The sequence below is a fragment of the Gymnoscopelus braueri genome, assembly GCF_963280865.1.
Source record: "Gymnoscopelus braueri genome assembly, chromosome: 10".
Taxonomy (NCBI): Eukaryota; Metazoa; Chordata; class Actinopteri; order Myctophiformes; family Myctophidae; genus Gymnoscopelus; species Gymnoscopelus braueri.
The window spans coordinates 35,504,677-35,648,855 of record NC_137611.1 but is presented as its reverse complement, the minus strand read 5'-3'; the positions used below and the strand labels follow the sequence as shown (position 1 = coordinate 35,648,855).

Sequence of the window (144,179 nt, the reverse complement as noted above, 5' to 3'; positions counted from 1 at the left end):
AGTATCAATTTATGCAAATCTTTGATACGTTTTTTTAAAGTGAACATTTTGAACTCAAGTCTTTGCCTCTGGGGGTCCCTGGCACAACACATTTTTGAGATGGGGGTCCGCAGCCCAATACATTTTTGAGTCCTTGGCACGTAGAAGTTTGAGAACCACCGACTTATAGAATAAGAATCCATTTCTATTTAACACGTACATGGGCCTTTAAAAGTAAGATGACAGACCAGATGACTTGAACGCCCCTACAACAAGCCGTTGACTCAGTCACCCAAATGCAAACGAACCGTTGACTCGGACAAAACCACAGCAGAATCCATGTTTACTAACTCATAACTCCATATATGGAGCTGGCTGATACATTTGTATATGAATGAGTGAACTTCATATCGTCTCTGTCGGGTGGAAATGTCCAAAACTGTTACTTTTCTAGACACGTCGCGAGTTTTTTATTATCTCAGGTACTTTGTAAATATGTAGATAACTTGTCTGGCCTTCTGTTGCTCTCTTGTTTTGATCTCCTTCCCACTTGCCCCCCACCCCCTCTTCTTCTCCCCCCCCCCCTCTTCTTTCTATGGAAATTAACGTTGCGATGGGAACGATGTACAAAAACGAATTTCACCCACTTCTTTACCTTGTAAACCTGTGATGTGACAATAAAACTGATTCTGATTCTGAGCTTGTAGATCTGCTATATTTGATGCTTTTGTGTGATATGATCAGTAGGGCAATATAATAATTTGCAAAAAAAACACAAAAAGTTAAAATATGGAGATAAGAGGTTTCCGCCAGCTAGTGATACATTAGGATATAGCCCTAATGCTAGTGATATATCACTAGCATTAGGGCTGGCAAATACTTGACTGGGTTTGCATCCAGAGGCCGTCAGTCAGACCTCGCTGGGGAAAAAAATAAGATTAAAGAAATTGAGTTAAAGTCGTTAAGCTAAAACTTTGCACAGCTGTTGCCCTGAGCTCATTATTTTTTGCAACACCGTGACAACATCTGGAGGGGGGGAGAACGTTCCCAAAGTGTCAGGGTTTGACAGAATTGTTCCTGTAGCCGTCACTTTGACAAGCGATAGCATATTTAAGTCTGAACCTCATCAGCAGCAGGGTTCCTTGACTGACAGAACAATAGAAAGCTTATGAGTCAGATGGTTAATTAGATCGTATGTTGGCTTATTAATTTGGTTTGGGAGGGGGGTTCCTACATAGTGTTGGGTGATCTATGACTCCAATCTAGTTCATCTTATCAGCTTTCACCCTGGTGACATTTAGGCAGGTCATAATAGGCCAACATTTTCGGAGATGAACATTTAAAAACAAAAAAGTGGTTAATGAACAATGTGAAAAACAATCTCTTCTTGCCTGTTTAATTGAAAGATACATGGGGAAATTCCACCAAAAGACAGGGTTAAAAGTTCCTCAGTCTTAACACATTGATTGCCAAGATATTAAACATAGTTTTCTATCCCCGTGCCGGCGTATAATTACCTCAATCCGATGATATTTGAAACGCCGTGGAACCGACATTGTGTAAAAAAAACACACGGAAAAAGTTTCCTGTGAGTAGACGGAAGGATCTGTGTATCCATGGGAACGAAAAGTTTCCAACCGCAATCCGCCATTTTGGAGCTTTGGTCCGCTGAAAACGGGTGGTTTTCAATGGAAAAAAAAGAAACTGAGTTACAGCCGTTTTTCTGAAAATCCCATCATTGGGGCGGATGGAAGTGACGTTTTTTGGAATGATGTCACATCCACATTTTTCTTCTCTGAGAGACGATCGATCATTCCAAAGCTGTGTTAGGTCGCCCCTTGTGGAATTTTCCCCAAAAAATGTAAAAACTCGATCTAGGCAATCAAGCGATGGATTCTAAAAACGAGTTAACTCGATCTAGGCAATCAATGTGTTAAGTGATCACCAGATTGTGTCTTACCTACTTTTTCCTCAACAGTATAGTCTAAATTATAGCTTCATATGCTGATATTGTCCGTTGACGCACTTGACGACATAAAAGCTTTGAAGGTGGAATGTTCCTTGCATTGAATCCTTAAATAGTGCTAAAGGCCCATTTAGATGTAGAAAGTAGTTTGGCTAATGGCTAGTTTAGTTTTGTGTAATGCCATCTGGAATGGTTATGTAGTGTACTCATTGTTGCACACACAGAACTTGTGAGTGTGTGTGTGTGTGTGTTTTATGGTAAAGTACCGTAGCACCCTGCAGCATGTAAGGTTTTCACTGCCAAGTGCACTGAGGTTGATAGAGCACTGCTGAGGGTTGGGGACTTGTATGCACTGTAGCCTAAAGTACAATACAACATTCTCTAATGTTGAACTTCAGAATGTGCCACGCGCACACACACACGCACGCACGCACGCACGCACGCACGCACACACAGTTTAAAGGCTGGAAAGGCTGAAACATCTTGTAGCTCACTGGAACACTTGCGAAGGCAGTGAAGCCAAAAGCTTTGGACAGGAAAATCCGCTGTACACTCTAGTGAGGTGCATTATCTATAAACTCAACGAATCTCTGTGGGTGTGTATCTTGAGTTTGTACCTGTATCTGTTATTTGCACGTCTTGAGAGCCGTCCAACCAATTGCATTCACGTTTGACGTGTGTATCATTGATGCCCCAAGAGAGTGCAGTGTCGAGGGTGAAGTCAGTCGGATCAGCAGTTCTCCAGAACCAGCGTGCGGCATGACTACTCTATACCGGAATGGCCTCCAAGTATTCTGATAACGGGTACTAGAAGTACTCTGACAATGGGTAGCCTACTAAAGTCATAGTACATAGTACCTACTGACAATGGGCACTGCACAAATAGGGACACATTTGTGATCAACATCACATACTACAGTATTCACGTGATAACAACATTCATACCAGGTACATTTTAATCATATGTACTGTAAGTAACACTATGCTCTATTTCCTAATTCCATCCATTGCTGTCTGTTAGGAAAACCAGTGTAACCATTTAAACAACTTTAAACCTTAGGGTGCAGTCACACCAAACTTTCATTCTGCCTACATGTATGCGGGCGGATTCTGCCAATGCTTTTCAATGGGAATGGGAGTGTTTTTTGGGGGAAATCGTCGAATGGCAACAAACCGCTCCGTTCCCATGGAAAAGCATTGGCAGAATCCGCCCGCATAGGCAGAATCAAAGTTCGGTGTGACTGCACCCTTACCGTAGTCTTATCTTTCCCCATCCCTAATCTATGCAAGATAATTTGCTGGTGCCATAAAATGTCATATATCATATTTTCCACTAGGGGGAATGCTCGCAGATAGCTTTTCCTTATTTAGATGATTTTAGCATGCATTCTATTTCACTAATATAATTCATAAATCATTGCTCACGCTTACACTGCATGCCAAAGCAAATGGAGATGCTTATCAGTGTTTCAGTAGCTTGCCAGAATCCAGCAGCTAAGCACTGATTAAAGCAAGTCATCCTCAGCATTTTATGAGAAAACAATGCAAACACTATATATGCAGATACCTTGTTGTATATCATGTTTATTCAATCGACAATAATACAGTACCTAGTGCATGGCTCTGTTGACTCTGTCAATATCCGTCAACAGCATTGCACATGTTGACACTTGCGTCACAGTGCTCCCATAGAGGGTTTCATGTGACAGTATAAGCAATGCCCTACCTAAATTAAGTGTTTGTGTACACCAATCCAGTACGCATTCTTTGTACTTCTAAGGTCCACTGGCTAGCTTTGTTCCAGACGGCTGGGATATGTGTGTGTGCGTGCGTGCATGCAGCGAGAGTACTTGCCGACTTATGGCCCCCATGCCAACCACTTAAACCCTATACTTCATTGACTGGAACCCCCCAGATACTAGGCCATCTCCTTTTTTTCCTCTACACCAAATCTCTTCACAGAAAATAGCCGACCTACAAGCTTGTAGATCGGCTATTTTGCCAAATGTTTGTTCCCATAATAGGGACACTCGACACTATAGAGTTCATGTGGTAAATACAGATTGCCTTTCATACTGTACAGTATATTGCAGTCAAAAATCAGAGTGAATCTGTGCTACGTATTAAACTGAAGACACTAATAGTAGGTAGAACAAGGGTCAGAAACATAGCTTTCAGGCACCTGCATTCCAAAATCTTAATCTAGTGGGTGAATAAAGAGAAAAAAAAATTCATAAATTATTATAAAACTATTCACAAGGCCGCAAACAACAGGCAATTATAATGACTTGCCTTTATAAGACACCACACATATGATTGATGGATCCCTTGAAAATCACATTTCATTAAGTTAACTTCATTGTAGCCTAATAAAATGGAGCAGCTACAGTTTCATCTAACTCATCATTTGAAGGGGTCCCTTCCGAAGGCATCGATTTTCAGTTTACAATGGATGATATCTCCCCTCTCAATTCACTGCTCTAACTGGGGTGGGAAGGTCGTTCCACCATTAGGGAGCCATCAACATCAGAACATGCTCCTATAGTGATAATACAAGTGCTAAGGTGTCCTTGTGCTCTCCTTCATCTCCTGCCCCCCGCCAGGTCCTGCAGAGTAAATGCTAGAATGATAGTGTCCTCAGCAGAAGTGGAAAGTAACTAAGTACATTTATTCAAGTACTGTACTTAAGGAAATGTTGGGGTACTTTTTATTTACTTGAGTATTTCCAATTTTTATTCATTTATACTTCTACATCTCAAAGGCAAAACTGCTTTGTACTGCAATTATTTGACAGCTTTAGATACTACTAGTTACTTTGCAGATTTAGATTATTATTACAAAGCATATTGTATTACAACTACATTAACCACTTACTATGGCTATTTGCAAATAGCAGATCTACAAGCTCACAAAGCGCCACATCACGACGTGTTGTGATCTTGTGGATCTGCTATTTTTGAAAGCGTGTGTGTGTCTTGGGTTGGCTCCCCAGTGTCAGTTTGCTCGCCATAGATAGATAGATAGGATACTTTATTGCCAGTTTAAAAAAAGTCACAACAGCGCCATTTATTAGGAAAACGCCAACGTGGACTATACACAAAAAAGCCGTAGCCTGTTTCCATTGTGGTCCATCAGTTCCGGGTGTCTGACACAGTGCCCAGTCAGCCTCATCCTTTTCTCCCTGATCTTGTCCGTGACCCGCGGGAGGCTGCAAATTGATACGGATTTGGCTGTGGACCCTTATCTAAAAATATTTTTAACCACAGACCCCATAAGACATTTATCTTTCAGATCTTTCAGATTTTTGTGAGCTTGTAGTTCGGCTTTTTTCGAATAGCTGAAGTATAAAATAGGGTTTAAGTAGTTACACTGATTTTGATGCTATATGAACTCATTTAGCTGGGGACCCCCTGGAACCTCCTCAAAGACCCTTGGAGGTCCCTGGACCCCACTTTGAGAACCACTGGTGTAAAGACAGGAGACAAAGGGCAGAGAGAGGACCAGAGACATGCGAGACAAGGATTTGAACCCGGGTCCTCGCGCTCACAACAAGCATGATTTCATGTGAACTAACCAAGAGCCAAGTGGCTTTTTTTTTTCATCACTACATTAATGCGGTGCAATGGTAATAGCCTGCAAAGCAACATCTTTCACACATGCCCACACGTGCACACACATGCACGCAGGCAGGCAGGCATGCACTTACACACACACACACGCACGCGTGCGGTCACAGCCCAAGCACTCTAGCGGCACTTCTACCAAACACTCACAGTTTTGTTGTTTCTGCCACTATCCGTGCTTGAAATGGGTTTTTATTTGAATATTTCCAAGCAGAAGTGTAATAAATATGCAGAAAAGTGTCAGCGCTGCCATCAGCCATCACTTTGCATCAATTAGGGGAAATGATCCACAGAGCTCTAGAGTGAAGGTGGGAATCATCTCAACCCGAACAGCACAGAGCCAACGTGCAACCCAGCCTTCCTGTTTGTTTGTTTATTTGCTTTTCAGGAAGAGTAACTCTCTAAAGGATAGATGATGTTTTATTCTTATTCAAACGTATGCACACACGGAAATACACACACACACACACACACACACACACACACACAGTGCAACTTCTCCTCAAAACCATCAAAAAGACACATGGAGGAGGTTGTTCACACCGCGGGAGACAAACCAAAAATACCCCAGGCTCTCCAGAAAACAGCACAGATATGGTATGTACTGTATGTGTGAAAGCAGTGTGTAAAGAAGAAAATATGTGGGGGGAGTGTGGTAGCCAACTGTCCTAGATAGAGATCCATTGGGTATCATTAGGCAGGTATAGCTAGAAGAGCATGATGCTGGCTGGCTTAGCAAATGAAAAGGCCTTGAGAGAGCTCACTAGCTGGTTTATCCAGAGGTCAGTGAGGCATGCTTATGCTTATAGAAAATTAATTCACATTAAAACAACAACAACAGAAATGCACACCTCTGCTTGCCTGCGGTTCACAAGGAACAGTCAGAGAGCATTTGCATTTGTTTTTATTCCCAAATGCTGAGGTGCTGTTCTTACTTATTAGTACAGCCTATTTGGTTTAGTAAATTGTTTGGGCTAAAATGAGCCCAAGGCCCTTGGAAGCTCCCCAGCTACTCACCCCATGCCCTCTCCTAAATGGTCTGCATTTGGTCAGCATTTCGATAGACTGTCTCCTAAAATACCCTTGGTTATTTGATTTTAAGTTAAGGCAGGGGTGCAACAGTTAATCAGGATCAACAGAGGTCACGCACATCCTAAAACCTCTTGAAGGCAGTTGCTGGGCCCAAAACGAACTGAGATCAAAAGCAAACAGCTGGGGGCGTATTCTCTCCTCCGCGTCATCAGTGCCCATAACCTAGGAAGGGTTAGCGAAAGGGCCTTTCTGTGTGGAGTTTCATAATAATAATAATAATAATGAATTGCATTTTTATGGCGCTTTTCTAAGTAAAACTTACTCAAAGCGCTTTACAATTCATTCATTCATTCATACAGGGGGGGGGACATTGGGAGGTGGAGCGGCGAACAGTCGACGCCAGCGTCCCCACTTTTCCCACATTCACACACCAATGGTGGCAAGCTAGTGCCGACCGAATCATTGGAGGCAATGTAGGGTTCAGTGTAGGGGTGTGCCGATACACTAATTTCACCAAACTATACGATACGATATTTGGCTCACAACTTCGATACGATTTCGATACGATACGATACGCACTTTTTTATTATGAAAATATATGGGGGAGAAAAAATGCAAACAAATAATTCTGTTTTTGCATTATTCAGACGCAAACTTGTAGCTTTTCAGCTACAATAGCCGTTTTGAATCCAAATAGGGCAATAGTGTGAAAAAAAAAAACATGTTGTCACCCTTTTCACCTCGGGGCTGTTTGCATGCCTGATTATTATTATTGTAAAAAAAAATTATAATAATCAAAACGATATTTTTTTCCCCCAAAACGATACATATCGTCACAAAACGTATCGCGATATATCGCGGGACGATATATCGGCACACCCCTAGTTCAGTGTCTTGCCCAAGGACACTTCGACATGTGGATAGGAGGAGCCGGGATTCGAACCGCCGACCCACGGATCATTGGACGACCTGCTCTACCTTCTGAGCCACAGCCGCCCTTTTTGCATGTTCTCCACGTGTCCCCTGGGGTAGGTACCCTCACGAAAAACATGCAGTAATCCTGGTCTCTATATTGCCTCCCCCTGGTCAGCCGGGGAGTCTGATCGAGGGGAAAGGAACTTGGAATAACGTGTTCCTTCCACACCCTACGTCCTACCGGGGAAACTCCCCCTGTCAGGTGATAAGAAGCAGCACTCCTCATGCATTGAAGGAAGCATGAGCTCAGTTCGGGGCTCTCCCCAGGCTGGCAGAGGGAGAGTAGCGCCCAGGATTACAGCTTGGCACTGGGTGAAAAAATGGGTTACAAAAATCGTGGGATGTCGTTTTTAAAAAAAGGAAACAAGCAAGTCGGCACACTATGGCTCCCTTTAAGTGACTTTATTGTCTCCGCCAGGCCGAAAGGCATGGCGAGAGAGTATGTTTTACCCCCTGTCTGTCCGTCCGTCCGTGTGTCTGTCCGTCCGTGTGTCCGTCCGTCCTGTCCGTCCGTTAGCAGCTAATCTCCGGCACCGTTGGCCCGGTCGCTCCAAAACTGTGCACACACACTCCCTGGATGCCAATTCAGAACCTCTGCCCCAAATCTTTCACATGGTCCTGTTATAGCGCCACCAGGAGGCCGATTTGTGCAAAACCATTTTTTTTTATATTACTCCTACAGATTTTATCCAAACAAATGCAAATCGGTACACAGTATCTCTACAGTCATGTGATCAACCCGGATCTGTCCGATTTCCCATATTCCATCCTCATTGGCTAAGGTTGGCTTCCAAAGTTTGCAGGATTGGTCCGTTTTGAACAAAAAGCCTCAAACTATGCACGCAGCTTGCGATTTCCGTGAAATTTCACACGCACATTCCCACTAGGCCGAGGAAGAAATGCCACCCTTTTCACATTGGCCTGTTATAGCGCCACCAGCAGGTCTAATTTAGCAAAACACATTTTTGGAACAAAATGCCTCAAATCATGAATGCAGTGTCTGATTGCCATGAAAGGCCTAAGAATAAATGGCACCCTTTTCACATTGGCCTATTATAGCGCCAGCAGGAGGCCACAATAACGTACCTGACCTGGCGGAGACCTGTGCTTAGAGTGACGTTTCCAGCCAATGCCCTTCTTCAGACTGAATGCATGACATAGACACTACACCGTTGTTTGACAAAGTACAGTCTAAATGGTTAATCAGACTCATCGATCGAGTTTATTATGAAAAAATAAACAACATAAAATAAATATATATAATTTTTTTTGTAATTGAATTAATTAAACAACAAGTAATTGATAGAATAATCGCTAAATAATCGATAGTTGAAGCTCTATTTCATTGCTACAGTACTTTTTCTCAAGTTCCCAGGGGATCCAGGGCACAGTACTATCTGTTGTTTTAAACGGTCATTTCTATGCAAAACAAAACGGAACAAGCTTTGCATAGATTCACTCTCCTGAAAGTAAGCTCTGACTTTATTTATCCCCCTCCATCACATGCCTTCCATGGGATTTAATGGAACACCTGCTGAACTACATTACCATATAGTACAGCCATTCTCTGGACCATTATTATTCATATGCCAGTGAAAATTGAGCACTCTGTAAATACAGGACGACAGAAAGTGGATTTCAATTATATGTTGATAATATCACCCTGTCTTTCTATGACCTTTGTTGCTCCCAATATTCTAGTTTGCGCTGCCGGGTCAAACAGGGCTAAGCATCTAACTCATTATCTAAGCCACTGAATTTACATTTCCAGAATGCCCTTTATTTGTTGTTGATGACACGTTTATGTTTGCTGGGTTACTGTTAAAAAAAAGCAATCCTTGTAATCCTGTGTTCCAAACAGAATCAGTTATTTCTGGCCCCAGTAAGCCCTACTTTGCCTTTGCTTTGAGAAAGTAGCCAGCCACCATACGACCAATGCAGTCAATGAATGACGGCATGAGGCTACTGTAAGCTAATTCCATTATGGAACTACAATAGGATTCCAGACAGAACCAATCTTTCTAGAAAATACATCACGGGCCGTAAGACCACAATGGATGCAGACCAGCATTTCACATCAATGGAAGGACCATGGGGGGTTGCATGCATGTGTGTCCTCTACAGTGTGGTTGGTGAGAACTGGTAATAAAGCTTCTGAAATCAATAAGACTTTCCCATTGTTTCCCGTTGCTACTTGAATGTGCCAATAATCCAATTATGGCTGGCTCACATCCGCATAGCGGCTGGGAGAACCACAAGCTAATTACTATGCTAACCCAGTCAGTCCAAGTGCAGATGGCTATGTCAGTCTACTTAATAATAATCATAATAATAATTACTATAATTATCATTATATTATTTTACCCGTTTCATTTGTTGTGCATTTGTTGTGCCTATGAGAATGTGTGTATCCTTGACCTCAGCCACCCTCTTCGCTCTTTAAAAGTGACGCATTTTGCATAACTGTTTGCAATTCATTGAAAGTTTGTTGCTGTACTGTATACTTTCAGTTTCATTAAAATTTGAGAGCATATTTGTTGCACTCTTGAATATTTAGTTGCATGTGTTTATTATTTGTGCATGATTAAAGTTTTATGCCTTTAATGTGGCTATAAATAGGCTGTTGGGGGTGCATCAACCCGATTGGGATGTGGAAGGGGGTGTGAGCCTAAAACATTTAGGATCCGCTTATCTACAGCAGTTGTTCTCTAAGTGGGGTCCGGAGACCCCCAGGGGTCCTTGAAGGGGTTCCAGGGGGTCCCCAGCAAAATGTGTTAAAGGAGTAGTTCAACCAAAAACGGACTTATTTTCTATCAATTATACACCCCATGAAGCATTGAATTCATGGAGATTATTTCGTTTTTGTCGCATTCCTAAGCCAATAATTTGATTACCGGCGGAAAAATGTGTCCGGTAGGACACTCAAAGGAGTCTCTTTGTGTCTCCTACCAGAAATACACCCGGTCATCAAATTATTTGCTCAGGAATGCGTCAAAAAGTAAAATATCTCCATGAATCTAAGGCTGTAACTGATAGAAAACTAGAAAAAGTGCTCCTCGGAGCACAAGTCTCCGCCAGGTCAGGTAGGTTATTATGGCCTCCTGGTGGCGCTATAATAGGCCAATGTGAAAAGGGTGCTGTGCACGGCAATCGGACACTGCATGCATGATTTGAGGCATTTTGTTCTAAAAATGTGTTGCTAAATTTGACCTGCTGGTGGCGCTATAACAGGCCAATGTTAAAAGGGTGGCATTTGATCCTCAACGTAGTGCAAATGTGCATTCAAAGTTTCACCACAATCGGACGCTGCGTTCATGATTTGCGGCATTTTGTTCAAAACGGGCCACTCCTGCAAACATTACATGTCAATGTTAGCCAATCAGGATGGAATATGAAAAATCAAACAGATCCGTCTTGATCACATGACTATAGAGATCATGTGTACCTATTTGCGTGACATTTGGATCAAATCTGAAGGCTTAATATCAAAAAATGTGTTTTACATAAGTCTGCCTCCTGGTGGCGCTATAAAAGGCAAATGTGAAAAATGCAGGGCAACGGTTTTTCCTTGGCCTCTAGAGTGTGTGCATACAAAGTTTTATACTGATCGGTGCAGTTATAGGTAAAAACACGAATCGGCCTGTTACAGCGCCACCATGAGGCTGATTTGAACATTTTCAAATGGCATTTCTTCCTCGGCCTAATGGGAATGTGTGAGCAAAATTTCACGGAAATTGCATGCTGTGTTCATGATTTGAGGCATTTTGTTCGAAACGGAGTACTCCTGCAAACTTTGAAAGCCAATTTTTGCCAATCAAGATGGAATATGAAAAATCTGAAATGAGCCGTTTCTTTGAATGACTATAGAGATACTGTGTACCGATTTGGGGGATTTTTGGCCAAAATCTGTAGGAGTAATGTCCAAAAATGTGTTTTGCACAAATCGGCCTCCTGGTGGCGCTATAAAAGGCCCATGTGAAAAATTTGGAGCAGAGGTTCTGCTCTGGCATCCAGGGAGTGTGTGGGCACAGTTTTGCTGCGATCAAGCCAACGGTGCCAGAGATTAGCTGTCCACAAAATGACAGAATGGCACACAGACACACGGACACACGGACACGCGGACACACGGACACGCGGACACACGGACACACGGACGGACAGGGGGTAAAACATACTCTCTCGCCATGCCTTTCGGCCTGGCGGAGACAATAAGTCATTTTTGGGGTGAAGTATTCCTTGAATATAGCATCAAAATCTGTTTAACCTCTTTAACCCCATATATTGTACATGGGCTATTTGGTAAAATAGACGATCTACAAGCTCACGTGCGTTCTGATGTGGCACGTTGTGATGTGGCGCGTTGTGAGCTTGCGGAGCTGCTATTTATTTAAAATCTTGAAAGAAATTGAAACATTTGGAATATTTCTTAAAATAAATTGACAACACCAATCTTGTATGGGGGTCCCTGGCCCAAAATATTTTCAGATGGGGTTCCGCAGCCAAATATATACTAGTTTGGGGGTCCTTGACATGAAAAGGTTTGAGAACCGCTGATCTACAGTATCTATGGCTGTCCTAACTAAACATCTCAGACGGGATTTGGCTGATGTTAAGGCTATCTGTGTGGGTAGATGGATGAATGGATGGATGGTTGGATGAATAACGGAATACCTAAATGTAAAATGAGGAAATGACTAATTTACTGGCTGAACAGTTTGCAAAAAAAGGGTTGCCAGCTATTACCTCAAACCACTTTAGGATTTTCAGTTTTTAACATGTTCTAGTAAAAACTGGAGTCAGGGTTATTACCATCAACCACAACAGATGAGAGTAAGTAACATTGCATCATACTGCAGCACTCAGTATTATTTAGGGGTGCAACAGTTAATCGAATAAATCAATTTAACAGATTATAAAAATATATATATATATTTATAAAATAATGACAAAATGATATTAAAAAATTGCCTTAATTTGAAGATAGATAGTTAAAAACATGATTTGCAATATCCTATTATCGAAAAAGCATTGATAGAATAATTGCTTCGAGAATAATGGATATTTGTAGCTCTAATGCAGTGCCAGTCTCAACAGTGTTTACTGTCATGTCCCCCAGGGAGAGATTGCACCAGAATCATGACAGCATGGAATTTCAGACAAGCTATCAAGGTCTGAGTGTCAGTCACAAACATTTCTCTAATGGTTCTAAAAGCTTTTTATAATGAAGTAGTACATCATTTCTCTTTTTTTAATTAAAAAAGGAAAAGCATTCCTCCTTTCCCTAATTAAAGATCCAGTGAGATGGTCCAGAGTCCAGGACTTGTCACCACACTTCATTTCACTCCCACTTAGCCCTGGACAAGGAACGCATCCTTGTGTATTGAGTACTTGTCAGGACAAAAGCAAATGAGGAAAAAACTATTTGGAAAGTTGTTTCATTCAAGGCAGTTGTTGTTATCAAGCATTGGCCACACAGACAGTATAGTAGGTGTTCATGATGTGGCACTGCAAACTAGCACGCCTGCTGTTGCACAAGGCCAGGGTGAAGGACAGAGTATTATGTCCATGTAAGCTGCAGGAAAGGACAAGGGACGAAGGTGAAACTTTTAAAGCAACTTTTCAGACCATTTTATGTGACCAGCAACAGAGAGAGGAATGACTTCACATGATGGTGTCTGACATGATGTCCTTTTCAGATAGGCTGGTCAATAACACTTTGCTAAACCGTGATGAAAATTCTCTCTCACCAATATAAATTGAGTCATATCATTCATAATTCATTAGCTACATTTTCCAGTCAGCGCCACCCAATTAGAATATTGCATTCTAATCCAGCAATATACTTTGATATAGGAGTAATTATGTTGTAAGGCTGTGGAGGGACCAGATTAACATCTTGGAAGCTAATAGTGTGATCATGGTATTAATCATGCAGGTTTCATTCACATATGGCCATGACCTACATACAGTATATATATATAGTCAAACAGAATTTACATAGGAAATAAGATAAATTAATTAAATGTCAGAACCTATAAAGCTATACATTATTCTGACATTATTCTCTCTCTCGCTCTCTCTCTCTCTCTCTCTCTCTGACTCACCCACCTCTCTCTCTCTGACTCACCCACCTATCTTTTCTCACAGTTCATTCTCACCCCAGGGGACAGTCATTAAAATATTGCCTTCAACACTGAACTGCTGTTTCTCCTCATAAAACATGCAGGGGCCTTCTTGGGCAATTAATACAAGGAGTTCATTGCAATGCAAATCACCCTATTGGGCAGCCTCTGTCAATTAATTCAGCCCAGTAGATCAACTCATATGTCTTATAGCTTGAAGGTCAGGAAGAGAGGGCAACCATTCAAGACAGCAGGAGCTTAGAAAACCATACTTCCTACCAGTGGTATATTTACTCAAGTACTGTACTCAAGTGAGTATTTCCATTTCATGATACTCTATACTTATACTCCACCACTATGTCTCAGAGGCAAATATTGCACTTTTTACTCATAGTTACTAGTCTAGTCTAGTCTAGTTACTTTGCAGATTTATAGTAACTAGACCATACCCGTGGGGGGATATGCGCACATGATCTGGCAACCCGGGAGCCAGCGAACACAAAAACGCTAATAAACAGCTGAGATTCGTGTAATCGAAAAAACGGGCTTCGCTGTTAGGTGCACATGGTAAGGGTCAATGGCTGTGTGCAAATTCAGATCAATTGCTCCAGCCACTGAGGAGAACCGGGCAGAACAATTTTGGCCTCACCACGACACCATACATGCACCCACCCATGCACTACAGAGGTTTGTCAAATTATAGGAGGATACAAAACATAGAGTACAGTAACCAATTAAGCCATATTTTTACTTTGGCTATTCGAAAATAGCCGATCTGCAACCTCACAAGCTTGTACAGTAGATCGTTTTTTCTTTTTTTCCCAAGGTTTTCTTATGGTTTTTTGAAAGATTTCAGTACTTTCACTTAATTTTTACTGTAATACTTTTGTACCGTTAGTCAAGTAAAATTTTGACTTACAGCAAGCAAAAGAAAACTGCTACCTACTTGCCCTTTTGTCTTTAATAAAACACATACCGCATGTTCATGTTCACATACTGTAACTAACATGTAACTAATTGTATGACTGCATTCTTTAGCCTGCATTCTACATACAGTATAGTTTGTACATGGTACAAACTATACTGTGTTAAAACACTAGGGGAAAATGTTTGAATTTAGAAAATAAAAAGGTTGATCTCAGACTCAAACTGGCATACATACAGAAGTTGTACAATGCTTGTATTACATATAGAACATATGTGAACAAATATATGTGAGTTAAACCTACAGGAACACATAGGGAGAATACTGTATTCTATGTGAGGCATAAGTACAAAGTAAAAGTTAAAATTTTTACACTGTCTGGTTTAAATTCACACTCTGGATTTTGCATAATATATACTGTGTAGCCTATGTGTGCAAATATACAGGCTATATTCTCATGCACAATATAATGTGAGTTATCTCAGTATATTCAGATCTGTCACCTCTGCAGTTTGTGCCACATGAACCATAAAGGACCACCAACGCTGAACGTAGATGCATTTTTTGTTAGTGGGAAATGAATATCAAACACCAAATTAATATTCATGTTGCAGGAGATCCACAGAAAACAGCAGCTGAGCAGGAGATAAACAAACACTGTCGATTATAAGCCAGTTGAAAGTGTGTGTGTGTGTGTGTGTGTGTGTGTGTGTGTGTGTGTGTGTGTGTGTGTGTGTGTGTGTGTGTGTGTGTGTGTGTGTGTGTGTGTGTGTGTGTGTGTGTGTGTGTGTGTGTGTGTGTGCACTTGTGTATGTTTGTGCAAGCAAATGTGTAGGTAATCGCATACATGTAACAGTGAATTAGGGCGTTTTTCAAATATAGAAAAGACATGTTCGAACCGTCCAAACCAATCGAATTACAAACCAATCTAATTTGATCATAAAATATTGTATGGCGTGCAGATGTCTCTCTCTGTCTTTCTCTCGCTCTCTCTATGTCTCTCTGTGCCGTGTTTGGTGCTGCAGATCAAATTAAATATTCATACTTTCATTCGTATTCTATAGCTTCATTTTAAACAAGGTTAGGTACTGTAATATAATGGTTTAAATAAAAGCCCTGGCAATTAATTAAAGTTTTTACAGAGAAAGACCATGTATCGTGCCGAGCAATGCGCTGTGACCGAACACCCTTTACCCACATGAAACGGGAAATCATAATCAAACCAATCTATTCAGTCATATTCAGTAGTCAACACTTTTGTCATGTTTTTGAGTAATTAAATTAAGGCATGCGAAAAATGACGCGACAAGGACGTTTTACCCTAGCAGACAATTCCAAGCAGATTCAATTTCGAGTCTGGTTATTAACTTGTCTGCCATCATTACCTAATGGATCGCCCATTTCAGGTTATAAACATGATCATTTTGAATCAATTAAAGTGATGTAAAATTCTGAGGAGTTTTAGTAGACGAGAAACTAAGCTGGAGAGAACACGAGAACACGCTTGCAACAAAGTATCTAGATCGCTTGGTGTCATCAGAAAAATGTGTGGCCTGGTCAATCAGAACTGTCTGCTAACATTATATTATAGCTTGATTATTCACATTTAACATAATGCAATATTGTGCACATATGATGATTCCTACTTCCACAGAGTTTATCTACTTCAGAAAAGATTTGTCAGAACTGTTACTTTTTCAAAACGACTTGACCAATCTGCTCCACTTTTCAAAAAGTATTCCAGATCAACACTTATCAAATATGCATTTTATTTAACTCCATTCCTTTCTTCACTTAATTTATATAAAAAAGAATTAAGGATGTCACATTCATTATCACACATTTCCATGTTGGTCTATTCCCTGTTTGCTTGTGTGACACCCTGTAAAATCAGATATGTCAACTGTGTTGGCTAATTATTGTCAGTAATCTTGTCGTGGCTAATGAGGTATATCAGGTATTTCAATTTTGTAGATTGTTTTAATACTGCAATCATGTTATTTGTAAATTCTATATATTAATAATTTGTTGATTACAAATCATGTTCTATTAATGTTTTCAACGTTGTTATACATAGGTAGAGGCCTCGTATAACCCATTTGGGCTTCTTGCCTCCTCCTGGCACTTTTCTTTTAATATTTCGTGTGCTGTTTCTTTTGTATTATTTTTACATTATGTGCTAAATAAATCAAATCAAATAAATCAAAAGATGTTTTATGATTCCCATGTGCATTCAATACAGCGGTTCTACCCAGTCAGGTTGTCGGTCTGTGGACTGTGGATTGTCGACAGCAAGGGAGAAGGGGTCACTTTTAGTGTAGCTTGCAGTCTCACGGCCTTATTATGCGTTGAAGTTGCTATACCCACTATTTGGAAATTTAGCATGGCGCAAAGGTGCAAAAGTTGCTATCTTCCGACACCAGCCTTATCCCTAAAACACTTGCGCTACCCGTTACATTATGCATAGGTGTGGTTTGGGTGTTACATTAATAAAACCAATCACTCGCTCCCTCTCTGCCCATGGAAGAGCGGCGTTGCCTTGTAATAAAATTATTTTTGATACACAGAATTATCACTCACACATTGCTGGTTACAGCTATCTGCTTGTGTTCTTTTTAACAGTTCTGGATTAATTAAATTAAATGGTCTGGTGTGGTTATAGCAAACGCAGATCAAACGACAATTTATAAGCTTAACTGGCAACTGCTGATAAAAACAATAAAAAATGTGTTTTTAAAAATATTTATTTTTGGGCTTTTCATGCCTTTAACTCATTCACTGCCTGAATTATTGCTGGCCACGTTTGCCCACTGCCAGAGATTTTTCATTGAAAAAAAAAAGTACTCAGGAGCCGAGATTTTTAAGTTTTAAGTTAACAAGGAAGTGGATGGGAGTCTAGATCTTCAAAAAATCATATCTCCTTGGTCTTTGGGTCAAATTAAAATTAAAATTAAAAAATTAAAATTAAAAAAATTATAATTAAAAAAATTATAATTAAAAAAAAAAAAAATTACGTTTTTTATGTCCTAGGCAGAATTGGTAAACGGGAATAATTACGTTTTTTACGTCCTAGGCAGGGAATGAGTTAATTGACAGGACAGTAGGCTGACAGGAAATGGGAAGAGAGATGGGCAGTGACATGCAGCAAAGGCCGTCGGAACCCACGACGAGCTGTCAAGCTACAATCAGCCTACAGTAGGTGCCTGGACCGCTACGCCAGCAATCCAGGCCAAAAACACAATTTATTGACACAAGGAACAGTCACACTTTTGTGGATTACAGTAAAATTGTAATGACAATCACATTCACAATCACTTAATTCAGACGTGCCTCTGCCTTGACACTCTCACTTCTGCTGATTATAGGAACATTTGAATCACAGAGATTCGTTGAGAATAAGGAGTGAGGGAGAACTCTGAATGTTGTGCCATTGTGCGCCCGGGCCGACTCCCGACCTTTCCATAGCAGGTGTGCACTACCAAATGCATTTGGCATAGCGGGTGGTTTTAGAATCCGCTATGCACTTTCCCATATGTGTGGGCAAGATAGCAATTTTAGGGATACTGCATGTGTGTTTTGTAATTGTTATTCCATATCATTGCTGTCGGTCAAAACCTTGTATCTTTATATTTAATATTCTTGTGTGACTATTGATGGGCAATGGTGTTTGTGTTTGAACAGATGGATGTCTGATACTGACAAAGACTCACAAGGCAGCAGCAAACACACACATTTTCATTTGTTTGGTTTAGAACTTAACGAGGGTCTGTCTGACTTAATAATCACACCCTACTCTGACAACACATTATGCTGCATAATAATAACATAAAACACTATAGTGATTGGATAACTGGCTGAGAGATCAATAGCCCGAAGCCACGCCAAGCCAAGCACGAGTGTACACAAAGTGTGCATGTCACAATCTGTGTGTGTGTACTTCTTACAAAGTACCAATGAAAAAGCAGAGTTACAAGGTGACTCATCAACATCTAGTGTGCGTGCATCTCTATATGTGTGCGTGCGCGCATGCTTGTGTGCTTGCGTGCGTGTAGGAGGAGCCTGTGGTATTGTTCACATCTGGAGTGACATTTGCATAGCTCCCCCGTTGTCCTGAATCATTCATGGCGTAATTAGATAGATGTCCTCTTTCTGCAATAAATAGCAATCAATCTAGTCTGGAGCAAGGTCAGCCCAGTGTTTTCATTATTATTACTTTCCTGTCACAATGATTTACATTTGCAAATAACTATTTTCAGAAGTATGAGTATGCACTAATCTTTGAGTGCAAAAACATTTGAGCACTGAAAATTGATTCATGTTTAAGAACTATTTACAAAAGTAATAAATGATTTGCCAATGTGTTAAAAGACTTGAGCAAGACTAGTCTCACAGTAGCCAGATGATTAGACAGATATCTATGTCTGGGAACAACTGTTGAAAAGTACCGTAGTTAACCACTTTTTGCCAAAATAGCCAATATATTGTACAAGAATATGGATGCTGGGGTTGGAACAAAGAAATAAATAAAAAGATATGTGATCTTTTTATTTTCTCGACTGATATGAATTGACCAACCAAGGACTATCGTTAAAGCCAAACCAATCAGAGACTTACCTGAGCTTTTCTCTGGCAAACCCCGGACATGTGACTTGTGATTCAGACCCTCTGTCGTTGGAATTGATGACATCGCGGTGGGTCTGACCATGTGAGACAAGAGCAAGATGAACTCACCTGTTGGAAGCAAAGTAAACATACCAAGTCACTCTTTTTTCCCTTTTTACTGGCTTGTTCGTTTATAAATCTGATGCTCCAGGGAAAGTAACTAATTGACAATCAACTGCCCAAAGTTCTGTGGCTATGAAGCCACTTGCCACCTGGTAGCATCTGAAACAGTGAAAGGATGGCTAGAACCTTTGATAAGCCTGCAAGCTTTCAAAGGAACTAGTGTAGTTTCTGATGAGCTCGAGGGAAGGAAACTGGCTCAGATTCTGAGATTCTGCTCCAAAACTCAAACAAGAGGGCAGTAACACGGGTATACATTCAGATTCCCCAACCCCCTCCCCCACCCCCACCCCACACACACACCAATTTATTTTACCTCTGAGATCTTTTCTCTGTCTCTCCATCATCTCTGTTCTTAAAGTGCATGTTATTCCCTCAGTCACTTCCAATCGTTTTCCCATCCCAACACACATTATGCCTTGCAGGCAAAGCCGCATCTATATTTTAAAGTAAAAGCCTGTGTCAGCATGAGTCTCACACGGTGCATCCCTGTTAGATTCTTTATCTTTATTATTTTGTTTTAGGTGGAAGGAAGATTTTGGCAGTTTTATGAGTTGGTGCAACTGGAACAATCATTTTTGACACTTCCAGACATCGTAATTGTGAGCTGCGTGTGCCAGCAGTTTCTGACAAAAAGAAAGAAATTATACCACAACCTTTTAACCCAGGCGACTTGAAAGATTTGAGGAAGTCTGTCATACTAAAATAGCAGCTACTGTAGAAAATGCTGAGAGAAGAGCGTGGGCCCTATCTTGCACGCCGCCTTACCCCTTATCCTTAAACGTATTATATATAATAATATATATATAGCCATATTGTACTATTTTGGAAAATATTTCAAAGTAGTTCAACTAGCCAATCTACATCAACACGTTGTGAGCTTGTAGATCGGCTATTTGAACTATTTTAAAATGTTTTTCAAAATAGTAAAAAATGGCCAAAGAAATCAGGGATAAGGGGTAAAGCGGTGCGCAATATAGGGCCCGTATCTTTTTGGCAGATTAGTAAAATCCATACAAGGTGCTCTTTGATATAGGGTGGATGCACAAAAGAGATAGGGACCAAGGCAGGCACATGCCTTCATCAAAGTGACTAAACATAAGTGAGGAACAAACAAGACATAAGAAACGACATCATAAGCTCATTACCATAATAGATTGGGCAGGTGGCTAGAAATGGAGGGTGGGGGGATTGATATAGACATCGCATATCGTCGCTGTTGGGTAGAAAGATCATGAGTCCAAAACTGTTACTTTTCAGGATTCAAGTTTTGAGCTTGTAGATCGGCTATTTTTGCTACTTTTGTGTGACACTGTAGTATGAGTTAGTACGGGTATTAATTTATGAAAAAACATTAATATTTTAAATACGGAGATACAAGGTTTCTGCCCGACAGCGGCAATATGCTACAAAAAAAACCACCATGAATAGAGTAGCTGACCATATGAATGACATGAAAAATGTTATAAAACATGTTTGTAAAAGACCATGAATAGGAAGTGATATCATAGGCTCATTGCCATAATAGTTTGAGCAGGTGACTAGAAATAGAGGAACAACCCACATATAAAGCATGAGTAGAGTAGCAGACCGTATACCACATGAAAAATATAAAAATAATGTTTGTAAAAACACAATGAGTAGGAAATGGCATCAAATGACACATGACACATTACCATAATAGACTGAGTAGGTGACAAAAGTGGAGAGAAACCCCATGAGGGCTTAACATCTGGAGCCAGGTGTGCCGCAACCAGGGATGAGCTGTAGGGGGTGCTACGGGGGGTCGGCGACCCCTTAGTTCTGGCGCTATGGGGCTGGGGGGCTGGGAGCTCCACATGCACGCGCGAGCACGCACCGTCAGCTGCGGTCTTTAACACATTAAAGTTTAAACAATAGCCTCTCAAGGTTCGCGCCGTCAGCGGCGAGCCGTTCTCAATAGCGTCTACCTGGCTGCTTTGCATAACATTAGGCTACTGGAGAAAAGCCATGGACTTGAATTGAATGTGTTACATTCCTCTCACAATCACAATGAGAGACAACAGTCTCTGCACTGCAGAGTGTGAAGGGGATCGCTTAGAAGAGGACTCAGTTCTCTGAGACAAGACAAAGACAAGTTGTCTGATTATTTTAAGTACTTATGTGTGGGTGAGTCTATGTAAAGGGCTTTTATATAAAACTAAAAGGAAAATAAAATAATTAATTAATTGAAACAAAAATAAAAACAAAAAATTAACAATGCAACTAAATAATAAGATATAATTACATTAAAAATGTGCACATGCGTGCACGTGCAGCAGTGACGTCAGAAAATATAGCCCCCCTAGTTAAAAAATCCACAGCTCATCACTGGCCGCAACCATTACAATAGGTGCGTTTTTAATTCTTGCTATGAATTAGCCATAACAATGAAGGCTTTTTATTTTGAGTGACTTGGACGCTATCTCTTTTGTGCAACACTAATGTATTTGCACAATAAAATCTACAGTATCAACTTTAACAAATGCACAAATGTAACCATTTGGGGGTCTATTTGGTCCATTGGGTCCATTAGGTTACCTTTGCATGTGCTCTCACAGTTTACAGTTTAGGAGTGAAGTGCATTGAACGGGGTACATTCCTATAATGGTCATCTGGAAGAGTACATTCATTTTGAGTGTTGGAACCTTTTTGTGTGTGTGCCAGGGTTATTATAGTTAATTAAAACTAACAAAAGACTAAAACAAGAATAAAAAAAATAAAAAAACATTTTTGTTAATTGAAATAAAAATAGAAAGTATCTGTATTGTGTGTTTCCAAAACCAACTAAAACCAACTCTAACTATTAAAAGTGCTCCTCGGAGCATAGGTCTCCGCCAAGGTTATTGTGGGCCAGCAATGTTAGAAATTCGCCAATCAGGATGGAATATGAAAAATCTGACAGATCCGTCTTGATCACATGACTATGATGTGTACCGATTTGCGTGATGTTTGGACAAAATCTGTAGGAGTAATATCCAAAAATGTGTTTTGCAAAAATCGGCGCTATAACAGGCCGATCTGAAAAAGTTCTGCTTTGGCATCCAGGGAGTGTGTGTGCACAGTTTCGGCCAAGGGTGTCGGAGATTAGTTGTTCACAGACGGACACACACACGGACACATTGCCCCGGACGGACGGACGGACGGACAGGGTGCAAAACATAGTCTCTGCCATGCGTTTGGCTTGGCAGAGACAATTATAGAGAAAATGACATTAGTTTTTAGTCTTTCAGTATAAAATAGCGAAAATAGACGATCTAAAAGCGTACCACATGTGTTGTGAGCTTGTAGATCTGCAGTTTACCCTATTTTTCTGAGCTTTTTAAAACTGATTAACAACCGCATAATTGCAATAAAGAACTAAAACTTACACTAATCAGAACTAAACTAACCTTTACCTTTTCACAAGATAAAAACTAAACCAAAATAGAAAACACACTTTAAAAACGAATTAAAACTGACTGAAATTGAAAAGATGAAGTCAAAACAAATGAAAAATTCAAAACTATAATAACCTTGGTGTGTACGATTGCATGTGGATGTACGTGCACATGCAACATGGTCAGATGTTATGCAAATAGGAGATTTCAGACAGCTCCCAATTAAAACTGCTCTTGTGTCTTATCACTGCACGGTCTTTTGAAGTTCACAGTGTTGTTCACAACGGAGGAGTTTTCTCACACAACAATGGCTCTCACTGTTGTTGACTTTGCGGGACACGTTTGAAGTTGTCGAGTCAACAACTTTCTCAACAGAGCAGCATGTATTCCAACAACGATACATGCACGCACACACAAAAGCTAACACGTATTGAAGAATACACTTCATGTGCAGAATACGCATGCACTTGAAAACACAAACATGCTGTTCCCATGCATGGGTGCACATGCGCTCAAATACAGCCCAAGGGACACATCTGTCACTGCGTCACCTGCAGCCAGGCGGTCAGGGACAACTGATGAGCAGTGTGTGTGTGTGTGTGTGTGTGTGTGTGTGTGTGTGTGTGTGTGTGTGTGTGTGTGTGTGTGTGTGTGTGTGTGTGTGTGTGTGTGCATGCATACTGTATGTGCTCCTGAGTAAATATGATTACATACATGACTGCGTGCTTGATAAGCTGGTACTGTATGTGTGCTGTGCATACGTGAGTATGTGTGGCATGCGTTCGTGCGCTTGCATATATGTGTGTGTGTATTGTGTTGAGTTTGTGTTCAATCCAAGCTAATTCAGTTATTTGAGGGTAACGGCTGGAGGAAAACAGCTCATTAAAGCTCCCAATAGCTCACAAGGCATCGCATCGGCTATTTCTGGCGAATGTTCCTTCCAGAATAGGGGGTGCTGGGGTTCAAGTGGTTAAAACAATAAAGCAAATCACCAGGACTGAGCTGCCATGGTAATGTATACTGTATATATACTATATAGCTGCATACAATACATGTACTATTTTACAGAGAAATCTGCAATCTATTTTAAAATGTTATTGCTCTTTTTATTCCTATTTCTGACATTGTATTCGCATTTTTCTAATGCATTTTTACCCTTTCTAGAATATGGATAAAAATAGAAATTTCTATTTGTATCCACACTATTGAGGGAGCCCAGAGGACTCTGCCTGCAATATTGCCACCAGCTGTATTGTATGTGCACGTGATAATAAAACCCCTTTGAACCATGCCCCTCATTTTTTCATCAAAGCCATCCTGTGAATGCTGAATTTCTTTCTGGAGCAAAGATTATTGCCAGTTATTATTGCCATGTCTCCCACAGTGGCCATAAGGAAATGTGAATCTACGATAAGGTGGCACATACAAGTCAGGGGCATCATTTGGGGTCCTGGGGGATGGCAACTGCCACTCCCGAGCGTTCGCAGTTAACCTCAAATTCAGTTATTTCATGCATATTTTCTTCACCTCAGAACATTTTGTTGCAGATTGGCGCTGAGTGCATCTCAATCCACACCCATCCATCTATAAGTGTCTACAAGTGACACACTTTATAGGCACGTGTTTTCTTGTCTGCAGCTATTACATTCATTAGCCACTTTCAACCACGCATCCTGGTTTTGGACACGTTATAGTGGGTAGACTAGAGATAGACACTGTAAGAGAGATATTGTTTTTTTCTTACCTGTCAGGTAAGAGGAGAAGAGGAAGGCCAAAGAAGAGGTTCATGGATGTGGTAAGAGAGGAAATGCAGGTGGTAGGACAGGTCGACGCAGAGAACAGATCCAGGTGGAAACGGATGATCCGCTGTGGTGACCCTGATGGGAATTAGGCAAAAGAAGAAGTATGTCAAGAAGTACTCTTATGCTTGGTACACTTGCAGCAAAGAGAATTATTTTAACAGAGTGGAAGACTTCCATCGCTCCCTGTTTTACTACAGTAGATGGCTTAATGAGTTTGTATCACTGATACACCTGGAGAGGCTGCGTGGCAACAAACAGGACAGTCTAGCAACATTCGAATACATCTGGGGTCCTATCACGGTTCATCTCGACTCTGCTGTGTGACTGCTCTGTTTTGTACAAGCCCAATTGTTAATGTGTCCAACTGTACCTCATTATGATAGGTTAATTACTCATATTTAAAGTAATACTAGGTAACGTTTTCAACAAAACTAAAGTTAAATTGTATATATTTTGCGAGTGGCAAAAGTTTCACAACACCCACTCCGTGAATTTCACCCCCGGAAGCCTTTTATTTATATATTTTCTATTGAACGTGTACGGGGGGGACTTTCCCGGGAAAATGACGTTCCTGGCCAACGTCATGACGTCGTGGCCGACGTCCTCAGGAACTACCGCAACGGTTTCCTGTTTGGCCAGGAACTACCGCGCTATTAACAAAAAGGAACCTCACGCTGATTTTAAGATAATGTAGGATTGGGAGATCGAAAAAGAACAGAAAAAGAAAGCACAGCTCATGGTAACTAATGCTCCACTGGCTAAGAGAAACGATCCGTAGATAGTATAAAACAATTAAAAGATTGCTTTTTGAAACGCTTCCGGCTTCCGGTGAAAACGAATGGAATTCTGGGTAATCGAGGACTAGGGAAATTGTATGCAGTGACGGTAGTGACCAGCAGAGGTTGCTAAAAATCGTTATTTGTGATTTTGCATTGTACAACTTTAACATGCATTATAGTCTGGTGTTTGTTTTCATTGTTACGTTTTGTTGATGTCATGTCTTATAAAAAATGAATACAAATCTATACATATGTAAAAGAAAAAAGAAGTATGTCTACAGTATATTACATTATATACCACAGTTGGCAATGTACCATACGGTATTTGAGCAGGATAAGCACTAGCAAACTCAAAGGTATAGATTAGCTGACAGGTGCTAAATTTAACTAACATTTTAATTAGTTAGTTTAAGTTAGTTTAATGCAGTAGTTCTCAAAGTGGGGTCTGGGAACCCCCAGGGTTCCTTGAGGGGGGTCCAGGGCATCCCCAGCAAAATGTGTTAATAGCATCAAAATCAGTTTAACCACTTTAACCCTATATACGAAATAGGCAATCTACAAGCGCACATGGACCTTTACATGTCTGTAAGAGTTATGGGGTTCTTGAAATCAAAAAGTTTTAGTCACCGATTTCTATTCCAGGAATGACACCAGCAATTAATGACAATTATACTGAACTCAGCATGATAGTTGAAACAGATGGAGGTCAAAATAGCACAGAGAATTACAACTACTACAGTATAATATAGATCCTAAACTGGAGTCACATTTTACACAGTTAAGTAGTTAAGAACAAGTGGTACACGTCTCTCACACACAGTGACACACACACACACACACACACACACACACACACACACACACACAGTGACACACACACACACACACACACACACACACACACACACACACACACACACACACACACACACTGTAACACAACAGCCCATTAACAAGCTCAAATGCAAATAAATATAAAAAGTGTCATAATAAAAATGTAAATAGCCAAGTTCAATGGCTTCTCACTTCGTCGTCGCCTTCGTGGTGCACTAGCCCCTACGGAACCTCTCCCTCCGCTAAGTAGCTCCGAGATGAGGTCCCTCGTTAATTCCTGCCGGCTGCGGTTGACATTTTCGCACATTTTCCAGTTTTACATGTTTCTTACCCCTTTCTGCACATCGTATCCAAAAAGCAAAGCAATTGCGCCACTCTCTCAGATGTTTTAAGTTCTAGCGGAACATAACAGCTTCCAACGAGTTGAAGAAAGTATTTAATTTGCCTCGGTTTTCATCCGGTTCCATAATATTTTGCATTAGAAGATGCAATTCAACATTTGACCAGTAGGGTAATCAGTAATGTTATCTCTACGGGCGCAACTCTTGCGCAATGTCTTAAAAACATGTAACCGGATGAAAACCGAGGCAAATTAAATACTTTCTTCAACACGTTGGAAGCTGTTATGTTCCGCTAGAACTTAAAACATCTGAGAGAGTGGCGCAATTGCTTTGCTTTTTGGATACGATGTGCAGAAAGGGGTAAGAAACATGTAAAACTGGAAAATGTGCGAAAATGTCGACCGCAGCCGGCAGGAATTAAAGAGGGACCTCATCTCGGAGCTACTTAGCGGAGGGAGAGGTTCCGTAGGGGCTAGTGGTGCACATTATGTACACTCACTCTCTCTCTCTCTCTCACACACACACACACACACACACACAGCCACGAGCCACCTACCACACGCAGCCTACGCGCTGCTAACTTCATGATGAGTCATCATGAAAGAATAATTTATGTAGCAGGCCTATCACTAGCACGCATTAGAAAACAGGCAATATTAGGCTATTCATAACAGCCCAGTAAATTGTTCACACACACGTCCTGTCGCCTCGTTAGTCGTCACTGAAGCGCGCGCACTGACAGACGTGCGCACATGCGCGCACAAACACACGCACACACGCACACACACCCACACACACACATATGACACGTCGTTCGGAAATGCTCCGAACAGAGCTCTGAGCGGCATTGGCCCGCATTTAGCCTAGGAGGCATACATAAATCATTATTCTGTCATAAAATCCTTAAAAAAGTATTTTCATGATTTCACCACTTGGTCGACCTGGTCAGTGGGAGGACAGGTGGCGTCGAGTGAAAAATGTAGCTTTAAAGTTAAACTTGAAGAAAACAAAAATCTTAAACTCACCTCTTGGCGCTGGCTGAAAACCACTGGCCCTGACCAGTGTTGGCAGATTCTGCGAGAGAAGTAAGCAACCAGGTCTATGAAAACATAATCTCTCAAGAACAGCTTCTGCACTGCGTTGGAATCTGTCGGGGAGGTTCGTCATAACGAGTGCGCATTCAGATCAGGAAGTAGGCCGCGCTTTACCCAATCACATGTAGTGGGCGGGATTCACATGTCCGTCGATCTTTCCCCCTCGAAACAAACCGAAACTAATTTAACAATAGCGTCCGCGGAGCAGACAAAACCACGGAAATATATTCACATTTTAACTTACTCTTTCATCATAGAAACAAGTGGGCTTATAACCAAAACGATCCATGTTCTCTGGGAGAAGTGGTGTTAGTGTTCCGTGTAGAAATATTGTTAGTGGGAATGAAAACATAGTCGCACCAACCGGAAGTGATGCGCTGAAGGCGCATCACAAACACCGGTTTCCTTGTGCTCTGGTGTTACGTTATCGTCCGCCCAGAGCCAACAGACATAGAACAAACAGCAGAGGGCGCTGTTTTTCATTTTCAGTTGGCGATGGGTTCCCAGATTGATGAAAACAAGGCCAAAAGAAGTGACTAGGGCTAATATGTAAGAAAGGCCACACCAGCCTTACCTAATAATTGTGTAAATTGCCTCCTGATTCTGATTGGGTGTTGCTTAATGCTTCATGCTAGTTCACTTTGAGCACAGGTGCTCCTCATTTCACTTTTCAGTAAGTTTAAGTGTAGGCAGTAGGCCTATATCAGCTGTTAATGTAAAGTTTCTAGTTTTGACCTGACTGCCTGGAAGTATGTTTCTCTCTTCAGTTTTACTGTGTGTGAGACATTTAGATTAGTTTCAAAGGTCATGTCTCACCTAGACACAAGATCTGGATCTATAAGCATCTCATGCTGCTTGAAAATCTAGTGTACATTTATTTTCCCTGGATTGGTAATTATCTCAAACTCATGTTTGAAATAATCACTGCTTTGTTAAAACGATCAAGTGGCTTTTTTTGCCACCCTCTCGTTTTTTTTCTGAAATGACACTTCTGTACTGTTCTACGTTTTTCCTCTTCTTCAGGTGTGTTCATGTGGGTGTGTGAGAATAAGAGAAAGGAAGAAAAAGTTAGAAAATAAATTAGCTAGACACACAGAGGTGCAATGCAGATTGGATAAATATAGCGTATGTATATTACCGCCCATCCTGGACCATCATCACCAATTTGCTTACCGGCAAAACAGATCCACACACAACACCATATCCAGAACACTCCATACTGCCCTCACCCACCCGGAGAAGAGGAACGCATAAGTGAGTATGCAGTGAGAATACAGTTCAGCATTCAACACTAGCCTCGCCAAGCTCAGGGACCTAGGACTCAACCCCAGCCTGTGCAATTGGATACTAGGCTTCCCGTGGCATAGATACCAGCCAGGTGGCGAGGATAGGTTCAAACACCTCTGTCCTTCTGACACTCAACACAGGAGCCTCCCAGAGTTGTGACCTAAGCCCCCTCCTCTACTCCCTGTACAACACCCAGGACTGGACATGCACAGCTCCAACTTGGTGAATACGTTCACCGATGACACAATATTGATAGGCCTTATCGCCAACGAAAGTGAGACAGCCTGCAGACAGGTCAACGTCCTCCTGACAGTGTTACCACAGCAGTCGAGGAGAGAAACCTCTCTGCTGACGTTGACCAGACAGACAGCTAGCAACCTAGCCAGACAGACAGACAGACACACAAGGCACATTACATTGTGCAAATGCTGTTTTTAGTACTATTTTACTGCTACTGCTACTGTTTCTACTTTTATGTAGTGCATGTTTGGTAAATTGCTTGAATCTTGGATGTATGCCTGCCGACCTGCCTGCCCACCCGCCTGCCCACCTGCCTGCCTGCCTGTACGTACAGTACGTGTGTGTTTCTGAATCATGGGTCTGGATCTTGATACAAGCCAGTTTTGTCTGCCAGATTGCCCCTGGATCAATAGCAGCTATTTACTTTACACTGAGACAGCTGACTGAGGCAGAGCCGGGGCACCTCGGGTTAGAGACTTTATGATCATGTTTTAAGAGAATGACGCATGCACACGCACGCACGCATGCACACACACACACACACATACATTATGAAAGTAATTATGCCATTCATTTGGCAGGGGATACCTAACCACTTCAGCTTTAGTCCTATGGTATGACCAATAGCAACATGAGGAGTTTCAAAAACAAACATTTGCTGAAAATCTTTGAAAAAGGTTGTCACCTATAATGACATGGCAAAACTAGGGATGGCAGGTTGAAATGTTTGTGTATTGATAATAACAGTGGTAAATCAAACCAATAGCTTTGTCCCATCAATAAATAGCCGTAGTCTCACTTCCAGGCCTACAACCAGAGATCACAGTTATAACCATTTGCGCGTGCGTTAGTGTTGCACTTAAGTGCCATGTGCTCAGTGCACTGCAGTTCCCTCCACTCCTACAACTATACACAGTGAAATACTCAGTGTACGGGTCCATTTGGTTACATTTGTTCACACTCTGAGTTACAAATGGACAAATAAACGCTGCAGATTTTACTGCATAGAGAGCCTCGTTTCAGCAGCATGGTTGTGGTTTGCAATGGTGGGCAGTAACAAAGTATATTTACTTGATTACTGTACTTAAAGTACAAATCTGACAGAGCAACTTTCACTTGTTGAGTAATATTTTGACCGGCAGTATCTATACTTTGACTCAAGTACTGGTGTTGAGTACTTTGCCCGCCTTTGGTGGTTTGTGAATGCCATTATAAAACCACACTAAACACACTATTCCTCAAATCAATATAAGCTCTTCTATTTCAGGTAGTCACAGGTGTATGGATCCACCGACCGACCATGCACTGGGCTTTAGCTGATAGCAGCTGAGGTGAGACCGGGGGAGTGGTGCGCACACAATTGGAAAATGTTATTTTGAGGTCAGCCTGCTGAGACCTGCTATTGATGTGTATTTTTTTATATATATATTTTATTATCAGCGCATTTCACATTTTGTTCCAAAACATTTTGCTATTTTTGTTGTTACCAAGTAGGATGTATGTTTAAGTCTTCTGTGTGTTCATGTGCCTAGAAAAATTGTGTTACAGATGTGTATTTGAAGGGGTTTTTATTTTTATTTTCTTTGCATTATACAGTGGTCAACAACCTTTGAGATTAAACTGCCTACTGCTACAGGGTATCAGCACTTTCAATGTGATATTTCTTAAGACCTTTTTAATACCACTGTGAGTGAAATTTAAGACCAAGTTTCCAAAACATTAGTAATGGCTATATTGGCTATATGTCCTTGCTAATCCCTATCTGTCATAGCCATCCGTATCTTGGTATCTACAGTAAATGACTCAATCTAATGTTGAGATGCATGATGCAATCCATACTCATGGGTGACATAAAGTCAATGGATGTGAATACGAGGTGGTGACAAATCTGAATCTATACAGTATGAATATATCTATTAAATATTATTTGTGTGAAAAGCAAACAATTTAAGACCAATATAATCACTATTTCAGACATTTGAATACTTTTGAGGCCTTAATTTTGGCAAAATGTATTTAAACCTTTTTCAGACTTGGTGACCACAAACACAAATACCCAGTAGTAGGCCAATTAAATAGTAATGAAGTTATTTTAAATACTGATATATTATAACGCTTTACAAACACAACAACCAACACTGGACATATTATTATTGTATCTATCTATCTATCTATTTATCTATATATCACCCACATTTATTCACATCATTCTGGACTGAAATCCAATGATTTCAGTAGAAAGCTCAGTGGCCAGTCTAGCTTCATGTCCATCACACCCAGGCCCAAACTGGCAATCGGGAGATTCGGACCATTTCCCAATGGCCTGCCTGCGTAATCACTGAAGTGGCCTGCAGTCATGGCCTGTCAAAACACATCAAGTTTTGAATTCAGCCCAGTAATGCCATGACTGCAGGCCAAATAAGTCAACATGGCAGGCTATAAAAGAGTTGCATTTATTTATTTCAGAGTTGCTCTGGCATTATTTAAGCCAAGGGGAGAACTACCCGTCCACTGTCAAAGAATAGGCGCTTGTCATGAATAGCAACGTGATTGGTTTGTTTCACTTTCCGCCCACCCCGAGACCGGCATTGTCGAGAACATACCATTAACTCAATTCAGAACCTCTGCCCCAAATTTTTCACATGGGCCTGTTATAGCGCCACCAGGAGGCCGATTTGTGCAAGACCCATTTACTCCTACAGATTTTATCCAAACATCACGCAAATCGGTACACAGTATCTCTATAGTCATGTGATCAAGACGGATCTGTCCGATATTTCATATTCCATCCAGATTGGCTAAGGTTGGCTTCCAAAGTTTGCAGGATTGGTCCGTTTTGAACAAAATGTCTCAAATCATGAACACAGCGTGCGATTTCCGTGAAAACTTGCACGCACATTCCCACTAGGCCGAGGAAGAAATGCCACCCTTTTCACATTGGCCTGTTATAGCGCCACCAGCAGGTCTAATTTACCAAAACACATTTTTGCAACAAAATGCCTCAAATCATGAATGCACGCACATTCCCACTAGCCCGAGGAAGAAATGGCACCCTTTTCACATTGGCCTATTATAGCGCCACCAGGTGGCTTCAATAACCTACCTGACCTGGCGGAGACCTGTGCTCCAAGGAGCACTTTTTCTAGTTGGTATTAGATTGATCATGTGAGATGAATGGTACCTATGACACAGTTGAACAAAAACATAGGCATTTGATAATAGTATTCTTTAAACAAGTTATTTTCATGTTCTTTCATAATTAGTAATTGATCAAATTAGTTATTGTTAATAATGTAATGATTATGCTGGTTCTTCTTGTGCAGTATCAGCGGAATCTGAGGAAAGAAAGACAGATTCAGCACAAGAGAAACAGCAACTGAGGACAGAGACAGGGGAAGAGACACAAAGGAAGTTGACACAGAGAGGCCTTTTGATTATTTTGCTTGCTCTCAGTCAAAATATTTTTACTTATTTATTTATTTATTCTCCACCCACAACAGACTCCCAAGATAACCATTACCAAAGTATTCTACAGCAAGGATGGGATGAAAAGAACATGGTTAATTTACAGTGAATCATCTCACTCTCTATTATTGTTTGGTTCGTTTAATCTTTGCCAAGCCAGTGGTAATGCTTTCGTAAGGCCCTGAACACTCATACAGGTGTTTTAAAAATTACTCCGGCTCATTACACTTCTTCTCAGGGCTATGGGAACTAGGTTTGATGGACAGCTCACTCACATAGCGGTTTTGTTTTGTTATGTTTTGTTTTGCCCATACTGTAGGTTTAGTTTCATCATAAAATTGTCTGCATAGCTGCAGCTATTCAACCTGACCAGAGGTGTAATCAGCAAGAGCATTGGTTGTCAGGGGTCCTTGAAATGGTTCCAGGGGATCCCCAGCTAAATGTATTAACGTAGCATCACAATCAGTAACTTTAACCCTATTAAATCTTTTCATATTAATGTAAGTAAAATGTTGAAGACAATGGCTCAGAAAACAAGCATATGGATCCAGTAGTCACAGCAATATTCCATTCCACATATGGGCTAAGTAATCACCAAAGCTCATTACTTTGAAATCGAAACATTAGCTGAGGAGGTAGCAAGCCATAAACAATATTATTTGGCAGTGTAGTAGTGGCAAATCAAGCAAAATGTGGGTGAGTGGTGGTGAGTGGGTGAAATTGGCTTGTGCAGTAAATATATTTACAATATATCACTGGCTCATACCAACGCTTAGAGGAAGAAATCAAAAAGTCTTGGCACTTAAAAAGAGAGGCCAAGAAGAAGATCAGTGCCCACAAGGCAAGAGACACTGGAGGAGGAGAGGAGGCGTATCATAATAAGAACATGTGTACATGTATGAGCTATCTGGTGTTCATAGCCTACTACAGCACTCCTTCCACTGCACCAGCGCATTGCTGGTATGCCGGGCCAAACAGCTGGCAGTGGTATTGTCACCAGCATCCAGAGAAACAGCGATGCCAAGAAGGGTTTCTGAGAAATGTTATCAGCCCATTCATTCGTAACACTTTGCACCAGCAGGCAAAAAGTGTATTGAAACGAAGAAAGTGTTCCATTTCATGTAAAGGGCAAACTTTGAGAAAGGTCTGATGATGATACAGTCATAGCCACTAGGGCTGCAACTGTAGGTCATTTTATTGGGGATTATTCTATCAATTACTTTTTGATTAATCGAATAATCGATTTTTTTTTAATGAATGAAATTTAATTTTGTCCAATCTGTATAGTAGAGTATGTTAATACAATATAACTTATACAATTGGGGTGGTTGTATTTTGTCTCCCTACTCTTCTATTGAGACTTTTAGATTAAATTATCGATTATTTTTCATAATCGATTAAATCAATTAGTTCTTTTAACTGTCGCACCCCTAATTTCCACCTAAAACAACAGGTGTCGCTGGACAGGCCAGATTGTGTACTGCTGTCTGTCATTTTTGTGTCGTCATTGCTGTTGCATTGCTGTTATTGTGTATTATTGTATGTTTTGTTGTCTAATAAGTATAGCAGTGGAAAGGAATTTTCCCTTGTGGGACTTAAAAGTCTAAAGTCTAAATATAATGGGCAATAAATGAGGAGATACACCAATTTTAAATGCACAAACATTAATGTGGCAATGAAATTTTATTGGTCTCAGAACACAGACTATTATAATTGTTCCTTCCCGCATAATCTCTCCTTGCGACTCTAGAGTTCAGTTCCATTAAGATTGAGGAGTGGTGTAATCATTGTAAGGAACAAGAATAATGAATAAAATACCTTGTTCCCCGTCGTAAACGCAGCCACACTTGCAGAAATAGTTAGAACTTCAGGTCAAGGTTGAATAACTGTTTGGACAAACATACTTTAATGTTTGCGTGTTTGTGTTACGATTGTGTACACTTGTGTGTGTGTGTGTGTGTGTGTGTGTGTGTGTGTGTGTGTGTGTGTGTGTGTGTGTGTGTGTGTGTGTGTGTGTGTGTGTGTGTGTGTGTGTGTGTGTGTGTGTGTGTGTGTGTGTGTGTGTGCATGTATGTATGTGTGGGTGTGCATGCTTGCTTGCATGTGTATGTAGTTGGTTGCGTGTGGGGCATAGAAAGTGAGAGAGAATATGTGAAAAGATGGTACGGGAGAAGACTCTAGAGTGAATGACTTTTTGAGCAGCTTAGTGAAGAGCCAGAGGAGGTGGCTCACAGCAAATAATTGGATTTCAGTTTAGTCGTCAGGATAGAAGGAAAAAATAAGAAGAATAAAGAGAGAGAGAGATGCACGCCGTCTCCTCGGAGCTCCTATCACCTAAAGGCCAGGAGATACCTAAGTCCCTCAAAGAATTCATATCCTAGTCTCTGGTACACAAAGCTAAGCCCGGGGAATAGAAAACTCCTCTAGTCTTTTGATAATACAGTGAAAATCCCATCCTGGTACACTATGAAATGCCTGTATACATCCCCTTCTCTTTACACATGGAGAGAGATGGATATATGTACAAAGAAGCACACGTGGGGTATTGGGTACTCATGAGCACTGTCATTGAATTCCCTTCACCAAGGACATGGGACACAGGGGAGTGGAACACGCTTACACAGTAAAATCCTCAGTGTTCATTTCACTCTGAGAGTGTAAAAATGTACTAAACAGAATGTGGGGTAATTTTTTGAGTCTCTAAGGATGGCTCGGTCGGTCGGTCAGACCATCCACCCACTCACCCACCCATCCAACCATCACTTTTGGTACTAACTGGACTGTCATGGAATTTAGAGCTGCAACAGTTGATTGAACTAATCAATTTAACCAATTTCAAGCACCCCTATTTTGTCATTATTGTCAAACATTTTTTAAACGTCAACATAACAAATACAAAATAAAAAACATTTTCAAACATAGCGAAAACAGCCGATCTACAAGCTGCCCAGAATAAGGATGCTCAGGTTATAACCTTAAGCATTTTACCCCCCCCCATAACTCCACTTACACAATATAACTACTTGAAAAAGGAATACATCTTCTGCCTTTTGCGTTTGTGCATTTCCTGTATCTTGCATAACAAAAATAAGAAATGAGAATGTTGAACAATATCACTAGAAACGTCATTAACGTTGTCATTAACACAAAGCTACTAATTGGTTTGCTGAAGACTGATAGCCTGATAGACTGATTTCCCTACTGATTAGCAGCTTGCTGAGACAAGACACATTGTAAAATGATGTCCCCAAAGGGAGTTTTCAGACTTTCATATGCTGTGCAAAGGCCATCTGACTAAATGTCAGCTACCATTGGCTTGGCTTGCACATACCTTAGTTAACCAGACTATAGTAATAGATCATCTTTATTCTTCTAGATAAACTTTATTTTGGCACGTAATTTCTCCCACAGTTTTCACGGCACACACTCGTGCCATATGTCAAAACGACCGGCTTCACCGGGAATCCTGTGCTTGTACTTTGCTAAGGCATACGTCGTAGGTATAGATATTAATTTATTAGTGAATTAATTTCCCCCCATTGACTTATAATGGGACAGCGCGAAGACTCCCATTCAAGTATTTTTCTCTTGGAAACCTTAAACCTTGTCACGAACGCGGGATCCGATCGGCAACGAATCGGACGTTGCACGGCCTCCGACGGTACTCCTCCCGGCGTATTCCTCGCCTCCCGGCGGCCGCGACCGGCGCCGGCGCAACCACACTTTGCAATTTCCCAGAATTGCGAAAATTCGAGTTACCATTGTTTCTGAAATAGGGTGTAGGGCATGCAGGGGTACTACAGGGGATAAGTGAGAGAAAGTGGAAAATGGAAGAATAAATACTTAAATGTTATCTTGGAAGGATTTTGGTTGAGTTTTGCCAACGCATTGACTGTCCTGCCAACCTCATACAGCCCGCTATCTAAAATCTGTCAAAATGGTCCATAGAGAATTTCTATTCATATCATATTGAATGCTAATTTGGCTCAGAGAACCTCAAATAGTTAGCATGCTGTCATGTAAATTATTAGGCTTTGATAAGTAAAACTAAATACAGATTTGTTATCACAACAGGGGAACTGTTGGAAACACATCCCTGTCACGAAGCAGTCAGAATTTTATTCTCATGCACCACCAACATATCATAAATTAAAATTGCCTAATGGGTGGATGGTGGGTCGATATCACAAACATCCAGACTTGCGAGGTGCACCGTTGCTCCGATCCGCACCAAACTTGGCACAAACGTTCAGGGGTCTGCCATGAGAATAGTCAGACCAAAAAACCCACATTGCCCAGATATGAGGCACTATACAGCAGCGTTACTGCAGCGTTTAACACTTCAAATGGCCATTGCTCTGATCAGTACAATGCAGCCTGAACATCTCAAACAAATGGGCCTAAATGGGCCTAATGCTCACCAAGTTTCTCTGTAATTCCATTATAGCTGTACCAAGAGTCTACTCTGTGATTGTTTTGAATAGGACTGACATTTATCTGCTTGACCAGTAACTACATGTGTTGATTTTCTCTTATCTGCTTAAGCACATAGGCTACTGTTGTTGTTGTTGTTGTTGTTGTTGTTGTTGTTGTTGTTGTTGTTGTAGTAGTAGTTTTTTATTTATTTCGCTTTACTTACTGATGAACACTGAACTGAACACTTGATGCCATGGCCATCAACGGATGTATCGGATAGACTGACGCCTGATGTGCACAATGATACTATTATTTCCCATATCTCATATCTTGTGCTCACGTCATGTGTCCACTGTCCAGTACTAAATACAGTATCTTAGCTGTGTCTGTAATAAATGTTCGAACTTGTCATGTGATTCTGCCGGGTGTCATCTTGTTCTCCGAGCTCACCACTCAACTGAACCATCACTCATCACCCTTAGAGGGAGACTATTAGGACCATCAAGGGTCAACTAAATTCACAGCACAGGTGAAAAGAAATGGCCTTGGCGTCACTTGTATCGATGGAGACACATGATTATGTGTACTCTCCCTAGGACCAACTGTAGGAGTAGCAGTGACAAAGGGACTAGAATACACAGAAAATCTGAAATTGGCATAAAGACTAAATTGGGAGAGGGAAAAAAACATAGTAACAGTACAGCATGAATTTCTGTAGTTCTTATCTCCCACTTCAGGAGTGAAGGTGAAAGCTAAATACTCTGTACAATTTTACTTTACAAATAACGGGATAACATAAAAGATTTGCACTAAATGTAAATGCCTGGTAAACATCGATTTGAGAGAATAAACCCTGTTGATGAAAAGATGCCCTGAGTTAAAGGAGACTATTTTCCCCAGGCCGGCTGAGGAAAAATAGGCTTGTTAGAGTTATACGACATAAAGTAGCCATCTAGGGACACACATTTTTACACACCATTAATCTATGAATAATTAACAGCTCCCACTAAGCCCAGAGGAGCTTACTCTATCATTCAACACAGCAACCTGTTTAGCCCGGGAAGGGATGACCAACCATCATGCTCTGCAGTTGCTGCTCTTAAGAGTTTAAAAAAAAAACTAAATACCCACATAACATTTTACAGAGAGAAAACTATGAAACAATCTGATTTCAGTAAATAAAGACAAGCTATATGTAACATGGGGAACATTTTTCAATGTATCGCATGATTGCCGAACATTCAGCAAAAAAAGAAATTTGTGAAAAGTCAAACATTTCGTGAAAATAACAGATTACAATCTATGTGTTGCATTGTGATGTTATTTATTTTGCAGATCTGCTATTTTAGCTATTTGCTGTGCAACAAAACGGTTTAGATGTTTAAGGATGTTTAGAGGAATTACGATAATCAGAGCCTTATCAAATATCAATGTTTAATCTATAAAATAATGTTATTACCTTTGAATCATGGTACAGTAGCACAAATCTTGCTGTCACAATTGTTAAATTGCATTCTCCAGTGTTCGCTGTTACCACTTTGTAGCATACAAATGTCAATATACAGTATTTTCCAATTCAGCGCGAAATAGAATACATTTGATGAATCAATCAATAATACTGTGATGTGTTCAAGTGCCACAGTCTCAATGTTGTCGTCTTTGTCATTCTTGTTTGGAATTTCACTGATATTGGTGGTGGTGGTGATGATGGTGGTGGTAAATGGGATGACGAAGATGATAATTATGATGATAGAGTTGGTGGCGGTTATGATGACGGTGGTGATGAAGTGTTTGCTGTTGGAACCCAGTTGCAATCCAGCCCTTTCCCTCCATTTTTGTATGATTCACAGAAGCAAAGTGCTTTCAGCGCTATTGGCAAAGTGGAAAATTGATGTGACAAGAACCGACCAATGTATTCTTCCAAAATAGGAATGGAAACAGTGTGACACTGTTCCTGCAGAGGAAGTGCCAATTTTCTTTTCAACTTCTAAAACTGGAATTAGTTTAGAACTTTTTCCTCTCTGTGTTAGAACCGGTAATTATGAGTCACTTTCACAAATCTGAAGTCACAAGCTAGGACAGTTCTCTTCAGACAGCAAGATGCCATGTATTTATGCACTGATCTCTTGAAACAGTCTGAACAAGTCACGTCTCGTCTCCCGAGAACACAGCCAATTTGTCTGGATCTGCAATTACGGCTGATGCCGAGAGGAGTGATGCAAGATGCTCAAGAAATCTCTTTTCCCACTCATTACAACAATCTAAAGAGCCTTTAGAGATATAAAGCCTTGTTATAAGGCTTTATGACGATGTAATAGATATGGGGACAGATGATGACAACTTATCACTTCCCCTGAGCTGATCGTCCAACCATTATGGATCCCATGAACAAAATATAGTTTCTTGTCTATACATCTCCATATGATGGATAAAAGATTAAAATGATATGCAGTTACTGTAACGTATGCATGTATTTTGTACAGGTATATTCACAGAATTGTTCCTAAATTTGCTTGATAAAACTACACTTTAGAGTCAGCATTATCCTAATTGGGGCATATGTTTAGTCATCACTACTCTGTGTTAACCAACAGTTAGCTTTTGAACTAGAACATAGCCTTGCTGGATCAACTATCGGAGGCCAGTGGCGGTCCTAAGTTAAAGGGAACAGCAGGGCTCTCGGTAGCCTACTGTTGATGTGACGCCAGAAATCACTGGCCTAAATGAAAGAACCCCCTGTGGGCTTTTTCCAGTTCAATGGGAGAGGAGCTGCCTGCGTGTGTGTATGTGTGTCTCCAATCCTATGGCCTCATGCAACCTTTTCAAGACAAACTTTGCAAAGATAACCCAGAATGAACTCCAAATTCTGACATTAAACTCAGCTCTTCCTACACCTTTGCTCATCTAAACCAGTAGCTAAGCTAAGACAGCTGTTGATAATCATAGCAAGTGTACGTTTATTTATTAACCACGAAGCCCTATATACTTCATCGTATGACAAATAGCGAAAATGTGGAATCACATTAATCTGCAAAAAACATAATATGGATAAAATAATGCATTAAAAAAGTGTAGCAGGTTCCATTATAAAATACCTATGTTTTTGTTGTCTCATAGTAAATTATATGAATGTATTTATTATTTTCTCTGTATGTCTCTGCTAGCCCAACATGTGACTCCAGGGACCACACTGAAGTAAGCCCTCAAGATCTTTGTTAATTTTGATAGAAATAGGCCTACTGTATTATGTTCATGTGTATGCTTTTCTGTCAATACAAAACAATCAATCAATCAAACAAACAAACAACACCCTATATCTTTAGATCCTCAATTGGGTAAGGAAATACCTTTGCCATTAAAAGAACGTGAATAAACCTCAGGAAGGAGCACGAAAGAGGGCACCCGCTTCCAACGTGGACAGATGCGTATAGGTGCTGATTGGGCAATATCAAAATGATAAGCAGACAAAATATCAAAACTGTTCGATGTCGATGCTGGTAAGGTTTATATACATAAACAATCGTATTAGTAGTACTGTATAATGATAATCAGGGGTCAATGAGGTTCACAGGACAATCCATAGAATATGGTGCCGTTTGACATATACAGGTAGGTCAGTTGAGGACACACAGCCATGGTTGAAGGGGTCCGATGGTAGCCTGGCCCCACCCCCTGAATCGCTTGCCTCGCATTCGGTGTCGAAGGCGGGGGTTTCTCGGTTGAAAATCTGTACGACGAATCGGGATCGGGATAATCCAGTATGAACCAATCGCCAAAGAGTCCAACTTTGGCCACGCCCCCACCTCAGAAAACGGCTGCACTGAGAGGGCTTTCAGACTGAATAATGGAGTGAAACGAAATGGAAATTCAGAGGAGAGAAATTCAGAGGAGAGGAGAGGAGAGGAGAGGAGAGGAGAGGAGAGGAGAGGAGAGAGCCAAAGAACAGCAATCAGGGAGTCATGAGGGAGCCCTCATTGAGAGGGTAATTTTTCCCCCAAATAAGCCTCAGTGAAATCACCCAATTGAGAGAGTGCAGTCCTGGCCGGAGCCACACGTGGCAGCTTTTCCATTGGCTATGAGGTGAAATGATAAGTGAGGCCATTAGAGTCTTTTGCTGGCTAATGATTTTTAATCAGCCTTTCATTGTGCCATGGCCGTGTGATCACTGTGGGTCATAGGGAGACCTCTGGCTTAAAGGACTTAACAATTAGGTGAGAGAGAGAGAGAGAGAGAGAGAGAGAGAGAGAGAGAGAGAGAGAGAGAGAGAGAGAGAGAGAGAGAGAGAGAGAGAGAGAGAGAGAGGAGAAAGGACCCTTTTCAACAGCAGACATTCTGACATGTCATCATGCTGGGGGTATAGTGAAACTAATTCTGGATGTGTTTCATTTCATTGTTTTCGTGAGCCAGCATGAAGTTCACTGTACGCGGGTCGTCCATGCTGGCACACAGTAACACGTATTCTGAAAGAATCACACCCAGAATGTATGTTACTGCCTCCTGCTGCATTTAACCATCAAGAAAAGAGGATGAGAGAAAGTACAGCATGTGGAAAAGAAAGAAAACCAAAATGCTAACATCCACAACGCCGACACTGCCGAGGCATTAACGTGGTTAGAAATCCTGGAGGACGGTCACAGGTTAATGGCCGACGGACACGCAAGAAAACAAAAACATCCTGGAATTGTCCTTTCTCCGAAGGACCACAACAGGATAATGGTCTAGAGTGCTCTCTCGACTCTCTTTGTCTGCCCACGCAAAGTTATCTGGCAGCCGAGGAGATGGGGAGAGAGAGAGAGAGAGAGAGGGAGCGAGGCGAGGGAGCTGGAGAGCGAGGACATGAACAGCAGTGAGTGGAGGGGAGGGGTAACAGTCAAGGCCCGAGCCAGACGCTCTGAACTCACGTAGGCCCACTGTAATTAATCTGGACTCTTTGCTGCTGGGTGACATCCGAAATGCGTGCGTGCGTGCGTGCGTGCGTGCGTGCGTGCGTGCGTTCGAGAGTCTTTCATCAGAGGTTACATCTCCCCACCCTCCCAGAGTCCCAGTGCCCTTGAGGTGGCTATTTGCATTAGTATCAATACAGGGCCTCATAAGCTTGATGGCATACAGACCCACACAGACACGGGCACACATTCTGTGCAGTGATGGAGGGGATGTCAGTGTGTCTAGGTGCTGCTGGAGGTAGGGGGGTTGTGACACATGCTAAATCCGTCTACACTCTGTCCTCCTCCATTGTCATGACTGATGTCTGAGATCCTGTTCAGTGGTTGAAGTTCCCACAGGGCATATCATTACAATCACACTACAATTTGCCATGGAGAAAGTCACAATTAACTGCATGAACCCACCGAAATAAAAGTCAAACAAACTGATGCATAATACCAACCTCACTACAAATGCACAGGTAGCTGTTTGAATATGCTCTACAATATCTTGTTGCAGTATACTGTAGGATTATGTTGAAGTGTGGTAGCATTTCTAAAGCAACCGATTTCAATTTTGGATCATCACTGCACCACTGCCAACCTCTCATGTTTCCATTTCTCATTTTACATTAGATTACATTCCACTTCATTGATCCCCAGGGGGAAATGTTGGCATTAGCTACAAATGTGCAAAGGTGAATTTGGAACCAAATACTCTTGAGAGTGTGAAAATGGACCTGATAATGAAGCGACGTCATTGTACTCCCAGCTCCATCATCCCATAGTATATTTATAGCCTGACAGAACATCTAATGGATGTAATTGACTTCCGTAAATTAGTCTGTTGTGCAGTCACCATTTAAGTCACAAAATAAAGATAGAAAGGCCTGAACTGAGGCTTTTTCCCCTTTTTTTCTCTCATCTCAGAATTCTATAGGATTTTGTGTGTGTGTGCGTGCGTGCGTGTGTGTGCGTGTGTGAATGTGAAGTAGATTGTAATGCACATTTGAGTGGTCGGAAAGACTAGAAAAAGCGCTATATAAATGCAGTCCATTTACCATTTCCCAGTGTGAGTACACTTTGCACTCACCACAGGTGAAGTTGCCTGCCTCCTAGCTCAAGTTATAATATGTACCCACCGAGCAGTCACCAGTAATGTTATGTCAGGTCTGTTCTCAGGTATTTAGGGGACTGCTGTGGGTGCTGTTTAACACCTCAGACTCAGTCCCGCCTGGGGCAGCAATATTACAGTATGACTTCATTCTGACAGTGTGTCCCTACTCCCTAGCAGGCCTTATAGATGCCAACACTGCCACCCGATGGTCTAATGGCGATCTGCAGACGCTGACAGCGGCAATCAAGACTCATGCTGTCATTATAAAGACAAAATGAGAATGTGAGTCACTGTCAGAGAGAGAGAGAGAGAGAGGGGGGGGGGGGGGTGGAAAATTGATTAACGGCTGAGAGATCACAAATGAGGAAAAAGTCAGAAAGCAGGAAGCAAGAGAAGAGAGGTGAGGGAAAGAGTGATGGAGAGAGAGAGAAAGAGAGGATTCATGTACTGCGGTCCTCATTAGCCAACCTTGGGTCCTCTGATGAAGGACAACGCATTGACAGGCAGAGGCAGTGCTATGCCTGCAGGCAAAACAAACACACACACACACACACACACACACACACACACACTGTAATTAGCTTTACAGATGTCAAAGCTGTGATCACGGAAGCGCATCTCTCCTCCCCCCTCCCTTCGGCCCCCCGCCACCCTCCCACCTATCCATCCATTTATCCACCCATCAATCCCTCTCTTCCTCACACCCGTGACACCAAAGTAGGACAGCTGTGAGTGGCGTGATTGTTAAATGCCATGTCATTCAAAGTGAAACACTCGCACTCTTGCACTATATGCACTCGCACACCAATACATACACACACACACACAAAAGCATCCAGACACAATACAGCACAGTACACAATACTCCGAGTGTGTACAAATGAGTACAGTACGTTATGGGGGCCGTGGACAAATGCATACCAAACTGGGGTCCATCCTTGCAATGAAAACATTTGAGAATCACTGCAATATAGCCTTCACTAACACACACACACACACACACACACACACACACACACACACACACACACACACACACACACACACACACACACACACACACACACACACACACACACACACACACACACACACACACACACACACAGAGGATGACAGCCATTTCGATTTCATCTATCGATCCAGTCTTTGATGATAGGACGGTAAGGACAGTAATAACGTTCAGGCAGAACACCCAGAACATCAAAGTTTCCTGATTACACGTACGTGCGCAACTGGTTTCATCTTTTTTTCATGACAGTAGCCTTGTTTTCAAGGGCATAAAGATTCAAGGTGTGTATTATCACACAGACACACTGTAAAGGTAGCAGCAATATAGGGAAAGTAGCCTATATTGTATACTTCAAGCTACCGCAATAACAATAAAGTAATCATAATATAAGATAAGATAGAATAAAGAATAAAAATCCATGAAGCAGTAAACGCCTAAATACTGCATCATATGGTAGTATTGTCGCCCTATTTGTCATCCTTATGTCTAACATATTAAGTGGTGCACCTGATGCAAATGGTTGCCCTTGAAAGTTCAATATTTGAAGCATGTGGGGGGAAAGTGAAAACTTCAAAGAATTGATTTGGACCTCTGAGTATCATCTTTTACTTTTGCTTTGATTTATGTTTGATATCCCTGCCCCTGTGGGTGACTGTAGCAGAACACAGGTCAGCCAAGCAAAAAAAATGGATGGATTACTTTCACTTGGGACTGTCAGAGTCAGACAACCTCTATACCTGCAGGCTATCATACACTTCAGTGTTTTGAGACGGGTGAAGAAGCCTTTTAAACACCCTGTATCTATACACCCCTGTCTGGACGGGAAACAGCATGCATTTCTCATCTAGTGGGTCTGCAGCCGCAAGTGGGTCATAAGATATTCTGGCAGGGTCAGTAAATAGACTTTAAACTAAAACGAAAATGTTTCTTTGAAAGATTTATGTTTTGGCATTTTATGCTTTATTTCAAATAGGTCAGTGCAAAGAGACAGGAATCCAAGGGCAGAGAGAGAGGAGAGACATGCGAGACAAGATGGGGGTCAGATTGCTTGCTAAGAGCGTAAGGTCTGGACATTCCAACTGGCTGAGAAAATAAAATCTATTATATTGTGCGATTTCAGTTAGCTTTCCTGACTTCCTGCTCAAAGCAACATTTGGGAATTTGGGTCAGAACCAATAACTTAAGTCCTTATCACAGACAACTCCCCATTGATGCGTATCTATTCAGACTAATATCTTTTAGTTTACAAAACAAATCATTCCCCTCTATCCCAGCAGTGGAGAAGTGTGGTGGTGTTTACCTGCAGAAACACCCTCTCGCTGTGTTTTGTTTTCACCATTTGTTTAGGTAGCACAAAAATTTCCCCGTCTACCAAAAACAAACAGAGAAAACACCAAATGTGTTTAACTTTTAACCCATTTAGACCTGAGGCCGATTATAAAAACGCCTTCTAAAACCTAACCATAGTTTTCTGAAAACGTTCAAATTCTTACTAAAAATAAAAAATGTTTTATATTATAGCAACAACTAATGAGACACAGAGGTGGCATCCGGATTAAAAGGTATAACAACGTATAGGTAGCAACAGGTCTCAATGGGTTGTTAAACAAAAAAAAGTTTAAACACCACCACACTACTCCTGTGGCTGATAACTGTTTTGTAAACACAGGGCAAGGTTACATGCTATGCCTTTAACCTGAGCAGATGGAGTTTACAGCTACAGACGTATGAGCATGGACGTTGCCAACAAGGCTAGAAGGTTACACGAGATTCACAAAAGAGTTCCCAATTATTTCATTCTAGTCTAACACCGGTCAGTCTACCCTTTGGTAGAACATTGGGTTGTAATAGCCTGGCCATGAAATAAGCAATGAATAATGAGCGAGGAACAGATTGTACTTAAAACAAATTAATCATTGTTCTTATTTTGGGGATGGGGAATGGCTATATTCATGTTACATTACCCTTGAAGTTCTTTAACAGAAATCGATAGGTTACTACTAATCAATGTAGCCAGAAGTACTGTTTTTATACATTGGCAGGATCCACTTTGTGGTCATTTATGTGCATTTATAGCACTATCACTTTTTTGTATATAATGTATGACTGAACTCCATTGCTGTTACACTCCATTGCCATCAAAGTGGCACTATGACTTTAACGTATATATTACTGAGAATATATGTGACTGTGAATATACTCCATTCCCACACATTTCATACATATTTGATATCTTCTGCAAAGTGATGTCCCTTACTTGCACTAGAGACTGAGGTACTCTGCCTCTATATTTGATATTGTTTGACATTTTCCTTTTCTTGTGATTATCTTTTGAAACTTTTGGAAGCTTGTACGGAAAATAATTGCACCCGCTGTGTTAGACCTGTAAAACTGTGACAAACTTGTTGAAGGGGGGGGGGTGTTTCACCACACAACAACAGTTGATTGAGAGAGAGTAAAACGTGTTACCTCCTCATTGCACACAGGAACAGAAGCACCAAATAAAGATGAACAAAAATATTATTTGGACCTATATCATGACCAGGCACTGTATCTACACAAGTCAATGTTCTACCAAGTTCAACATAGCTCAATGTTGAGAATGTTGACGAGCAGTGATAAAAGCTGAACCTGCTCACTGCAGGCTATGACATATAAGACAATCTACCCTCTCTGTCAATGTTATTTTTAATTTGTTTCTTCTATTGCTGTTGTGGTTCCATTCCAAAGTGTGTGTGTGTGTGTGTGTGTGTGTGTGTGTGTGTGTGTGTGTGTGTGTGTATCTCAGAAGTGTTTTTTGATGCTTTTGATTTATTTCTCCTCTTTTCTTGTGAGATGTTTCATTAAGGGGGATCAAATGTCAAACTCTTCAATGTCTTTCAGTGTCTCTCTCCCTCACTCTCTCTGCCTATCTCTGTCCCTGCTCAAAGCTTCATCACCATTAAGATAATGTAATAGACAACAGGAGATAGGACAGACACCATATAGACATGCTCTCACACACACACACACACACACACACACACACACACACACACACACACACACACACACACACACACACACACACACACACACACACACACACACACACACACACACACACACAAAAAAGTGTGTAAAAAGGACTCCATCAATCTTACTGCAGCGGCTGTCCATCTTATTGACAGACAGGGATATAGAAGGCATTGACACGGGCTGCGCGTGCATGTGTGTGTGCGTGCATGCATGCATGCATGCGTGCGTGTGTGTGTGTGTGCATGCGTGCGTGCCTGCTGAAGCATTATGCATGTGTGTGCCCTGAAGGGACCTTCTGTTGAAGGGAAGTTAAGAAGTTAAGGTGTTGAAGATGAGCAGCCCCCGCCCCAGCCCCAAATTCACTCTCTCTCTCTCTCTCTCTCCCTCCCCTGCTCGCACTCCTCCTTCCTCACATCCATCCCCTCTCTCTCTCTCTCTCTCCCCCCCCCCTCGCACTCCCTAAAGAGCATGCCGCTAGACTTTCTCACTTTGAATGACAGGCAGTCGTCTTCTGTACAATTAATGCCTTGCCCAGGGCAGCAATCAAAGTCTAGTCACATCCCAGATATTCCTCTAGGATACGTCGACGCCAAAGGGAGGCTCTTAACGGTTCGAATGGGGGGGTGGGGTGTACTTTTCATCTCCAAACCTGGCTTGCATGAGAAAGCCGGATTCAAGCGAAATGTGAAATCGCATATTTAAAGTATGTTCACTTTGCCTCCCTCTGCCTCTCTCTCTCTCTTCTGCCTCAAGATAACAAGCTCTTAATCCACTTTGGGGATGATGTTGTTTTTTTTCAGCTGGTTGAAAACCCTACCAGCGGTGCTCAACGTGTCAGGGATTCCGTGCTCCGCCTGCTGACATGTATTATCTCAAATTAAAAACGTGGGCATTCTTATCAACGTCTTCCACGCTCTAGTGGTGGTGCAGGGGAAAAAGGAATCATGTAAATGTGTATCGCTGAGATATTACACCGCAAACACATACACACACCGACACCCACATGCGACTCTTTCATGCACCTACTGATGCATGAAAGAGTGCTTTACCCTAACATAGTGCAAACATGTGCATGAAAGTGCACATACATGCTGTACACTAAAGCCATGGTTCTCACCTGGTGAGTGCTGACACAAAGGTGACTGTTAAATTTATCCATTTGTAACCAACCAGTCCAATTGGTTACATTTGTACACTCTCTGAGTTAAATTAACACAGATTTTGCTGTGTGTGGGTTGCAGTCTCTAATCTACTCTCATTGGAGTAGTAGCTAGTTTATTCCAAGGTTGAAAACGTTCCGAAAAGTTTCTACACAAAGATCATGCTGACCCAAAATATCAATAAAAGTTACTTATATTTGAAACTTTGGCAAGTGGCCAGGATGACTCACTCCAAGCCGGACACTTAGAGCCTGTAATTCAAGTTGTTTGACACAGGCAGCAATTGTATACCCAGTGCATACCCAGTCATTTTACCCACACGATTTCTACTATATTATAGACATTGTGTGGGTAAAATGACTGGGTATGTCTTGGCAAAATTGCATTGATTGTAATCTGTAGGCTACTATGCATATATGGTACACAGTATCTGTTGATTTTAGATTAGGTGTCGAAACTAAAGCTGAAGTTTGAGCAACATCCAATGTTGTCATAGCGGCAGAAATTCTGTTTCATCTAACAGTGTTAAATAATTTTCTTCTTCTCAGCATGATAAAGTACCAGGAGGCACACCCCAACAATAATACTTTCACTGTCTGATGCAGTAACATCAGTCTCTCTCTCTCTCTCTCTGGTCACACATGAGTGTGCAACATAGGTGCACGACGTTGGCATGGTGTCACATTATGTGGGCTTTAACTCAACTGACGCCCCAAATCAATATCAACGTGTGGCCACGAACGGCGCTAAAATGGCTTGGAGTGCATCCCTCAGCGTTTGAAGAAAACAATGGGGAACTAGAAAAAGTGCTCCTCGGAGCACAGGTCTCCGCCAGGTCAGGTAGGTTATTGTGGCCTCCTGGTGGCGCTATAATAGGCCAATGTGAAAAGGGTGACATTTGCTCCTCAACATAGTGTGAATGTGCGTGCAGTTTGACCGGACGCTGTGTTCATGATTTGCGGCATTTTGTTCAAAACAAGCTACTACTGCAAACTTTAGATGTCAATCTTAGTCAATCAGGATGGAATATGAAAAATCAAACATATCCGTCTTGATCACATGACTATAGAGATCATGTGTACCGATTTGCGTGAAATTTGGATAAAATCGGAAGGAGTAATATAAAAAAAAATGTTTTATATAAGTTGGCCTCCTGGTGATGCTATAAAAGGCAGATGTGAAAAATGCAGGGCAAAGGTTTTTCCTTGACCTCTAGGGAGTGCGCTTACAAAGTTTTACACAGATGGGTGCAGTTATAGGTAAAAACACGAATCGGCCTGTTATAGCGCCACCATGAGGCTGATTTGAACATTTTCAAGTGGCATTTCTTCCTCGGCATAGTGGAAATATACGTGCAAAATTTCAAGGAAATTGCATGCTGTGTTTATGATTTGAGGCATTTTGTTCAAAACGGAGCACTCCTACAAACTTTGGAAGCCATTTTTAGCCAATCAGGATGGAATATGAAAAATCTGAAAGACACTTTTCGTTTAATGACTATAGAGATACTGTGTACCGATTTTTGGACAAAATCTGTAGGAGTACTGTCAAAAATATGTTTTGCACAAATCGGCCTCCTGGTGGCGCTAAAAAAGGCCCATGTGAAAAATTTGGGGCAGAGGTTCTGCTGTGGCATCCAGGGAGTGTGTGTGCACAGTTTCACTGCGAGCAAGCCAATGGTGCCGGAGATTAGCTGTCCACAGACAGAATGACAGACGGACACACGGACGGACGGACGGACGGACGGACGGACGGACGGACAGGGGGCAAAACATACTCTCTCGCCATGCCTTTCGGCCTGGCGGAGACAATAAAGCAAGAACACCACACACAACTGGCTAGAATATTGGTTGTCAGTACCAGAAACGGCATGTTGTGGAAATGGAACACACAATTGTTTGTGTCTACCGGAGGACAGCACTGGAAACGAAAAAAAGGCACAGCTATGAATGTTGGCAAGTTTGAGATTATGAATGCACTGAAATAACATGGTTGTCACGGCGGGTTGGAAAACAAATATTCTGTTGTTTTTTTGGCCTATATTGGCCTACTGTTGTAGACTAGAGATACACACATATGACACACACACACACACACACACACACCCTCCGCCCCTGGCCTGGCAAAGACTTAAAAATCACACCCAGTGTGAAGTGGGCGGTGTGGTCATCACAGTGGTCATCATAGTGAAGGAAGCTCACTTCCAAAAAAAATAGATTTTTGGAAGTGCATAATCCTATTTATAGGTTATTAATGTCATCATGTGTCTCGCTAGCCAATCACAGTGCTGAATAGAGTCAGCCAATAGAGTCAGCCAATCACAGTACAGGAAAGTGGGCCAATCACAGTGCAGGAAACTAATACTAATGAGGTGTCCCAACCCCACTTATAGGGGCGGCTACACCGCCCAAAAAAAGAATGAGAAAACATCTCATGGAAGTCCAAGTTGCTGGCTTAGTCGATGGTTTAGTATTTATCAGGAGAGACCTGAGAGAGTACAAGAGAAACTTAGAAGGTAGGCAGAGAGAGAGCAAGAGAAAACCAGAGAGAGAGAGAGAGAGCGGACAGCATTGAGCTCCATGGAGAAGGCTGGCTACGTGTGGAGGAACTCAATTACACTTTCAAACAGCGTCTCCATTTCTCCCACTCTTCTCCCTTCACCTCACTTCCTCCACTCTTTCCACCCCCTCTCAATTATTCTCAAACAGCCTCTTGTCCTCCCACCATCTATCCCTGCACAGTAAAATCCTGAGTGGTTAATTCACACACACACACACACACACACACACACACACACACACACACACACACACACACACACACACACACACACACACACACACACACACACACACACACACACACACACACACACACACACACACACACACACACACACACACACACACACACACACACACACACACACACACACACACACACACACAAAGTGAAATTCCTAATTAATTCTAGCACATTTCCCTCACAACGCTGGTTCTCAAAGTACCTGGAGCCCCCAGGGTTCCTTGAGAGGGTTCCAGGGGGTCCCCAGGAAAATTATTGATAGTTACTGTAGGTACCAAATGGACCCTTACGGGACTGTAACTCCAACAGTGTGCAAATCAGGATCCCTAGTAAAAGCCTTCAAAAGCAGTATATCCAGAACAGCACTGCTGGGATCCTGATGAGAGTGCGCAGGCACGAACACGTCACACCCATCCTCCGTTCACTCCATTGGCTTCCCGTCTCTTCCCGGACCGAATTCAAGATATCCCTGTTAACTCATCAGTGCATCCACGGCAACGCTCCTACCTCAAGGAATTAGTCTCCCCACAACCCACCTCCGCTCTTCAAACACTAACATCCTTATAACCCCCAAGACCAACCTACCTACCATGGGCAACCGGGCTTTCTGCTCGGCCGCCCCTGAACTGTGGAATGCCCTCCCTGCTCACCTGAGAGCACCACAGTCGGTTGACTCTTAAGAGAGGACTAAAGACCTAGGATTTCTTTTAGCTGCTCTGGTCTTACCTCTAGGCTTTATGCCCTCATGTTTTTTTAAAGATTCTTTGTGGCCTTTTCTGCCTTTATTGATAGGATAGTGGGCTGACAGGAAATGGGGAGAGAGATGGGGGGGTGACACACAGCAAAGATACACGCTGTCAAGCTGGATTACCAGCATGTGTGGTATGCACCTGGACCGCTAGGCCACAGGCCGTCATGTTTTAAATGTTTTGTTCGGTTTCTTAGATGTTTTTAGTGGTGTGATGATTCTTTGTATGCTTTTGCTTATTGTAGCACTTTGAGATTTTCACAAATGTAAAGTGCATTATTAATAAAATCCATTATTATTATTATGAAATAGAACCAAATGGACTCCTAAGGATTTCACTGTGTAGATTGGGGTCCTAGAAACAAAATCATTGTATCAAATGGGGTTCCATGGCCTAATGCATATCAAACTGGGGTCCTTAAAATGAAATAATTTGAGAAACAGCCTCACAAAATCCCTGCATGTATGAAATCATGATGGAATGAGAACTTTTTTCAAACGGTCCTGCTGCTGTAGCTCTAGTCTACACTGCAAAATCATGAGTCATTATGACTATGAGCGTATCAAAATGGGCCCGTTAGGAAGCAAATTTGTGATTGGATTGTTGCTGTTTACTATCCACTCCCAGGCTAATGAACTAAATTAACCTGGGAGAAGTAAACCAGACTCTCTCTCAAAACAACTCTCACTTAAGAGCCCTTGAGGGTGCTACTTATACCCAACCGTTCCAGCAGCTCAGCAGAAGACAGCGATTGTACTTGGCAAGCCCAGCCCTGTGTGTGTGTGTGTGTGTGTGTGTGTGTGTGTGTGTGTGTGTGTGTGTAATGCACATGCTTGTGTCTGTGTGTTTGCCTGCATGTGTGTGTGTGTGCGTATGTGTGTGTAACTCCCATTGCAATTATCACTTGTCAACTTCCCAGCTTGAATAAAGACAAATCTACATATGCACCATATGTCCCTGCTTGGATTTCTTGCAGTATTTCCTCTCGTTTCCCTGCCTTCTCTCCATCTTCTTCCCTTACCACCATGCCTATACCGCCCGCTGCCACTACCCACCCAGCACTCCCCTACTGTCTCAATCACACCATGCAGAGCACTCTTATATAAACTCTTCTGCCTCCTCATGCCTGGCACGACAGTTGAGAATGTTATTAGGTGTAATTGTGCAGTTAGCATGCAGGAAGGAGAAACACGCACTGAGTCGGGTTATGTTGCCATCCGAGGGAAGGTCCATTTACTGCTTCCGTTCGGTAATGGGGTCGAGTTCTGGGTCACAGTTAAGACAGGGGCGCGATTCAAAACAACTGAGGAAATTATGTTCCAACCATGGAAGGTAATGCAAAGTGTGTCAAAAGGGGAATGGGATTTATTTTTTGATCCCAATGGCTTCTTTTCCCCCTGCTTTCTTCTTCTACAATGCATGCGCACGTCTCCCTCTCTGGCGTGCCACACACACATACACACACCCCTTAATCGGCTCATGCACAGCGGGTGCCCTCCTCAAGTCCTCCCTCTCGCCTGGCACAACAGCCGGGAGGGTGCTAAGGCCTAATTATGCTGTTTACACACAGACCAGGCTGAACAGTGGGAGCACGGATCCAAACAAACAGGAGGCTCCTTCTAATGCCTGCATCTGTGTTCTTTCGCAGTAAGAGAGCAACTGAGAGATGTTCTTTTCGGTTCCTTTTTGAAGCAAACGGAGAGCAGCGTGTTTTTTCAGGCCGTCATACGGGGGCCGAGAAAGTCTCATAGCAACACTCAGCTTGCCCACTCATGTTATCACCTGCATGGAGAATGTCTCTGGGGGATTCAAACTCTTAAGGATTCATACCCCCCGAGGCTGAGAGACGTGCAACATACTAGGTGCAATATTACCCGCAGCAGGAATGGGTGTTGTTGGCACAATCACACTTTCAATAATGGTCACACCGAGACCATTTCCAGCAAGATGCTCAAAAGAATGTGTGCCTTTTTGTCACCATGGCTGCATACTCTGTTATTGGCAGTACATTGTTGTAATATTTGAGTAAGGTCGTGTTTTGGCTACAATGTAAAGAGGACGTGAGCTTAACACATACGGCTGGTTGCGCCAATTTCAAACGCCATTTACAGGCCATGGGATGGATGCGACAGAAAGATAAACATGCAGACACAGCCAGCCAAAACTTGAACTTTATATAGTAGATGGCACTCATTTCATGTAAATTGTAACCATATATAAAAGAATTCTGGAAAGCAGATTTGTCGGGCTTAATAACAACATTTACCCTACAAATATAGGTTTCCCTAAATTATTTGTATTGTATTGTGTTGCTTTTTTTATATTCTCAATCATACTTGCTTCATGTTTTGTTGATGGTCTATTATGTTTAACATTATGCAAGCCACCCACAAAAGGTACACCACATTCAGATCATATATAACTAGACTGGTAAAATCCTACCATTTAGAACCAATATGTAGCTATGCAGTGAGAAGAATTCCCATCTGTATATTGCATGGATAACCTCTAACATTGCTTGACCGCTTGTCATCAGCACAACATTGTTATCAGCCACCATTACACACGTCATAACTCCTTCTATATGATCTGTGAATGCACATCGATGAGAAGGATGTCCACATTGACCTTGGTTTAATGGAACCACTAGTCGACAGGAATCCCAACCACTATAAGGGCCATAATGTATACTATGTATTATATATAAACCCACATTGTCAGTCACTATACTGTATGCACCATGGTCAGCTATGGGGACTCATCGAGAACAAAGGACCCACTGACTTTGAGGAAATGTCAGCATGAACACCGATGGATGTGTAGTGCTCTACATCAGTCATAATAACACCTAGAGCACCCTTGAGGTCCTTTAGGCCTATACCAGGACATCCATTTTTCTATTTAACACATTAAGACCTGAGGCCAATTCTACAAATTCCTTCTAAATCAGTAGTTCTCAAACTTCTTTGTGCAAAGGACCCCCCCCCCCCCAAAAAAAAAAATTATGTCTTTGGCCGCGGACCCCCCATCTGAAAATGTTTTGTTCCAGGGACCCCCAGAAGAGAAGATTGGTGTTTTTTTTTTTTTTGTATCAAACTTTCAATATATTTGTTTTCTTAAAAAATAGCAGATGTACAAGCTCGCAGCACAGCACAAAGTGACGCGCTGTGAGCTTGTATATCTGCTATTTTTGAGAACCACTGTTCTAAATCCTAAGAGTTTGAAAAAAAAAAAATACGTTGCTATATATATATATATACAGCTAAAATCTAAAATGACACAGATGCTCTTCCGGTTTTAATTGGTTAATTGAGCACCTGAGAAATACCCAGTGAATTCTGGCACCCTAGAGCTATCCACTCTGCACCCACTCACAGCACTGATCTGCCCTCAATCTACACATCACCTACTTTATACAGTACATTAACCCGACATGGTAAATGACTTAACCCATTCAATACGGGAATGCATCTGTCATTTTAGATTTCTTTGGCTATGAAAAAAATAGCATATATATACAAGCTCATAGCGCGGTACTCGCTATGAGCTTGTAGATCTGCTTTTTTTTTTTTAATCGTGGATTTTTTTAAAACTCCGATCTGTGGTTCTGGGGGTCCCTGGAACAACATATTATGAGATGGGGGGTCTAATACATATCATTTTGGTGGTCCTTGACATGGAAAAGTTGGAGCACCACTGATATAGCAACATACTGTTAGGATTTAGAAAACATTTTTAGATATGCTTTTGGCTGCGGACCCCCATCTCGAAATGTTTTGTTCCAGGGACCCCCCAGAAGCAAAGATTTGAGTTACAAATTTGAAAAATAAAAATATATATTCAAATATTTGCAAAAAATTGCCAAATAAATCTTAAAATGACACAGATGCGTTCCCGGTCTTAATGGATTAAGTAAGTACAGCTGGGGCAGCAGTGGCTCAGGAGGTAGAGCTACTGTCTGGGAGCATGAAGATACTGAACCCCTATAAACTGCTCCCGATGAGCAGGTTGGGGCCTTGCATGGTTGCCTACGCCGTCTGTGTGTGAATGTGTACAGTACCACACCGTAGCACACTTTACTGTAATGTGTAACTGTGTTCCGCTGTTGCGGTGTCAAGTGAATGTGAAGTACAGTACATCGTCAAGCACATTTGAGCGAAGACAAGTCCATTTACCATTTAGCTGCTTAGGCTTAAAGGAGTGGGAGTCTATCAATTACACACCCCATGAAGCATTAAATTCATGGAGATTCTTTTGTCACATTCCTGAGCCAATAATTCGATGACCGGGTCATCGTCAGTAGGAGACTCTTTGAGTCTCTGCCGGTCATCAAATTATTGGCTTAGAATACGACAAAAACTAAAAGATCTCCATGAATTCAAGGCTTCATGGGGTGTGTAATTGATAGAAAATTCCTTTAATACAGTTAAAGGATTGTACACAAGGAACCAGTTGTGGAAATGCTATGGCCAAAAGTAGTTTCAATACATGTTTTTAAACAACTGCTATGAATATTGACTTCACCCAAGGTACCCATGTTTACACTGTAACACCCCACTGTCTACTATGCTGCCAGTTTATGAACACCCATAGAGAGCTACTGTATTGTTTTGAACAACAGTCTGTCCCTACCCACCAGTTCAAAGTCATGACTTTCAGTCCATAGTGTTCTTATTAATAACTTCTTAAGTGGGTTCCAATCAGTCCCCCTGGGGAATGTTTTAATTTCACTCACTTTGTGTTTACCATTACCATTATTATTATTACGGGGCCATTTTAATTATTATGTGTGATGACAGAATGCTTGACAATCTTTCAGACGTAGTCTCACCAAGACACATGGAGGCTTGTGTGCAGACAGAGACATGTGGGAGTTCTGCAGGCCCCTGCTTTAAAAGCCACTCAAATCCTTATTTATATTCATATTCCTGCTCCCCACCGTGTCTCCTTCACATGACCTCTGCATCGGTAAAGAATCAGCCGTGAGTGAAGTACAAGACACGCACGAGCGCACACACCCCCACACACACACACACACACACACACATTTATTACTGTACATGTGAGGACATCAATATTTTAGGATTTCATGAATGCCATATTTTAAAAGCCGAAAATAGTCAATCTACAAGCTCACATCATGTGATGTGTTGTGAGCTTGTAGATCTGCTATTTTCGGTGTATGACACCGGCACCAACTAGTCTAATTCATACATAACTCTAACCCCTAAATCTAACCTCTACTGTAGATGCCTTATCTTAACCCTACCCCCAACCTGAACCTTTTCCTAATTGTAAGTAAGCCCAACCAAAAATAAAACAACCATTTCCCTTTTCCTTATAATGTCTATTTCTCAAATTATCCTATACTTGTGAGGCCAAATGTCCCCACAAGTAATACAAGTACACACACACACACACACACACACACACACACACACACACAGTGTACATGCACACAACCTCACACACGTGTGTGTGCGCACACTCACACGCATCCCTGATCTGAATAACACAGCGTCCTGGACCATTGGAGCCAGCAAGTCTCTATTTTTTCAATCAAATCCAATTACTTGTTTGGCTGGTACAGCAGCAGTAGCGAGGCGGGGTTGGGAGTCGGAGACAGTGCAGGGGAGGAGGGGGGGTGTGAACAAGGCAGGTGGGGTAGGGCACAGATGCATGAGAAAAAGTGTCTGAGGGGATAGATAGGTGAAGGCTCGGATGGGAGGTGTGATCGAGCGAAGGGGGCAGGGGTGGGGGTTAGATGGGAGGGCTGCAGATGCACAACATCGGGCAGAAACCTTGTATTTTCCGGGGGTTTACTTCGTCATATGACAGTGTTGCGCAACAGTAGCTAAAATAGGCAGCCGATCTACAAGCTCACAACACATGGCATCTGCTATTTTCGATACTTTGGAATGTTTTTGTCCTGTATGCCCAAAATAAGGATGCCGGTCTGTCTAAGAGTTTTATAAATATCTAACCAATAAAAACAGAAGTATTAACAAAAGCTTGTGACTACCGTAAATAATCTTTCTTCCATTTACTGACAAGTAACCTTATGGACAAACAAGTTTTCCGCCCGACAGCAAAGATAACGAAATGGATGGTGGAAGGATGGAGTGAGAGGGAAAGGGAATGAGGTATATAGGCAATCAATAGACAAATGGATCAAGTTGTGCTCAGGGAGATAGTGGTGGATTTAAGACCACTGTCCTCTAGAGCCATGTGTCCTATTCCTGCTGGCCAAGGACTGAACAGTGACAAAGCCTTCTCTCCTGTGCTGTATCCCCATCTACTTTGCTGCTAAGCTAATAAAGAGACAAGTGTACTGAGGGGACTGGATGTCCTATTAGTTACAATGGGTTGTCAAGGAGAAAGGGATGGAGGCCTTGCATGCCTCGAACACTGTCCTGGGATAAGGCATGTCATACAGAAATTCAGTCCCTGTTATTGTACACACAGGTTTTCAAAGTGCGAGCTGCCATCCCCAGGGGGGGCACTAGGAGGTGCCAGGGGGCTGGGGTGGAAAAGAGAGGAAAAAGGGGTGAAAACACAATAAAACATTTTCAATGACTGGAAATAGTGAAAATAGCAGTTGCACAATGCATCACGATGAGACATGTTTTGAGCTTGTAGATCTGCATTTTTTTCTAATTTCTGTTTTTTAAGCCATTTTACAATAGAAGGAGCAGCAAGCGGCTATAGCTATTTGGGGGTCCTTGGCACGGAAACGTTTGGGCACCCTACTAAAATGTGGTCCCTGTAACTCTAAAGCACTTTGGATTAAAAGCGTACTGTACCACCAAACGACACCTGTTCAATTATAAAGGGCAGAAAATATGAAAGGAGCGTGGAGGTGGAGTTGAATGTGGAGCAATGTCGAGGCTGTGCGAGGGTGTAAGGGGAGGTTGTATAATAAGAGAGCTCTAGTAGTCACAGTAATTACAATGAAACCAGTACTTTTTCCCCTCGTATTGAATGTCTGCCTGCTGTGCTAATCTACAGTTAGGGACAAAGACCTAACACCTGCTGTACACCCAGAGTGGAATACCTGCCAAGGAAAGTGCAAATGTGATGCCATTATGAGTACATCCTCCAGATGAATAAACAGAGCACGTTCCCTTGACTAAAAGCAGCCACTCTTCTGAGGCAAATTCAATTAGCACTGGGTTCAGTGTTGAGCTCCTGTGTCACACAGTTAAACAACATTTCAGAGACTCTAAAAAACTGAGAATGAACTGAGGGCGTTATTTTTGGGAGAGGAGCGAAACTTCATGAAGCACAGTTAACGGCATCCATGTTTTCTGGGCTGGAGAAGGGCAGAGTACCCACAGCGAAGTGGAGAGGTGGGTTGGATAAAGCTGAATATATTAAAAGTGGGTGCGTTGCAAGGGCATTCAATCATGACTGATCAAACGATCGCTTTTCATTACCTTTAAGAGCAGTGTGCTGAGCTCATTGCAACGGCGTACAGGTTCCACAGTGTCACGGATGAAAAGCCCAGGAAAAGGTCATTTCTCCCATGATCAAACTGATGTCCTTGTGCCGGAGGTGCAGTGTCTTCAACGGCATTTCTTCAACCAGTTCATAAGCACCATCCATAATTGATGACTAAACTATGCAGGTGACCCACAAAATGACTGCATGGACCTACACAGACCCATGCCTGGCCCTGTCTGTGTGGACACCAAGCTGACCCTGAGACCCTGTTTGTGTTCACAGCCTTGAGTTGTCGCACTAATTAAATGGTTACAGTAGGCCCGTCTGTTGTTTTGATACCTTGCTTAGTAATTCCTCTGACATGATGTTCAGATACCTTTTCACCTCTCCCATGTCCTTTCTTGCAAATATTCCACGTGATTCAGTATGGCTGGTGTGCCAATTAACACACAGTGGCATGTATCACCAAAGTAGCACCAAAATGTAAAAAGAAAAACTGAAAATAATTGCACAAGTTCAATCTCAAAGTCCTTGTAAAGCTATAAACTTCACTTGACTGCTTGGATGTCAAGTCATTTTCAGGATTTTTGATAGATTGACATTTGTTTGTTAGAGCCAAACACACAGTGAAACTAACCAGCAGCCATCTTGGTAGTCACCTGACCTCTTACAAATAGGTGGGCGGCGACAGATGGAAATCCTGGTCCTTGCTCCTTGTTGACCCCCAAAAAGCAGTGGTGAAGTGGTTTCCAATTCTTCCCATGAGTGGTGTTGAGTTGGCTGGTACTGCTTCCATCTCATGCCACATATTGGATTGAGATCTGTGGACCAGGCAGGCCACTGGATTAAGCTGAATTCATTCTAGCGTTCGTGGAACCGTTCCCAAGCTTTGTAAGCAAGGGGCATTATCCTGTGGAGAAAATAAATCAATTTTCAGAGGGATTCACTGCTGCCATGAAGGGATGCACCTGTTTGGCAATGATAACAATACAGTAGCATCCAAACGTTGCGCCACTTTTATTGAGGAGCCCGACATGTGCCTTGAAAACACACCACACGCAAATCACACCTCACCAATAGCTTGCAATTTTGACATGCTGCATGATGGATGCATTGGACGACATGTCTCTGTACGCAATAATGCCATCAGGGTGAAACAGTAGGAAATGGGATTTATCCAACCAGGTAATACCTTTTTCCATTCCTCTGCTGTTCAATGTTTTAATGTCTTAGCTCAGTGGTTCTCAACCTGTGGGCCGGGGGCCCACTGGTGGGCAGTGAGGATATTGCATGTGGGCCTCCAAATAACTGGCAAAACTAAACTAAATTCAAATGATAATATAACGTAAAATCATGAAAAAAATAGGTCATGGTGTTTTTTTATTCAAAACCTTGGGAAAAAAGTGTTCTTTGTGATACCTATACATAGGAACTTAAAGTATACATTAGTTCCATTGATCCAAGCCAGAACACAGTGGATGTTGATTGAACATAACATGCTCTGCAAAGGCACGCGACCCACCCATATGACCACTTAACACGGCAGCCGGGTCAGATGGGTGGCTCGCGGACACTTTTGAGATTTTCAAGTGGGCCCTGAAGTTCCGGGCCTGAACCAGAAAAGGTTGAAAACCATCGTCTCAGGTCAGGCTGCAGCTTCTTGTCTGTTACTGAAAGAAGTTATACTCTTTAACCCATTCAATCCGGGAACACATACTGTGTCATTTTAGATTGTTTAGCTATAACCATTATTTTATACTTTGGGCTATTCAAAAACAGCAGATCTACAAGCTCATAGCGCGGCACAGAGTGCAGAGATCGCGGCACTCTACGAGCTTGGAGATTTATTTTTAAAACATTAGCGCATTCTTTGAATATATATGTTTTTTAAAGCGAACATCTTTAACTCAAATCTTGCTCTTTGGATTCTACAAATGTCTTCTAATTATGTTGCTATAATATCAGTGGTTCTCAAACTTTTTTCATGTCAAGGACCCCCAAAATGATATGTATTTGTCCGTGGACCCCCCCCCCCCCCCCTCATCTCACAATATTTTGTTCCAGGGACCCCCAGAAGCAAAGATTTGAGTTACAAATATATTAAAAGATTTGCATACATCTTCACGATCTTCATAAATTCAAGGCTTCATGGGGTGTGTAATTGATAGAAAATAAGTCATTTTTTGGGTGAACTACTCCTTTAAGGCTGCCATATCCCTTTTGTGTTTATCCGCTAGGAGTTGGGTGTACTTTGATGAGCCTTCCACTTACACTGTTGTACTACACTAAACTGTTGTAGATCTGTCCTGTTGCTCTACACACAATTCATGTTACTGTCGGTCTCCTTTGACCTGTTACTATAACAAGCTGTTTTCTCCTGCTGGTCCAGTCCGGTTTTCAATTGAATGGGGGCCCATTCTAGATACAAACTGGACTCTGTTGAGCATGAAACAAGACATAGACACTAATAATGGTGCAGCCTCCCTTTCTGAGCTTTAGCTATTGGTACTAGTAAGTTACAATGTGTGCAGTTTATGAATGAAAATGCCACAAATCACATCAGTATCCAGTAGAAAAGCTGCACTATACAGGAACAATCCAGATAGCATCGTCCACACATTGACAAACTGGCACAAAATATTTTCAAATGGGGGGTCGGCAGCAAAAAACATTGATTTGGGGGTCCTTGACATGAAAAAGTTTGAGAACCACTGCTTTGGACAAATGGAAATAGCATTCTTTATAAAAACAAATAAAACCTTCACCAACAAAAAAAGCTTCACAAGAACAACTCAGAGATACACTCGAAACAGTTTTTCATGCATAGATTATCGACCCAACTTTCACACTCATCAGGAGTTTCACTTTCACCTCACGGGACAATATGTATGAAAGCTTGTGCCTTAAACAACACTAAACTGATGCGTATACACATTATTCTATGTTTTCCCATACTGGTGTTTTTTTTGTCAGATGCATGAACACATTTCACACCTCAACCAGCTGCTGACTGAATCTGAGTGAGTTTATAAGAATTGTGATTAAGAGAAACATTTGAAGACAGCAGAGGCAGTGTTACTGAGAGAAATGGAATTTAAAATTACATTTCAAAAGAAAAAAAAAATAGTGAAATGGAATTCACCACTGAAACCCTATATACTTGGGGCAGGTCCTTGGTCCCCTCCTCTTTTCCCTATACACCAAATCTCTTTGGCGAAAATAGTCGAGCTACAAGCTCGTTGTGAGTTAGTAGATCTGCTATTTTCGCCTAATGTTTCCCCCAGAATAGGGACGCCAGGATTCATGTGGTTGAATGTAGGCAGCAGTGTTCCAGGCAGAACAGCAGGGACCACCCAAAAAAAGATTTTGGCATGCAGCATGAGGCACCATATGCCCTGGCCACATCATGCCCTAAATGCTCTGGGCTGAGCCCGAGACCTTGTCAACTCTGAGATCTGCCCTGCCCTGTGTCGCAGACACTGCAGGAGCAGACTGTAGAGCTATCCCCACCGGACCAAACAGCTGTCAGTGGCCTCGCCGCCAATGGCCAGGCAGGTAGACAGCGACCCCCTGATGATTTTTGGGAGAAATGTATCGCCCATTTGCATGCAAATATAGCTAGGCAACTGAATAAATAAGCAAATTCTCATCCGTCCTTGAGCAGAATAGGCCACTTTGTTAACACATGAACGTTAACGTGGCTCTGAAATTGTATTGGACTCAGAGCCTATCAGACATGTTTCTGTGTAGTCTTGTCACTGCTTCCCCAACTAGTTTACCTGCCAGTGAGGGGCCCCCACCGGGAGGACATAGCGCTTCCATGCATCCGACTCACCGATCAACAGTGGTGTGAAGTAACGAAGTACATTTACTCAAGTACTGTACTTAAGTACAATTTTGAGGTATTTTTTACTTTACTGGAGTATTTCCAATTTTCAGTAATTTCCTCCACTACATATCAGAGGCAAATATTGTGCTTTTACTCCATTACAATTATTTGAAAACTTTAGTTACTAGTTACTTTGGAGATTTATTTTATTATTACAAAAAAATACATTACCCACTCCAGCCCTATATACATTATGGCCATTTGAAAATAGCCGATCTACAAGCTCACAATGCGTCGTGATGCGACGCATTGTGAGCTTGTAGATCTGCTATTTTCAATATATTTTTTACATTTTATACATTTGAAAACTTGGGACATTCTGCACAATGGGTAGGCTTTCTACTTTTGGTATTTTAAGTACATTTTGATACCAATAGTTTTGTACTTTTACTCAAGTACATGTTTTATTTATTATTTCTACACTGCAGTATTGAGACATGAAAAATGTGCAGTACTTTTTCCACCACTGCCGATCAACACCCACCAGCCCCTGCTGACAGGCGCCACCCCATAGCGCCGTGGCAGTTACTGGGCAGCAACAAAGATTGCCCTCCCCACCGGCCAATTGTGCTCGTACGGATGCTCGGCCAAGCCGGAGGCAGGCACCATGGAGGATTTTGCACCCCTAGTCTCCGTGGTGGACGGACATGAGCTCCCCATTTCTCTTGCCATCTTGATCCAAAATTGAGTCCAACTGGGCCTGCTCAGCATTTTAATACGACACCACAGAACATGCAGAACACCTTGTATGGAAGCATCTGCATTAGTTATGTTTCTCCACTCATTTATTCCTTTAATTTGTCACCCATCTGTAGATACATGCTGTATAGACAAACCCTGTTCCAGACAGCTTGGCTTTCTGCCATGGCATCAAAACCAGCAGCATTGCCGTTCTTGACACATTTGATACAGAACACCTGGCACCCATTATTATATCCCACTCAAAGGGATTTCTTTTACCACTTTTCCGCTTGCATGTTGTCATTTAAATACACAATCCGGCGTCTCAATTTTCTCAAGCTTTAAATATTATTATACTTAATATTTTACCTGTATTCTTCCCTGCATCTTCGCTAAGTGAAATGGATTAACAGCTGAAATCAACATCGGATCATAGCTTTCACCTGGATTCCAGTGACAAGTCTATTCCAAGAAGAACTCTGACATGCATCATGTGTTGTGTTACAAATCCTGGAGGAATACATTAACCACCTGAACCCAAGCCGATTCTGAGGGGAACATTCGCCGAAAATAGCAGATCAACAAGCTCACAACGCGTAGATTGGCTATTTCCGGTGAAGATATTAGGTGTAGAGATTAAAAAAGAGCATAGACAGAAGCAACGCATGTCCAGTTTACTAAGTGTAGAGGGTTTAAGTGGTTAACGGTCTGTGAGACAAAGCCTGTGACAAGCCTCTCAAAGAGTTGGAAGAGTTGGAAGAACACTTCAATGTGGAGTTGAACTAAATGCTTGAATTTGTCTGCTTCTGCTAACATGATTTCACATCTCACATAATGTGTGTGCACTGCAAAATGTGTTAAGAGTGTAACATAGTATCTCATACATTATGGACCCTACAGGGTGCATTTTTACACTCCACACGGAGTGCATCTTTACACGCTGAGTTTTATTAACAACTCTCAAGATTGTGTAGTGTATGTGTGCGCCCACAACTTCTCTTGATTTTAAGGGATGATTAAAATGGTTGACACCAATTTAAATGGATGTGAGAGCAGCCAGATCCAGCATAACAGCCCTATCTCTCTCTCTCTCTCACACACACACACACACACACACACACACACACACACACACACACACACACACACACACACACACACACACACACACACACACACACACACACACACACACACACACACACACACACACACACACACACACACACACACACACACACACACACACACACACACACACACACACACACAGTCCTCGGGTGCCTAGATTAGAGGAAAGGCCATGGCAGGCTCACCAAAATCAGGTTCATCCTCTGGGGAGACTATAGGTTCAAAAGCAACCTCATAGATGGAAGTGGACTACTGCTGGATGTGGTGGTATGAATTTGGTGTAAACAGGGCTAAAAGTAGAAAGAGAAAGAGAACCCTGGGGGGGCGAGGGACAGACTCGAGACTGGCATTGGTAACTGCTCGCCAGCCCCCGTCCCGGTACGGCCCACCGTTCGGGCGCTATCTGCAAGCACCGGCCATCGAAAGTGCCTGTTTCCGCTCTGAGGAGCACAGTGTCCGTAGCCTGGCATTGGCCAGACTGATAACGTGGATTCACTCTCACGTTCCTCCCTGGTATCAGCCTGGACCTCAGCCTGGACCTTCGCGAGTATGAGAAATCCGAAAATAATTTTGATGCTTTTCACTGTTGAAACCACAGCAGTTGAAACGCAGTCACTGATTGGCCTGATCATTTTCTGATTTCTCATACTTGCTCCCTATGGGCTGAAGTCCAGACTGATACCGGGGAGGAATGAGAGGGTGAATCCACGTTATCAGTCAGGTCAATGCCAGTCTACCGTGTCCGGCCACTGTGGACCAGATTATATGGTAGCACACTAGCACTTTATCACTTGCTAACGTCTAGATATACCTGAGTTATTCACACATAGGCTACCTGAGATATACAAAGTTTTTGAAGGCCTGCAGAGACGTTGATGTTAGTATCTGGTTCAATGAAAGGTGCAAAATACAAACTTCAAAGCACTCTGTGACAGCCCTTCCAGAGTCTGTGACCGCCCCTCCAGAGCATGGGAACTCTCTGCCCGCACCTCCAGAGCATGGGAACCTGGGAAGCGAGAGCTAACCAAACACCCACATTCTGCAGAAAATTACTTTTTCCACAAAGCCACGCACCTTTTTGCCGGCTAAATAAATAGTGAAACGCCCACATTTGAAGGGCACTGCCTTTTTTCTTTGAGGGCTCACATTTGGTATGGTGTCATGGAATTCCCAGTGAAAGGTTTTGCATCAAAATAAAACATATTTTTATTTCTGATACAGTTGTAGTCATATTACATCAGAGTGCAATCATATTACATTAGTATGCAGACCACTATGTATTAAAAACCTAGTATCATGAATATCATATAATATATTTTCCTCGGCTTTCTCTCAATCAAGACATTTTCTCCATCCCTGCATGTTCTTATCTGCCAGCATATGAGGACAGCACTTCATCCCTGCAGAGTCGAGGGACATTCAGACAGACGGTGATTGAATACATCATGCTGGGTTTTTGTTATATCCTGCATGTTGATTTACGATTAGTATTACACTGGCAACTCTTAAAAGGACACAAACAGTTTTGCTACGCCAAAATATCTTCAGACATACAGCTGTATGGCCATGAGATGTGAAACATGTTGTAGGGCAGGGATTCCCAAACCTTTTCACCTTTGAGATTCTAAAGAGAAATGTGGTGTCTCCCCGGGAACCAAACGTACAAAAATATGGTATGAATTAACCACATAAGCCCTATTTAATAGTGAAAATAGCCAATCTACAAGCTAGCACATAAAAATGGTTCACAATCCCAAAATGGGTCCTGAACCAAGCTAACCGGTGCCATTGCACCTGGATGCTGCAGTACTTTTGCAGGGGAAAACAGACTTAGGGGTGGGTTACTTCATGTTGATTTAACAATACTGAGGTTTATTTAGAACACAACTCTAACCTTCTTTGACAAAAACAACAACACTTTTCAGGAGGAGCATGTGGGCTAAACAGAAGGTGCACAGTCCTGGTCTAGCTACACAACTGTAGCCTGCAGTCTCCACATCTCCTGCCTCCGTTACCACCACCCACACAATGTGCCAGGAATTATTACGATATTTGGCTTGGTTCAAATACACTTGCCTTCAAACACACCCGGCTACCTGAATGCTCTGATGAAGGCTCGTAGCCGAAACGTGTAAGCGTTCGCTTATTGGTGTGTGCCAATAAAAAAAAGTGGAAATGTGAGTACTTTGTCCTCCATTTATTTGGAATTTTGGATGTGCTACCTTTTTGGGATTTTTTTAATTCCTACTGTTGATCACACACTGCTGCCTCGTTTGTAGGTTAGTACACAAACAACGTTGTTGCTGTGGATCTATTGGTATTCTTCACACACATTGTTTGTGAAGCCTTCAGTAGCCTTCTGTGCCTTTCAGCTTTTCATCAATTCCACAAAGTAGCTACGAACACATTTTGCGGTACGTTATTTTGGAACATTATGCTCACATTATCCTCCCAGGTACTGTATACGGGAGTGGGATGGACAAAACACCTCCCCTATTCTGATAAATCAATGAATGCTCCCATTTGAATAGCATTGCCGTTTACAACACACACTATTATGTACAACACCGGTAAACAGGAACCAGCATGCCTATCGGCACCTGAGAGCAGAAATGGGGGCTGAGGAAACTTGTGAAGTGCAGTACTTCACGCATCTAGATAGACAGTTGTGTCAGTATTACAACCCACACTGACACGCAGTCAGTCTACTCCATTACAAAAATCAATCACTGACAAAAATGTTAAGCTCATCAATTCTAAATATATTTGTATTATATTATTCATTTATATATATACGTTCTAGTGACAGGCGGCTAAACATATAATGCAGTGTACACCCCTATGTTTCCACACTCATACATGCATACATAAACACATCTACACACACCTGTAATAGGCCTGCAGTCATGCCTGTTTTGAATTGAATTCATATAGTTTGTAACAAGTGTGGCTACCTCCGCCAAGGAGATATGGTTTCCTTGTCTGTCTGTCTGTCTGTCTGTCTGTCTGTAGGCTCAAGCAGTTATGAATGCCCAAGACATGCTGCAAAGGTTGGTTCTTGGCTGAAGGAAGAACTGATCAACTTTTCTCGACGATTGGCCAAAACAGGGTGTGGGCGTGGCCTGTCACAAGAAATTCAAATAACTTCTGAACAGATTAACATAATGCTATGGAAAACATTTTGTCACAGGCCCAGGCAAAGTTAATTAATTGCTAACATGCATTATGAAGAAGTGGAGGATGTCTTCTACGTATAGTTTAACACAGCCACTGTAAAGAGGCTGTGTAAGGTACAGAATAGTTGGTGCCCAATTCAATCCTGGTCAATACAATAATATTACATTATGTCTTCCAATTTAGAATAAAGCACATTAACCTTTCTGCCCTCACCAAGTCATAATCGCCAGGGGCCCCCCCCAAAAAATCCATCCCATTTACTCCTGACTACGGCCTATGCTTAATGTATGCTCCATCGTAAGACAGTATTGCGTGCCAAAAATAACATATCTATAAGTTCACAACGTGTCGCGGAGCTTGCAGATCGTCTACAAAGTATAAATCGGGCTTTAGACTTCGTCTTCCAAGTCACGGAGGAAACACGTTGACATTGACATGTAGCTCAGCCCCAGCTGTTGTGACATGATGCCGCCACACTGTGACAGAGACAGAGAGAGCCAAGGAATGGTTTGCTAGTCAGCTCAGGGTGATTTAGAGAGGATAGGAGGGGAGGCAAGTGGTGGTGCTATTGATGGGAGCCATTCTACGGAGAGAAAGTGAGAGCCACAGAGAGAGAGAGACAGTGGGGACTGAAAGTGAAAGAGAAATGAAGAGAAAAGGAGAGCGACGGCGGGGGTGATGCTACATCAAATAACGGAGTACAAAGGCAGCATGATTGATGACAATGGCAGCTCTCCGTCTTCCCCCAGAAAGTCAACGGGAGCTGTGACTCTTTGAAAATCGATGAAAGACAATGACAGGGCCGGTGGAAGATTGCCGTGAATGCATCATTATAGCTTACAGAGAATAGGAGCGAGACATGGAGATGGAGACGGGACACCGGATAGAGCTTCTTTAGAGATCAAAGTGCTGCCATCAGCTTGTCGTCTACGGGTACTTTGAAATGAACATCAAGTTCATTTTAAATCCACAAAAATCAGAAATTCACATGTCAAATTACTTCGGATGATTTCAGCTGAGAGTCTGCTGCTTTCATCCATGCTGATGTATTGTATGGAGCCCAGATGCATAATGCTTCCATTGAAATGACAAAACGTAATTGGTAAACAAGTGGGAAAAAAAATAAGTGGTGTCACTCTCACGTGCACACACTCATGTACACATCTGGGCACACACACGCACGCACGCACCCCCCCCCCACACACACACACACACGTATATGTACCAGCTATGATCCATGTCCTCTCTGACCTCCTCCAACGTCACGCCCCCTCCCGCTCCCTTATGTCTGGTGATGCCAACCTCCTGAACTTCCCCAAAAAAACAAACAAATGCACCTGGGGTGACAGGGCTTTTTCAGTTGCAGCCCCCACCCTTTGGAACCCACTCCTCACATTAAAGCCGCCCCCAGTCTTGCCGTGTTCAAAGCCTCCCTCAAAACCCACTTTTTCAGACTTGCTTTCCCCGCCTAACTCAAACCAAATCTCCCTTTCTGCTTCTTAGTCTTAGCTTAATGTTTTTAGCCTTTTAACTTATTTGTTTTGTAAAGCGACTTTGGGTACTAAGAAAAGCGCTATATAAGTCTGATGTATTATTATTATTATGTCAAAAGAGATGTTCCAAGTACTCATAAATTGCATCAAATTAATGAATCCTCGTGGAGGCAAATTAATTGACAGTAGAGAGCTTAAGATGAAGGTTTCATACTAGAAAAACAGAGATAGGGAGACAGGGACAGATGCCAGCTCAAGCATAATTTTGCTTTCAGTTCAATATCTGTCTCAGTACATTACAGTCAGTCACCCATTTTTCATTAAATTATATACACTCTTGTGCACAAATGTAAATTCTTCAGATTTGTTTTTCTCACTTATAGTTATAAATCCCCAAACCTTTTAGCTTGAGATCCAAAAGAGAAGTTGCCCCATCAACTAAATAGTCAAGAGCTAAATGAGCTAAATGACTTCTGAACATTTTTTTAGATAGTGATAGTTCATAATGTACCTTTTCCCTTCTTAGAAATGTAGTGGAGTCAGAGTATATACAGTACAAAAATAAAACATTCTGCTTGATTCTACCCTTATGCTTTGTTTACCACCACATTTCATCAGGCTGTCTAGAAAGATACTACACATACACTGGAAACCTGGAGTTGTGAAGGCTTGCTGTTCAACACTGTCAAAGGAATGAAGTCCCCTGAGCCTAGAAGGGCCCCTGGGTTTAGAAGTGTTACGGTAATTAAGAGAATGATGACAAACATCTAAGCTAGAAGGTAAATGACAGCTATAATGAATCATGAGTTCGCAGCATAATCATAATCTAAATTAATTGCTTTTGAGCTTTTAGCTTTATGCCTTTTAATCAAGATCTAATCAATTGCATTTTATAAAACCATAACCTAAGAGATCACATTTAAGAATTAAAGTAATTGTATCAGAGCTAATGACATTATCAACTGGCTGATGGGAGCGTGTGATCACGACTCAAAAACGGGTCCAGCAACTTCATCTTGAAGGCAGGGATCAATATGGCCTTACCCGTGCCTACGCGCCCTGGGAGGAGGCGCCATGAGAGAATGATCATTTAACCACTTAAACCCCAGCATGTGTATTCGCAGATAATAGCTGATCGACAAGTTCACAACGCATTGTGAGCTTGTCGATCAGCTATTTTCAGCAAAGATATTTAATATAGCGAATACTGAAATTTCACTAGTATAGAGCCCTGATGGACTCTCTGGTCAACCTCATAGGGTTTAAGTGCTTAAGGCGAAAGCGGGGAAGGCATCAGGATGTAAGGAGCTAAAAATCGCGGCTGTCTGACTTGCCCACTCACTAGGCTTAGAATCAACCTGTATATAGAGGGCTACTCTGGGGCACTGTGCTGGGCCTACGGGACACATCACAATGGCACTAAACCTACTCACTCCACCTCTCAAATCCCCCATGGAGCAGATAGCAGCCAAGTCAAAAGCCAGTCTAGAGCCTACAGTATGTCCTATATCCCGTATGACTGTGACTCTCACCATGAGTATATTATACTCCAACAAACTGGATGACATTCCTCCACAAAATGTTAACCAACCCACTCACTGGACCCTTTCCACAGACAGCAGGGTAAAGACATGCTGCAGCTAAGTTAAATGAATGGATGAGTCTATTTGATTATGGTACAGTATATGCCAAAAGAGCAAGCACATGTCAATTCTATTGCCAATAATGCTTGCTAACTGGCACACACACACAACTAGAAAGGTGCAATTTCAGGAAATTGCAAGTGTGGTTGCCCCGACACAGGTCGTGGGTTGCAGCTGTCGAGATCTCAGGAAAAATAGTGTTGGGAAAAATAGTGTTAAGAGGCCCTGCAACATGGGATTCAAATTTGGTGTTGGTTGGATCTTGCGTTCATGATACGCCGTTTTGTTTTTAAGAAATAGGTTTTTCAATTTAAGATCTTTTCATGGGCTAGTTTTATCTGTCCTATTTCAGGGGAAATAATGTTCCAAGTCATCACAGTGGCCAGAATGCTAGATTTGGTTTAGGCTGAAATTGGGAATTAATCCATTAAGACCTGAGGCTGATTCCATAAATGTCTTCCAAATCCAAACAGTTTTCTGAAAAACTCAGGGTTACGGATGTAACCCCGGTTTCTTTAGAATTCGGAGTAACATACTCACTATGGGATATCAGCGCCCCCTGGCGTTGATGCAGAGCTACATACCATAAACTCCCGGGCCATTCATTGGCTGAGAAGGGTATGTCACGTGTCCGGTAGACCGGAAGAGGTATAAAACCTCTTGCGTGACGTGGCTCATCCTCTTTAACACGCTTCCTGCATGCAGATGCACACAAACAGGGGTGTTAGGTGAGTATGTTACTCCGAATTCTAAAGAAACCGGGGTTACATCCGTAACCCTGAGTTTCTTGTCTAATTCTCCGTAACATACTCACTATGGGATACATAAACCCCCCTGGGGCTTATAGCCATACCGAATCTCAGGTCCGCACGCCCCCTAGCCATAAGGCCCCGTCCCCCTGGACGTGACCTTCGGCCTCACGGGCGCCCCAGCCCTCCGGGCCGGGGTGCGGTATATAATTGAAAGAAAAGGACCCTGACAGACCAAGTCTGCCTATTCATCTAATGAACAGACACAAGTCTGACCCATAAGTGAAAACAAGGAAACAGGGCCTCCTCCCCTGGAAACCTACCAACGGTGGTTCCGAGGGGACTCAAGAGAAGGAAGGTAGAGAAGGGAAAAAAGGCGGGTTACACAAAAGACCTGCCTAACCTCCCCTACCCTAACTAGAGACAGCCGCTATGTCCAGTACAGCGTGCGCCACTGACGCCGCTGCCACATCCAGGCTGTAGAAAGCCGCAAAAGTCGATGGAGACGACCAGTTTGCGGCCGCGCACACCTCCTGGACCGACATTTCCCTGGAGAGGGCCCAGGAAGTAGCCACGCCTCTAGTAGAGTGAGCCTTCAGTCCTTCTGGAACTGGAGCGCCACTACTGACGTAGGCCAGCCTAATGGCATCCAAACTCCATCTAGAAAGCGTCGCCTTAATCACTGCCTTCCTCCGACCATCTGGGCCGAAGGAGACAAAAAGTTGCGACGACGACCGGCCGACCGCCGTCCTCTGGCAGTAGAGCTTCAACGCCCTCACTGGGCAGAGACAGTGCAGCCGCCTATCCTCTGCCGAAGCGAAAGGAGGCGGATGAAAAACTATCAGCTCAACCGGTGTCTGGGTCACCATTCCGTTCTTGGGAACAAACGCCATGTTGGGCTTAACCAAACCCTGCTGTCGTCTCCCAAGAACCTCATGCACTCCGAACTTACTGAGAGTGCATGTATGTCGCTGACCCGTGTAGCTGTAGTGAAAACAACCACAAGAACCGTTTCGAGACTAACGATCTCCAGATCCATAGAGTGAAAAGGCTCGAACGGTGGGAGGCAAAGCGCCCCCAGCACCACCGCCAGGTCCCAGGCCGGGAACAGAGGCCTAGAGACCGGCCTGGCCCGCCTGGCACCGTTCATAAAACTACGCACCAGCGGATGTCGGCCAACCGTCATGTCATCGAAACCCACGTGACAAGCGGAAATGGCCGCCTGGTACACCTTAACCGTCGAGAAAACCAGACCTTGGTTCAATTTGTCCTGCAAGAACATGAGGATGCTGCGTACCGAGGCCCGGAAGGCCTCAACCGGCGGTGACTGACCCAGACACCATGACACGAACAGGTTCCACCTGTCGTCGTACGCAGACCTCGTGGAAAGGGCCCTCGCCCCCTGGATAGTAGCTACCACCTCAGGGGGCAGGCCATAGAAGTCAAGGTCTCCCCCTCACGGGCCAAGCCCACCGGTCTAGGTCCTGAGGTTGCTTGTGGAAAATTCCGACCCCTGCCTGCCGTAGCAGATCTCTGATCGGGGGGAGGGCCCAGGGCTCGTTGTAGAGGAGAGGATTATTCCTAACCTCCATGCGCCCCACGCCAGTGCCACCAGTGGCACTGACAGTCCGTGGAGTCTGACAAGTTGAGAGGACCAACTCCAGTGACGGGAATGCATAAAGCAGTTCAGTCGGCCAACCTGGCCCAGATCTGGCTTGTTATCTCCGGAGGAGAGGCCAATCTGCGTACCAAAAAATGCCCCTGGACAACAGAGTCGCTCCACTGTTCAGGAGGCCCGGTACCTGTGAGGCTCTGGTTGACGTAAGGCGCGCGTCGCACCACAGCGTCAGATCGCCAGCTAGCCTGTCCAACCCTGGAGAGGCCAGGCCTCCCTGCTTTTTGGCATAGCACACGGTCGTGGTGTTGTCGGTTCCGATCAGGACATGACAACCTCAGGTGGACGGGGCTCCAAGAGCCCACATCCACCTCCGGGGAAAAAAGGTCACACGTGGGGCTTGTCCAAACGAAACAGGTGTAAGGCCGAAGTCATGAGACCCGTCGCCTGCACGCATAGCCTGTATGTGACTTGTCGCCTCACGCGAGAAGACCCTAGGCCGAAACGCTGTCTATCCCGCCCGGGACAGACGCGCCGTGAGCCTGGTCTAGCCCAGCGAGATCCCCTATGAAGGTGGTCTGCTGAGACGGGACCAAGACGCTCGACGGACGGTGACGGTGAAAAATCCCTCGACGTCAAGTGGGGAAACGGCCACGTCTGTGTGCCGCGCCACCTCCTGACTGTGGTGGATAGAAAGAAACGTGGAAATAAGCATTGAAAACAATGCTGGTCCACCCATCTCCTTAACGCACCGTCCGCAGAGAGGGTCATACACCAGTACAACCACAGTGTGTTGTTGTTGATCAGGGGAGCTGACCAGTACAACCACAGTGTGTCACTGCTGTACTGAAAAAAACCCTACACACACAGTGTACCACTGAAGTACCGGGATAGTAAAACAGTTCCGGACTGCAAACTCTCCAACAAGCTGCCTCAGCAAGCGAGTCAGGAGGGGCTCTGATGTCACCCAGTGCGGACAACGCACACGTTTCCAACTGGACCGGTGATGTCGCCACGTGATCCAGCGGACCCGCACATGCGGGGCCGTTAGAGACCGTGGAAGGGTAGCGGTGGAAGGTGGCCACCGTGGTGTTGCTTTAGCGGGGCTGGCTATGCGCTGCACCAAAAAACAACACTGCAATGTGTTGTTGTTAGTGAGGCCAGTTAGCCGCCAATCGAAGCAACAGTAGCCTGACTGGAGGTTCTGCAAACCTAGCAGCTAACAAGCTAGTCAAGGCCAAATCACCATGGGCCAAGAAACGTTGAGATCCGTTTCCAAGGGAACCGTTTTTTTGTGTGTGCGTTGCCATGGGGACCAAAGACGCTACTACTGGTGCTAGCAGCGCTAACCCTGTGTGCGTTGCCATGGGGACCAGCGACGCTGCCACTGCCGCCAGCGGTGCTAACCCTGAGGTGACCGCTCGAGGCAGTAGAGGTACTAACGGTCCGTTAGGACCCGGCGGGGTCACGTGACCGGTCACGGGGACCTTGCCTGACGTCAGCATCCGGTTTGTCCGCCAGCGCAGCCTGTCTGTTTCCATGGAAACCAACGGCGCTGTCACTCTGACAAACGGGGCCGTCCGAAGTAAGCCTACCTTGGCCGTCGCCCTCTCGTCTGAGCCCAAAGGCTCCGGACGGAGCGTCGACAAAGTCGTCCTCCCCTTAGGGAGTGCTTTGTCGCTCGTTAGTGGCGAACGAGGCCTGTAGTCCGTGAGGCGGTACGGCAAAGGGGGCATCTGTCCCTCCAAAATGGCGGAGACAGAGGTCCGCTCTTTGACCCAAGTATTTATTGAGACCCTTCAGATTCAGAATGGGTCGTACCCCCCCCCCCTTCTTTTCCACCAGAAAATATTACGAATAGAAAACCAGTTGGTTCCGATTCATAGATAGTTCTCTGACTATGTTACTCTGAATTCTAAGGAAACCGGGGTTACAACGTAACCTCGCGTTTCTTGACAAATTCTTCATAACATACTCACTATGGAGAGAGAGTGAACCCCCTCTCTCAGAGACATGGTTGCCTTATCCTCTGCATGAGAGGAACAACACCGTGTCCGACATAGGAGATTCTATGCATAAGAGCACGTGGAAAACACACCAGTACAACCACAATGTGTTGTTGCGGATCAGGGGAGTTGATCAGTACAATCACAGTGTGTCACTGCTGTACTGAAAAACCCTGTACACACACAGTGTAACGCTGATGTACTGGGATAGTAAACAGAAGTATCGGAAGTAATTCTTTAATAGCGCCCAAGCTCAAGAGGAAGGAGACTTCCTCCCTCAGAGTATTGGCTGCTGGACCCCTTGCACGGGAAAACAATACTTTTTCTGTCACGGGGGGTTTTGTGGAGAAATGCAGCCTGAAACCCTTTAGTATTGTGAGCAATACCTAAGCATTCGGCTTGCAAACCTCCATTGCTTCACACACCGAGCGAGTGGATTGGACGTGACGTCATCGGCCGCTCGGAGAGTGGGAGCGTTGCCATGGGGACCGTTGCCATGGGGACCAGTGACGCTGCCACTGCCGCCGGCGGTGCTAACCCTGAGGTGACCGCTCGAGGCAGTAGAGGTACTAACGGTCTGTCCCAAGGACCCCGCGGGGTCTACGTGACCGGTCACGGGGACCTTGCCTGACGTCAGCATCCGGTTTGTCCGTCACCGCAGCTTGTTCGTTCCCATGGGAACCAACAGCACTGCTACTTGGACAGACGCGACGCTGGACAGACGGGGCCGTGTGTGTGGCCCTCGTTTAGTAGCGCTGGTAAGCCCTGGCCAACGGAGGACTCGGAGGAGTCACGTGATTGGCCACGGGAAAAAACCCCGGCGTCAGAATTAAGCCCATAGATATATACAGTGAAAACTAGATCACACCACTGGATATATATATGAGTAATCCTACCTTGGCCGTCGCCAGAGTGTAGAAAAGAGAGTAACGTCACGCTTTGCTCTCGCCGCAAAGCGGGCCTCTATGGGCTATAGTTCCAACATTGGAACTATCTCATTGACGTAGACAGAGCACTTCCGCCTTCCATTCTCACAATGGGATCGACGCTACTGTCATTACTCTCTTCCTAACTTACTCTGGCCGCCGCCATCTCGTCTGGGCCCAAAGGCTCTGCACGGAGTGTCGACAAACCTCTAGGAGGTGCTTTGTCGCCCTCCAGCGGCGAACGTGAGGCGGTACGGCCAAGGGGTCATGTCTGACCGAAGTACTTCCGGTTCACAGTGGTGCGTGGGCACTTCCTGTGGGACGGAAGCCTGTGAGGCGACAAAACCTTCCTCCCCGTAAGGGATGCTTTGTCGCCCGTTAAAGGCGAACGTGGCCTGCAAAACATGAGGCGGTACGGCCAAGGGGTCATGTCTGACCGAAGTACTTCCGGTTCACAGTGGTGCGTGGGCACTTCCTGTGGGACGGAAGCCTGTGAGGCGACAAAACCTTCCTCCCCGTAGGGGATGCTTTGTCGCTCGTTAAAGGCGAACGTGGCCTGCAAATCATGAGGCGGTACGGCCAAGGGGTCATGTCTGACCGAAGTACTTCCGGTTCACAGTGGTGCGTGGGCACTTCCTGTGGGACGGAAGGCAAAAACCGGCGTGACCCCATTCCACTGGCGCATTTGCGCCCTCTGGCGGACAGGGGTGATGTGGGTTTTTATATTACCTTCATATGATCCAAAAACATGCACAGATGTTATCCAACAATGTCTAGAACATCGGGACTCTGGTGTTCTAGACAGTGTGGGCTTATGTAATTGAGAACGTTGATACATTTCCATTACCTGCACAGATATTATCCCATCAATGTCTGGGATACCGGAGTTCGGGCATCACAGACATTATGGGCTTATATACAGAGAGCATTGGAGCAGAGAAGCCCGCGGTAGGGGACTCCACTGCTCCGCTGCTCTCAAGCCACGTGAAAGAACGAGATCGTTTGTAACATGTAACACATTTATTTCTTTGGCAGGAAAAAAATTGTACTTTTAAACACACATTCGTTTTCATTAAACATGGCCTTCTGGCAGTCGAGGAGCCGTCCATCTTGTCCATCGAGGCCCGTAAAGCCACGGTCCTCTTCCCCAGCACGGCCGGGGGGGAGGGGGGGGCTGAACCGGTCTGTGCACCGGTGAGAGTCTGCTAATGTGCTAATGTGCTTTAAGTACTTGGTACATGAGTATGAAACAAGAGCAGGCACAGAAACAGTAAACAGCATGAACGTTTTAACATATTCTTATGACAAAAACAACATGTGTCCCAATGGCGCCCGATGAGCCTGTCCAAGGTCTTCAGAAGCCCCCGAGGTTTGCTCGATACACAGAGTGAGAAGGCTAACAAGCTGGTGTTATCCTAGCGAGGCAAGCTAGGCTAGGACAACGCTGTTAATAACCTGTTGCATGGGTGTTAAGCCAACAAAAACACTGCCTGACTAAGGCGACGTTAACCTAGCGAAGCAGCTAACGTAGCTAGTCTGGGCTAACTCACTCACGAGCTTCTGCCTCGTTCTCCCCTCGCCTATGCTGCCGTCGCCGGAGCCCCTTCGTTGTCTCCTGGCGACGCACCGCTGGCCCGGTACGCTTGCTGTGGCAGCGGAGTAGACGGCTGGGAAGAGGGGGAGGAAGTGCCGCTAGGTAGTTGCACCTGGGTGGTTCCCCCAGACACGGTGCTAGCGGCTGCTGCAGTGCTGCGTAGCACGGCTTGTGTAGCAGCCTGGAGGTGCTGCGAGCGGGGGCTAACGCCGCTCGCAGCCGGGACTGCCGGAGGGCCCATTGTGGACTGAGCGCACGTGGTGGGCCCCACCACCCACGTTCCCTGGGCCGGTGTCCATGCGGGGTGTTGCTGGATCCGCGACGACCGGGGACAAGACGTCGCTGCTTCCCGCAGCCAGGGCGCTGCCCTGGCTAAGCGGCTATCGAGGTGCAGCGTGGAGAACAGAGCGCAGTCCTCGCAGCGTCCCGGTGCATCTTGGAAATGCCTCGGCCCTGTAGAGACCGAGGCACGAGATGCAGAAACCATGAGGGTCATCCCCGGCGATCATCAAGCGGCAGAGCAGCAATACGCAGGGACGTGGAACCTCCATCTCGAGCTAACCTGTTAGCTTTCAGCCGCAAGGCTAAGAGCGCGGAAAACTCAAAGGAGGAAAACTTGCTTTAGCAGTAAAAGAAAGAAACAGAAGATAGCCGCGGGAGCGGAAATAATAAAACTTTTTTTTTTTTTTTTTATAGGAGGAAAACCCGTTGGTTAGTACAAGTACCACCGAGTGGGCTAAAGCTGGTTTCTGTCCTGATCAAAGTTACGTTTGTTATTATTAAGGTATGTCTTGAGCTGTTGCATCTGCCATGCAGAGAAGCGAAAGAGGATGAGCCACGTCACGCAAGAGGTTTTATACCTCTTCCGGTCTACCGGACACGTGACATACCCTTCTCAGCCAATGAATGGCCCGGGAGTTTATGGTATGAAGCTCTGCATCAACGCCAGGGGGCGCTGATATCCCATAGTGAGTATGTTACGGAGAATTAGACAATAAACCTATGTTGCTGTGTCAGTGGTGCTCAAACTTTTTAATGTCAAGGACCCCCATATTATATCTCTGCTGTCCAGCAGCAACTTGCTAACTCCAAAACGCTCATTTTTCAGGAAATGAAAAAATGAAATATTAACTTTTCAGGAAATTAAGAAAACTGTATATTTTCAAAACAAAGCAATACTGCCTTATCAAAGTTGGTATAGTGACTTTATATATTGTCAGATACTTGCATGTGTCATTATATTATCACCACTTTACCCAAATCCAGCGCAAGTGGAGTTAGGAGTTTCGTACGAACAGAAATCCAGCTAAAGTGGAGTTAGGAGTCCAAACAGCTGACAATAGCTCCGCTGCTGAGGGAGAGGTTTCAAATTGGTCTAAATTCCCAAAAGCTAACAATGGATCTCCAAGCTCACAATGCATCACAACGTATGAATTAATGCCCTGATGCTTCATGACACTTATTATATAGGCCTACAATAATAAACAGGACTTTAAATATTACAATAACTTCTGCAAAGAGGGGTTCACAGAGTTTGAGTAGAACTAGCACGACAGAAATGCTATGAACTCCTTTCTTCTTGTCACATCGCTCTCCTCATTAAACACTTCATAGATTTTAGAAATATAATTACTTGTTTTCATAACATTAGCGTCAGTGCTAAGTTTGATAAACAGGTGCACTGCATAGTTTTAACAGACTACGGGGGGAAAACCCTGCCATTTAGTTTGTTTATGTGCTGCGTGCTCCTCCTCTCACTGCGCAGTGTGCTCTGCCTGTGCTGTGGACAGTTCAGAAACCCACCTACCAGTGACATTGAGAACAATGGCTTCTATTGTAGCCTACTCACTTTCCAGGAAGCGCAGGACTGCAGTTTCCATTAGCTTGGATTCCCAATTGATGATGAAACTGGCAGGCAGGTTTCTGAACTGTCCACAGCCCTCCTCTGAGACACAGACAGAGTAGAACAAAATGGTATCATATTATAATGAGCATTAGTGAGGACCAATGATATGAAGATAGGTTGAAAATGGGTGAAGTGGTCACGTGGACATCTACTGTAGGCCTATATCGTTCCTGTCTGGTAAAAACCTTGTATCTCCATGTAGCCAGTCAAACTTGAGCCTCAGGGGCCACCGTAGGGTCATGTTTTTGTGTAAATGAATGCCCTACTTCATCATACAAAGGTGTCACACAAACACTGTGAGCTTGTAGATCGGCTATTTTAACTATTTTAATTGTTTTTTATTTAATATAATCATAAAAAGGAACGGTTTAGGAAATATGAGGTTTTCACTTGACAGCGACGATATGAAGCATAGCAATAGTCTGTCCTATAGGCCTAATGAAAGGATGGAGGAGGGAGGGAGTGTTTTAGGTGAGAGACAGGGCAAGAGATTGGCTGATAGGTAGACTAGACATCAATTAAACCACAAGAGAAAAAAGGGGGGTAAAATAATGTTAGAGGTGTCCCTGCAGTGTGAGTGACTGACAGCCTCCGACCATTGTCCCTGCCTCAGCTAGCTGGATGTGTTATGGAGAGTCTTGAGGCGAGCGGTGGGACACGAGTAGGGAGTGGGGGGGGGGGGGGGGGGGGGGAGTGAAGGAGGACACTGGGAAGCAGTAACCTCAGATTCACTCAAAAGTTCATAAAGAACAGATGGCGGTAATACAGCAGTGATGACGGTTACCATGGTAATTGGAGGGATGTCTGATGTCTAAAGAATCAAAGGAGATGAGAGGGAGGAGAAGAGTTACAAAACGGGAGGGGGTAGTGTTGTCTAAACAACATAAAAACCAAAGCATCCCAGATGACAACGAGAGGCTGAGCTGTAGTGCAGAAATGTAGGCTACAATGGACTTTGTGACACAAGGATGACACCTAGTGTTCATCATTAGCCAGAACAGCTGCATCACCAAATAAGGGTTTGAGTTGGTTGTACAGGGATATGCTCATATTGACTCCATTTGCGATGCTGTGGCTGTGGCTTCCTTCGCACTGCGAGGCGTTGTGAGCTTGTAGATCTGCTATTTTCACAATGTTTGCCTCTTTCTTAGGTAATATTTGACAATTTGGTATTAAAAAGGTCTTAAAAGTAATTCAATTGTCAAACTTTAGAAATGTGCAGAAAGATACCTTGTAAACACTTACATTCTGTATGTTAGTTTGTTTACTGTTGAGTGAGAAAACCATGTTGAACATTAATCTAATCAATTGGGAACCCCCAGTTTGATCTACACAGGGACATGCTCATATTGACTTCATTAACCACCCACACATGGGGCCCCCAGGGCTCTATAACAGACACGTCATCACACCCTAAGATTGTAGATCTGACTAAAGTTCGCCACAGAATAGGGAAGCTAGGGTTCATGTGGTTAAGGGGTGCCATGATCCGATTATGCCATCAGTTACAGACACGAGGAAATTGTCCCAGTCTTCTTTATACCCACACAATAGCAGTAGCAGACAATAGGTTTCCTGTATGTTGGATAGTCTCAGCTCAGCATCTCACACTAAACCATTAAACGATTCATAAACCATAGCAGAATCGTTCAAGAAAGTATAATTATTCTCATAATTATTCATTTGCAAGACAGGGCCTTTGGTTGGGTTGAAAGCTATGAGCCAGAGAACCAACTTGAGGGGATCACTTTATTACAGTGTACAATATCAGATTTCTAAGGAGTAATGTATGAATCCACTATGTAAAACAGTGATTAATTCCTGAACGATTTACTGTACTGTGCGCTCTAAACTGGCACAAACTGATCTGCTTGAACAGTGAAAATTAAGCCCCGTCAATAACAGAAAGGGCACAAGATGCTGATTTACAGATACCAGAGATATTAAAGGATATACATTGAAGTAATACCGTAAGAAAATATGTATTAATTCCCTTCTTCCCTGTTAAAAACATAGTAGAGTACATGTATTTGTTATCAGAATAAGGTATCAGTCCCTTGTTCACAATGTTTAACACATTGTGACAAAATACTTTTTTTAAATAGACAAGCAGAAGACATTATAGATGTAATATTTTTTTTATGTTGTCTTGTTCTTTGGCTTTGAATAAAACTTCAAACCATGACTCTTAGAACTTGACTGAATAAATATCAATTTAACCTCAAAAGTTTTAAAGAAATGTTTTCTAAGTGCTTAAGAGGCTTCTCAAGATTAAAACAAAGAAGAAAAAGAAAGAAACCTGGTCCTCATTTGTCACTGAATAATGTATCATTGCTTACACCTCCAATCCCACTACATGGTCTGTCTCAAAGTCTGCTTTTTTTACCCAAGATGTCCAAGCCAATCACAGTAAGGCTTCCATCCTTTAGATGTACAGTCTACTGTCATGTCTAATCCATTAATCATCCCCTGGCTTTCCCAGCACCTGACAGACACTTTCCCAGAGAAAGGAAAGCTGAATAGGTTTTCCAAAGCTTTGAAGCAAAGACATGATAGACTTTCAAACAGGTTATGCACCTGTGTACAGACTAGAGCAAGGATAAACATAAGCAGGAAGCATCCTACTTTTTGATCAAAGTTGAAACAATGGAGAGAATTTAAGAGTTGCAAGCCAATTTTCTCTCTTTTTTTCTTTCTTTCTTTCTTTCTTTCTTTCTTTCTTACTTTACTTCAGAAAACCCATAATTCCGCCCTGATAAAAAGCTTTGCCCTCTCCATCTGCATATCTATAAAAAAACATATTTGGGAAAGTCTGGATGGAGGAAAATACAAAGTCTCTTCTATCTTCAGTAACTGTAAAAGTATCTGTGGAGAAAGGCTTTTTCTTGCCACAACAGCTGCAATGGAACTGGAGCCGTTTTGGACAATGGACTGAATTTGTCTGGGCTTGTATTGGGTAACATGGATATAGAAGTGTGTGAGTAATACATTGATTCTAAAATAAACACATTTACACACTGTAACCGATATTCAATCTGTAGGGAAACAAGGATATCAAAAGTTAATTTATAAAACCTGGGCCTACGTCCTTCTCCTGTTTGTAATTGTAACCATGTTGAGAATTAAGCAGATCTCCCCAAACAGTCCAACTCCTTTGACCCGTCTATTTTGAACAATACTCAGCCAGTGAAGACAAACATCTTCATAAAATCTGTCATTCTTCAGCAACAGCTGCAAGTAATTTAAAAGACAGTCAGACTAATGGATTGTTCTTTGACCTTCCTCTACGTCTCTCTCTGTCCTTACAGGTTTGAGCCCCACCTCTTTTCTTGGGTTTCCCGCTTGTTGGGTCAAAATCAGAGTCACTGCTATGCTCTTCACTCTCAAGGTCAAAATCTGAGTCACTGCTATGCTCTTCACCCCCAGAGTTCGTTGGTCTTCCACTAGATTTCCAGGTGGTCTTTCTCGGTTTCTTGCTTCCCCTCTTCTCCTCTTCCTCATCTGCTGAGTCAGAGGCTGAATAACTGTTGCCCTGACCTTCTTCAGTCTCATCACCATCGCATAACTTCCTCTTCAACTGGTCATCTGAGGTTATTACTGCACTACTCACTGAGTTTCCTTGACCTGTGAATGTATTGTTCCATTTCTTTGTAACCCCCTTCTCTTCATCTTCATCCTCCTCCTCCTCCTCCTCCTCCTCAGAGTTGCCCGTGTCATTATTTCGCTCAGCCTCTTCCACATCAAGACCACTATTCTCCATGTCAGTCGTGTCATCTAATTCAGCCGTAGACTCATTCTTGTTTGTCTTCTTCGTTTGCACTTTCATTCCTGGGCCAGGTCCATGATAACGCTGGATGTGACTCTTCAGGCTAACATTGTGATTAAAGCCCTTATCACAATGCTGACACTGAAAGGGTTTTTCTCCTGTGTGGACGCGCAAGTGGGATTTGAGGTGGCTTGCCTGGTTGAACGAACGTTGACACACCTCACATACAAACTGCTTTTCTCCTGTGTGCACGACTGAATGCCTCTCTAGTCTTGCTTTATTAGCAAACCTCATGTTGCATATCTGACAAATGATAATGACGGGACCTCTGTGGCTCTTTCTGTGTTCACGGCACTCACTGAAGGTCATAAACGTCTCTGGACAGTCAGAACAGTGATAGGGTTTCACTGCAGGTGGATGGCTCCACTCATGTTTAATTTTGTCTGCCTTTGTTTTGAAGGTTTCCAAGCAGAACCTGCACACATATTCCCAGCCTTCCTTGTGGATCCTGTTGTGACTCTTTAGATGAGACGCGGTGGCAAATCTCTTACCACACACATTACAAGAACAAGGCTTGATTTTGTGCTCACACGTATGAGGCTTCAGATCTTTGAACAACATTCCACATTCAGGACAGAGTCGGCGGAGCTTTCGGCCAACTGCTCCATCCTCTGCAAATTTCTCACCACTATCGGGGTCACCATCCATGGGCTTGCTGTCTGTATTAATGAGCTTCCAGTCGAAGGAGTCACTTTCATCATTAAGAATACCAATATTTTCAGTAAGGGTGACAGCAGAATTATGTGGAACACTGCTGAAGCTGTGAGTGTCACCCAAGGGCACAGCCTGGAAAGATAAAGAAGAGGTGATCAGTAATGTGTGAAGTAGGAATGCATCTAGTTTGATAGTGAGCCAACCTGAAAAAAAGCGGACAACAAATTAAAGGACTGATTACCACATACTGCAATTAACTCATTGCCAGCCAATAACGCATATATGCGTTTTTGGCGTTTTTTTAAAGACCAAGGAGATATGATTTTTCGAAGATCTAGACTCCTATCCACTTCCTTGTTAACTTAAAACTTAAACATTCTGTATCTCGGCTCCTGAGTACTTTTTGTTTTTCAATGAAAAATCTCTGGCAGCCAACAGCTAAAAATCTGAAATAACTCTGGCAGCTGGTGAGTTAAAGGGATATTTCACTTTCAAAAAAACTTTTTTTGAAAGTGAAAACGTGTTTTTTTTTTCATTTATTTTATTTAATTTTTTTATTGTATTTTGTTTTTTTCATTTTCCAAAAAAAATATAAAAAATAAATGAAAAAAGTAATTGAAAAAACACGGCCCCCTCACGCATTAGGAGGGCAGGGTGAGTCACCAGAACCAAGGACGGGTGGAATCTAACATGGTTAAAATGGAGTTTGAAGTTACAATGGGTTTGTATAGGAAGGGGGCGTGTCTGATAAAATGAATATCAAATATCTAAATAATGAATCAAGCAACTTAAAAACTGTCTGGGGGGTTCACAAAGGTAGATGATAAAATGACCAAAAGTTTTTTTGAAAGTGAAATATCCCTTTAAGCATGTGTGTGGACGCCTTCTTTTTGGGTTCCGTACATGAGTCTAAAGCCCTGCTTAGATCCCCCCAGGAGACATTTCCACTGAATTCTGGGACATTTGCAGTATAGTATGCACGGTGCAGAATCTTACACAATGTGCATAAAAACGCACAATTGTTGCACAATAGGCAGCGTGAGCGTGGTGGCTAGTACTGGCTACCAGCAGGCTGTCACTCTGTCAGACAGTTGCTGGCTGTTAAATGGATGAGCTTCTAGATCTGCTATTTTTTTTTAAATCTTGAAAATGTGTGCAAATCTTTGAATATCTATATATCTTTAAAGCGAACATTTGTAACTCAAATCTTTGCTTCATGGGGATCCCTGGAACAAAACATTTGTAGATGGGGGTCCGCGGCCAAATACATATCTAAACATTTTCTAAATCCTAACAGTATGTTGCTATATCAGTGGTGCTCCTAACCTTTCCATGTCAACGACCCCCAAAATGATATGTATTTGGCCACCTACCCCCATCTCAAGATCAGGCGTCCAGTCACTGTCTGAACTGTGATCTGATGGCCCCTCTCCCCCTCCTTCATCAGAGGAGTCAATTCCTTCATCGGGAGAGTCATTTTCTTCATCAGATGAGACATTTTCTTCATCACTAAAACCAATAATTTCAGTGATGGCGGCATCAGAACTCTCTGGATCATGGGTGTCACCTGAGGTCACTGCCTGTAACAGTTAAAAGAGGAGATGACCTGTAACCTCCACTGTCATTAGAATGCATCTCTAGTTGTTACATCCTCCATTTCACATTTTAGATACTAGTGAAAGTATTACCTGCTGGGTCTTTCCTTGTATGTGGGAGGCCACGTTACCGATTGAATCCATCCTGGAAAACCTGAAAAACATGAAGAATGTTAGACTAGTTTTCCTGTCCTGGAAAATACAAGGACAATTTGAGAAATAGATGAATATATATATATATCGTCCTTTATTTATCTCTGAGGGGAAATCCAGGTGTTCAGGACAGACACAGGTAAGTGACACAAATAACTATTTTCTTTTTGTTGGGGGGGGGGGGGGGGTGTTTTTTTTTTTTTTTTTTTACAAATGGGTTTGTGAGTACAGTATGTCTGTCCAGGGCTACTGTTACAAACCACAGCACAAATCACTGTCAAATGTCTTGCCAGTAAGCCAAGGAGGTACATTTTTCACTTGCCATACATCATAGATACGGCATAGATGACGGACATCACAGACTGGCCACATAAAGTCCAAGATCATACCGTTATTATAACAGCAAAGAAAACAAAGACCAAAAATAGAGGATGACAATAATGACAAAGAGAAAGAAATCACAATAAACTAACTAAAATGAGTAATAATGGTTGTAATGTGTTACAGATAATAACTGGACAATTAGAAAAAGTAGGGGTTTTATTTATTGTTTTTAGCTCATTTTACATGCTATGGAGAAGATTGAAGTTGCTACAGACAACATACAGCCACTAGATGTCACACTAGATCAGCGGTTCCCAACAGTTTCTGAATCAGGGCCCAATTTGAAATCCCAAAAGCATCCGTGGGCCACCCAACTAGCCGTTAAGTGGTCAGATGGGTGGGCCGCGTGCATTTTCAGAGCATGTTTATTTAAATGATCAATCAATCGTGATCCAGCTTGGATCAATGGAACCAACATTGAGAAAAGATGCCATGCCATTTCTATTACATTAACTAGATGTCAGGGCCGCGAAGCGGCCCTCACATCTAGGCCCGATCCGAAGTTGGTCCAGACAGAGTCTAAGACTCATCAGATGTCAGGGCCGCGTCAAACTCTCCAAACATTTCCTCCTTCTAAATAGTCAAATTCCTCCTCATGCTTTAGCGGTGTGTGTAACAGATTCACATCCTCATCGTTCCTAAACATTTCGACTGTTATCCCTTCTAAATAGTCAATTTCCTCTGTAAGAGATATTTCTGAACCATGACGGCGACCTGGCCTAATTATAGCTCTGCACACACGTCATGCGAGAGGAGAGGGGCCTCTCCTCTCGGCCCCTCTTCCCCCCCCCCCCCTCCCCCTCTCCTCCCTCCCCGCTTTGCTTTGCGGCCCTAACCTCTAGTCCCATCCTCCCAACCTCGGTCATGTGATAAAGAGGTCAGACTTCCTGTATCCGGTTGCTATGGCAACCAGCCAGATCAGGCTGAGGGTCTGATAGGCAAATCAGAGAATCAATCAAACCGAGAGTCCGATCACTGATCGAGGTGGGGTAAGATGCCTAAAACATAGCCATAGCTCTGATCAACAGTCTGTGGCAAGTTTCGGGGCAAATGGAGTGATCCTGTGCTTGCTTACCCCGCACGAACTTTCGGAGCTTTTGTCAATTATATAGTAGTAAGATAAGATAGTAAGATAGTAAGATAAGATAAGATATATATATATATATATATATTTTTTTTAATCTTAAGTGTTTTGCCAATTATTTGGGGGCCCACTTGCACTATCCTCACGTCCCACAGGGAATCGCTGCACTAGATACAATTATTCATACCTTTCCTCCAGGCTTTCCGAGGCTGAGAGGGTTTCTTCATCACTGCTCCGTGGCTGATGATGTTCCCTTCAAACAACAAGTCGCTACATTGTAAAATAATTGTTTTAATTCACCTAAACATACTTTTGCACTTGCTAGTCTGCTTCTTTGACTCAATGTCCGGATGAGACTCTATAAATGCAGACAGCTATAATACTGTTTAGAACACTCACCGGTCTGGTGAAACTGAAGTCAAGAAGGGTTTGGAGGTCGATGGGCCAGCTAGATCATTACAGCACGTCCCCTCTCCCCCTGCTTCATCATAAGAGTACTTTTCTTCATCAGGGAAGTATTTTTCTTCATCAGGGAAGTATTTTTCTTCATCAGGGAAGTATTTCTCTTCATCAGGTGAGATATTTTCTTCATCACTAAAACCAATAATTTCAGTGATGGCGGCGTCAGAACTCTCTGGATCATTGGTGTCACCTGAGGTCACTGCCTGTAACAGTTAAAAGAGGAGATGACCTGTAACCTTCACTGTCATTAGAATGCATCTCTAGTTGTTACATCCTCTGTTTCACATTTTAGATACTAGTAAAAGTATTACCTGTTGGGGCTTTCCTTGTATGTGGGAGTCCCCAGTACCGATCAATTCCTTACTGGAACACCTGAAAAATATTGAGAATTAGGTTAGGCTAGTTTTCCAGTCCTGGAACCAGGGATAATCTCACAAACCACACAACCGATCACTGTCGAATGTCTTGTGCACACTGCCAGTAGGCCAAGGAAGTACATTTTTCACACGTTTCATATTTTTTTTCGAAACATTTAACTTCAAGTCAAAGGCAGTTGCATCAGGCTGAAACCTTGACCAAATATGGAGCCATACATCATAGATAAGGCATGGATGACGGACGTCACAGACTGGCCACATGAAGACCAAGATCCACAGCCATGCCGTTATTATTATTGCTATTACACTATATTATGTATTACCTTACCATAAACAAACCCAACTGAAAACAAAACTCAAAGTATGTTCAGATGCATATGGTCAATGTAGGGTACTCAAGAGTTAAGTACCTGCCATTACCAAGTATCCAATCCATTACCTTTAATTCAAGTCAACTTTATTAATAGAGCGATTTATAAACACAAGCAATGGCATGATTTGTCCAAAGTGCTTAACAGCAAAGAAAACAAAGAGAAATACAAGATAATATAATCTGAATAATGACAAACAGAAAGAAATTACAACAAACTAACAAATATAAGTAAATATAATATTAATATGGAAAATGAAATGCTAGTTTAAAGTAGTTTTTTTTTTTGCTTCTATTAGATGCTATGGGGAAGTTTGCCCCACAGTCTCATGAAGACTGCCACTAAAATGCTTGTTGCTACAGACAATATACAGCCACTAGATGTCACACTAGATCAGCGGTTCCCAACAGTTTCTGAATCAGGGCACAATGGACCCTTCGCTAAGCCCCACCCACTCCACTCTGTGACTGGTGGTGCGAAGTTAGTCACACCCAGGCCTGGCAGCGCCTGGCAATCTCTGCTTCTCACCCATTGACTTGCATGTTAAATGACGGCTTTTCCCCTTAAAAATAATCGATCATTTCAGCAGCAATAGCTTCAAAATCTCTTCTAAATCTAGTCAACAAGGCCTGCAGTAGGCTATGCACTGGACAAATGTGCATTATTTCAATAAACTAAAAACACAGGAAATGTTAGAGGGAGTAATAGCCATGGATTCACGACGGTCGTCTGTCTCGACCGTCATGGATGAACTTCAACCTGGTGTTTGCACTTTCTCCATTAATAGCCCGTACATCTACAGAAACGTTCATATTTCAAATATAAAGTGCTTATCCCATGGCCACGGATGTTACATTAATGTACGGGCTCTCAAAAGTACCCGTATCATCCCTATTGTTCAATAAAAAGCATTTTAATCTGATCGGTGGCCATTTTCTCCATATGCTTTCAACTAAGTAACCCTATCGGTTGGTAGGTGTATTGCACTCTGATACATTATAACTCTATGAGAAAATGGCCACCGATCGGATTAAAATGCTTTTTATTGAACAATACAGAATATATGGGTACTTTTGAGAGTCCCGTGCATCATTTTAACATCCGTGGCCATAGGGTAAGCAATTTATATTTGAAATCTGAACGTTTATATAGATGTACGGACCGTAAATGGAGAAAATGCAAACACCAGGTTGAAGTTGATCCATGACTGTAACAGGAGTTTTCATGTACCGCAGGGTAAGACTACAGTAGCAGTTAATAAATAGACGAACAAATGAATGAATATACTTTAACGTGCGGAATCCGAAACAGGCAGCGCTGTGATTCTGAATTTTGTTACGATTACGGTGATTAGTGACACCACCTGGGCGAGTGAGTCGTGTAACTTTCCTGACGTTAAAGTTGTACAATGCAGAATCACAAATAACGATTTTTAGCAACCTCTGCTGGTCACTACCGTCACTGCATACAATTTCCCTAGTCCTCGATTACCCAGAATTCCATTCGTTTTCACCGGAAGCCGGAAGCGTTTCAAAAAGCGATCTTTTAATTGTTTTATACTATCTACGGATCGTTTCTCTTAGCCAGTGGAGTAGAGATGCGCGGATGGCTTTTTTTGTCACCCAAATCCGCGTTAACAAGTTCATTATCCATCCGCCATCCACCCGCGGTACTTATATCATCCTATTTATAGATCCGCACCAACCGCACCAAATAATTGTTATTTTCCTGACGTTAGTTTTCTTATAAACAGTGTTACTCACCACTGTCGCGATGCAGTGACTGTATACAATCCACAACCATGGTAACAACAAGCGCACGTCTTCATTAAGTTACTTTCGCTTTCAACCACTTTGTTGCCATGTCGGCTTTATATAAGCTTTTTATAAGCGACTTTTAAAATAATAAACTTTATTTATATAGCACCTTTCATGACATAAATGCAGCTCAAAGTGCTTTACAGAAAAAGAAAGAAAAAGTGAAAACAAAACACAGAGCAAAAACAATGCTCTGTGTTGCGACTTTTGGGCTTGTTTGGCACTTGTTTTGGGCTTGTTTTCATAGACCTGGCTACTTATTTCTCTCGCAACCTGGCAACACTGGCTGCCTGTAAAGCAACATGTCGTGAGCGGCTATTTTTTGCCTGGTGTAAAATGACGTAATATTAAAATACTACAAACGCACACACGGTGAAATTTAGTGCTTTTTAAAAGCTATTATAGGCCTATAGATTGATATCATTAATTTAATTCCCGCATTATTTCACCCGCGGTTTATCCAATATGAATTAATAATTATATTTGATTGACCCAAATCCACCCAAACTGCGGTTAACTGCGGCAACCGCGGCTAAAACCGCGATCCGCGCATCTCTACAGTGGAGCATTAGTTACCATGAGCTGTGCTTTCTTTTTCTGTTATTTTTCGATCTTCCAATCCTACATTCTCTTCAAATCAGCGTGAGGTTCCTTTTTGTTAATAGCGCGGTAGTTCCTGGCCAAACAGGAAACCGTTGCGGTAGTTCCTGAGGACGTCGGCCACGACGTCATGACGTTGGCCAGGAACGTCATTTTCCCGGGAAAGTCCCCCCCGTACACGTTCAATAGAAAATATATAAATAAAAGGCTTCCGGGGGTGAAATTCACGGAGTGGGTGTTGTGAAACTTTTGCCACTCGCAAAAGATATACAATTTAACTTTAGTTTTGTTGAAAACGTTACCTAGTATTACTTTAAGCTGTGTATGTGTTCAACAACACAGCCATGCAGCCTTGCAGTTTAAACGCAGATTTCAGCTTGGGAAAATAACCCTCCAACGGTTTTGGGAACGTGGAATCTGTTGCTGGTTCATAGTCACCATTGCGTTATCGTGGTATTATTCCTGTTCTTGCTATTATGTTGCAAATTATTGTGTGTGTGTGTGTGCGGGCGAAATAACATTGACAGCTATGGCAGGTGACGAAAGCTTGCCAGACCTGTGCCAGGCTAACAACGGTAGCTAAGCTGGCATTGGACAATCGCTTTTGGGGTGGGGTTTAGCGAAGGGTCCATTGGAAATCTCAGCAGTGGGCAAGTGTTTGTGTATCCTTCTGCTCTCACTGCACAAGGGAGAGAGAGCTGGCCAGTATGAAGCATGTTTGTTACAATGCTGCTTATTTCTAACCTAAAATCTTTTCAGATGCATATTTTAGTGTGCTGATTAAGTTTAAAATTAGTAATACACCGTTTGGATGTCATCTTGAATGAGATAAAATAAAACGGAGTAGCTCTGTAATTAAAATCTGGTGTGTTTGGAGGAACGTGCATATATGGGAATCACGCAGGTGATTGAAATCAAGATTCATATTCATATGGCATCTAATGATAATGTCTTCATTATGACCGCGGGTATACTCTAGTGTGAAAACCAACATTTTTATTTCACTAGGTCTTTAAGTTCCTATTTATTGGCATCACAATGAAAACTCACTTTTCAAGGTTTTAAAGAAGAAATACCATGAGATTTTTAGAGTATGTTTTTTATATTAATGTTATATTACCATTGAAGTCTTAAGTGTTTTGCCAATTATTTGGGGGACCACTTGCACTATCCTCACGTCCCACAGGTAGGGTGCACAACATACAATTATTTATACCTTTCCTCCAGGCTTTCCGAGGCTGAGAGAGTTTCCTCATCACTGCTCCGTGGCTGATATTGCACCCTTCAAACAACGCAAAGTCGCTACATTGTAAAAAGAAATGTTTTAATTCACATAAACATCCTAGTCTGCTTCTTTGACTCAGTGTCTGGATGAGATTCTATAAATGCAGACAGCTATAATACTGTTTATAACACTCACCGGTCTGGTGAAAGTGAACCTGAAGTCAAGCTGGGTTTGGAGGTCGATGGGCCAGTTAGATCATACCTAAGAGTGTCATGATGGAAACATAATAATAAGCATATCATTAGTTAGTTAAGTGCCTGGCGGCTGCACACTACACAACTTAAAAAATCCTGACATGATTCACTGTGATGTGGTATAAAAACACAAGATGACACATTTATTCAGTCATGCTGTAATACACTAAGACTAAGGTATGACTGAATTCCAGGTAGAACATAATAATCCTAGCTCTGTAGAGGCCATGTAGTCTCGCGTTACTAGGCAGGTAAAGGCCTTGGTGATTTTGGATTTATTTGTATTGTGCCAAGCATCCCGATTCCCGACTGAAATTGTTGATAAAATGACTACATATAATTCAAACGACCAGTGATTATGTGCATTTATGTTGGCATGCTGATCTGAAGAGATGGTGTCGGTGTAGTTAGCAAACCTTAGCTTACCAATCAAGAAGGAAAGTGGCCATCTCTGAATGTGTTTTCAGCCGTCGAATCTCCATCAGCTCACACCAACGATGAAACGCTGATGTAATGTTCACCCTTGTCTTGGCCGCCTTTCTCTCAGCAAGTATTGTCAGTACTGTCGGCAACTTACTGGGGTAAACAAAACACACATTTTGGACTTGTCAAGATTTTGTTTTTTATTATACAATTGTTGGGGTGGGGGGTACTTTTATACCACACCTTTCTAAAAGCAACTTAACTTTGGTTTATGAAAAAGACAATTCATTTTGTTTTATTTTCAAAAGGTGTGGTGACTTGAATTAATAACCCCCATTTGTACACCCAAGTCTTTGAATTTGAAAAACATTGATTGAATATTTTGTTTTGGGGTTGATATTGTTGATTGGTTCTTGAATTTAAAGTGACTTTGAATGCAATTTATGTTGGGGTTGATGATTTTTGTAATTTTTTAAAATGCGTTTGTTGTAACCCACCTCTGGTTAGACTAAGTACTCTCTGGTAGGTACACGCCTACCTGGCACCCCAAAGCAGCTAACTGTGAGCACCAGCACAATAATACAGCGGCTGATCGAGGGAAATGACTGTGTGTGTGTGTGTGTGTGAGTGTGAGTGTGTGTGTGTGTGTGAGTGAGTGAGTGTCTGTCCCTCAATTTAATGGGAATTAGAGAGAGCACTAGTGAGCACAAGAGAGAATGCGTTTGACACTTTTATGGCCCAATCAATCAATTATGTGGCTCAGTGCAGGCAGCAACAAACACACACACACACACACACACACACACACACCCTTTGATGTTCAAAGGGGATTAATTAACAGTGTGTGTTCAAAGCACCGCCAACCTCCCCTCCATCCCAACCACCCCCACAGACTGGATAGATAAATAGCTGACCCCAAGTCTTCTGATTTTATTGCTGTGTGTGTACTGTATGACTTTTTTTTGGTCTTTTTTTATTGTGCTCCTTTTCCTCTAAGCACCTTAACGTCCATTGTCTATCATGCACAGTATAAGTATAACATGCACAGTATACAATACATTGCTGCTATGCTCAGGCACCTTAGTTTAGTTTTTTTTTTTTTTTTTTTTTTATTATCTCAGGTAATTTGTAAATATGTAGATAACTTGTCTGGCCTTCTGTTGCTCTCTTGTTTTGATCTCCTTCCCACTTGCCCCCCACCCTCTTCTTCTCCCCCCCCCCCCTCTTCTTTCTATGGAAACTAACGTTGCGATGGGAACGATGTACAAAAAAGAATTTCACCCACTTTTTTACCTTGTAAACCTGTGATGTGACAATAAAACTGATTCTGATTCTGATTCTAATACATGCATTATGCAACGTAACAATGGAGGAAGAAACTCCGATATTTATAAGTAAAAGTAGCAATACCACAGTGTAGAGATACTTTGTTACAAGTAAAAGGCCTGTGTTCAAAATGTTACTTAATAGCCAATCTCATACTCCAGTAAAGTCAAAATACCTCAAAATTGTACTAAATGGCTTACTTGGCAACTTTGAGAAATTAAAGGCAGACTAGGTAACTTTGAGCCTAAATTTGAAAAATATATATATTTATTTTGCATTTTTTTCCTCTATCAGCCACTATATAATTATGCTGCTGTGTTTCCCTGCAGAATGACACATCCATCTGGCTGTATTTTGGTTTTGTTCCACTGTTTATATTGACCTTCATCCCTTGCAGGGACTTAAAAGTCTGTGGGTGGAGAGGGGGGGGCTCGAGCTCTTAATTGATCCCTTTGAACTTCACAGGGGTTGTGCACCGAGTTGATTGATTGGGCCATAAGAATGTCAAACTCGGTCTGTGCTCTCTCTAATCAATGAATGCACGCACCAAAGACAGCAATCACTTTGATGCCTGTCAGAGGGGGGAGGGGGGAGTGTGTGTGTGTGTACACACACAGATCTGCTATCTTACCTAGTATGCCTTAAACTTAAAGGGGTTCTAAGCAACTTCAGAGATCGAAAAAAGAAAAAACTCCACCCCCCCCCCCTCCTCACGTCACACTGAGTGCACCCGCCCCCCCCCCCTTTATTTTGCCAGATAAAGCCTATGGTGATGTCAAAATCATTTGAAGCCCGAATTCAGCAATAGACTATGATGCGATGGTTATACATTTATTTACCTCTCCCCATGGTTGATAAAATGACCGTGTAGTATACAATGAAAGCTAATGGACCCAGCTTCACCCGATAGGAGCGTTAGCATTGGTTACAATGGAAAACCAGATCATTTGGCAGGACAAAAGCTTTGTGGCTGTGTCCACCAAGACGAGCAGATTACAAAACATGTTGGTTTACATTGGGAGCGCTGCGTTTTATTATGTGAATAAACGCTTTGGTAGAGAAAAACATACCTGTCCAACAGAAACATTCCCAAATCAGCGTCGCTCCTCATCTGCAGCCTGTCCTTCAACGCACGCCATCGGGTAAACGCAATCCCCAGATTTACTCTTGACTTGCCGCGAACTTTGTCTGCACGGCGTTTACATTCATAAAACTTTCTTTTCTTTGATAAAGCCAGATCGGCCATTGCTCCGGGCTAGTACGTTCGTCTGAATCAATGAATGAACGCAAGGGGGGGGCTGTACCTGGGAATACCTCGATACCTTTGAACACACCCTCGCGCTGTTATCGGCTAGAACACAGCATCGTGTTGTCAGTACCTTTCTTGAACGACGTAAAAACATTAAAATAAATACAATCTTCCAAAAAGTCGAGGAGACGAGGACTGGCTGGACTACAGCGTGGCTGTGAGCTGAGCAGTGTCATGTCAACAACACTGGAGATGGGGAGGGGGGCGGGGCCAAGTTCCTTAAAGCAATAGCATCAGTTGCAACAACGCACAGTGGTGGAAGAAGTACTCAGATATTTTTACTTAAGTAAAAGTAGCAATACCACAAATGTAGAATACTCTGTTACAAGTAAAAGGCCTGTTCAAAATGTTACTTGAGTAAATGTACAAAAGTATTGGCATCAAAATATACTTAAAGTACCAAAAGTAAAAGTACAAAAATGTTTGTCGGCTATTTTCAAATAGCCTGCAGTATAAAATAGGGCTAAAGTGGTTAATGTATGTTTTATAATATAATAATTTATATCTGCAAAGTAACTTGTGACTAAAGTTTTCAAATAGTTGTAGTGGAGTAAAAGTACAATATCTGCCTCTGAGATGTTGTGGAGTAGAAGTAAAAGTATTGAAAATTGGAATTACTCCAGTAAAGTAAAAAATACCTCAAAATTGTACTTTAAGTACAGTACTTGAGTAAATGTACTTAGTTACTTTACACCACTGGCAATGCAGCTAAGATTCCTAGGTCTACTAGTAAACAATTATATTTACTTGAAGTTCAAAGGGATCAATGAATGTCAATATAAACAGTGGAATGTCAACATAAACAGTGGAACAAAACCTAAATACAGACAGAGGGATATCTTTCTGCAGGAAAACACCCCAGCATAATTATATAGTGGCTGATAGAGGGGGAAATAAGTACAATTTTGGCTTAAAGTTAACCAGTTAGCCTGATTTTACACAAGATGTCCAAGTATAACTTATTCTTAGATCAAGTATAGTCTACTGGCATGTCTGATCCATTACATTAAGCAGCCTGTGGTTTTCCCAGCACAAGACAGGCACTTTGTCAGAGAAAGAAAAGCTGAATAGGCTTTCTAAGGCTTTAAAATACATGATAGACCTTCCAAACTAAATATTTGGGACATTCTGTCTCTTCTGTCCTGTTGAGCAAGGCATTTTTGAAACACAACTGTAATGGAGCTGAAGTATTTGTCTGGAGTTGTATTGGGTGACTTATGGATGTGAGGGTGTGAGTAATACTCATCCCTGTAGAAATATCCCAACAATTTCTTCTGCAAACACAATGTCACTGGAGACCAATTATAGTAATGACACTATAATAAGCACAAACTTGTATTAAATCACTAGCAAATTAATCACCCAAAACAGTAAAAGGCATTTATGTCAGGAGCAGGGCAGGAATTTCAGGGAGGCCCTCAGTTTAGCCTTGTTCCCCTCAAAAAATGGCATGCCCTGAGGCCACAGCGGCCTTAATGCCCCAGCTGACTGTGCCACTTTCTCCTCTGTCTCTTTCTTGTCAATATGTAGACACCAGTGTCTCTTTCTTGTCACAGACACCTGCGTCTTTTGTTGAGATTCTGAATTCTTAACTCCCCTTAAGTCCACATCTTTAAACCAATTCAGTAACTTTGATTAGTGCAAAAAAAAAAAAAAAAAAACCTGATGAGGGAAATCTGTGATACAGACATGCTCATTTAAAGACTAGGCAGTAGTCATGCTTAGGTGTTTGACTGCCATCACCAAATGGCATTGTTCAAAGCTCAATTCCAATCAGTAAATCAAGGTATTCTGCAGTCTGTCATTTCTGTACAGCACACCACTGTCCATTCTGCCTCTATTCACGTTGGTTTGGAAGCGGAAGCTTCTCATGTGTAATGAAATAATATTTTAATCAACATGTGTCAAATAATTACTCATGTAATGTGTGTCATGTACAGCTGATCATTGTTGAAAAATAAACCCCTTCTTTGCGAAGGGGGCAGAGTTTATTTACCAATGACTGGCTCACTATTATCACAGTTACTCTACTAGTCCCATAGTACATTCAGTTCAACAATAAAATGTAGCTGTACGGTCGTATGCAGTTGTGAACGAGTGGGAAATCGCATTAAAGCTCACGTTTTCTATTACAGCGCATATTATCAAATATTGTTAGCCCTATCAAGAGCTGGGTCAATAACCAGACTGGAGAATGAAAACGTTTCTTGTCAGAGATTAAAACAAACTCAGTCCGAGTCCCTGGCTGTGGTTTTAGAATACAGCATTCGAGAGAGTATATAATATAATATATATATATATATATATATATATATTCGCTGCCAGTTAGGCATACGATATCAAGTTACTAACCTGAGCTTTAAGGAAACAAAACGTGTAATAACAGATGAAACTTGCCGCAACATGCACAGCTATTTGACATCACATCAGTGCTGGTTAATAAACACATTAACAAACTGAGATTCAATCTACAGGGATACTACAAGGACATCACCAGTCTAACTCATAAAACCTAGGCCTATTGTGAGTGTTAACCATGTTTACCATTTTCAACATTAAAGGGATACTTCACTCTCGGGCCGGGGACACATTTAAAAAAAATATTAAAAATAAATGAAAAAAGTTATGGAAAATTCATGGCCCCCTCACGCATTAGTAGGACACTCTAATGCGTGAGGGGGCCATGAATTTTCCATAACTTTTTTCATTTATTTTTAATATTTTTTTTAAATGTGTCCCCGGCCCTAAAGTGAAGTATCCCTTTAAGTATCGAAAGTAGATTTCCGCAAATCTCCACAAGTAGTCAAAATAAGTATAAAAATGTCCCCAAATAGTGTACCTAATTTGACCATCCTATTTTAAATACTCGTCTTGTACCAATCTCCACAGAGAGAGAAGAGAAACCTTCAAGAGCACAAGCTCTTGAAGATTGCATCAAGACGAGCACTCTTCTCCATTTCATTCGTCTCAACTAATTCAGCCTCAGACTCATTTCTGATTGGCTGCTCCAGCTGCACTTCCACCCCTGGGTCAGGGACTTGTCCATGATAACGCTGGATATGACTCTTCAGGACAACATTGTGATTAAAGCCCTTATCACAGTGCTGACACTGATAGGGTTTTTCTCCTGTGTGGACGCGCATGTGGGATTTGAGGTGGCTTGCCTGGTTGAACGAACGTTGACACAACGTACACACAAACTGCTTTTCTCCTGTGTGCACGACTGAATGCCTCTGAAGTTTATGTTTGCTATGAAACCTCATGTAGCATATGTCACAAACAAGATGGCTGGTACTCTTTATGTGTTTACGGCGCTCTTTGAGGGTCGTAAACACCTCTGGACAGTCAGGACATTGATAGGGCTTCTCTGCAGGAGGATGGAACCGCTTGTGTGCAAGTTTGTCTGGCCTCGTTTTGAAGGTTGAGAAGCAGAACTTGCAGACATGCTTATAGCTTCCCATATGGAACCTCTGGTTGTGTAGACTTAGAAGACGCTCAGTGGCAAATCTCTTACCACACACATTACAAGAACAGGGCTTGATTTTGTGCTCACATGTATGAGGCTTCAGACTTTTGGGCAACTTTCCACAATCAGGACAGAGTTGTCTGGGTTTTAGGCCATCTTCTTCATCCTCTTCTTCTATGGGTTGTCTGTCTTTATTATTAGGCATCCAGGCACTGTCTGACCAATTGATAACTTCCCCATCTTCCTCTCCTTCATCAGAGGAGTCATTTTCTTCATCAGATGAGACATTTTCTTCATCACTACAACCAATAGTTTCAGTGATGGCGGCATCAGAACTCTCTGGATCAATGCAGCTGTGGGTGTCACCTGCCTGTAACAGTTACAAAGGAGATGACCTGTAACCTTCACTGTCATTAGAATGCATCTCTAGTTGTTAAATCTTCTGTTTCACATTTGAGATACAAGTAAAAGTATTACCTGTTGGGGATTTCCTTGTATGTGGGAGTCCACAGTAGGGTTCTCATGAACCCTTGAAAACCTGAAAAACATAGACTAGCATTAACCTAAACATAAACATTAGACAAGTTATGAATAAATGCAGAGAATCTGTATCTGTGGAGCTTTCTGTCTTGGGCGTAACTCAAGTGCCATCTGATTGATCGACTTCAAACTTGGCGTCTATCGCTGAGGACCCAAGTGTGTGTTGGGCTGAGTGGGAATTTGGTCGGTCTCTCTGTGTCCCATTTAATGCCCATATATGGAGATCTCTCTAACTGTCTGTCTGTGTCCCTTTTATGTCCATGTATGGAAATCCCTGATGTCATAATTATGTCGTCATAGTACATACGTCGTAGACTGGCCTCCAAGTACTATGATAATGGGTCCTGTACCAAGGTCAAGTACTCATGCCCCAGTAATAATATTAATATATAATATAATAATATAATAATATAATAATATAATAATATAATAATATAATAATATAATAATATAATAATATAATAATATAATAATAATAATAATAATAGGTTATGGGCAATGAATACCTTACCACTAGTAAAAGTCGATCATAGCTGCTTGTACAGTAGATGCTATGGTGAAGACTGTTCAACAGTCTCACGGCTGCCACTGCAAATGCTTCACCAGCCTTTAGTTTTAAAGTTGCTACAGACAACATACTGCCACTAGATGTCACACTAGATAGAATTATTTCTACCTCTCCTCCAAGCTGTCCGAGGCTGACACAGTGTCTTCGTCACTGCTCCTTGGCTGATGATGCTCCCTTCAAACAACAAATCACAACATTGTAAAAAATAATGATAATTCACATCAACATTGTTTGGCACTTGCTACTTGCGAATATAATATAATATAATATTCTTCATACTACTCACCAGTCTGTTAAAAGTGAACCTGAAGTCAAGCGGCGCTTACGGCCACATTTGCAGGGTTTGGAGGCCCAACCATCAAGTTGCTCATACCTAAGATTATCATAATGATAACATAATAAGCATGTTAGTAGGCCTGATGCATACTACACAACTTTTCGAATCCTAACAACATGCCCTTTTCTTTTCACACCAAATCTCTTTGCCAAAAATTGCTGATGCTTGTAACTGTTTTTTATATTGTTGACAACTGCATGGCCTGCAGAGAGCCCTCCTCCTCCTCGCAGCATTTCAGCGTCAGGCAGCAACAAACTAAAGCAGTGAGGGGGTAAGATGGATGATCATAGAATTTAACGCTGCTTATAATAAGGCTACCGTTTAAAAAATGTAAGTCCTTGTGAAATACTGATTAAATGTAAACTGCAACAGTTTGAAAAAAAAAACATTTAAGTATTGCTCATGCGCTTTTTGTGTGTTTGCTGTATTAATAGCCTGCCTCATTTCAGTGGCTGGTAGTATTTAATACGGAATCAGAAATAAGTGAAGGTTTGCGAGGCTACCTTTATTCCTGTTTAACATTTACATAATGTGTTAAATTACCAGTGTGCATGGGAGCTGACACAGTGCTGTCAACATCCCATAGTTAACATTGGTTGCAAGTCTAGAGTGTGTTACAATATTCACTTGGTATGTTGTCTCTCACTCGTGCTGGCATAAAACTTATTTTTAACTCTATGCATAAAACAAACATACTTGGTCTCACGCACTGTATATGCACAATACAACAACAACAATGCGTGCTCGAGTCGACAGTTACTATAGTGGTGGAAAAAGTAGCCTACTCGATGTTATTTTTTACTGAAGTAAATGTATCAATACTGCAATATAGAAATACTCTGTTACAAGTAAAAGTCTGGAATTCAAAATGTACTTGCGTAAAAGTAAGCTACAAAAGTATTGGTGACAAAATTTACTTAAAAGTACCAAAAGTATCACGTTTTGTAATCTAAATCTACAAAGTAACTAAAGTTTTCAATAATTGTGGTGGAGTAAAAAGTAAAATGTTTGCCTCTGAGATGTAGTGGAGTAGTCCAGTAAAACCACTCGATGTTATTTTTTACTGAAGTAAATGTATCAATAGTGCAATATAGAAATACTCTGTTACAAGTAAAAGTCTGGAATTCAAAATGTACTTGAGTAAAAGTAAGCTACAAAAGTATTGGTGACAAAATGTACTTAAAAGTACCAAAAGTAGAACGTTTTGTAATCTAAATCTACAAAGTAACTAGTAACTAAAGTTTTCAATAATTGTGGTGGAGTAAAAAGTAAAATGTTTGCCTCTGAGATGTAGTGGAGTAGTCCAGTAAAAGTTTTGAAATTTGTAAATAATGAAGCAAAAATACCTCAAAATTGTACTCTAAAGCACAGTACTTGAGTACATGTACTTAGTTACTTTTTACACCACTGACAGGTTGATCAGAGGAGTCGGCAAACCTTACCTTACTTACCGATCCAGAAGATAAGTCGCCACCTCTGCGTGTGACTTGAAGCCTCGCATCGTCATCAGAACACTCCACCGACGAAACGCTGATCCTATGTTCACTCTGGTCTTGCCTCTCCGTGCGTCGGCAAGCTTTGTGGAAGGGTACTTTACTTTAGGCGGCATGTTGCAGCCTGCAGGGGTTAACAAAACCTAAAATCCTGGACTCTTCAATTAAAAAAAAAAAAAAAAACACACAAAAAACATATATATATATATATAATATGCATACGAATACAACGTTGGTGATGATGACAGCACTAACCTTTCTTATTTGATTGTGCACGAGTGATAACAGGATTTTAGTTTAGCTATTCTTCTGCCCACACAATACATAGCTCATGTCGGCTCGGCTGTGTTCCGTGAGCAGCAATAACTTAGCAGAAATAAGACTTCCGGTGGACGATCTCTTCAGAATAAGAGTACCCTCTAGAGTAAACAGAAACCATTGACTGTACTAAAGCAGTGGTTCTCAAACTTTTTCATGTCAAGGACCCCCAAAATGATATGTATTTGGCCGCAGACCCCGGCTATTATATATATTTTTATATATATTTTTCAAAAATAGCAGATCTACAAGCTCATAGCGGCCACCAATAATAATGTATTGTGCATAATACAGCTTGTATATCTACTATTTTTGAATAGCCAAAGTATAAAAGGTCATAATTATTGTGACGCTATATTAACACATTTTGCTGGGTACCCCCTGGAACCCCCTCAAGTACCCCTGGGGGTCCCCGGACCCCACTTTGAGAACCAATGTACTAAAGTACAGCACCTGAGTAAATGTACTTAGTTACTTTACACCACTGCAACAATGTGGCTAGAATTGTTGCAGCAGTTAACAAGTCAAGTTTTTCTCTCAGCTACAGGCTAATACTAACTTGAGGAACGATTTTAGGAGAGGCAACAGTCTGACATGTATGATAACTGAGATTTTTATTTTATTATCTTGTCTTGTTCTTTGGCTTTGAAGAAAAGTAGATGCTACACAATAGATTCGAACACAGCCATGACGCCATGACTTCTACAACTTGACAAATTAAATGCATATCCATTTAACCTAAAATTATATATATAAAAAAAACGTATATGTACTTAGGAGGCTTCTCAAGAACTTGTCTTACTCCTTGTGCAAAGAGAAAAAGATGGGTCTTCCTCATCCTCCGCTCAGAAATGAACCCCCATAGATCCATACAGTTACTGGTATGTCTAATCCATGAAGCAGTCTCTGGCTCTCCCAGCACAAGACAGAGAAATGTGAATAGGCTTTGAATCAAAGATGTGATGGACTTTCAAACTGGCTATGCACATAAGCAAGTAGCATCCAGAGTTGAGTCCCTGGTCAAGAATCTAGAATTTGTGCGTATAAACACAAGCATTTATTTATGATCGCCACCAATTAAACATATATAATGAATTTATAACCTGAGCTATACGGAAACCAAATATAACAACAGAGGATACTGCAGCAACATTTTGACATAAGTCTTGTTTAATGAACGGTTTGATCCCATAATACACATATACTATATAACTGAATGTAGGGACACAGTTAAATGTATGAAACCTGGGCCTTTTGTGTTTTGTTTACCATAACAAAAATTAAGTCTCAAAGTAGATCTCACCGAACAGTCTAACTCATGATGTGACCCTTCTATTTTTGAATGACACTTTTTGTTCTACCAATCTCCTCTGCCAGGGTAGTACTTAAGTTTTACAGGAGTCAGACCAATGGATTGTTCTTTTGCACCTTATTTTGTCCTTAAAGGGTTGAGCCCCACACCTTTTCTTGGTTCTCCCCCGTTGGTTCAATATCAGTGACTGCTATGCTCTTCACCCCCAGAGTTCGTTGGTCTTCCTTTAGATCTCCAGGTGGTCTTTCTCATTTTCTTGCTTCCCCTCTTCTCCTCTGCTGAGTCAGAGGCTGAATCACTGTTGCCCTGGACTTCCTCATTCTCATCACCGTCACATAACCTTCTCTTCAACTGGCCATCTGAGGTGATCGCTGTACTACTCATTGGCCTTCCTTTACCTGTGAACGTATTGTTCGATTTCTTTGTAACCCCCTTCTCTTCCTCTGAGTTGCACAATGTGTCATTATTTCGCTCAGCCTCCTCCGCATCAAGACCGCTGTTCTCCATTTCATTCGTCTCATCTAATTCAGCCTCAGTCTGTTTCCTGTTTGTCTTCATCTGCACCGTTATCCCTGGGTCAGCGACTTGCATGTGGGATTTGAGGTGGCCCGATTGGCTGAATGAACGCTGGCACGCCTCACATACAAACTGTTTTTCTCCGGTCTGCACAACCACATGTCTCTCCAACACACCACTATAGGGAAACGCTGTGTTACATATGTGACAGATGAACAATGCAGCATCGTTCTCCATTTCATTTGTCTCATCTAGTTCAGCCTCAGACTCATTCCTTCTTGGCTTCTCCATCTGCACCTCCATCGCTGGGTCAGGGACTTGTCCATGATAACGTTGCATGTGACTCTTCAGGCTAACATTGTGCGTAAAGCTCTTATCACAGTTCAGACAGTGATAGGGTTTTTCTCCTGTGTGGATGCGCATGTGGGATTTCAGGCTAAAATTCCGATTAAAGCTCTTATTACAGTGCAGACACTGATAGGGTTTCTCTCCTGTGTGGATGCGCATGTGGGATTTCAGGCTAACATTCTGAGTGAAGCTCTTATCACAGTGCTGACACTGATAGGGTTTCTCTCCTGTGTGGATGCGCATGTGGCGCATGTGGCTGGTTGCCTGGCTGAATGAGCGCTGACACACCTCACATGTGAACGGCTTTGCTCCTGTGTGCACATACATATGTCTCCGCAGTGAACCTCTATATATAAACCTCATATTGCATAAGTGACAAACGAAATTGTTGGGACCTCTGTGACTCTGTATGTGTTCACGGCGCTCTCTGATGGTCATAAACACCTCGGGACAGTCAGGGCATTGATAGAGCTTCTCTGCAGGGGGATGGCACTGCTGTGTCTGTAAAAACAGAAGAGATTATCAGAATAATGTGTGCAGTAAGAATGCATCTCTCAACAATGCATCTTTTTTTTACATGTGTGCCAACATGCAAAAAGCTATAAATAAAAAGTTTGATTCCTGCATATTCGTGATACACTGGGGAAGGACATTCAGAGGCAACAGTTATGTGAAACATTCCCATTTAAATGAGTCAAACATAACTAAGAGTCTAAAAGCCCTGCTAGCTACACCCAAGAGTACCAAAGTGGTTTGAACCAACTGACAATGCCTTCCTGAGACCAGTACTTAATACATGGTTTTGGTTACGCAAGCCGTGTTGTGCCAGGGGTCGAACCCAGAACCAAAGACGAGTGCCCTACCGACTGAGCTACCCTGACACAATTCTTTTAGAAATAAAAGAGGAATGAATTCTAAAATGAAAGTCAATGACAGGCTTTTATAGAGTTCAGAATATTTTGGGGGATTTGTCTTCTTGCGATACTGATTAGGAAAACTTTTAAATATATATAATAAGGTTATAAGTTACCAGTTGATCAGTTTGACATTGCTTCTCTCCAGATTCAGAGTCTGTCATCTCAAGCTCAGAAATACCACTTTGACTGCTGCTGAAACTGGCATCACCCCCTGCCTGTACAACAGAGCATTGCAGCCATTAGACAAAAAAACACACACACATCTCGATCTATAGTCACACACACACACACTCTGTGCATAATACAGCTTGTATATCTACTATTTTTGAATAGCCAAAGTATAAAAGGTCATAATTATTGTGACGCTATATTAACACATTTTGCTGGGTACCCCCTGGAACCCCCTCAAGTACCCCTGGGGGTCCCCGGACCCCACTTTGAGAACCAATGTACTAAAGTACAGCACCTGAGTAAATGTACTTAGTTACTTTACACCACTGCAACAATGTGGCTAGAATTGTTGCAGCAGTTAACAAGTCAAGTTTTTCTCTCAGCTACAGGCTAATACTAACTTGAGGAACGATTTTAGGAGAGGCAACAGTCTGACATGTATGATAACTGAGATTTTTATTTTATTATCTTGTCTTGTTCTTTGGCTTTGAAGAAAAGTAGATGCTACACAATAGATTCGAACACAGCCATGACGCCATGACTTCTACAACTTGACAAATTAAATGCATATCCATTTAACCTAAAATTATATATATAAAAAAAACGTATATGTACTTAGGAGGCTTCTCAAGAACTTGTCTTACTCCTTGTGCAAAGAGAAAAAGATGGGTCTTCCTCATCCTCCGCTCAGAAATGAACCCCCATAGATCCATACAGTTACTGGTATGTCTAATCCATGAAGCAGTCTCTGGCTCTCCCAGCACAAGACAGAGAAATGTGAATAGGCTTTGAATCAAAGATGTGATGGACTTTCAAACTGGCTATGCACATAAGCAAGTAGCATCCAGAGTTGAGTCCCTGGTCAAGAATCTAGAATTTGTGCGTATAAACACAAGCATTTATTTATGATCGCCACCAATTAAACATATATAATGAATTTATAACCTGAGCTATACGGAAACCAAATATAACAACAGAGGATACTGCAGCAACATTTTGACATAAGTCTTGTTTAATGAACGGTTTGATCCCATAATACACATATACTATATAACTGAATGTAGGGACACAGTTAAATGTATGAAACCTGGGCCTTTTGTGTTTTGTTTACCATAACAAAAATTAAGTCTCAAAGTAGATCTCACCGAACAGTCTAACTCATGATGTGACCCTTCTATTTTTGAATGACACTTTTTGTTCTACCAATCTCCTCTGCCAGGGTAGTACTTAAGTTTTACAGGAGTCAGACCAATGGATTGTTCTTTTGCACCTTATTTTGTCCTTAAAGGGTTGAGCCCCACACCTTTTCTTGGTTCTCCCCCGTTGGTTCAATATCAGTGACTGCTATGCTCTTCACCCCCAGAGTTCGTTGGTCTTCCTTTAGATCTCCAGGTGGTCTTTCTCATTTTCTTGCTTCCCCTCTTCTCCTCTGCTGAGTCAGAGGCTGAATCACTGTTGCCCTGGACTTCCTCATTCTCATCACCGTCACATAACCTTCTCTTCAACTGGCCATCTGAGGTGATCGCTGTACTACTCATTGGCCTTCCTTTACCTGTGAACGTATTGTTCGATTTCTTTGTAACCCCCTTCTCTTCCTCTGAGTTGCACAATGTGTCATTATTTCGCTCAGCCTCCTCCGCATCAAGACCGCTGTTCTCCATTTCATTCGTCTCATCTAATTCAGCCTCAGTCTGTTTCCTGTTTGTCTTCATCTGCACCGTTATCCCTGGGTCAGCGACTTGCATGTGGGATTTGAGGTGGCCCGATTGGCTGAATGAACGCTGGCACGCCTCACATACAAACTGTTTTTCTCCGGTCTGCACAACCACATGTCTCTCCAACACACCACTATAGGGAAACGCTGTGTTACATATGTGACAGATGAACAATGCAGCATCGTTCTCCATTTCATTTGTCTCATCTAGTTCAGCCTCAGACTCATTCCTTCTTGGCTTCTCCATCTGCACCTCCATCGCTGGGTCAGGGACTTGTCCATGATAACGTTGCATGTGACTCTTCAGGCTAACATTGTGCGTAAAGCTCTTATCACAGTTCAGACAGTGATAGGGTTTTTCTCCTGTGTGGATGCGCATGTGGGATTTCAGGCTAAAATTCCGATTAAAGCTCTTATTACAGTGCAGACACTGATAGGGTTTCTCTCCTGTGTGGATGCGCATGTGGGATTTCAGGCTAACATTCTGAGTGAAGCTCTTATCACAGTGCTGACACTGATAGGGTTTCTCTCCTGTGTGGATGCGCATGTGGCGCATGTGGCTGGTTGCCTGGCTGAATGAGCGCTGACACACCTCACATGTGAACGGCTTTGCTCCTGTGTGCACATACATATGTCTCCGCAGTGAACCTCTATATATAAACCTCATATTGCATAAGTGACAAACGAAATTGTTGGGACCTCTGTGACTCTGTATGTGTTCACGGCGCTCTCTGATGGTCATAAACACCTCGGGACAGTCAGGGCATTGATAGAGCTTCTCTGCAGGGGGATGGCACTGCTGTGTCTGTAAAAACAGAAGAGATTATCAGAATAATGTGTGCAGTAAGAATGCATCTCTCAACAATGCATCTTTTTTTTACATGTGTGCCAACATGCAAAAAGCTATAAATAAAAAGTTTGATTCCTGCATATTCGTGATACACTGGGGAAGGACATTCAGAGGCAACAGTTATGTGAAACATTCCCATTTAAATGAGTCAAACATAACTAAGAGTCTAAAAGCCCTGCTAGCTACACCCAAGAGTACCAAAGTGGTTTGAACCAACTGACAATGCCTTCCTGAGACCAGTACTTAATACATGGTTTTGGTTACGCAAGCCGTGTTGTGCCAGGGGTCGAACCCAGAACCAAAGACGAGTGCCCTACCGACTGAGCTACCCTGACACAATTCTTTTAGAAATAAAAGAGGAATGAATTCTAAAATGAAAGTCAATGACAGGCTTTTATAGAGTTCAGAATATTTTGGGGGATTTGTCTTCTTGCGATACTGATTAGGAAAACTTTTAAATATATATAATAAGGTTATAAGTTACCAGTTGATCAGTTTGACATTGCTTCTCTCCAGATTCAGAGTCTGTCATCTCAAGCTCAGAAATACCACTTTGACTGCTGCTGAAACTGGCATCACCCCCTGCCTGTACAACAGAGCATTGCAGCCATTAGACAAAAAAACACACACACATCTCGATCTATAGTCACACACACACACACTCACACGCGTACGTGTATATATATTTTTTTTACCATTCAATTTTAACATGGCTTTGACTACAAACCTGCTGGCCAACCTCTACGTCCCATGCTTCCCCCATCTCCTTTAATTTAGACAATGACCGACGGATTGATGTGCAGATTCCAATCCTGGCAAGCTGCTGAATGCACTTTTTCTTTGCTCCTCCATGTCTCAATGCAAGTGTGTTGCGGTACATCGGGGCACTCATGGCAATTTCACGTGATCGTAAGAGTGTCGCACCAGCCATAGCCATTGTGTCGGCTTGTGTTTTCCATATGCGTTCCTGTCGCGCTGTGAGCCCCTGTGCCGTCTTGGATTGATCAAAGACTGCGCCAACGCATTCTAGGAACTTGAAAAATATGGGTGCGTTTGTCCTCCACTCAGCTATCACGTTGGCCCACTTGAAGTCTTTAAGAGCTTGTGGATTTGTCCGCCTTAAAACTGAGTTGAAATTTCGACTACATAGTGTCTTACATTCTTTCTCCAAAAGCTTGAGAACTTCATCCACCGTTACATCCAACAAGCCAGGAACCGCCATCACTGTCTTTGGGAGGAGTCGGGTTTTCCCTCTAATAAGACGTTCTCCAACCTTTTCCATTGGCCCACGTAAGATTCGGTATGAAGAGCTGTGCTCATAGACACTTGAGACCTGAGGACATATGAAACATTATTATTACTACTCTGCAACTACTGATTATTTTCATAGCGACTATTCTATAAATTACTTTCTTGATTAATCGAATAACAGAGAAGCACGTGTTTTTTAAATACCGTTTACATTTTGTATACCATTCAAGCCCTATTTTACACTTTGTGGCACAATGGTGTCCGAGCAAAAATACTAGTGAACATAGCATATCTACAAGCTCATGTCGTGACACATTGTGAGCTTGCACCCCTATTATTATTAATAATTAACCACATGAACCCTAGCATGTCATAGTAGGCAAACATTCTGCAAAAATAGCAGGTCTACAGTACAAGCTCACAACACCTAACAACAAGATGCAATGGGAACTTATAGATTAGCCATTTTCAGGGAAGAGCTGTAAAGGGGGGAAAAGGGGTATCAAGTATGTTTGACCCCAATCAATAATGTATATAGGATTTAACTAGTCAATACAAGTCTAATAATGCACATTGAATATTTCAGAACATATACATAGTATTTTAGAAAATAATTACCTTGATTAGCTTCCTTTGCGTTCTTGAACGGCTCAGCACAGGAGAAGACGTAGAGCTGGGTGACTGGGTCTCTGGCACCACAGCAGGTGTTGGGATGGTCTTGACAGTCTCTGGCACCACAGCAGGTGTTGGGATGTGTTGGACAGTCTCTAGCTTCACAGCGGGTGTTGGAATGTGTTGCGTGGATTGGCCAGGCTCATGGGGCTTCGACAGTCTTTGTACAGCAGACTAAGAAAGGGAAAGGATTATGTCAATGATCTTTTCATGAAGATGTGACGACTACAATTCTGCTCATTCTGAGAGTGAGAGTCAAGATGACGAACACCTGTTTGTTCACGAGACTAAGGATTAATGTGAGAAAGAAACCAAGAGATATGCACACCTCTCTAGCATCTCTCTCTGATATTTAAAAATTAAATATTTCGCCCATTTGCAGGGAAGTATGGCGGCCTGAAATAATTTGGTGCAATATGCTTGCAAGCATCACTTGCCTTACCTCATCTCGCACACACTGTGCCGTGCTATGCTCACTTGTGATCAGCGACATGCATAACTTTGTTAAACAGATAGGTGATAAATCACTACCATCTCACCTCTTATCAAAAGTATTATGTTGATATTGCCTATTATAAATAAATACAAGTTCAGTTATGGTGAATAATGCAAAAACAAGAGTGAGGAATTAAAACTGTGTGAGATCACATTAGGGGTAGGTATACTGTATACTGGAACATTATGAATGTCACATTATGAACACACACTAACCTTCACAGAGCTTAGAGAAAAGGCTATATTAGCTCCAGGCTTTTCATGTTTCTTGACTGCTGGCTTTGGCATCAATGGCAACACGGACCCTGTGATGAGTGAAATTGACTCTGGCATCACTGCAGATGAGGTGGTGCGTTTCATACTCTGAAAAGAACATGTCATTGGTTTTAACAATTCATCAGCATATGGCTAGTGAATATAGTTTATCCACTTAAGCCCTATGCTTGTCGTATGACATAACAAAATAACCGATGTGCGTCTTCCCTCTCTCAGATAGAGATAGCCAGTGCCATCTATTAGAGAGTTACGCCAACTCCGTTCACTTCTTCGGGCCAGGTCTTCTACATACACATACATTGGCGAATAGTGACAAATCCCTGAAGTCGACGGCTCCTTGTCACTATTTCCAGCTACATGAACCACGTGACCGACGCTGTTTCTGACCCCTCATTGGCGCAACTCTCTAATAGAAGGCTCTGGATAGCTCTCTCCCGCATTAGGGCACGTTATGAGTGTGGCTATTTATTGAAAAATAAACCTTTTTTATTTTATTTTATTTTAACAATAAATAAAAACAATTACAATTTGCCTAAAATATGGACACCAAGGTTAAAGTGGTTAACGGTGGTGTAAATCTTGCCGTTTGTGAGATTAGCCCTGGACAGACATACTATACTCACCGACCCATTTGTATATATTCTACCCTGGATTTGAACCTGGTTTCCTGCATAAGTGCTGCATTTTTTTTTACCATTGAGACATTTTTACCATTGAGCTAATAGAGCCTGCCTGCTTGCTCGGGGGATAAATTGAATCTTGACCATCACAATCAGGTTAAAATTTGTGTGAGATCCCATGTCTAGGTGTCTAGAGAGACATGACCATTGACACAATCTAAATGTCTCAATAGAAGAGCATCCTTGTATAATCGTACTATTTGTAAAGTATTCAATCAGACATTTTATTAATTGAAAAAAAAGTAACATAGGGCAGACAGAGGCTTTAATGAAAGCAATAAGTTAAAGTGATGATATCCATCTGCTTAACAGCCACTTAACCTGGCTTCTAACCCACACCCCAGAAGAATGGGGGTGCTTTTATTTTGAGTCTGCTAGCATACACACGATAAACAAAACTGCTATTTTCAAACATTTTGTAATTTAATTTGGGAACTTAGAAGTAAATCTTTTTTTTTACTTAAGTCAAAATATCTGAGTACTTCTTCCACCACTGGTTGTGGTAGATTTGCTAACCCAAATAAAAGACTAAAATATAAATAAATAAATAATAAATAAAAATGGCTACTTTGACTTATTAAGAAAAATATCGGAGTACTTCTTCCACCACTGGTTGTGGTAGATTTATTAGCCCAAATAAATTAGGAATGAAATATAAATAAATGTAAAAGATTTGCTACTTTTACTTATTAAGTAAAAAATCCGAGTATTTCTTCCACCACTGGTTGTGGTAGATGTATTAGCCTAAATAATAAAAAAAATATAAAAAAAATACAATAAATAGCACTTACCTCTTCCAACAGTCCCCATCCTTTAGTGTCGTGTGTTGTACTAGTAGCAGCAGCAGTAGCACACTGGCTGTGTCTCGCAGCAGTACTCGCGCTGTCAGAGTTCTCCTTTACAAACTTGGTGATCCTTTCTACCACTGCTTTACTGCGCTGGTAAGCATCCAGTTCCACTTTACAGGCTTTGCAGACTGACTGCAGCGCGTCCTCCTTGGACACGGCTCTGGCCGTTATGGCTTCCAGAGCCAGCGTGTAACTGGGCTTGAGTGTCTTACTGGATCCGAGCAATAAATCAAATAAGGCTATGCGATAGAAATTCTTTCCACACACCCTACAATCATCGATAAGTTTAATGGGCGTTAATGGGTCGGAGGCAGCCATGTTTGTTTGTGTCTGTTCTTCTCTCGGTGTTTCCGGAGGATGCAATAGAGAAGCGCACCAGTGTTGCCAGGTTGCATCCACAGGTCTGAAAACAAGCCCAAAAATAAGCCACATGAGAACTTTAAACCATCGGCTTGCTGTGGAAGCAAGCCTAAATAAGCAACTACACTTTAGAAACAAACCCAAAAAATTGCAACCCGCAACTACCAATATTTACAAGCAACTTTACAGAAAAAAGAAGCTCAAAGTTCTTATAATAAGCCGACATGGCAACGCTAGCACTTGGTCCCACCGCAAATCAGGTCGTTTCCGTTTGGGGGGCATAGAGTTATCGTCTTATTTTTAACTCTATGGTTATCGTAGACTAGAGTTTAAAATAAGAGAGAGTTATTCTTTATTAACAGTTCGCAAAAAAAAGTACAGAGGTACAGTTTTATACAAGGGCTGCTAAAAGGATAAACCCAAGAATACACTATGGCTTGTTTCCATTATTCACTTCATCTAGACAGAATATGCAAATACATCATATAAATGAGTAGTAAAAAAAAGAAAGAAATATGTACAGTATCGGGGGGTGGGGCATTTCTGGAGATAAGCTTTGACTTTTTATAGGGGCCAGTTGCGAATTGCAGCCACCTGTAAGCTGTAAGTGCTCTTTTAGAGCTGTTTTGAGGGAGAGTAAGGAAGGAGTCACATTTTTTTATGACTGGCATTCCACATTTTGGTGGCATAGTAGTAGAACGAATTTAACCCCTTGTTTGAGCCGAATCTGGGTTGAACGTGATTTGTGGAGCTCCCTCTGGTGTTGTGCTTGTGAACCAACGTCTTAAACGTTTTTGAAGTAGTTTGACAGGTACATGGGGGTCTTTGTGCTGTAGTGCAATGGTTCTCAACCTGTGGGTCCCCAAATGATTATTGGGGGGGGGGACCCAGGATGACAGTAAAGTGACTGTGACAGTAAAGCACTGCAGCTTAGGGTGCCTGCCTGGAACCTGGAGCGCCACGCAGATTTCTTGGGGTCTTTTTATGGCTTTATTTGGAGAGGGATAGGGAAAGTAGGTTGACAGGAAATGGGGAGAGAGATGGGGGAGGGGTGACACGCAGCAAAGGTCGTCGGGAATGGGAGTCGAATCCGTGACACGCTGTAAGGCTGGCATTGCAGCCTAGGGTGCCTGCCTGGACCCTGGACCGCCACGCTACGGCCCAGGCCCACACACTGGCATACCTGAAGAATATTAAAGTACTGGCCAGGGCTAGGATGTCTTCCATCTTAGCCCACATCCATTCCCCACTCAACTCAACAGTGTTCCCCACCCAGCAGTGTTAATTTTGTTGACTAAAATGTAATATCTAATTGTATGATACTATATTTAATAAATACACCTTGTTTTGCGGTTTTCAAATATTTCTTTTCACAGAATCAAACGTTTTATGGTGATGAATCACCAGGATCCTGGATGGCTTGATTCTAGGCTTAAAATAATTGATACAAATATTTTTGGAAATCTCTATGGGACAAATGTATGGGGTCTGGATTGATGGAACCAGAAAATGGCCCCCATTGCTATGCCCTATAGTTATCATAAAGTGCTTTCGTAAATTAATGCCCTACTTGATTACACTACAGCGTCACACAAAAGCATCTAAAGTAGCAGATCTGCAAGCTCGAAAAGCAGCACGAAGCGACGCGTTTTGAGATTGCAGATCTGCTGCTTTTGCTATTGTTGGATTTCCACCTGACAGAGACGATATGTCTGTCTCAGTAAGTGTTCATACAGGGGAACAATATTGAGGCAGAAAAAACATAACTGCTATTGCTCCCACTTGCTGGTCCCTAATTTGTACTTAACTTGGTTGTTAATTTGCTGCTTCAATATGTCATAAAGGTCAACCAATAAAATTCAACATGAGATATAACAATTTATTGATTCCGTGGGGGAATTTCAGCTGTCAAGGCAGTACTGCAGTTATGAAACTCAGGACTGATAGAGAAAAAGAGATACAGCTACAAAAGGAGAAAAATAATAGCAATACAAAAGTGTAAGCAGGTAGAACCCACAGGGAATAGGAATAAAGTACCAGAGAGAGAACCATGAGATTTAGATATACTACGTATCCTCACATGCATGTGTGAAAACCTGGTATAGACTAATCTGAGTTCCCAGAAGTTCTCACATACAAACGGGAGGAGCGAGAAACAGGTATAGCTACAAACATTCCACGGAAACACACAAACAGTTGGGGACAATAGGCAAACATTTAGCATGTTTTTAAGGTTTAATTCATAATGGAACAGTACATGTGATAGTGATCTGGCTGATGTGTCTATTTCTTGGCCTTCCCCTGGGCAGCCACAGCCGCCATAGCCTTCTTGACGGCCTCCTTATCGCCCAGGAATTGCAAGAGTCCCACAGGCTTCAGGTTCCTGTCCAGCTCATACAGGATGGGGATGCCTGTTGGCAGGTCTAGCTCCATGATGGCCTCCTCCGACATACCCTCAAGGTGCTTGATGATGCCACGGAGACTGTTGCCATGGGCAACGATCAGAACCCTCTTGCCATCTTTGATCTGAGGGACGATCTCCTCGTTCCAGAAAGGCAATGCCCGGGCGATGGTGTCCTTCAGACTCTCGCAGGTTGGAAGCTGGTCGTCTGTCAGGTCGCCATAGCGACGGTCCTTGCTTATGTTGTTATAGAAGTCATGCTCCTGATCCATGGATGGGGGTGGGACGTCGAAGGATCGCCTCCAGATCTTGACCTGGGCCTCTCCGTGCTTGGCTGCTGTCTCTGCCTTATTTAGCCCAGTCAAGCCACCGTAGTGGCGCTCGTTGAGGCGCCAGGTACGGTGGACAGGCAGCCACATCTGGTCAATGCCCTCCAGAACAAGCCACAGTGTCCGAATGGCCCGCTTGAGGACAGAAGTATAGCAGATGTCAAAATCATAGCCAGCGTCTTTCAAGGCCTGTCCTGCCCGCTTTGCCTCTTCCACCCCGGTTCCACTGAGGTCTGCATCGAACCATCCGCAAAAGCGGTTTTCCTGATTCCAGCAGCTCTCTCCATGGCGGATCAGAACAAGCGTGTATGCGGCCATACTCTGACCAATGCCCCCTGCTTCAGGGAATGTAAAGGTGACAGGCTCCTCACTCATAGACAAATAAAAACTGACAGGTTATTCTTCAAGTGTGGTAATTTCACCACACTTATATAGCCTACAGCTGCTGGCTACAGAGATGACTTGTCGTGACTTAATGATGACGTAGGCACTCATGTCTCACCTCTAACTGTCATTTATTAGTGCTTCCTGTACCCATTATCAGATTAGAGCTTGAAGCCAGTCTAACATCAATCACCTATGACGTCATATGTGTGTGTGTGTGTGTGTGTGTGTGTGTGTGTGTGTGTGTGTGTGTGTGTGTGTGTGTGTGTGTGTGTGTGTGTGTGTGTGTGTGTGTGTGTGTGCGTGCGTGCGTGCGTGCGTGTGCGTGCGTGCGTGCGTGCGTGTGTATGGATATGGGTGTGGGTAGACAGATGGCACTTTTTTTTAAATCAATAAGTAGCCTACATAAATACATTCAAATAATTCCTTCATTCATGAATGAATTACAAGAGTCTGCAGTGAAAAACGTAATATTGAATACAAGGTGGATATCCAGCCATTGTAAGGCATGTGTAGCCATGTGGTCTGTCTGATGGTGCGCCTATGATTGTTATTCACCACTCAAGAACAGATTCTGCTCTGCGTTAAAAAACAGCAGAGGGCGCTGTTTTTCATTTTTATTTGGCGATGGGTTCCCAGATTGCCCATGGTGTAAAAATGTCCCGACACTACCACAGTGTGGTGATGCATGATATTGCACAATTACTGTTTGATTGAATGGACTGCAAAACAATACTAACTGTTGATCATTTTGCCTATTAAAACATTAATTCCGTATGTGGTTCACATCGGCAACAGAGCGTCTTTATATATGAATTAATATAATATAGTCAGTAATCATATCATTACATTTCATATCATATTATGTCATATCATATCATTATATATTTAAAACAGTCTGAGATTTAAAAGTATCCCTTATGCAACCCCGCCCAGTTTGCCCAAGTCAAACGTCTCACCAATCGTCATCTGCCTGATGATGACAACTTCCTGTCATTCGACCAATCGGGTGTTCCAACTGCAGATAAAAAGCCAAAGAAGTAAATAGCAATCACTCAGGTGTTTTCAATCTGAACATCAGTTTGTTAGTCTTGTTTTGCAGTGTTTTTAGGGCAGCATTATCCTTTGGCAGAAATGGAGGCAAATATTGTTGGCCAGACTGTGCAGATCAGCAGGAGCAATGGTGAGTCTGTGACATTAATGTAGTTATATAGAGGTTGTATTTGTTTGCTCTATATTCCTGAGCTGGTCTGTCCAGCTCTTCAATAAACAGACAATATAGCTAATGAATGTTTGTGTAATTATGGGAAGGCTTGATTAAAGTTCTCTTTTTTTTTTTAAGGATAAAAAAAATGTAGTAAATTCTCTTCAACTATTCAGCCAAATATTTGAGCTAATTTTCTGCCTACACATACGTCATGTCCTAGTACTGTATGAGCGAAGTGGGGAAGGGAAGGTGATTGCTTTGGGTCAAACAAAGGTGATTATTGGTCAAAAACACGGATGTGTGTCTCAAAGACTGCCCTTCCCCATTCCCATGTATGTCTCACACCTGAAGCTGATTATCTCATCAACAATTATACAGTTCAATCCTATGTACATGCAAACCACTGCCCCTATCCAAAATACACTTCATCTCAACCAGTAGGCTATTTCTGAGTTTACATCATACATATAAATACCAATTGCATAATTCAGACAATTTAGTAACGGACTAAGTAAGCCCTGGTTGAGGTGTGTATTTTGGCGCAAAAGATGTTACAATTTCATAACAGTTGTGCACTTGTATGTATTGAACTTAACATGTGTTTGGGGAGGGAGGGCAGGGTGAAAATTGTCACTGCATGTATTCCTACTGGCTGGGGTGGTACCTGTCAACCGGGGGTGTTGGGCGGGAGCCGGAGTAGGCCGAAGGCTCTACTACGTCCTCCCGGTGGGGACACAAGTGTGTGTGTGTGTGTGTGTGTGTGTAGGGAGGAATCATTGGCATAATGACTAAACTGGGGGGGAAGGGGGCAAAAAACACTTTACTTTTTGATTTTACTCTGCATTGTGAGATCAGGATTTGTTTAGGACTTGTGTTGGTTCCCTTTTGATTTTAAACTTGAATGAAAAAAAAAAGTGAAATATCCCTTGTCATTTTATTGTCTACTCAGGCTTTTGTGAGCCCCTTGATTCAATATTCATTTTCCAAAAGTAATTGAAAAAACACGGTATCTGCACGTATTGGAAGGACAATCTCAGTCACCAGAACCAAGGATGGGTCATTTTAACAATCTAACATTGTTAAAATGAAGTTTGAATTTACACTGGGTTTGCACATAGGGCATGTCTGATAAAATGAATATCAAAGTGAAATATCCCTTTAAATGTATATGCAACATGACTAAGACATATTTCATGAATCTATATGCAACCAGGCCGAGTTCATTCTTCGGTGGTGGTATCGGTGGATGGAGCCAAAGGTGTAGTTATGGTTGAGTGGACGGAGGGGAATGCATCCAAAAGGAAGGAGGTGAGTGTCAAAGCCAGTTGTCTTTAATTTATATGGCAAACGTATAGCCCATCATGTCCGCACTAACTTAACTAACCATACTGCCTGTCATGTCCAACAATAACCATGTAGCCTCATGTTTACTGTCTAACCATGAAAGTAACCCCGCCAGCAACCCCGCCTACCTCTAATCATGTTAATCTATGATGCACAGGTTGATTTTGAAGACCTTTTTGTCATCAATGAAGAGCTCCGGCATCGCCTCACTACTTTGGTTGAGAGTCCCACTCAGGACGAGGCAAGTGAACATTGTTTCCATGCAATCAAGATATTGGCCATTTTTGCTTTGGCTCTTCCCTTAACGTGAAACTGGTGTCCTGCACTGGAAAGGGATAACCAGACATGCAAAAGTGTAACCTTTCAGCTACAGTCACCTTTTTGAATCCAAATAGGGCAATTGTGTGACACCTGACCCAAAAGAAAACAACATGTTGTCACCTTTTTCACCTCGGGCTGTTTGCATGCCTGGGGATAACATCCCTAGCCTTGTTTATGCCGATATGTACATTATTTTATTTTCCCCCATTTCGGACTGTCCACAAAGTGAGTCGGTAACCTGAGATGAAACTAAATGGTTTGGTGAACCTCAGTGAAATGCGTATCTTCATATAATTGGTCCTCAGTAATGCTCATTATAATATGGTACCATTTTTGTCTACATTGTCTCAGAGGAGGACTGGACCCTTCAGAAACCAGTGACATAATCGATGACTAATCCAAGCTAATTGTATGGATGAAGATGGGTTGGAAATTGGTGAAATCGTCCTGCAAAGGAGTAGTTCACCCAAAAAAATACTTATTTTCTATCAGTTACACTCTTCATGGGAGATTTTTTTTAGTTGTCGCATCCCTAAGCCAATAATTTGACCGTGTAGGACTCTTTGCGTCTCCTATTGACCAACCATCCAGTTATTAAATTATTGGCCCAGGAATGCGACTAAAAATCCATGAATTCAAGGGGTGTGTAATTGATAGAAATTTTGGGCGATCTACTCTTTAAGTGATATTGATGTTACATGAGCTCATAGTGTCATTTTTGTGTCTGATTGTCATGGTAACTGTCGACCTGTCAATTTTCTTCCCTTTGCAGCAATGCTTTAGTCGCCTGCGCTCGTCCAGGATTCCTCCTCCTAGTATGTAAATTGGTTTATACTTCTGATTCACATCTATTTTGGGATCATGTTGCCTGTTAAGTCATTGTGTAGGTCATGATGATCATATCTGAACAGTTGAATCTTTACAGGTTCAGTGTTTTCTCAATTACACATAGACTATGTACTCAATGTTCCCTTCTTGTTGGCAACCCCTGTCCATGAAATACTCGCGTTTTCAATTGATAACATGATCAACAAATGTGATTGTGCTTTCATTGATGATTTAAATCACCTGCTGAGCTTAGCCTTTCACTTTTCAGAGGGGGTGCATGTCAGTCTTAAAGGGCAGCCCTGCAGATTTAACCACAATTCTATTGTGAGGGGGTTGTGTAACACTTACAACCTTTTTAGTTAGACTGGTGTTCCAGCACCATTGCGGTTGTCTTTCGCAAATTGCTTTGAGCTCTGTGGGTCAGAAACCCAGGCTGCTATGGCTTTGTGTCTTTCCAAGTAGATGATTTTGAACTTGACTTGTACACAATGCGGAAAAGGAGACTTGACTACAATCATAACTCCAGTTGCCGTTTCACTTACATTTCTTCACTTCTTGCTTACAGTAGTTTCCAGGCCTCGGACCAGGCATACCAGAAGTGTGGCGCCACTTCAAGCTGCACTCCCGGAGCCAACTCATTCAATCCCTGTCCCACCCCCCTCTGGACCTGGTTAGTATTTACTATTTACCCCCCTGGTATTGCTAATCCAGGAGTTCTCAACCTCATCTGAACCAGTCTCAAAGGTTCAACTGAAGTACCCCTTATGGTTTAATTTTGTTGTGAGCTTGTAGATCTGATATAACCCCAGCTTCCTGTATATGGACTGGGGTTAAAGTTATTCATTTGAACTCACAATGCAACACATTGCAATATTGAGAAAGTGGATTACATTTGGCCACCGCAATTTACACTTGGGCATTTAGCTGACCCTCGCAGGTATTGAGTGAACTCTAGTCAACGGACCACCAAATGGCCAAGTAAAAGTGCTGTGAAATAAAAGGTAACTGGGATACCGGATAAATGTCAAACCTTACCTAGCATGTTTAGACAGATTCTATCAGTCTAAAAAACTGCATTTGTGGCCATGCAAAAAGTTTAAATAACTTTGATAGCATGTGTGTAGCCAGATCGGAGATCTCTGCCTATTGATGCATCTGGGGAATTTTAAAACTATGTTATGGGCTAGTACTTGCATTGGCTCTTTTTTTAAATGACATAGTTTTAGCCCTACACTGAATATGTCACAAGACATACCCATAGGCAGTGTGCTCTGATCTCGCTAACGAGACTAACATGAGACTAACTTGCATGCATTTGCATATGTATAACTAGCATCTCTCTCCTTAGTGGCCACCAAAAGGGTGAGGAAGGACAGAGAGACGGCAGCAACCCATCTTCCCAGTCTCCTTGAGGAGGCCAAGGAGACTGATGAGGCCCAGAACATTGTCAACATGCCTGTAGCCAGAGGTCCGAGGATTGAAGCCACTAAATGTTTAGACCGTTTGACTGGTATTCTGAGCTCTGCTAAGTCTGAACAGAAAAAAGTCACATGGAATCAGATTTTGACAAAGCCGACTGGAGACTCATTCAGAGGTGGTTTCAAATGCGACTCATATCAGATTTATTAGGATGCGTCTCAGTCTGAACACTCTTAACCTGCTCTGGAAGTAAAATCTGTTTCACTGTCCAAGCAGCAGCTGAGCTAGAACTGATCAATAGCTGAGCTACAACTGATGACTACAAAGTACGAACCATTGTGTTAAGCAGATGAAAATGTGTTTCCTGGTAAAGTTTGGTTGTATCTAAATCTTTATACGACTTTTTTACTGACCGTAATGTTGCATATTTCTATGTACACAGGCACAAGAGCATCCATGGCTCCAAAGGATAAAATCAAACCCAACAAAAGGCTTTCTGGTGTTGCGAAGCCCCCCGACGCTCAAACCAAGAGGGGGAAGGTGAGACAAATTGCCCAGTATCGACGCATCTGAAATTAATCAACACTGTTCAGCCTGTCTATCAAGTATTGATACAGTATGTACTGTACCAGTTATAACTGGTACATACTGTATATAATACTGTACGAACCAGTGTGCTCTGCATTGTACATAGTCCATTAATGGCATACTTGTACAAATCTAGCTCTTATTGCCTGATCAAAACCTGCCTGATCAAAACCTGCAGTTGGCAAGGTTTTGGTTTAATAACTATTTCTGTTTCCTGCAGTTTGGAGAGGTCTGCCGGCCCAACCAGAAGTTCTATGACATGATCGAGGAGTTCAGAGAGACCCTGGACATGAACCCTCCCTCAGTCATGGAGGAAGTAAGAAGTAGTTTTTATAATCCAAACAACATGGTTTTAATGAAAACATTGCACCTGGCTACAGCTGCTCTTGGCAATGCCTGAATTGTTGAAATGTATTATAGCACATTATTTGTGATGGATCTTATATCTGATCTCAGTTTCTCAAATGTCATTCTGAATTTAACTTTTTTTGTACAGGCTGAAGATCAGAAGATATGCGTGTGCATTCGCAAGCGGCCATTCAACAGCAAAGGTATGTTTAAAGAAATGTGATGTCAAAACATGTCATCAGTTCTACATGGAATAAAATATACACTAAATGTACTTGGAATAAAATGCACACTAAATATCTGTTCATCTCAGTGTTCATGTTTCTCATCTAACTACTTAATCCTATACTTCACTGTATTCCCATGAGGTTGTTGATGGTAACAATATACTCGAGCACAAAGACCCTGCATGAGGTGTTGCCAACTAAACTAAATCTCCACATTCTAACGTTTTTTGTTGTAAATTAATGCCTTACAGTAGCAGATCTGCAAGCTCTATTTGCTACATTCAAATCCTGAAAAGTAACAGTTTTGGACATGAGGTTTCCAGCTGACAGAGCCGATTATTTATGTTCCCTGATGTGTCATATTCCCAGAACTGGCTAGAAGAGAGATAGATGTGGTCTCTGTGCCCGGCAATGGAACTGTGCTGGTCCACGAACCCAAGACCAAGGTGGACCTCACCAAGTACCTGGAGAATCAAGTGTTCAACTTTGACTACTCCTTCGACGAGAGCGTCACTAATGACATGGTCTACAGGTAATCCATTGCCTACTTTACTTCAGTGGTTCTCAAACTTTCTATCTTCAAGGACCCCCAATATGCTATCCAGGAATGGGTCCATTATTTGGCTGGAACTGTCAAGGACCCCTGGGCGTTCTGGGACCCCACTTTAAGAACCGCTGCTTTATGCTATTGTGACACTTCTTCCTGACCAAAGATTAAACCGTTTTACCGACGGGACTAATTTATTTGCTTTGTTTTCACTCATAGGTTCACAGCCAAACCCCTGGTCCAGTCTATCTTTGAAGGTGCCATGGCAACTTGCTTTGCTTATGGACAAACCGGCAGTGGAAAGACTCATGTAAGTGTGCAGTCTGTTCAGTGCATACAATGCATGATCTTGTTCTCCAGCACTATGGGTTGAATTGTTATGAGGCTACCCAGATACTAATGATTAGTTAAAATGTACCATGTGCTTATAATGTCCTTTTACTTATTTTCAGACGATGGGAGGTGACTTCTCTGGGAAGCGCCAGAACAGCACTAAAGGCATCTACGCCTTGGCAGGTAAGCCTTACTCCAACTTCCATACCAAAAACCATGACATTTTAAAAATGGCGACCCCATGGATTAAAGGTCTCATTTCTTCTATGGAAGGCATGTCATGCACCGAAAAATCTACATTAAGCCTACAACGCGTCACAGCACGACTCATTGTATGCCTGTTGGATATTTCCTTTTATTTTGGGATTAAAACTAGCAATACATTAGCAATACATGTGCTATCTTCCAGAAAATCCTAATGATCTCTGGTATTTTGTTAAGCCTGAATCTGCAATTATTTCTACTGGTTGTCTGTATGGCTACCAAAAGGACATTTCATAAAGGGGTAGCCTACCAACTTCTGCAAATGACCTGGACAACAACAGTTTGTTTTTGATCAATCGTAAAGCTGTGTGACCAGATTGATCAATCAAGGGAATCTTGCATTCCTCCCTGCTGCCTAGTGTTAATTATATTCTCATATTTTGTCCCTTGTGCAGCCCAGGATGTGTTCACCCTCATTAACAGCCGGAGGTACGCCTGCCTGGATCTCTGTCCATATGTCGCCTTTTTTGAGATCTATAACGGCAAGGTACGAAAACTATTATTAATCTAATATACATGTGTCTGCTCTACCCAAACATGTAGTAATCACTTACATTTCAACCTAATGTCAGTCCTCAATAATGCTCATTAATAAAATGGCACAACTTCCATCTACCATACTCACTCCGGGTCTCATTGGTGGGCTATGGACAGTTCATAAATCTGCCAACGGAGGTTCCAAGCTAACAGAAACTACAGTCATTTTCTTCTGGAAAGTTGCCACGCTGAAATGGAAGCCCAAAAAAAGTTTGTTTGAAATTACCAAACTTGCCTACTGATGTCATTGGTAGACTGGTTTCTGAACTGTCCACAGCCCTTCTCTGAGACACACAGTAGACCGAAATGTACCATCTTATTGGTGAGGACCATTATATGAAGAAAATGTTTAAATGGCCGAAGTAGTCCTACATCATACGATGGCATTGTGTGGAAAAGTTGTCAATATACAAGCTCAGCTTGTAGATTAATTTAGCAATTTTATTATTTGGTTGGGTGTGTGGACCAAATGAACCAACAGAACAAAGTGTTCTGGTAGGCTTGAGTGAACTTGTGTCGTCATTTCAGGTCTATGACTTGTTGAACAACAAGTCCCGGCTCCGCGTTCTGGAGGATGAGCGGCAGCAGGTTCAGGTGGTTGGCCTGCAGGAAGTGGGAGTTTCCGCAGCGGAGGACGTCGTCAAGATCATAGAAGTTGGCAGTGCTTGCAGGTACATATTACAAAATCAAATGTCACCATTTGTTGTCACAATATCGATAGAGGCATATGGTGAAATCAAAAGTTTTCCAAAAATGGCAGATCTACAAGCCAATTCATCTATCCCAATTATTGGCATGTCAGGCAAAAAGTCAAATTGTGAAAATTGAATTATTGTGACCTTGTAGATGGACCTTTATTGATGGATATTGGCTACTAAAGAATATAAAAGACGTTGCAGCCCTGCTCTAGATTTCTCTCTTGCCCCGTTCCACCGTCCGTTCTCTTCGATCACTCCTATAGGACGTCTGGCCAGACGTCTGCGAATGCCAACTCGTCCCGCTCCCACGCCATCCTCCAGATTGTCCTCCGACGTAACAACCGCGCCAAGACCTTGCACGGGAAGTTCTCTCTGATCGACCTGGCCGGAAACGAGCGGGGCACGGACGTCAGCAGCAGCGACCGTGCCACGCTGGTGGAGACTAATGAGATCAACCGCAGCCTGCTGGCCCTGAAGGTAAGACTGGCTGCACACTGGTGTCTCTGAAGCAGTGGTGGAATGCAACTAGGTACATTAATCAAGTACTGTGCTTGAATACAAATTTGAGGCACATTTACTTGAGTTTTTGTGATGCTTCTACTCCACTACATCTCGGAGTAAATATTGTACTTTTTACTCTTCTATTATTTATCAGGTTTAGTTACTAGTTATTTTGCATATTAAATTCTTAGTACAAAATGTACATAAACTACAAGTAAGTAAAATGTTGAATAAAGGGCTTGTAACAGTATTTTTATGTTGTGGTCTTGCTACTTTTAAAATCATCTTCCACAACTGCTCTGAAGAGACAACCCTCTGATTTAAAAGCAGACGGTGACATCTAGAGGCAGTGATTGGTTCTTACCATGAATCTATGAGCTCCAAGTTAACATATTGCCTCTGAATATCTTATTCATGATTAGTTACTTTTTTTCCCCCCTCCAGTAATTTGTGGTCTGGGCCCTCTGTGAATAACCTGTTGCTCTCACTCCCACAGGAGTGCATTCGCTCCCTGGGAAGGCATGGTGACCATGTGCCGTTCAGAATGAGCACCTTGACCAAGGTACTCAGAGACTCCTTCATTGGTGAGAAGTCCAGGACCTGCATGGTATGTATACATGGAACAAGTAAAATGCCTCCTGGCATCCAACGTATCTCAGAATAAATTGATTTAAGAAAGCAACAAAAGGAAACCTCAAAGTAATAACATGCATGACTATAATAATTATGTCTAACATGACCGTGCAACTCAAATAATTGAGCAGAAGCCATGAAGGGTACACCATTTCTCCTACTTCCAGTTACTAGCCGCAAACTAAATCAGAGCCACTTGTGTTTTTTGCAAATGGCTTTCTATAACAAGCAGGAACAAACGGACATAATGATTGTACTATATGCATACAAAAAGGAATCGGAGCCGCTTGATAGTTATCCATTTGCAAAAACAAAGTAGAAACTAACTGGCTTGAGGATTTAAACAGAGCTTAGCATTTTATTTAGGCACAAGCTGGTTAACCAACATTTAAGGTTCTATGAAAGCATCATAGGCTAGCAGCTATGTTGGCACGAACATCCCTAGTTGCTTGGAAGTGCCCACAAATATACTAATACTTAGGCCTTTTTAATGCAAAGATTAGAGAAATATCTCACTGAAATGCTGTAATGCAATGCAAATGAAATGATGGTGCTCAGTCAGTTAACCAGGTATATTAACGTGTATATACCTGCACCTTTCCTCCATCTCTACAGATCGCACTGTTGTCTCCAGCCATGGCCTCCTGTGACTACACCATGAATACACTACGCTATGCGGACAGGTAGACATTTTATTTCATGAGTCTACACCATGAACACACACGCTCGTCCAATAGACTAAACACTGCATTTCCATTCCACACCTGCCAAGTGTTATGACGATCCAATGAACGGTTCTCTATGTGAAGACGGGACAGCCATACAGTACAGATACAAGTCACCTCTTGAATGTGTTTTTTTTTTTAGGGTGAAGGAGCTGAACGGTCCCAAGGCCCAGCGACCCACCACAGCAGCAGAGCCCATGGACAGCAGCTCATCAGAGGAGGAGGAGGTCAGATTGAACACTGATTCCAAATAACCTGACTGAAATTAGTTGTCAAACTCGTCTGTGAACTCATGTCATTCTTTTACTCTGTAGGACTCGATGCCGTCCGACCCCTTCGCCCTGGTGGCAGAGCTAGAGGACAAGGTCCAGGGCGAGCTACAGGTATAATTTCCCTTAACTAACAAACATAAACTGTTCTGGCTACTTTTATATCGGTTTCCGGCTCTGTGTTTAACCCTTCAAATTGTGTCTGCAATATTGGAATTTGACCCCACGTCCTATATTGTCTCCATAGTCTAACTTTGTGTTTTTTTTTTAAATTAATGCCCTACTTGATTGAATACTTTATTAGTCAGAAATGGCAAGGAGTACAGCCAGACATTTAGTCTAAAAAGGATAAAACAAAGTCGTGGGGACTCGTTTCCAGACTACAGCGTTTCACAAAAGTAGCAGATCCACAAGCTCGAAACGCGGCGCACTTTGAGCTTGTCGATCTGCTATTGTTGCTGTTTTTGAGTAACCGTTTTTCTACCCGACAGATGACGTACTTCCTTGGCCCCCTCATTTTTTTCCCCCCCACCAAATCTCTCCCAAAATAGACAAGCTCACAACACGACACGGTGCGTTGTGAGCTTGTCGATTTTTGGCGAAATGTTTGACTGTTTTCACCAATGTTAGTCAATCATGTTCTGTCCAGAATAGGGACGCGTATGGTTCATGTGGTTAAAATTGCTACTGAAAGAGAAATGTTTGACTGTAGCATGGACATGACTCTTTTGATTTCTTTGTTTTCCAGAGAGCCTGTGAAGTGTTCCAGGGAGCCAGCGAGGTTCTCGAACCAATGAGGCTCATCTCTTATGATGTGGAGGCTGCCCTCCCTGATCTGCTGGACTATTCCAGACGTGTGCAGGAATATGCCAGCAGTCTGCAAGGTTAGGGTTTATTTTCTTAAACTACCAGCTTTGAGTATGTCAGTCATAAATTGGTGACTAAATCACAAAAAATGTGACGGCCAAATACATACAGTTTTTCTAAAGCTTTATTTATGAATGGGTTGCTGGGCAGAAACCTTCGTATCTCCATACATGGGTTTCTATCCGACTGGCAGTATAGGACAGACCTTGGGGTCACCAAAATCAGAAGGGTTCATCCTGCAGTGTAGCTTTCAACCCATTTAGAGCATCTGTTATTTTTCATAACAATTTAAAACCTTCATGGATTAAAGTTCTCAGTCACCACGAGTAGTAATTTGGATTCCATAGAAGCCGAAAATAGCCGATCTAAAGGCTCATAATGCCTCCCAGCACACTGTTTCACAAATCGCAGATTAAGACTTGGCCTGACAAAACAATTCAGTCACAAGATTTTGTTTGCTTTAATCGCTGAGTCTTTCAGAACTTTAGTTTAGTTTTAGAAGGCGTTTTTCAATTCGGCCTCAGGTCTAAATGGTTAATTGATGGTACTGTGCTAAATTAACCACTGAAACCCTCTATTTGGTAAACTGGACATGATTTGTCTCTGTACTTTGTCCTTGCTTCCCCCCCTCTAACCAAATCGATGTTATAAAATAGCCCATATTTTCTGAGAATATTCCCCACCAGAATAGGGATGCTAGGGTTCAGGTGATTTGTTTTTGTTCATGTTGTGTAACATGGCTCAATGGCACCACTCTGTGGCTAGAGGTGGTTGTCTTGTCTGGTTTCTGCCTGACAACATGAGGGTGTAGCAACTTTATCACCATGTCAACATTTGATTACTGAATGCTATAGTTTCTAGTCTTTGAATGCATCTGTACCTTGTCCTTTTTGTGTTTGTCTTTTTTAGCAAACTGACGTAATGTCTGTCAGGTGGAAATCTCATTTGTCCAAAACGGTGACTTTTCAGGATTACAAAGTAGCAGATTGCGTTTCCAGCTTGTAGATCTGATGCTTTTGTGTGGCGCTGTAGTATGATAAAGGAGGGCATTAAAGTGCCTTTTCCCCTGTCACCATGTAGCTGCTGTGGAGGCTCTGCAGGCTGCTGTGGCAGAGGAGAGAACGTCCCGTCAGCCTAAAGCGACAGGCTCCCGTCGCTGAGCAGCGCTGGGGATGGTTAAGGAGATTGTTAAGCTATGTGTTCAGATTTTAATGTTTGTCAAGTTTTAAATGTTTTTTTATTAAATAAAGGTTTGACACAATTTCTTTGGGTCATGGTTTTGTTTTTAACTTGTCACATGTCTGAGAAATGATTCCTATAGATCGATAAAGATGTATTGGTCTTTTTGCCAAGATGGTGAGCTTCTAGTTGCCCTATGATAATCTAAGGATAAGGCTGCTGTATTTTTACACACTGGTTAAAATATAATTCAAATAAGTCTCATTGTAATTTTTAAGGGTGTATAATATATTTTTGGTCATAATGTAGCTCGTATCCCAGAAAATCAGTTGTCCAAAATGCATCCCAGAACTTCACTGTTGAACATGATTCATTGTGGTGAATTGGGGCATTGTAATTTTATACAGAAACGACTTTCTGAAGTGACTTTTCAACCTTTGTCCCCCACATGCAGTGTTTTTCACATTATGAAAGTCGTGGTGGGTTCGTAAAGTTAATGGGAAAAATTAATGAGTTCTTCAGAATAATTGACGCTGACCAACTGTACACCCGAGTAGTTTCCATCCCAGAGCCTCATTAAAACCAGCAACTGTCATTTTAGATTTGAACCACTAACAAATATTTTATACTTTGGTTATTAAAAAAATGTCCCTTGTAGATCTATATATTTTTCATCGTGAAAAGGTGTGCAAATCTTTGAATACAGTATTTGCTTTCGGGAGGGGTCCCTGGAACAAAATTTTGAGATTGAGGTCCGTGGCCAAATGCATATCATTTTGGGGGTCCTTGACAAACGTTTTGAACAACTGAAGTTTGAAGGATTTTAGAAGACATTTGTAGAATCTGCCTCAGTTCTTAATGGGTTGACCACAAAACCCTAGTGTCTCTTTTGGGGGTGAACATACACTGTATCGCAAACTGTTGTGAGCGTGTTGATTTGCTGTTTTCCAGCAAAGGTATTTTGCTGTTTTCCAGCAAAGGTATTTAGTGTAGAGCAGCGATTCCCAACTTGTGGGCTGTGAGGATATTGCTAATGGGTCCCCAAATAATTGGCAAAACATTAAGGTTTTAATTGTGATGCGTAGCTTGCGAGACAAGTTCAGGCAGTATACAGTTACAGTAGGGGTGTGCCGATACACTCATTTCACGAAACGATACTGGGCTCACAACTTCGATACGATACGCACTTTTTTATTATGAAAATATATGGTGGAGAAAAAAAGCAAATGCAAACAAATAATTCTGTTTTTGCATTATTCAGACATGCAAACTTGTAGCTTTTCAGCTACAATAGCCGTTTTGAATCCAAATAGGACAATAGTGTGACACCTGACCCGAAAAAAAACATGTCACCCTTTTCACCTCGAGGCTGTTTGCATGCCTGATATTTATTTATTTATTTTCAAAACGATATTTTTTCCCCCCAAAACGATACATATCGTTACGAAAACGTATCGCGATATATCGCGGGACGATATATCGGCACACCCTTACACGCATGTGCAGCTCTGTGTGGGAGATGTATGAGACACTGTATGTGACGTGTCAATTGGCGTTCTACTTAAGCTCGCCTGATTCATTGCGCTTCCGCCTGTTGTATTGTCAGTGCTGCCACTGATGTTATATGCACTTTGTTTGCCCCCACTAGCACCACCAGTAGGGGTTTTGTTTCCCCCTGGGAAATATCACATTTGTATTAACATTCTATAAATAAAAATGTTCTCACGCTATTATTGGTCTCAATATATTTGAGTTATCTGACTGAAATAATGTAAATGTGAAGAAATGTTTTTTTCTTAGTTTACAGCCTTGAAATAAATGAGTTCTTATATGTATGAGTTATACCAATAGATAGGAGCTTAAAGTAGGCAATACTACGCTAGTTTTTATTCAACGATTAAAACACGATGATACATATGCTCTGAAAGTGCACACAGCCCACCCATCTGACCACTTAACACGGCAACCGATGGGTAGGCCCAGATTTTCAATTGTGCCCTGATCCAGAAAAGGTTCAGAACCACTGGTGTAGAGAAAAAAAACAAGAGGGCGCATAGTAAGTTTACTATGTTTAACAAGAGTTTAACGAAAACGATGGAGCTTGCACAAAAACAAATTTCACCCACTGTTTTACACCTTTTAAAACTGATGTGACAATAAAGTTGATTCTGATTAAGTGGTAAAGAAACTCAGGGTTACGGATGTAACCCCGGTTTCTTTAGAATTCGGAGTAACATACTCACTATGGGATATCACCGCCCCCTGGCGTTGATGCAGAGCTACATACCATAAACTCCCGGGCCATTCATTGGCTGAGAAGGGTATGTCACGTGTCCGGTAGACCGGAAGAGGTATAAAACCTCTTGCGTGACGTGGCTCATCCTCTTTAACACGCTTCCTGCATGCAGATGCACACAAACAGGGGTGTTAGGTGAGTATGTTACTCCGAATTCTAAAGAAACCGGGGTTACATCCGTAACCCTGAGTTTCTTGTCAATTCTCCGTAACATACTCACTATGGGATGCATAAACCCCCCTGGGCTTATAGCCATACCGAATCTCAGGTCCGCACGCCCCCTAGCCATAAGGCCCCGTCCCCCTGGACGTGACCTTCGGCCTCACGGGCGGCCCAGCCCTCCGGGCCGGGGTGCGGTATCTAATTGAAAGAAAAGGACCCTGACAGACCAAGTCTGCCTATTCATCTAATGAACAGACACAAGTCTGACCCATAAGTGAAAACAAGGAAACAGGGCCTCCTCCCCTGGAAACCTACCAACGGTGGTTCCGAGGGGACTCAAGAGAAGGAAGGTAGAGAAGGGAACAAAGGCGGGTTACACAAAAGACCTGCCTAACCTCCCCCACCCTAACTAGAGACAGCCGCTATGCCCAGTACAGCGAGCGCCACTGACGCCGCTGCCACATCCAGGCTGTAGAAAGCCGCAAAAGTCGATGGAGACGACCAGGTTGCGGCCGCGCACACCTCCTGGACCGACATTTCCCTGGAGAGGGCCCAGGAAGTAGCCACGCCTCTAGTAGAGTGAGCCTTCAGTCCTTCTGGAACTGGAGCGCCACTACTGACGTAGGCCAGCCTAATGGCATCCACACTCCATCTAGAAAGCGTCGCCTTAGTCACTGCCTTCCTCCGACCATCTGGGCCGAAGGAGACAAAAAGTTGCGACGACGACCGGCCGACCGCCGTCCTCTGGCAGTAGAGCTTCAACGCCCTCACTGGGCAGAGACAGTGCAGCCGCCTATCCTCTGCCGAAGCGAAAGGAGGCGGATGACAAACTATCAGCTCAACCGGTGTCTGGGTCACCATTCCGTTCTTGGGAACAAACGCCATGTTGGGCTTAACCAAACCCTGCTGTCGTCTCCCAAGAACCTCATGCACTCCGAACTTACTGAGAGCGCATGTATGTCGCTGACCCGTGTAGCTGTAGTGAAAACAACCACAAGAACCGTTTCGAGACTAACGATCTCCAGATCCATAGAGTGAAAAGGCTCGAACGGTGGGAGGCAAAGCGCCCCCAGCACCACCGCCAGGTCCCAGGCCGGGAACAGAGGCCTAGAGACCGGCCTGGCCCGCCTGGCACCGTTCATAAAACTACGCACCAGCGGATGTCGGCCAACCGTCATGTCATCGAAACCCACGTGACAAGCGGAAATGGCCGCCTGGTACACCTTAACCGTCGAGAAAACCAGACCTTGGTTCAATTTGTCCTGCAAGAACATGAGGATGCTGCGTACCGAGGCCCGGAAGGCCTCAACCGGCGGTGACTGACCCAGACACCATGACACGAACAGGTTCCACCTGTCGTCGTACGCAGACCTCGTGGAAAGGGCCCTCGCCCCCTGGATGGTAGCTACCACCTCAGGGGGCAGGCCATAAGAAGTCAAGGTCTCCCCCTCACGGGCCAAGCCCACCGGTCTAGGTCCTGAGGTTGCTTGTGGAAAATTCCGACCCCTGCCTGCCGTAGCAGATCTCTGATCGGGGGGAGGGCCCAGGGCTCGTTGTAGAGGAGAGGATTATTCCTAACCTCCATGCGCCCCACGCCAGTGCCACTAGTGGCACTGACAGTCCGTGGAGTCTGACAAGTTGAGAGGACCAACTCCAGTGACGGGAATGCATAAAGCAGTTCAGTCGGCCAACCTGGCCCAGATCTGGCTTGTTATCTCCGGAGGAGAGGCCAATCTGCGTACCAAAAAATGCCCCTGGACAACAGAGTCGCTCCACTGTTCAGGAGGCCCGGTACCTGTGAGGCTCTGGTTGACGTAAGGCGCGCGTCGCACCACAGCGTCAGATCGCCAGCTAGCCTGTCCAACACTGGAGAGGCCAGGCCTCCCTGCTTTTTGGCATAGCACACGGTCGTGGTGTTGTCGGTTCCGATCAGGACATGACAACCTCAGGTGGACGGGGCTCCAAGAGCCCACATCCACCTCCGGGGAAAAAAGGTCACACGTGGGGCTTGCCCAAACGAAACAGGTGTAAGGCCGAAGTCATGAGACCCGTCGCCTGCACGCATAGCCTGTATGTGACTTGTCGCCTCACGTGAGAAGACCCTAGGCCGAAACGCTGTCTATCCCGCCCGGGACAGACGCGCTGTGAGCCTGGTCTAGCCCAGCGAGATCCCCTATGAAGGTGGTCTGCTGAGACGGACCAAGACGCTCGACGGACGGTGACGGTGAAAAACCCCTCGACGTCAAGTGGGGAAACGGCCACGTCTGTGTGCCGCGCCACCTCCTGACTGTGGTGGATAGAAAGGAACGTGGAAATAAGCATTGAAAACAATGCTGGTCCACCCATCTCCTTACCGCACCGTCCGCAGAGAGGGTCATACACCAGTACAACCACAGTGTGTTGTTGTTGATCAGGGGAGCTGACCAGTACAACCACAGTGTGTCACTGCTGTACTGAAAAAACCCCTACACACACAGTGTACCACTGAAGTACCGGGTAGTAAAACAGTTCCGGACTGCAAACTCTCCAACAAGCTGCCTCAGCAAGCGAGTCAGGAGGGGCTCTGATGTCACCCAGTGCGGACAACGCACACGTTTCCAACTGGACCGGTGATGTCGCCACGTGATCCAGCGGACCCGCACATGCGGGGCCGTTAGAGACCGTGGAAGGGTAGCGGTGGAAGGTGGCCACCGTGGTGTTGCTTTAGCGGGGCTGGCTATGCGCTGCACCAAAAAACAACACTGCAATGTGTTGTTGTTAGTGAGGCCAGTTAGCCGCCAATCGAAGCAACAGTAGCCTGACTGGAGGTTCTGCAAACCTAGCAGCTAACAAGCTAGTCAAGGCTAAATCACCATGAGCCAAGAAACGTAGAGATCCGTTTCCAAGGGAACCGGTTTCTTGTGTGTGCGTCGCCATGGGGACCAAAGACGCTACTACTGGTGCTAGCAGCGCTAACCCTGTGTGCGTTGCCATGGGGACCAGCGACGCTGCCACTGCCGCCAGCGGTGCTAACCCTGAGGTGACCGCCCGAGGCAGTAGAGGTACTAACGGTCCGTTAGGACCCGGCGGGGTCACGTGACCGGTCACGGGGACCTTGCCTGACGTCAGCATCCGGTTTGTCCGCCAGCGCAGCCTGTCTGTTTCCATGGAAACCAACGGCGCTGTCACTCTGACAAACGGGGCCGTCCGAAGTAAGCCTACCTTGGCCGTCGCCCTCTCGTCTGAGCCCAAAGGCTCCGGACGGAGCGTCGACAAAGTCGTCCTCCCCTTAGGGAGTGCTTTGTCGCTCGTTAGTGGCGAACGAGGCCTGTAGTCCGTGAGGCGGTACGGCAAAGGGGGCATCTGTCCCTCCAAAATGGCGGAGACAGAGGTCCGCTCTTTGACCCAAGTATTTATTGAGACCCTTCAGATTCAGAATGGGTCGTACCCCCCCCCCCCTTCTTTTCCACCAGAAAATATTACGAATAGAAAACCAGTTGGTTCCGATTCATAGATAGTTCTCTGACTACGTTACTCTGAATTCTAAGGAAACCGGGGTTACAACGTAACCTTGCGTTTCTTGACAAATTCTTCGTAACATACTCACTATGGAGAGAGAGTGAACCCCCTCTCTCAGAGACATGGTTGCCTTATCCTCTGCATGAGAGGAACAACACCGTGTCCGACATAGGAGATTATATGCATAAGAGCACGTGGAAAACACACCAGTACAACCACAATGTGTTGTTGCGGGTCAGGGGAGTTGATCAGTACAATCACAGTGTGTCACTGCTGTACTGAAAAACCCTGTACACACACAGTGTAACGCTGATGTACTGGGATAGTAAACAGAAGTATCGGAAGTAATCCTTTAATAGCGCCCATGCTCAAGAGGAAGGAAACTTCCTCCCTCAGAGTATTGGCTGCTGGGCCCCTTGCACGGGAAAACAATACTTTTTCTGTCACGGGGGGTTTTTGTGGAGAAATGCAGCCTGAAACCCTTTAGTATTGCTTTTTCTTTGAGCAATACCTAAGCATTCGGCTTGCAAACCTCCATTGCTTCACACACCGAGCGAGTGGCTTGGACGATGACGTCACCGGCCGCTCGGAGAGTGGGAGCGTTGCCATGGGGACCGTTGCCATGGGGACCAGTGACGCTGCCACTGCCGCCGGCGGTGCTAACCCTCGGGCCAACGGAGGACTCGGAGGAGTCACGAGACTGGCCACGGGGAAAAACCCCGGCGTCAGAATTAAGCCCAAAGATATATACAGTGAAAACTATATATATATCAATGATTAATCCTACCCTGGCCGTCGCCAGAGTGTAGAAGAGAGAGTAACGTCACGCTTCGATCTCGCCGCAAAGCGGGCCTCTATGGGCTATAGTTCCAACATTGGAACTATCTCATTGACGTAGACAGAGCACTTCCGCATTCCATTCTCACAATGGGATCGACGCTACTGTCATTACTCTCTTCCTAACTTACTCTGGCCGCCGCCATCTTGTCGACAAAGTCGTCCTCCCTAGGAGGTGCTTTGTCGCCCTCCAGCGGCGAACGTGAGGCGGTACGGCCAAGGGGTCATGTCTGACCGAAGTCCTTCCGGTTCACAGTGGTGCGTGGGCACTTCCTGTGGGACGGAAGCCTGTGAGGCGACAAAACCTTCCTCCCCGTAGGGGATGCTTTGTCGCTCGTTAAAGGCGAACGTGGCCTGCAAATCATGAGGCGGTACGGCCAAGGGGTCATGTCTGACCGAAGTACTTCCGGTTCACAGTGGTGCGTGGGCACTTCCTGTGGGACGGAAGCCCGTGAGGCGACAAAACCTTCCTCCCCGTAGGGGATGCTTTGTCGCTCGTTAAAGGCGAACGTGGCCTGCAAAACATGAGGCGGTACGGCCAAGGGGTCATGTCTGACCGAAGTACTTCCGGTTCACAGTGGTGCGTGAGCACTTCCTGTGGGACGGAAGGCAAAAACCGGCGTGACCCCATTCCACTGGCGCATTTGCGCCCTCTGGCGGACAGGGGTGATGTGGGTTTTTATATTACCTTCATATGATGGTATCCAACAATGTCTAGAACATCGGAACTCGGGTGTTCTAGACAGTGTGGGCTTATGTAATAGAGAACGTTGATACATTACATGCACGGATATCATCCCATCAATGTCTGGGATACCGGAGTTCGGGCATCACAGACATTGTGGACTTATACACAGAGAGCATTGGAGCAGAGAAGCCCGCCCGCAGGGGACTCCATTGCTCCGCTGCTCTTTCAGATGTTATCCAACAATGTCTAGAACACCGGGACTCGGGTGTTCTAGACAGTGTGGGCTTATGTAATTGAGAACGTTGATACATTTACATTACATGCACAGATATTAGCCCATCAATGTCTGGGATACCGGAGTTCGGGCATCACAGACATTATGGGCTTATATACAGAGAGCATTGGAGCAGAGAAGCCCGCGGTAGGGGACTCCACTGCGCCGCTGCACTCAAGCCACGTGAAAGAACGAGATCGTTTGTAACATGTAACACATTTATTTCTTTGGCAGAAAAAAAATTGTACTTTTAAACACACATTCGTTTTCATTAAACATGGCCTTCTGGCAGTCGAGGAGCCGTCCATCTTCCATCGAGTAAGGTCTTCAGAAGCCCCCGAGGTTTGCTCGATACACAGAGTGAGAAGGCTAACAAGCTGGTGTTATCCTAGCGAGGCAAGCTAGGCTAGGACAACGCTGTTAATAACCTGTTGCATGGGTGTTAAGCCAACAAAACACTGCCTGACTAAGGCGACGTTAACCTAGCGAAGCAGCTAACGTAGCTAGTCTGGGCTAACTCACTCACGAGCTTCTGCCTCGTTCTCCCCACGCCTATGCCGCCGTCGCCGGAGCCCCCTCGTTGTCTCCTGGCGACGCACCGCTGGCCCGGTACGCTTGCTGTGGCAGCGGAGTAGACGGCTGGGAAGAGGGGGAGGAAGTGCCGCTAGGTAGTTGCACCTGGGTGGCGGGCCTCTATGGGCTATTGCTAGCGGCTGCTGCAGTGCTGCGTAGCACGGCTTGTGTAGCAGCCTGGAGGTGCTGCGAGCGGGGGCTAACGCCGCTCGCAGCCGGGACTGCCGGAGGGCCCATTGTGGACTGTGAGCGCACGTGGTGGGCCCCACCACCCACGTTCCCTGGGCCGTGTTGCTGGATCCGCGACGACCGGGGACGAGACGTCGCTGCCTCCCGCAGCCAGGGCGCTGCCCTGGCTAAGCGGCTATCGAGGTGCAGCGTGGAGAACAGCGCAGTCCTCGCAGCGTCCCGGTGCATCTTGGAAATGCCTCGGCCCCGTAGAGACCGAGGCACGAGATGCAGAAACCATGAGGGTCATCCCCGGAGATCATCAAGCGGCAGAGCAGCAATACGCAGGGACGTGGAACCTCCATCTCGAGCTAACCTGTTAGCTTTCAACCGCAAGGCTAAGAGCGCGGAAAACTCAAGGAGGAAAACTTGCTTTAGCAGTAAAAGAAAGAAAGAGAAGATAGCCGCGGGAGCGGAAATAATAAAACTTTTTTTTTTTTTAATAGGAGGAAAACCCGTTGGTTAGTACAAGTACCACCGAGTGGGCTAAAGCTGGTTTCTGTCCTGATCAAAGTTACGTTTGTTATTATTAAGGTATGTCTTGAGCTGTTGCATCTGCCATGCAGAGAAGCGAAAGAGGATGAGCCACGTCACGCAAGAGGTTTTATACCTCTTCCGGTCTACCGGACACGTGACATACCCTTCTCAGCCAATGAATGGCCCGGGAGTTTATGGTATGTAGCTCTGCATCAACGCCAGGGGGCGGTGATATCCCATAGTGAGTATGTTACGGAGAATTGACAAGAAACTGTCTACACTATTCCAATTTAGTTGCAATGAAATGTTTTGTCCATAACACATAATGGCTATGCCACAGCCCTATCCTCACCACCCCAGTCCTAGCTGTGTTCCTGGGAGTTCAATGTTGAATTAAGGTTATTCTTCCTTTTTCTTAGTGCTTTTTATTTTTTATACAATGTTTCTAAAGCAAGTACTCCAGTACTTTAACTCAAGTACACATTTGACAGAGCAACTTTCACTTGTAGTTGAGTACTATTTGACCACCAGAAGTATCTACACTTTGACTCAAGTACTGTCTGGGGTTGAGTACTTTGTCCATCACTGCTGAAGATTTGATGGTGAACCTCATGACATCACTGCATGGCCACGCCCACCAGTGGTTTACAAAGTGGGGTCCTTGAGGGGGTCCCCAGCTAAATGTGTTTACCGGTGTAGCATTAAAATCAGTTTAACCACTTTAACTTCGGCTATTTGAAAGTAGCCATTGGGATATATTTTAAACATTTTAACAACACAAATATTGTATGGGGGTGGGGGTCCTTGGCACAACATATTTTCAAATGGGGGTCTGCGGCCAAATATATATTTGTTTGGGGGGAAAACCACTGTTTTATACCACTTAGTTTTCCAATACAGCGTCCATGAACCCCCACCATCCCCCAGTCCTAGCTGTGTGCCTGGGAGTTCAACCCCCATGACATCAGCAAGCACAGACAGCTGGAGAATGACCCGTAATGTTGTTCAGTGTGGGAGGCCTCTTTTGTTTTTCAGCGGTGGAAGAAGTACTCAGATTTTTATTTATTTAAGTAAAAGTAGCAATATCACAACGTAGAACTAACTCTGCTACAAGTTAAAGTCTATTTTTATGGCAGATGCACAAGCCCACGACGCGCCGTGAGCTTAAAGATCTGCTATTTTTGAATAGCGAAAGTATAACATAGGGCTTAAGTGTTTAATGTACTATATTTTGTATCAATGATTAAATCTGCAAAGTACTAGTAACTAAAGCTGTCAGATAATTGTAGTGGAGCAAAAGCACAATTACTTGCCTCTGACATGTATTCTAAGAGGCAAGTATCTTCTTCTTCTTCTTCTTCCCTGTCTTTCGCTGTACCTTCAACCCCCAGCCCCCGGGCCTCAAAAAAAAAGAAACACTCCTAACTATAATACACAAGCTGGAATTATGTATACACATTCCCCTACAAGCAAACACTGACACATGACAAATCAAAGGCCTAATAAACAGCTTTGCCGAACACATGCCCACCCGCCCTCCCTTCACCCCCCCCCCCCCTACCCTCCCTCCCCCAAGCAAAGGATCAAAATAAACAAATGTGTGTCAGGGAGGCCTGGCCGGGGTCCGTTTGGTCGGGTCTGTGTGTCTGTCGGTGACTGGGTGGCCTAGGGCTGCTCGGTGTGAGGCCTGGGAGGGAGCCACAACTGTTTCCTGTGAGCAGCGCGCCCCGACCCCCCACCCCACACACACACACACACACACACACACACACACACACACACACACACACACACACACACACACACACACACACACACACACACACCACCAGAACCTCTCCACAACTGGCTTAGTGGGTGGTATCCCTCCCCCCTCCCCTCCCCCTATCCTCTCTTTTCTCCGCGTTCTCTACCTTCCTCTGTTTCCCAACACTTCTCGGGCCCTGCCCTATTCCCGTCAAGCCGTTCCACCCTTTCCTCCTCCTGCTAAAGGTAGACAGTCAGTCAATGTCTGTCAATTCAGAGCCAGGCCCCATGCTATAAACACCAGCACTGGAAAGAAGAACTCTGATGTTTTTTTAAACTTAAGTTGAAGTAGCAATACCGCAATGTAGAAATATTCTGTTACAAGTAAAAGGCCTGTGTTCAAAATTTGACTTGAGTAAAAAGTGCAAAAGTATTGGCACCTAAATTCCCAAAAGTACAAGTTCTTTAAATCTTTTGGAAATGGCAGATCTACAAGCTCACAACGCGACGACGCGTTGTGAGCTTGTAGATCGGCTATTGTTGAATACATTAAGTATAAAACAAGGCTTCAGTGGTTAATGTATGTTTTGTATCAAGTCTAACAACTAATTAGTAACTAAAAGATAATAATAATTGTAGTGGAATAAAAAGTCCAATATTACCTCTGAGATGTAGTGGAATAGAAGTATAAAGTATTGACATACTCAAGTAAAAGTACCTAAAACTTGTACTTACAGTACAGCACTTTGTCTCTGTCGGGTGGAAATCCAAAACTGTTACTTTTCAGGATTCAAATTCAAAAATAGCAAAAGTTGCAGATCTACAATCTCAAAACGCGTCGATTCGCTTCGCACCGCGTTTTGAGCTTGCAGATCTGTTACTTTTGATGCTTTTGAGTGACGCCGTACTATGATTAAGTAGGGCGTTAATTTACAAAAAAAAACACAAAAGTTTAGAGTATGGAGATATGAGGTTTCTGCCCGACAACAACGAAATGTACTTGGCTACTCTCCACCACTGCTAAATACACCTTCCCCGGGGGCTTCATATAGAGGGCCAAAGGGCCTGCTTTTGAACTCCAGACTGCTGCTACCTGGCAGTGCTTAGTAAAGCCTAATACTGTATGCTTCATCACACAATGGAGTCGCTCAGCCAAAATGACTTACTGTAAGTCAATTCTTAAATCAGTATAAAATTAGGCTGAAGTTAGAAGCAGTTATGTTGCTATTCTTAATTATTCTAACCTGCTACCGTATTTGCTTTCTCTGCTTGATCATTCATTTGTATGTATCCATTCTCGTTGATTTAAGTTTTTAATGAAAATACTACAATGAACTATGTTTTATTGCTATCTTTCCTTAACCACACAAACCTTATAGCGTCACTATTCTGGGGGGGGGGTGAACATTGGGTGAAATTAGCATAATGTATATATTATGCTCACAGTAGATCGTCTATTTTCGGCGGAGAGATTTGGTATGGAGGGGAAAAGAAGGGGGCTTAGTATTGACCCCTGTGGCACTCCGGTCAACTAAGTATAGGGTTTAAGTGGTTAACCATTTATATGTCTGTCAGTCACATTGTGTGTAGACTAGTCTCTGAAGCCAGACCAGCCTTTTCCACAATCCTCACATGCTGCACAGAGTCTGTAATTACGTCCCCTAAAGGTTCCGCACAGGAAGCTGCATGTCGTCTGTTTGTCATTTCCGCTCTCAAAAATATTTTTTAAAATAGCTTTAAAACATGTTTTTGAATTTCCATTTCTCCTGAAGCAGCAAGCTATACATACGCTCTGACTAATTTGATCAGGTGTAAAGAAAAACGATGTACTAAACAATGCCGTTGGGAACGCGTTCCCCTTCGGTTATGCAATACATGTATACCTGTTGTCAGAGTACTTAGTCAGTGCAATACCCATTAGACAGACAGACAGACAGACAGACAGACAGACAGATAGATGGATACATAAGATACATACAGAGATTATGGACATAAAAGGGACACAGACAGACATATGGAGATTTGACGGTTTATAGATAGTTCTACTGCCAATATGACCGACTTCCAACTTGGCACATCACTCCCTCAGGTCCTCTGTGATACACATGCCACGTTTGAAACCTGACAGTTATGGAGACGTGCAGGGGCACATGTTTTGTGCATTTATATAGATAGATAACTGCATTGCAGTTGCAGAACCACTGCAAAGAAGGAGGGTGGTCCGTCATATTGGGGCGGTGACAGGATTGAGTGACCAAAGCAGTTGGCCCAGGCGTAGGTTTGTCAGCAGCCATTCTCGTCAATGTTCTAGCAAACTACATTTAGAATTTTGATTAATTTAGATAGGCGTGCAGTGGGTCTCCAGTCATCTGGCAATGCAAGACTACTGCTATATGCTGTATGTATGTTGAGAGCATGCGACTGCTACCAGCATCTCCCACTTTCAAATGTTTTAATAAGGTCAAGCAATGTACCCATCCCCCAAGTTGTGAAGCCCTCAGAGTTACTACAGGGCAAATCTGTGAGTGATACATTTTTGTGTGATACAAACTATTTTTGTTTGGTGTGAAGGGGGGGAAAAGAGCAGACCAAGTACAGAGCCAAAGGTCAAGTTTACTAAGTATTGAGAAGGGTTTAAATAGTTAAATGTCTGAAAATACACACTAACATGAATCCAACATATTCGGTCAATAACATATTTTCAATTGTTTAAAACTGTTTCTAAATGTATGTATCATTATGTATTCTGTAATCTGTGGACCCCCTTGAAATGAGATGGCTCATCTCAAGGGGTTATTCCCAATAAAGAATTTCAACAACAATAGAAAAGATAATGTGCAAACAAGCAAGCAAAAAAACAACATTAATTTACACAACACTGATGATAGTGCTGTTAAACAAGTCTACGAAGCTATATGACATCTATGAAAAGTTTAATATGCTACACAATTTTATACAACATGTACAGGGTCCCTGCTTCAGCACCCTCTCTGTTGAAGACCCCCGCTCTAATGTTTTCTGAAATGACGCCCCTGTCTTCATGTTTCTGTTGGCCCCGAGTGTGTTTAAGCGCTCCCAGGTTTCCAGCTGTCCACAGGCATATTCTCTCAGTGTAAATAAAACTGGCAGTGGACATGGCTCTGTTCCCATCACCTCAATGCAGACTAAATAAACAAAACACACATGCAATACATGGTCATGGACACGCACACAAGCCACCCAGACACTGTGAGGAGTGAGAGGCACGTCTGACTGCTGTTTCTTCTATTTCTTCCTCTCTTTACCTTGGTGGTCAGTCTCTCCTTGTTCTTTTGGCTTATGTGTGGTTTGAGTGTGGGAGCGAGAATGTGGTCAACTTGTGTTTGGATGTGTTTTGTTGCCCATTGCCCAACTCTTCAAAAGCTCTCAGATGAAGGCTTGCATGAAGGAAATGCTGTCTTGTCCTAGTATTAAAGCGATCAGTGGAAGAGCAACACAATAAAGCCAAAATAGCATAAATGTTTGAAAACCATAGCTTTATCTGGTCTGCATGGGATACAGACAGGTCTATCAACATCAAAAAACCTTTTTGGCATGTAATGAAAATGTGGACATTTGGCAAAGACAGATAAATATAATTTCATATTACGACAGTGACATGATTTAACTAATGTTTTCCTCGTCAATGTGTCGTCTGAAATAAGGTTAGTCTTTTATATTTGTTGCATTATACCTTAGGACCAGCAGAGAGCAGTCTAACAGCAAACAGAAACTGATGAACTCAGATTACACTGTAAGTGGAAATATGACCTACTGTATACTACACTTGGCTAATAAGCAGCCAGTGGTGGAAGAAGTACTCAGATTAGTTTTTTACTTCAGTAAAATAGCAATACCACAATATAAAAATACTTTGTTGCAAGTAAAAGGCCTGTATTTAAAATACATATAAGGGACCATATGTTGTACAACTGAAACTGCTGGTGTGAACAATAAAAATATAAACCAGAAAATAATATAGCTGATTTCAAGTAGTTTCACTGAACATGTAGGGCCTACACCAGAAGTTCACAAACCTTTTAGCTCGAGACCCAAGAGAGAAATGTGATGTCTCCCTGGGCCCCAAACGTACAAAAATACATTCAGAATTAATCACTCAAAGGAGCACTTCACCCATTTTCAACCGTATCTTCATATTATTGGTCCTCGCTATTGCTCATTATAAGATGGCACCATTTCTGTCTACTCACTCTGCGTTTCATTGGTGAGCTGTGGACAGTTCAGAAACTGCATGCCTACCAATGACATCATCGGTGGAGATTCCAAGATAATAGAAACTACAGCCTATCTCCTCCTGTAAAGTTAGCATGCTGAAATAGAAGCC

The 144,179-nt window shown here is 42.9% G+C and overlaps 6 protein-coding genes across 6 annotated transcripts; 1 reads left to right on the top strand and 5 right to left on the bottom strand.

The window, feature by feature from the left end:
• Positions 1 to 81,849: 81,849 nt before the first annotated feature.
• LOC308093209 (uncharacterized protein) lies at positions 81,850 to 96,103 on the bottom strand. Its single transcript, XM_080439465.1, has 10 exons — positions 95,718 to 96,103; positions 93,325 to 93,474; positions 92,840 to 92,905; positions 92,636 to 92,701; positions 88,566 to 88,626; positions 88,192 to 88,457; positions 87,980 to 88,045; positions 86,265 to 86,325; positions 85,950 to 86,156; positions 81,850 to 84,708 (listed from the first exon to the last, which is right to left on the bottom strand). The coding sequence occupies exons 1-10, from the start codon at positions 95,891 to 95,893 to the stop codon at positions 83,350 to 83,352; spliced, it is 2,478 nt and encodes an 825-aa protein (XP_080295591.1). The 5' UTR covers positions 95,894 to 96,103; the 3' UTR covers positions 81,850 to 83,349.
• A 2,664-nt stretch (positions 96,104 to 98,767) lies between these two features.
• LOC308094137 (uncharacterized protein) lies at positions 98,768 to 102,648 on the bottom strand. Its single transcript, XM_080440612.1, has 6 exons — positions 102,616 to 102,648; positions 102,319 to 102,484; positions 100,817 to 100,903; positions 100,639 to 100,704; positions 99,900 to 99,960; positions 98,768 to 99,792 (listed from the first exon to the last, which is right to left on the bottom strand). The coding sequence occupies exons 2-6, from the start codon at positions 102,474 to 102,476 to the stop codon at positions 98,863 to 98,865; spliced, it is 1,302 nt and encodes a 433-aa protein (XP_080296738.1). The 5' UTR covers positions 102,477 to 102,484; positions 102,616 to 102,648; the 3' UTR covers positions 98,768 to 98,862.
• A 705-nt stretch (positions 102,649 to 103,353) lies between these two features.
• Positions 103,354 to 105,983, bottom strand: LOC308094067 (uncharacterized protein). The gene is made up of 2 exons (XM_080440517.1): positions 105,885 to 105,983; positions 103,354 to 105,355 (listed from the first exon to the last, which is right to left on the bottom strand). The coding sequence occupies exons 1-2, from the start codon at positions 105,930 to 105,932 to the stop codon at positions 104,171 to 104,173; spliced, it is 1,233 nt and encodes a 410-aa protein (XP_080296643.1). The 5' UTR covers positions 105,933 to 105,983; the 3' UTR covers positions 103,354 to 104,170.
• A 476-nt stretch (positions 105,984 to 106,459) lies between these two features.
• LOC308093536 (uncharacterized protein) lies at positions 106,460 to 113,046 on the bottom strand (the record flags this gene model as incomplete). The annotated part of the gene is made up of 6 exons (XM_080439871.1): positions 106,460 to 108,461; positions 108,991 to 109,092; positions 109,234 to 109,839; positions 110,376 to 110,603; positions 111,141 to 111,287; positions 112,672 to 113,046. 6 exons carry the CDS (start codon positions 113,044 to 113,046, stop codon positions 107,277 to 107,279), a joined length of 2,643 nt encoding a protein of 880 aa, XP_080295997.1. The 3' UTR covers positions 106,460 to 107,276.
• Positions 113,047 to 115,371: 2,325 nt separating this feature from the next.
• Positions 115,372 to 116,136, bottom strand: LOC308093247 (phosphoglycerate mutase 1-like; the record flags this gene model as incomplete). The annotated part of the gene is made up of 1 exon (XM_080439518.1): positions 115,372 to 116,136. One exon carries the CDS (start codon positions 116,134 to 116,136, stop codon positions 115,372 to 115,374), a length of 765 nt encoding a protein of 254 aa, XP_080295644.1.
• A 2,753-nt stretch (positions 116,137 to 118,889) lies between these two features.
• LOC308093535 (kinesin-like protein KIF2C) lies at positions 118,890 to 126,976 on the top strand (the record flags this gene model as incomplete). The annotated part of the gene is made up of 14 exons (XM_080439870.1): positions 118,890 to 118,998; positions 121,251 to 121,370; positions 121,764 to 121,861; positions 122,130 to 122,225; positions 122,406 to 122,460; positions 122,854 to 123,016; positions 123,251 to 123,341; positions 123,484 to 123,547; positions 124,024 to 124,115; positions 124,694 to 124,836; positions 125,127 to 125,340; positions 125,861 to 125,971; positions 126,613 to 126,680; positions 126,865 to 126,976. The coding sequence occupies 14 exons, from the start codon at positions 118,890 to 118,892 to the stop codon at positions 126,974 to 126,976; spliced, it is 1,536 nt and encodes a 511-aa protein (XP_080295996.1).
• Between the last annotated feature and the right edge of the window lie 17,203 nt (positions 126,977 to 144,179).

Excerpts from the sequence above, each read along its gene's own strand:
- LOC308094067 (XM_080440517.1), bottom strand. The coding sequence starts at position 105,932 with ATGACAGACTCTGAATCTGGAGAGAAGCAATGTCAAACTGATCAACTG. Across the intron at positions 105,356-105,884 it reads AATGTCAAACTGATCAACTG|ACACAGCAGTGCCATCCCCC; the intron begins GTAACTTATAAC and ends CTGTTTTTACAG.
- LOC308094137 (XM_080440612.1), bottom strand. The coding sequence starts at position 102,476 with ATGCCGCCTAAAGTAAAGTACCCTTCCACAAAGCTTGCCGACGCACGG. Across the intron at positions 100,705-100,816 it reads GGTTCACTTTTAACAGACTG|GGAGCATCATCAGCCAAGGA; the intron begins GTGAGTAGTATG and ends TGTTGTTTGAAG. Across the intron at positions 99,961-100,638 it reads TCGGACAGCTTGGAGGAGAG|GTTTTCAAGGGTTCATGAGA; the intron begins GTAGAAATAATT and ends TATGTTTTTCAG.
- LOC308093209 (XM_080439465.1), bottom strand. The coding sequence starts at position 95,893 with ATGGCCGATCTGGCTTTATCAAAGAAAAGAAAGTTTTATGAATGTAAA. Across the intron at positions 92,906-93,324 it reads GCCACTTTCCTTCTTGATTG|GTATGATCTAACTGGCCCAT; the intron begins GTAAGCTAAGGT and ends TGACACTCTTAG. Across the intron at positions 88,458-88,565 it reads TACAAGGAAAGCCCCAACAG|GCAGTGACCTCAGGTGACAC; the intron begins GTAATACTTTTA and ends TAACTGTTACAG.